This window comes from Pinus tabuliformis, chromosome J (assembly GCF_031772625.1).
Source record: "Pinus tabuliformis cultivar Carrire ecotype Pingquan chromosome J, CPIR1, whole genome shotgun sequence".
Lineage (NCBI taxonomy): Eukaryota > Viridiplantae > Streptophyta > Pinopsida > Pinales > Pinaceae > Pinus > Pinus tabuliformis.
In genome coordinates, this window is record NC_142295.1 from 871,245,924 (window position 1) to 871,390,102 (window position 144,179).

The window sequence follows — 144,179 nt, forward strand, 5'->3', positions numbered from 1 at the left end:
AAGTAAACTATCTAATTCTAACCTTATATCTTCCAATGGCTCAGATTAAGCTTATGAGCACATTTTTATTTCTCTACCTAACTATTGATCTACCAAGGTTAAATAGTTTGGCCAGATCTTTATTCTCTATCTATAAACATGAAATTTAAAGCATGATTTAGTCAAGATTAAGCTATTTGACTATCATGGGTTGTGGCATTTATGACAAGCTGCATACAACCATTATTTTGCATAGTGAAGTAAAAAGTAGTGGCACATGAATTTTCACACTTTCATGATCTGTTTTTGTTTGGGGTTCATATTTTTCACTTTTTTGATCATTTCTTATTCTTTTTGTCCTTTGATATTTATTTTAGGACATACCCTCTTTACATTTTTTTAATCTTTAATATGGAAAACATTTGCAAAAAAACAAAGGTATGTACAATATTACAAGACTAAGCATAGCCAATTAAAAAGTATGAATCCTATTATTATAGGAACGTAACAAATCACAAGCACGGTAGCAAGTAGATGCCAACGTCGTAAAGCTATAGGTTGCTATAGAGAGAGAGAGAGAGAGAGAGAGAGAGAGAGAGAGAGAGAGAGAGAGAGGTTTGAATAGTAGATCACAAGCACGGTAGCAAGTAGATGCCAACATCATAAATCCATAGGTTGCTATATGATTTTCAATTTTATGCTTACTTTCTTAAGGAACAAAACTCTTGTGTACATGTTATATGTACATCCGAAATTGAATAGGAAATAAGTCTTTCCTATATTATAAGCAATAGCTCCTATAAATAAAATCCATTTAGTGTTATTGGTTGAGTTCTTAATTTTGTAAATGAGTGTGGTGATTTATCTTGGACTGTGATAAGGCTATGATACTAGTCAATCTAACTAGTATATATATTCTGAGGAATACTTCATTGGGAACCCAAGGGATTTGATGCCATTTGGTGTTTTTGGTTAAGTTCTTAATTTTGTAAATGAGTGTGGTGATTTATCTTGGACTATGATAAGGCTATGATACTAGTAAATCCTATCTAGTAGACATATTCCAAGGAATACTTCATTGGGAACCCATGGGATTTGACGCGGAAACCCAAGGTATTCGATGCCATTTGGTGTTTTTGGTTAATTTCTTAATTTTGTAAATGAGTGTGGTGATTTATCTTGGACTGTGATAAGGCTATGATACTATTCAAACCTAACTAGTATATATATATTCCAAGGAATACTTCATTCGAAATCCAAAGGATTTGGAGAGAGAGAGAGAGAGAGAAGCCCGAGCAATTGAAATGAGTTTTATCCTCTCCACCCAAGTCCAATTCTTGCTAGTGACATGTTGAAATCTTAATGATTATATTGTTGTATTTACCTTGACACGCAAAGAATTTGGTTTGCTCTAAGTACCATTCTCAAACTGAGGGAAAATTTCAGTGGGTTTCCTCGAGACTTGTATTTTAGGAGGATGGTTGGTGTGTGTGTATTGCATTTGGGTGTAAATTCCAACTTGGACTGTGATAAGGCTATGATACTAGTAAATCCTATCTAGTATATATATTCCAACGAATACTTCATTGGGAACCCAAGGGATTTGACGTAGAAACCCAAGGTATTTGATGCCATTTGGTGTTTTTGGTTAATTTATTAATTTTGTAAATGAGTGTGGTGATTTATCTTGGACTGTGATAAGGCTATGATACTATTCAAACCTAACTAGTATATCTATATGCCAAGGAATACTTCATTCGAAACCCAAAGGATTTGGAGGGAGAGAGAGAGAGAAGCCCGAACAATTGAAATGAGTTTTTATCCTCTCCACCCAAGTCCAATCTTGCCAGTGACATGTTGAACTCTTAATGATTATATTGTTGTATTTATCTTGACACGCAAAGAATTTGGTTTGCTCTAGGTACCATTCTCAAACTGAGGGAAAATGTCAGTGGGTTTCCTCGATACTTGTATTTTAGGACGATGGTTGGTGTGTGTGTGTATTGCATTTGCATGTAAATTCCAACTTGGATTGTGATAAGGCTATGATACTAGTAAATCCTATCTAGTATATATATTCCAAGGAATACTTCATTGGGAACCTAAGGGATTTGACACGGAAACCCAAGATATTCGATGCCATTTGGTGTTTTTGCTTAATTTCTTAATTTTGTAAATGAGTGTGGTGATTTATCTTGGACTGTAATAAGGCTATGATACTATTCAAACCTAACTAGTATATATATATATATATATATATATATATATATAGATATATATATATATATATATATCTATATATATATTCCGGGGAATACTTCATTCGGAACCCAAAGGATTTGGGGAGAGAGAGAGAGAGAGAAGCTTGAGCAATTGAAATGAGTTTTATCCTCTCCACCCAAGTCCAATTCTTGCCAGTGACATGTTGAACTCTTAATGATTATATTGTTGTATTTACCTTGACACAAAGAATTTGGTTTGCTCTAGGTACCATTCTCACACTGAGGGAAAATGTCAGTGGGTTTCCTCGAGACTTGTATTTTAGGAGGATGGTTGGTGTGTGTATATTGCATTTGGGTGTAAATTCCAACTTGGACCATGATAAGGCTATGATACTAGTAAATCCTATCTAGTATATATATTCCAAGGAATATTTCATTGGGAACCCAAGGGATTTGACGCGGAAACCCAAGGTATTCGATGCCATTTGGTGTTTTTGGTTAATTTCTTAATTTTGTAAATGAGTGTGGTGATTTATCTTGGACTGTAATAAGGCTATGATACTATTCAAACCTAACTAGTATATATATATATATATTCCAAGGAATACTTCATTCGGAACCCAAAGGATTTGGGGAGAGAGAGAGAGAGAAGCCCGAGCAATTGAAATGAGTTTTATCCTCTCCACCCAAGTCCAATCTTGCCAGTGACATGTTGAACTCTTAATGATTATATTGTTGTATTTACCTTGACACGAAAATAATTTGGTTTGCTCTAGGTACCATTCTCAAACTGAGGGAAAATGTCAGTGGGTTTCCTCGAGACTTGTATTTTAGGAGGATGGTTGGTGTGTGTGTGTGTATTGCATTTGGGTGTAAATTCCAACTTGGACTGTGATAAGGCTATGATACTAGTAAATCCTATCTAGTATATATATTCCAAGGAATACTTCATTGGGAACCCAAGGGATTTGATGCGGAAACCTAAGGTATTCGATGCCATTTGGTGTTTTTGGTTAATTTCTTAATTTTGTAAATGAGTGTCATGATTTATCTTGGATTGTGATAAGGCTATGATACTATTCAAACCTAACTAGTATATATATATTCCAAGGAATACTTCTTTCGAAACCCAAAGGATTTGGGGAGAGAGAGAGAGAAGCCCAGGCAATAATTCTAGCCCTCCAAAATAAAATAAAATGATAAATATGAAATTGACTGTCAAGTTGACTTCAAGAGAGGGAAAATGAATTTTGAAATTTAAATTATTTTTGCCTCCAATAGTAAAGTTGATCCTCCAAGAAGTACAGGTCGGCCTACCCTATAATCACACTAGTTCGGTTCATTAAACCACTATATAAAGGTCATTTTGTCCTCTCTTGGGACACCTATTCAAATCAAGTGAGATCTTCTGTTTATGCATATGAAGGAGAAAAAGGAAGGTCAAGTTTCTTTGAAGAAAAATAAGTTTTTGTGACAGCAAACCAAAGTCTCTTGAGGCAGATCGAGCATGAGAGGGAGGCGGTAGACCGAGTTCATGAATAGTCCGATGAAGAACTAACCTTTGAATTAGATTAAATCTCTAATGTTCATAGGCATATCTAATCTCTGCAGAAGGCTAAATCTCTAAGATGGGAAGAACATTGAATTCCTGACTAAGGCCAGTTGTGGGTAGTTTGACTAGGGGTGACATGGACTTTGTTTATGATTAAGTTGAACTTGTTTTGAATGAAATATTAGTTTGTATATCTTGTTGAATTGAATGATTTCTCTAAGAAAAAGGTTGTTGGGTTTTTTCTTCGAGTGGGTTTTCCTAGGGTAAATATCTATATCTCTCGTGCTTGGTTATCTCTTTATGATCCTACTATCATTTATGTTTTTATTTGTTGAGATATTTTGTGTAATTGTTTAATGATGGATGTGAATCTAAGAAGGATTAAATTATGAAATCATCAAAAGTAATTATCAATTTAGAAGACCTTGAAAATAACCATGGTTTCAGAGTAAGGGTAAAAAAGAGCAGCCTTGAAGAATTCAGTTTGTCCCAACTTATCCTCTAGGTTTGTTCTAGCCCTCAAAATCTTAGCCTATTTTTTGAGAAGGAATAAGTATATCCCAAAAGAGACCAAGATTTGTCTCTTTGTTTGTGCCCTAGAAGAAGGCCCAAAAAACCTCTCTCTGTGAACAAATTTGAGATCACAAGCCTAAATTTTGTTGAAAGGCCAAAGCCTGTGACAAAGGACCGAAAGGCCTCAGTCCATCCTTTACAGGCTAAAAGGTATTAGGACTGATTGTAGGAAACTGAGAGGCCTTAGGGTTGACCTCGAGAGGAACTTAAGGTTGAAAATCAAGTCCGAATGATTCTAGGAACTAGGCAAACTAGGCCACAAACCTTAGAAGGGCCAAGAAGTCTCAGATCTTAAATCATAGTCCTTGAGGAGGTTATTCTACTATTTTTGAGCATGCATTTGTGAAATGAAATATTGACCTCAAAGAATTCTGATCAAAATCTAGAAAGGTGGCAGAGTCAGATCAAGGTTTGAAGTGTTATTGATTATGGTGAAAGTGCCTGTCAAATCAGAGTTTCAAGAATCACTACTATCATCATACTTGGACGAAATTCCATCTGGAAATAAAATCTCTGGCATGAACATAATAATTTTTTATGAATATTATATTAAAGCCCAAATTACATATTAATGAAGTCTGATCGAATTCTACATACATAAATATTTTCTTAGACTTCTACTTTGATGATGATATAATATGAATCTTCTTCAAATATCATATTATGTGCCTGTTAGATGGGCCATCTTGAAGGAAAGAAAACCACCTTAATTTAATGAGGATTCAATTCTTCATTCTTGACTATGTGGTCAAAATATGTGTGAATCAATTCAAACAAAGATCAAGCCTCCATGTATCAAAATAAAAAAGGAGGTTACTCTAATTACAATATTGAATCCAAGTCTGTATTAATATTGTTAGTGAATGAGTCTATGCAATATTTATTTTCCTAAGCATGAAGTCAAGCAAGTCTTGAAAGAAGAAGAACTCCCTCCAAAGTTTGTCTATGTGATATGTATAAAAAGAACAATTTGCTAAATTTAATATGGAGATTCTATGATACATTATTTTCACTTATGGTGAAGATATATCCACTGATTAGTAGCATGGGCTAAGTTGATCAAAATTCTAAAAGGTTCCAAGGTTTCTTGAGACATCAAGATTGACATACTCAATTTGATATAATCAAGTCAAGGGAATTTGAAAGTTTACAAGGAAAAAAGGACCTAAGACTCAATGAAGCCATATTAAATCCTAGGCAAGGACTTTAATTTAGGATTTCTTGAACAATCTCAAAAGGATTATGTTTAAGAAGCCATTTAGAGGCAAAATCAAGAATAGTATTACTAATAAAAGTTCAAGACACTTGCTAAGAGAAGGCTGATATGAAAATATTGTTGTAAGTCTTGTGGAAATATGGTCAAATAAAATATGTGATGTCTTTATATGCTGAGCCAAAAGTAATTGTGATAAAAGGCTCTCTCATTCTTGAAAGAACTAATAAACTTAGTGTTTTGTAAAACCCTAAGAATACCCGAAAAAGATCATTTGGATCAAAGTAAAAACCTGAGTTACATCATACTATAAGATATGTGTCTATCAACAAAAGTATTGTTTTGAAGTTGCAAACTCTAATACCTTGTACTACTATGGAAATATCATGTATGACTAAGGGTTCTTATAAAAAATGAAAAGGATGAATTGGATTGTACTATTGTAACCCAGATAGATGAAATATGTTTTTGAAACTATTGCTTGATTCTAGCTAGTATATGGCAAAGTTTTCCTTCAAGTATATGAGAAACGATAAATTTGATTTGATTCAAGAAAGTTTCTTTAGAAACAGAGGGAGTTGAGAAGAAGAGTTATAACACTTGTGCTATGAGACCTTCTTGAAATGGTATCCAAATATGCTCTTAGATTCCGGATCCGAAAACTTCACCCCTCATTATTCGAAAGATTTGATAGTCCCTGGGTTTGTAAACCCTAAGTAAATCTTGAAAGATATGATTAAGACAACCCTAGTGTTTGTGGACAAAACCCTAAACTCAGAGTATTTAAAGACAATTATTCCAATGAATAAGGAAACCCTATGAATGAAAGGCAACCAACATGGCTAATGATGAGGAAAAAGATGATGTGTTTGCAGATGGATTTCTATGTTTTTTTTAAAGAAGGAAAGGATCAAGAGGGAGCTGAAAAATTCCCTTCAATCCTCAAATATAAGTACTTTATATCTCTCTTCCTTGATTATTATTAATTTTCTATTAATTATCCTCTTATCCTTTTTTCTTTTGTTGGGTTATAATTTTCCTTACATGACTTCCTAATGACGTTTGCAAGTACATTGTGAAGACAACCAAGACTCTAGTAGCAGGTGGAAGCATCAAGAAGAATGAAGCAAAGCTTATGGCAAGAGGATTCTCTCAGCAAGAGAAATAGTACCATGAGAAATGGCCAAAAGAGCTTACAATTCAGAGGGAGCATTTGTCAGTCCAACAGATCTGGAAGAAAGATATGGAAATTGTGTCGAGACTTGAAGGGAAGCGAGTGGTTACTTTAGAGGGGATCTCAAGAAATAACATGCAACAAATGGAATCATAAAAAAATACAAAGCAATATTCATGAAAATTCTCCTAGTAAGAGGGAGAAGACTTGTTAAGAAATTTTCTCCCAATTGTTAGGTACACTTCCGTTAAAATTTACATTGTATGAATGTAAAGATTTTTTTTCTCAATGAAATAATTAAAGAAGAAGTGTACATAGAGTCACCTCAATTTTTGAGGTACACAAAGGAGTCTCTAGCTTGCAATCAAAATAAGGCTTTGTACAGGCACTGTAGATGTGGTATTATTCAATTAATGGATCAAGGATGATTTTATTATATAACTTGAGTAGAAGGTCTTACATGATAGAGGTAGTAGTTAAGCCCTGTTTCAACTTCAGAGGGATTTGACCTATGAGTTCGAGATGAAGGACCTAGATGGATTAGCTCCTTGATAAAAGAGAACAATGAGTTAGGGTGACTAGGAAACAATCATAATGGTGACTACAACAAAGGAAGTCGATTGGTTTAAGGTTGAGGCAAGACATGTAGTTAAACATGTGTTGAAGTACCTATATTGTACAATTGGACATAGATTGAAGTAATGAAGTGCAACTACTGAAATATAAAGATTTAGTTTGGGCAGAGAGTGTGAAGAAAAACAAGTATATTCGAATGTTGCTTTAGTTTAGGCTCTACTGTGATAAGCAAGAATCATACATATGTTACACTGTACTACAAAGGCTAAGTATATTGTAGCTTAGATGGAAAGTTGTGAAATAGTATGGCTTCAAAAGAAAATTGTAGGATTATATGATTAAGTGCAAGAGAGGACCATGATGACAGGTTGATGCACATCAAGATCTAATATCAAGACATAGTACCGAAGGGAGCAGTGTGGCTCCAGTTATATTCTACACACAAGCATGTTGCTGATAAATCCTCTGTCCTGAGATTAAGTTTATATACCTCAAGGAAAAGCTTGGATTGGTTAAAGAATGTCTCTCTCAGTAAGAGGGAGCGTTGCAGTTGTAGCATCATGGACAATCATTCTCCCTAGGTCAGGTATATTGACTAGGATTGGGGAGAATGGTCCAGAGTGTACAAAGGCCTAGAATTACTCAACCACAGGGTTGAGTGGGTTCCTTCAACATCACGCCAAAACTACTCTGCAGGTAGGTAAAGTGAGTACATTTAGCATCATGCCTAGAATTACTCAAGTGGATTGAGTGAGGCCTTTGGGATTGGGACAAGAATTACTCAAATGAATTGAGTGTGTCCCTAGGGTTTGGCCATGGGACAAATATGTTGACCAAAACTATGGTGAACCAAAACTAGTTTATATACCATGGTTCAAAGATGCTGACCAAAATTATGGTGACTAGTTGATACTAATGATATACCATGGGTTAGAAACGCAAACCAGAATTATGATGTCTAGTTGATGTTAATGATATACCATGGATCAAAGGTGTTGACTAGGATTATGGTGATTAGATGATGTTGATGTTGATAATGAATGTTCAGTTGTTTCAACCTTTTATTAGAGAAATGTTTCGAAAAGAAAACATCTTAAGGAATTATTATGAATACCTCCCTCGCTAAGAGGGAGTGTTGAATTTACGTAGCTATGGTCGGTCTTCATAATTTATTCTAGCCCTCCAAATTAAAATAAAATGATAAATATGAAACTGACCATTAAGTCGGCTTCAAGAGAGGGAAAACTAAGTTTGAAATTTAAATTATTTTTTCCTCCAATAGTAAAGTCAGTCCTCCAATAAGTACAAGTTAGCCTACCCCTATATTCACACCAATTCAGTAAATTAAATCACTGCATAAAGGTCATTTCATCCTCATCTTGGGACACCAACTCAGATCAAGTGAGATATTTTGTTTATGTATGTGAAGGAGAAAAATGAAGGTTGAGTTCCTTTGAAGAAGAAGAAGTTTTTGTGACGACAAACCAAAGTCTTCTGAGGCAAAAAAAGTTTGAGAGAGAGGCAATAGACCGAGTTTATGTATAGTCTGAGGAAAAATTAATCTTTGAAGCAGACACAATCTCTAAGGCTCAGAGGAAAACCTAATCTCTGTGGAACGTCGAATCTATGAGACAAGCAGAAGGCTGAATCTCTTGACTGAGGCCAGTGTTAGGCTGTTTGAACAGGTGTGACTTGGACCTTTCCTATGATTAAGTTGTACTTGTTTTGGATGAAAGATTAGTTTGCATCTCTTGTTGAATTGAATGATTTATTTAAGAAAAATATTGTTGGGTTCCCTCGTAGGTGGGGTTTCCTGTGTTAAATATCTTTGTCTCTTGTGCTTGGTTGTCTCTTTATGATCCCACTGTCATTTATATTTTTACTATTTATATTTCTTGTGTGATTGCTTAATGATGGATGTGAATCTAAGAAGGATTAAATTATGAAAGCATAAAAAGTAATTATCAGTTTAGAAGACCTTGAAAAATCAACAACTCCATGGTTTATATAGGTTGATCCTTTTGACATATTTGTAACAAAAATGTCAATTTGGGTTAGGCTTCCACGTCTCCCTCTTTGTTTGTGGCATCAGAAGGTCATTGAGGAAATTTGGAATATGGGAAAGTTCATAAAGATGGATAGTGAATGTTTACAAAAAAGATTATTTACCTTTTCTCATTTACGTGTGAAAATAGATATGAGTAAAGGTCTACCAAATCATATTTCCACACATATATGAGCAAAGGTAAAAAATCCTTGCTATGTTGAAATAGATTTGAGTAAATTTCTACCGGATTGTATTGTTGAGTTATGGATATTTATGATGGATCCAGACTTTAGATTATGAGAACATGGCCTTCAAATATCATTCATGTTTTCAAATAGGGCATCTGCAAGATTCATGTCCACAACTAAAAAAAATTCCCAAAAAGAAAAAGGGGCAGGTTCATAAATCCAAAAGCTGAAAGTCATATGAACCCATTTTCTCAGAGGATGGGTGTTAAACACACATGGACAACAAGAGAGATATGAAAGATAAAACATGTGAGTACAATTTTTTATTAACAAGAGATATACATTTATAGTACAATATGTGACCGTTGGGTTTCACATCCCAAGGTATCTTGGACTACTTAGTCTATTCAGCTTCCACACTAACCCATTTAGGATTAGGTGTCCAACATTCCCCCCCTAATTTGAAGGGTTATGTATGAGTCCAAGAAGAGAGCTGTAATACAAAATGTGCAAAAAATGCATGGCAGCACTAGGCTGAATGTGCTCTATGAAATGTTGGTATAAAGGGCGGTGGTTTAAGGATGACCACCAACACTGGAATGCTTAGTGCAGTTCCCAGAACTCTTCCAAAACTGGCAAGAAACTGAAGTTTTCTGCTAGAGGAAGTGCTCCTATTGTTTTGAAGAGGGAAACCTTCAACCATGAAAGGGAGGTCTCACCCCGCATAAAAGGGAGAACTTCAACTTGAAAAGGGAAGTCTCAACTTGTGATGGTTTAAGGGTAACCAACAACTCTGGAATGCTTAATGCAATTCCTGGAACTCTTCCAAAACTGGCAAGAAGCTAGAGTCTTCTGCTAGAGGAAGTGTTCTCAATTTTGTTCCTCGAATTCTTCCAACACTTGAAAGAAGCTGAAGTCTTCTGCTAGAGGAAGTGTCCAAGATTTCCAACTGAAGGCATGTTCATGGGCATATTTGTTTCTAGCTACAACTCTGAATTTGGTGTGGCAGGTTGTGGCTCAGGCTCGCTTGATGTGACTTTGAAGCTTGTAGATGACCATGATTTCCCCCCCCTGTCAGATACAAGGTGAAATGATGGAGAAAACTCAACTGCAAGACTGTTCAATACTCTGGAACAAGTTATGACATGTGTTTGGAATATCTTCTTGGCTGTTGATGCCCATTGCCAAGAAGTGATCCATCCAAGATGAATTTTTGTTCTTGCAGGACGTTTGTTTTTGAAGCATCTGTTTGAAGAATGACTGGTTTTATGACAGTGCTTACATGGATGAAGATCAAAACAGTGATCTTTCAAATGGCCAACACGGTCACAGTGTTGGCATTTCACAATTTGTTGTTGTTGTTGTTGTTGCTGTGGAAGAGGGGTAGAATCTGGAATAGCTTGAGGTGAACTGTCATGAATAAATCCAACACTCTGAAAATGAATGGGCTTGGAGTAGTCTGGAATATGAAAGGACAAGTCCTTGTCATATCCAAGACCGGTTATGTGCTTGTTGTGGACAAGCTGTTCCCAAGGTCTGATGATGGGCTTGGGAAGTGCAAGCTGAACCTCTGCATATGTATGTAACCTCACTGCTTTATCTGAATGAACTGTAACATTATTGACTTGCTGCTGATGGGTTGCAGTCTCAATGTTCTGAACAAAAACATGTCCAGAATGATGATTCCTCTGTTTTAATTCTTCTTGTTGTAGCTGAGATTCAAGCTGCAAAAAATCAATCTTTTCCTGTGCATTTTGTAGACATGTCTAAATTTCTGAGAGATATCCTATGCTGATTTGTAATTTGTCATCAATAGTAGATTGTATAAGAGTTTTCATGAACTCTAATACTTCACTGATTCTGGCCATTTTCTCCAATGTTAAACTTACACTTTAAACCAACTATGAACCAATGTTACTACAAGGTATTCTCAAAATTTGTTCTTTTAGAAAACTACAACAATCAAGTGAGATTATTTCTTGAGGAATGAACCAAAAGCAAGATTATTCTCCACACAACGATGGTTGGTTGCATTCATATACAAGGAAAGTATATTGTGCATTACCAAACAATGAGACTCAAACGCTACAACAAATAAAATACTTGTTTCTCCATGATGAATACTTAGAAATATATATCAGCAAGGATGCAGGCTTTACACAGTTATCTATTCAAGGAATACAGTGCGCAAATTGAAAAGGAACCTGTCCACTGTTAAGTCTGCACCAGAACTTGATAAATTTCGTCTCACTGATAATAGCAATCAACAGAGGTTAGTTTGGAAAGCGTTCATGATATAGCTCTCAAAGGGCTTGATGAACTCTCCACAATTGAGAGATTCTTTGCTACATTTAAGAAGACTTTGTTCAATTCAGAAAGCCTACAGATAGACCCGGAGCTTCAGAATAGAGAATACGATGCAAAGCTAGATAAATCTTTTGCCACAGTCTTGCATTTACTGTCTGTATATCTGCCTCTTTATGACCTTGCTCACAAGGCGCTAGAGTACGTGATTCGGCGATCCAGTCTAATCACTTGCTCTCAGATTCAATCAACTTCCCTTCCAAATCCACTGTCTCCTTTCCCGTAAATGAAACAGAAAAAAAATCAAATCCCAAAACTGACTTGCCAAACTGTACGAAATTAAAATTAAATGTCAGGCGTGCGTTTACAAATTCAAATTGAAACTTGTGTATGGAAACATTTGTAGCCCGAGAAATAAAATCACATTCAGAAAAATCTCAAACACACATCCCCAGGCCAAAAATTGTTTCGGCGTAGCAGTCAGTGTAAATCCGCGATTCTGAGATCATCATCATCGCCGGAAGAAGTCCAGAAGTATGCGATTTGCAAACAATAGATCTTGGTTCTGAAAACAACAATGTAGAAGCAGGTGCAAGGGTGGAGCTACCCTTCTGGTTGGCCCACGCTCTGTGTACTAGAGAAGCCATCTCGATCAATAATCCAACATTCTATAACCACAGGATTAGGAAAGAAAAGCAAGCTGATCCTGCTTGTGTCAACCTCAGAAGTCGATGTAGAGTCGTTTTCTTGTAAGAATCAACACGTTGATATAAGCTCTAGAAGATTGTCCTGTTCATACATCATTCTCTTCCCTTTTTTTGTGAGTTATTATAGATATTCTAAAGGTCCATTGCGTTCCATGGCGTTGGCGGCAGTTGATGAGATACCTGCTATCATATTGTGATATGCAGCAAATAGCGGCATTTGTTGAACCTACGACATACTAGTAAGGAGTACAGACACGATTTTAATACGGTGCTTACCTGCGAAGCTTTTGTTTTGTTTTATTTTCATTGCTGTACATGGCGCTATACTGAACCTGAGAATGGAGGTTATGTAAGGAGTTCGTAGTTTGATCCTACGTGGAGGCACCAATTTTGAAAGACCGCACGCTATTTCCACACTAGTTTTGAAAGACCGTGTCGTTTCTTGCAAGAAGCTAGAGTCGTGTGTTCGGTCCACGCTCACCACACCAATGTTTTTACGTGAAACAACAGCATTTGAAAATGTATTTGAAACCATTCACCATACAACAATTTCACACCTCTGTCATTCAATATATTGACCAGACTTTAAAAGAAAGAAGTATGGCAACATATTATTCAATCCAAAGAGACTTAGTCCTCCAGTGCACCGAAAATACCAATTCTGCTACGCACCGAAAATACTAATAGAGACAGACATGAAAATACACCAGGCACCGTTAATTGAACATCCACCGACTGTCGTAGTGCCAAGTCGTTATGTTGCAATCGACGTTTTAGCAGTTTGAAATGAATAATCGTATTTTGAGTAACGAGTTTTAATAGCAGCTTCAAAACTTATTCCGCTGCGACCAGGGCGCACACACCATTTCGCTGAGACCACTGAGCGCAACATGAATACGCCTTTTAAATATCCCTCGAATTACGAGGAGCGGCTAGAAACGCCATGACCATCTAATCCATGTTACATCTGTCTCCAAAATATCTAACAAGGCGACACCCATTTACATTGTTAGTATATGCTAGGCAGTGATAATATTTATATATCTGTTACAGAGAGTGTGTCTCTCAAACAACTCTACAATGGACGATTCATGACGGTTAACTCCCACACGACCAGCAACTGTAAGAAACCCGCAAAGAACCAATGCAGAAACAACTGGGAAAGGAGAAAATTCTCAACACGAATACACAGTCAATCCAACAGTGTTTTCATTTCAATTCAGCGCATACAATAATGCAGTAAACGCAATACAGTTAAACGCATCAATACCAATACCATAACACAGCGTTTCAACCAGCATTGATGTCAGAGCAGCATTGATGGAGATTCGAACCTCGACTATTCAGTTTCCGATGCGGTCAGAGACAAGCTGCGACTTATGAGAGACAGATGCGTTATAGAGAGCATTATGGATAGAGCGCAGTGGTGCAACTGAAAGGAATATGGACAGATGCGTTAAGGCAATGAAACACAACACATAGGACAGAGGTGTTGATGACAGAGGCGTCAGAACAGTTAGTGCAGAGCGACCAGCGGAACCGATGGGGAGAGCGATAGGCTGAGCGTTAGACTGAGAAGGCAGGCAAGTTTTGCAGAGTTGACAGACTCTTAAAATACCCAGGCCTCTATTTTCAGATTGCTGGAATGTACGTTACATCCATAATAGCAGCATTGACAATTATATGAATGTACATGACTTGCAGGTAAGAAAGGCCACAGAAAACAAGTGGCTCATATTAATTATGCAGGGCAGGAATACGCCTGCTCTGATACCATGTTAAACACACATGGATAGCAAGAGAGATATGAAAGATAAAACATGTGAGTACAATTTTTTATTAACAAGAGATATACATTTATAGTACAATATGTGACCGGGGTTTCACATCCCAAGGTCTCTTGGACTACTTAGTCTATTCAGCTTCCACACTAATCCATTTAGGATTAGGTGTCCAACAATGGGGAAGAGGAAATAAAGGAAGACCTACCCCCCCCCACTCCAAAGATGACATGAACACCTAAAATCCAATTTCAAATTTACAACATATGCAGAAATCACAAGATATAGAGACACCCCATGATCCTGGTGTAGAAGGAAAGTTGACACTTATAGATGATGGGATAATGGGAATTTTTTTTTATAATTTCGATAAAGAACAAGCCCCTGTGGTGAATGTGACAGGGCTTGCATTATTATCTGTAGATACATCATTAAGGGGTTGGTAGAAATTGCAAATAAAGAAGGGAAAGAAAGAGAAATTAAGAAATTTTTATAACACTTAATTTCTCAGTTGTTGTATTTTATTTTTTGGGGTGAAAGAAAGTTTATTTTTCTTACAAGACTATGGTATTTCTCTTCTTGAATGCTTTAAGCATCTACAAAATGTAATTTTGTTCCTCATGTAATAAAATTATGATTTTCTTCAAAGGAAAAAAAAGCTATTAGTCAGTGGTTGGTTCATAAATGACTATGATATCTCATAAATAAAACCACGAATATTGGTTACTATTAATAGGAATTTGATGCAATAGGTCATTAAATTGTAATGCATTAATAAGTATTCTAATATTAGTTGGGTTAATGACACTTCCAAACCTTTTACAAATTTTGATTTAGTTATAGAATAAGAATGCTCTCATCTTTCCATTCCAATTTTAACAACAACACTCCTCAACCTTCTTTATCTCTCTCTCTCTCTCTCTCTCTCTCTCTCTATATATATATATATATATATATATATATATCTATAGATCATTCTTAGAAATAAATATTTTCCACCTTGTTAATTTACTACACTTGTCTAGTATGAGAAAACTATTAAAAAAAACACTTTCAATATTTATATTCCAATTGAGTAATGAATGGTGTTGCCACATCTCTAATCGTTGTAGAGAGGTTTAGAGTTGGACTACCTTGATCTATTGTTTCTCGTGTTTTTATGGGCACTAAGATCTAGAAGGGGAAGAAAGGTCACAATACTAAGTATCTGTGGTAAGAGAAAGTCAGTGGAAATTTTAAAGATGGATATCTGAGCCACTTGTGAAGTTTTAAGCCCATGTATGCCAAGCCTAAGCTCTTCATCCTCCCTTTCAAGAGGTAAATTTTTGATATCAAGAAAAAAATAGTTGAGTATAGGTATCTTTGGGTCGTAAGCCTCAATCTACACATACAAAATCTGGGTAGTCTTCAAATGATGTAGACCTACAAGAAAAAACCCCTTTGCCCTAATCAATCTGGGTTGGGAGAAGGGTTTGAAAATTTGAAAAAGGGGGGCGAATTTTAGATCTTCATTGATACCCTTAACGAGAAGTCCCCCCTTTTTTGGTCTCGAGTTTGGATTATGTGGCAAATCTCAAGCAGTAGATAGAGAGTTGGTTGGGATTTTCTGTAGATATACAACGTCTCCTTCGTGAAGGGAAGTAACTACATGATCATCTTCAACTACAATATTAGAACATCTCAAGAAATTCCACCATCACCCTGAATCTAAGGCTATGAGGGGTTACTTCGATAGCTAAGAACACATAAGGATGAACCTCCTACAAGGACATGGCATGGGGTAAAGGCTCTAATCCATTGATCTTCCACAATACAATACTATACCTTACATTGTTGAAAAATAGCAATAATCACCTGCCATGGAGGTAAAACTAATAGAGGTAAATCAACTTTTAAATGTTCTTCAATCCAGGGCAATGATCTATGAATTCAATGGTTTTTAGCCTAGGATTGATGCTTTGCATTAGTGGGTTTTTAAAACCTAGACTAGCAATTACGATGTAAAGGTTTCTTAATTATTCAGTTCAATACCCGGAAAGATGTGGAAAGAGTAGTGAAAGAAGGGCCCTGATTTTGGTGAAATGCAGTGCTCTTCATTACCCCTTGGTTCCCATATTTTTATGCCATAATAATGGCAGTCTCAATAATTCCAGTATGGGTGAGGCTACCAAATCTTCCCCTTCCTTTTTGGCGTCACAATGTCGTAGAGGAAATTGGGAACACCTTGGGGTCATTCCAAATGATGGACTTTAGGAGAACATAGAAACGTTTATTTACCTTCACAGGAATATGTGAAGAAATAAACCTAAGTAAAGGCCTATATAATCGCATTCAGCTGAAATATAAAAACTTCCAATGGACCCACCTTCTGGATTATGAAAATATGACATTCAGATGTTGATCATGTTACGAAATATGACACTTGCAAGACACATGCTCTCATGCAAAAAAGCATTTAAAAAATAAAAAGGGCCAGGTCCGCAAAACAAAAGAATGACAACCTTATAATCCTTAGGTCGTGGAGGACGAAGAAGGTGAAATGATAGAGAACCCTCCAAACCAAGAAGAAGGGGTCCTCAAGGCCATAATGGAAATGAAACCACAAACAAAGTGCTACATAATTAGAAGCGTCCCATGAACCAAAACAACAAAAAAATGTGGCACACAAAGAGGGTGGGATGATGGGAAGAAAGAGAATTCATGTCTTAGAAAGTTTAGATTTAGACAAAGAACAACCATTGAAGATAACCATAAGTGATTTGGCAATGTTTCCAGTTGGCCCCAAATCAAGAGGATGGTAGAAGGTACAAAGAAATAAAGGAAATCGAAAGAAATTAAGTAATTACTATCACACTTAACTTCTCAAGTTTCTTTTATATTTTGTAATTTTCTTATGCATATAAGCTAAGAAGTTGCTCTTATTGGATGCACATAGCATCTAATTTTGTTTTTTTAAAGGTGTAATCAAATTATGGGTATTTTCCCTTGGAAAAAAATTCCAATTTAGTCATGAACTTCCAAGATATGATGAACAAATTTGAAATCTTTTTATACTTCCACGCCACACGAAATTCTAAATTGATATTATGATATCGACTTTTCATGTATAACCATTCTCTTTATAAGTATGTACATAATTCTCTGTCCTATAATGATGTTGCTCTCCATACCAACAATGAGAGATTATTAGATATCACTTTTGGGATTCAACTGTGTTAAGAAAGTCATTCATCTATGACCATTTCCACGAGAGGTAGTCGTAACTGACTAATTTCTCATGATTTTTGAATAGTCCACTTAGCACTCATTGCATCGGGTGATGCTCACAAGGGTGAAGAAATGGGATTGAAACTAGTGAAATGAATCACATAGCATCAATCATCACTTTCGAGGCTTGCACCCGGAAACCAGGACTTCCCAGGATGGGTGACCTCTCGGGAAGTCCTGGTTACCGGGTGCAAGCCCCGAAAGTGATGATTGATGCTATGTGATTCATTTCACTAGTTTCAATTCCATTTCTTCACTCTTGTGAGCATCACCAGATGCAATGAGTGCTAAGTGGACTATTAAAAAATAATGAGAAATTAGTCAGTTACGACTACCTCTCATGGAAATGGTCATAGATGAATGAATTTCTTAACGCAGTTGAATCCCAAAAATGATATCTAATATAATGCACTGCGAAAGACCCTCAATACTTAAATGAGAGATTAGCCTATATCTTATATTTTCCTTTGGGGTTTCTAATGGGGATGTAAACTTCGCTTAAGTTTTTATTGTTGTAAAGCAATCCAAATCCACCATCCTTTCCTAAAGAGTTTTTATAACCTTTGACTTTCCTAATTTTTGATAGGATAATACATTGACTTTTACAACTTGCAATTTTTTCAAGGATCTTCTGCATTTAAAGTAAAGAAAGAATTAATTAAAATATCATTCATATCTAACAGAATAAAATAATTGTAAAGATTAAAAGTAAAATCCATGTAAAATTTAGAATAAATTGCAACATTACAAGATATAGATGACATACTTAATCATTGAAATTGTGTGTGCAAGTTTATAAACATTCTTAGTATCAAATTTATTATTATTCACATTGTCTTCAGAAAACATTGCAAGTTGTAATGTCAATAGTTATTGGTTTTATTATAATCGCTCTTATAATCAAGTTTATTATAATCTTGAGATCATAATAAGTGTATAAGCAGGTCTGTGTGGAGATGGCTATGCCTTAGCTTGGATTTGAGTCCCGGGTTTGGTATGGTTTGGAGTGCCTAGTCATTTAGTGGGTGCATGCACATCTTTTCTTGGATGTGTTGGTATGGTAAGTTGTGAAACTTTGTGGGAGTGTTGCCACTCTCTCATGTTGTTAATGATCTTGTATCCTTCAAATTTAGAACCGAGGCTATTATTGGGGGTAAGTGCTCTGTGAAATTGTTTACTGAATAGGATAGATGGAAGGTTGCTTGTGTATTTGATGCCAGAAGAGCTTGTGAAAAGGGTCTTATGGGTTGTTATAAGGAAATGGGTCCACTCAAAGGATATGAATGTAATCCTTAAACATACCATAACTCCTATAAGTGGTCTCTTTATGAAATTTCAAAATTGTCCTGATTGATGCTACTGTTGGCTTAAATTTGGGAAAACACATAGAAATATTAGGCATATTAAGCAAGATTTCAATCATTGTGGTTGTTTTATATATTGGATCTATCTCTCAGAAGCTACAGACCTTATTGTGTCTTGTTTGAGGATGGATGTATGCACTCACATTTGGATGACTACTAAACTATCCAACAAGTTTGACATGACACTCAACATGATGCATGCGAATGGTGCTCAAATTGTTGAGCTCAGGTATGACGTCAATAGGCTTGAAGACCAATTTTCTACTTTCTTGAATGTACACCAAGATCAAATTAAATCAATTCAAATATCTTCAACAAACTCAATATCCCCAACCATCCCATATTTGAATCATGCGACATATGACCCAAAGATAATTCTTAACAATGATTAATCTCAATAAAAGGATTGCAGGTTAAGAAACAAATTTTGGGTGGATTCATCATCAAAGTTTATACAAGTAGAATTAGATGTATTGTTGTAAGGAGAATCAAAAGGCAACAAATAAGCTTGTCGATGTGTGACAGGTGCTCTGGGGACCTTGAAAATGTAACCTTTTTTTGTTCAGTCTATGGTTAGCACTCTTTTTTACTTAATATAATCTCTTAGTTACCGTTAAAAAGAATGTGTATAAACAAAGTAATTTTATGAAGTATGGTATAATTAAATTCAATAATGATTGGATATAAATTTTGGGTTCCAATTTGTGTGGTTAGGAGTATGGTTTATTCTTCTCTCTACTTGGGTCTAATTATGTTAGAGGGACATGTTGGTCCATTGTGATAAGGTTAGAAGGGCATATAATCCTTGGATAGAGATTCACACCCTCAATGTGCCTCCATAAGCCTCAATCATTGTTAATTCATAAATTACATGCTATGTGTTGACTTGTGGGTTATTGAGAATATCCTAGTGGTTATATCGGTAGCTAGTCGAATTTTGAATTTGAACCTTGCCCATGTAATCCCTACAAGTGATTGATTTCTCTAGATATGAAAAAACAATAATTACATTTTTGATATATAATTGATAATCATTGTTTTATTTTTATATCTTATTTTAATATGTGTATAACAAGAAAATTAAACATAAAAAAATAAACGTTAATGGTTTAATAAACTAAGTTTCAACAATTCATTTAAAAAATATCCACATCCTTTCTATCTTAAACAATAATTGATTGTGCCTTCCCATATGCATGAGCCCTTGGAAGTGTGTTGATTTCATATAACTATTTAACAAACTTCCAAAAGGCTTAAGGATCAGGATTAAAACATTTTTTTTAAATTATGGTTCTAATATGTAAATTTGATGTCTATCCTTAGCCATGTGTTCTTTGATTTATTTTCTTTCCTCAAAATCACATTAAGGGTTAACTATTCATATTGGTCTAAAATAAGTCAATTGTTTTCTCAACAAGTTTTTATCTAAGTTGTTATGTATACTCCTAAACATTTTTATTAGTAGGTCGAAAATCTAGCTCCTTAATTTTCATTTCCACATAGAACTTAGGCACGCATCATATTGTAGGGACCTTTACATACCCACTTAAATGGGTAAAAATAATCATACTATTAGCATTTCAAAAATCATAATAAGGAAACTATACATTAAATTGTTGACAAAGAATATCCAACTCTAAAATAGTACAAGAAACTAGGAAAAAAATAGATGTGCATGATATAAGTTTGACTAGTAGGTCATAACTAGAGTGACAAGTAGATCCTTGCATTGTTGAACCATAAGTGGCTATATGCTTTCCAGTTTAAGCTTACTTTCTTAGGAAACAACACTCTTGTGTATCATATTATATGCACTTCCCAAATTAAATAGGAAATAAGTCTTTCCTATATAAGCAATATCCCCTGTAAATAAACTCCATTATATGTCTTTGGTCGAATTCTTGATTTTCTGAATTAGTGTGATGAATCATCTTGAACCGTGATAAGGCTCTAAACCAATTAATACATACATACATACATACATACATACATACATACATACATACATACATACATACATACATACATACATACATACATACATACATACATACATACATACATACATACATACATACATATATATATATATATATATATATATATATATATATATATATATATCGTGGATGCCATCTTGCAAACCCATCGATGTAGACTAGTGCACCTTACTAGGAGAGATTCAAGACAGAAACATACTAACTTAGAATTAGATAAATTTGTAACAATATTGGTAACAACTAGTTCAACAAACTCTTGAGGGTTCTTAGGGCGCGCACACACACAAACACACATATATATAGAGAGATGGATTTTATTTTATATATAACATATCATAAAGAAAATCTCTCGTGTACTTCCCCTCATTCCAAGGATGGTACCTAGGGTAAATACCAAATTCTTCAGTGCATAGGTGTAACACCCTCCTTCCACATCTACCCAAGCAACTGACCAGCTGGGGTAAACAGACGACGAGAGTCTACTATGATATGATTCAATCTCCTAAGTAACCTTAAGGAAATGGAATTGACAGAAAAAAAAACACATACCTCCCTCAGGTGCTTCAGGACCCCTAGGAGTTAATCCACCACTCCAGGTGCCCAACCCCCGAGTTAACCTAGAATTTAGAGGAATTAAACCCAAAGTCACTCTCATGACAAGGAATGAATGCAATTGTAACCCTATAGTCGATCTCACAAGCTTGTGTGCCAATGACCAGAGACCAAAACTGTCAATGCTATGCCAACGACTCCGGGGTTTGAGCCACTTTTTCAAGCCCAAAGCCCAGGTCACTTCCTAGAATTGAACCATCTCTTTAAATCAGTAAAATAACATGGAAATGATAGTACTAGAGCAAAAAATTGTTGAAGACCTTGACTGGACCCCTAATAACCGTAGCATACATTTTGTCAAACACTTAGTAAATATGCAACCTATAGGTGTAAATAACAGATCTGAGCATAGGGGTCTCATACTTATTTGAGATTTTCCATGAAGCATTGTCTCCTTATCACATTAGTTTCCATTTTCATCCATTAGGTCATATATACATTGATCATTCGATAACAAGTAAGAACATGATGAGAGCCACTCATGGCTGATATCATAAAACATGTAAATAACCAACATAATAGGGACAAAAATACCAATGAAATCACAGACATATAAACCACATATAATCTATCATAATTCTCATAGACATACAAGGAGAAATAACCTTTCGTTAATGATGCAAAATCCAAACCTGAGATGGTACTTCCACGTTCCACTCAAACGTAGAATGGTTGATCCAAATCTCTCTTCAACCATTCATCCTTGTGCCATATTCTAAGCATGAATGTTGGATCTCATAGAACACATCAATCAAAACTCATCCAGGGCTTCCAGAGGCCATCCACCTCAACCCATCAAACAATGGTTCCACCTTAAGGTCGGACATCACAAAACCAACATCAGATCGGTCTCTATCCCATCCTTCCAGGGCTCCAGAGTGTTTGTTCCAACTAGGCTCCCAGGACTAGTAACTCACCCCACAGGTCCTGCTGAACTCCAGAGCGTTTGTCCAACCAAGGCTCCAAGAATAATAACTTAACGCACAACTATTTCGGAGCTTCCAGAGAATTTTTCCAACCAAGGCTTCCAGGATTATTAACTCAACCCACCAAGGGCTTCTAGAGTGTTTTTCCAACAAAGGCTTTTAGGAATAATAACTCAACCCAAGTTATTACAGGGCTTCCAGATCATTTGTCCAACCAAGGCTATGCGACTAGTAACTCAACCCAAGCCATTACAGGGCTTCCAAAGCGTTTGTCCAACCAAGGCTTCTAGGAAATAATAACTCAAACCAAGCTAAGGAAACATGAGATCCAAACAAAACAAAACAATGAAAATTAACCCAAAATCATCATGGCTATCCAGGAAATGGAAAGGCTAGGCAATCCACTGTCAATCCCGATGGATCACAACCAAAAAACCACATGCATGCCAAAATTAGTGAAGGAAACATACATGCAAGTTGGTACATGTAAGAAAACCTGATGTAGTTGCTGATCCCAATGCCTTCTTGTTCTTTCCTGCTTTTCCTTTACCTTCTTTCTCCAAGAATCCAAGTATGCCACACCCACCAAGAGTGCTCTAAGAAAACTCTAAGTCTCCAAGAGTATGAGAGAGAGAGAGAGAGAATAATGAGAGAGATTCAAAACTGAACTGACCAAGTCCTGTCGACTGATCCTCAGAATCCTTTTTATGAATGAGGCCTCTATTTTCCTCATTTTCCATTATTTTTCTTCATTTTCCTCCTCACATGAAACCTGTGACCTTTCACCTTCCTTTTCTCCTAATTTTCATTTTTTTCATAAATAAAATGCCAATTAATGCCTCTTTTCCTTTCCAAACCTTAGCCATTGCCTTTTCTAATTTCCTTAGCCATAATAAACCGAATCAACACCCATTACGATGTTCCACCCAACATTCATCTTGGAATACATGTCCCATCATCGTGGCCTTATATATTTTTACATGGATTTTTAACCAAGGATGTTAAAAAACCCTCCTCCTTGAGGGAACACCGTCATCGGTGTTCAATGACACCTATAGTCAAAAGAATGCTGAAAACAAAACATACTACCCATGGAGCTTTATAACATAACTAGTTGCAGTATTTACAATGACCACTGCTGAAACATGACAATCATACTATTTACGAGAGCTTTATAACATATCTCATTATGACATTTACAATAACGACATATACACATACACATTTGCTTCAACTAGAAAATAACCATACTGTCTATGGAGCTTTATAAATCCAGCTCGATACAATATTTACAATAATAACGCATATACACATTTTATCAACTAGAAAATAAAAAGATACGATGCCTGTATCCGCAACAAGGGAATCTAGAGGCTCACACCACCAGCCTCAAGTAATACTAGGATTCACCTCCTTCCCAGGAAGTTCAGAATCCATCACCATAGTCAAACTACATCTAGTGTCCAACACTATAATCCTGTGCCACTTGTCCTCTCAGTAAACAATTACCGACTCATTGTTCCAGGGTGCACTCCCAATGTGCATATGATTCCATCTGGAAATGTTAATGACCAAAATGAATCCATCCCCGACCTTCCCTTCTCTGCTACACAGTCCCTCAGGCAATCCGGTCACCCCTTTCGTGTAGTCACTCACCTTCCAAGTTCTATTGGCACCCCCATCTTGGGCATCACATCCCTTGGCAAGGCTTCCTTGCATCAAAAGATACAAAAACCAAGGCATATTCTTGCCTCAAAACCATCATACCGGTCATAACATGCTCATGGAAATCAATGGACACTATTGGGTACCAGTGTCCCACAATGGCCCTTTTCCTGAATGCTTTATTGTTGCATGTTCCTATTTCTCTCACTGCTGCTGCTAATTCTTGTAGTCGAATTCAACCACTCAACTGGGCATGTTCATGCATTCCTGTACCAAGCACACAATTTCCATTAGATTCAAAATAAATTGAAATAACTTCAAATCATACCTCATTGGTAGCTCGTCAATAAGGTACAATCATAATCCTATTTACTTCCTGTCACAACAAGTCAAACTAAAATATTTGACCAAATAAACATGTATAAAACATCTCATCAGGTTAGCTCAAAACATAGCCACCATATATCAAAATCATAAACCACATGTAACCATCATAAACTAGAATCATAATTCACATGTAATCATCATATACCAGAATCATAAATCACATGCATAATAAAACTGAAATAATATATCAATACTTATCCTTTAATCGATCCTTACTTCTGCCTTTGTTCTTATTTTTCACACACACCAGATCTGTTGCCACACCCAAAAAACACCCAATGCCTTCTCCTCAACCAGGTGCACATATATATAGTGTGCATCACACACATATGATCACCCACGACATACAACTCCATGCAATACATGCACCTACACCTGACATATGACACATACACCTACACCCAGTGCATAAAATAATACATACACCCACACCCAACGTACAACACAACACAATACATCTATACCCGATGTACAACACCACACAATACATGCACCTACACAATGCACATGCCTAGTACCACATGCCCTCAACACAACATGTATGTCATGCACACAATACCACATGTGCACTAGTACCATATGTACAACATGTACACAGTACCACCTATGCACCGCACCACCTACACAACATGTGCACAACATCACATGTACACGGCACCACCTGCACAACGTGTACACAATGCCACATGTACACTACACCACCTACACAACGTGTACACAATGCCACATGTACACTACACCACTTGTACAACGTGTACACAATACCACATGTACATAGTACCACATGCACGACATGTATGCGACGCCACATATACACAAAGCCACATGCACGACATGTACAGAGCACCACCTACACACAACACCACTTGTACAACATCTTGTGTACCATTCCCAACTTAGTCAATCCATCCGACATCTTAGGTCCATTTAATTTACCTTTTGTGGTTACCTTTCTCATGTTTGTACTGCCACCACCTGTTTACCACAATGGACCCAACCAGTCCATCTGACTGTCATAGTCTTACCTTCCGCTGTGCTTACTCATGCACAAGCTTCATCTAATTTCTTACATTACCTGTTGGGTTCCAAACAGCTCTCCCCAAGCTCCATCAACTTTCCTCTTCCCCAAAAAATTCCCAAGGCACTCAAAACATTCAAGGCAAGAAAAGAAACAACCAAGAAGGAAACTATGAAAACAATAACGACACCACAACGCAAGTGGCATGGCCATGCACAAGACGCAAACAAAACCACAATCAAGCATAACAAAGCACCAAAAGACCAAAAGCACAAGACTAACAACAAACACCATGAATGAATCCCCATGGTCCCCAAGGAAAGCTCAACCCGAGCCTTCTTCAAGATTTCGTGGCAATCTCTTTGCCATGCAATCCCCTGCATCATACTACCATCAACACATAACTGTTGGAACATAAATAAACATAATAATACACTGGTTACCTTACCTTGTTGTGCCAAGCACATTGCTTGCAACTGAACAAATCCACGCCATCTCTTAAGGGATTCTAATTACCTTGACAGATCCTCCTGCAACTAAAGGCTGGCTAATATACCTGTCAAATACATGCTCATGACTATAGAACATATCCACATAATGTCAGACAAAATCAAGGTTAAGAAGACTCCCTGTTTGTAAGGCACTTCGTTTGGAATTAGGGTTTCCAAACATAGCCAAAGGAATTATTATCCAATTCCTTTCTTTTACCTTTTTTACCTTATTGTAATTGAGGCTTACTATGTACTGTCACATCACCCAACTGTTAGTTATATAAACACATCAAGTGTTACCTTGTCACGCTAATACCTAACATGTTATCCTACAACTGCTCACACATGTTAACCACATGTTCCAAATATCAAGACAATCATATCTATCAATTTGAAATCAACCTTTACCAAGACTAACAATCATGTCATAATTCATAGTCAACTCATAGTCCTTAGACACAATGCTACAACTGTCACCTACTATACTCAAGTACATATCAACTGTCTCAACACATATGTGTTAGTACAATCCTCTTAAAACAAGATCATTTCGACAAGAAGCCCTATAAACACATACTCGTATTATGCCATTCATCAAACATTCAACCAACTTGCAAACATACCATGTTAAATAAATCAACTAGACGACATAATAGACACCAAACACTTAAACACCAAATAGACGACATAATCAAACATTCAAACACTAAATAGATGACATAAGAAATCTCGTACCTTAATGTATCTCAGGGGAGGCTATCTTGTTTGCACAATCAATCTAGTTAGCAAGATATAACTTTACAACATGTCAACTCAAACATAAATAAGATCATGATATCCATAACACTAACTAACTAACATGTTCACATCATAAACTCATAAGCATTTATCATTTATGCATAGCAATCACATATGTATGATCGGTCTAGATTAGTAACACACAATGCAACACAATAAGTCGACTCATACCTGAATGTCGTAACCCTAACCATCTGCATAGGCCAATCCAATTTAGCATGATACATATGACATCAAGATCAATTAAATAGCCCTAATCGTCAAGCTAATGGTCATATAACAACAACACGTTAACCTATAACATGCTCATCAACAACATATAACATAATCATCAGGTTATCTAATATAAAACAATAATAGCAATGCATACAACTACAGGTTACTATCATTCTTGACTATCCGACGCATGTGCATATAACTATACTAATCAACTAACATCTATCATGAATGTAACCATAACATCAAAAGACATCTACATAAACCTAATGTATATAAACCTACTACATATGACAATCCTCAACTTACATACCTGCATGCCAAACATACAATATCTGTAAGACGATCTACTCTTACCCCAAATTCTAATGCTGCAGCCTCATTATGATGATTTGTATCTCCTGCTCTATCTTAGCCAACACATTAGCATCATAACGACCAATATCATCATGATGACCTAATTGCATATAATGACTTCACAAGGCATGCTTGACCTAATATTCGTGCATAACTATAATCAATACGATACATGCATGACAATTGCATAATCAACCATACACACATGAAGAATTACTCCACGATAACACCTTCAATCTTCTCATGGTGACATCACTACAATCATGATCCACACCATGCAAATGAAACAAGCACATGGACTATATGCATAAGGACCACATATGCAACCAACATGAAAGCATGATCAACACACAGCCCAAGGAGAGCACAACCACGCTCTGATACCACTTTGTAACACCCTCCTCCCACATCTACCCAAGCAACCAGCCAATCGGGGTAAACATGCGATGAGAGGCTACTATGATATGATTCAACCTCCTAGGTAACCTTAAGGAAATGGAATCGATGGAAACACAACACACAGACCTCCCTCAGGTGCTTCAGGACCCCCAGGAGCTAATCCACCACTCTAGGTGCCCAACCCCTGAGTTAACCTAGCATTTAGATGAATTAAACCCAAAGTCGCTCCCATGACAAGGCATGCATGCAACTGTAACCCTATAGTCGCTCTCACAGGCTTGCCTGCCAGTGACCAGAGACCCAAATTGTCAATGCTATGCCAACAACTCCGAGATTTGAGCCACTTTTTTAGGCCCAGAGCCCAGGTCACTGCCCAAAATTGAACCATCTCTTCAAATCAGTAAAATAACATGGAAATGACAGTACTAGAGCAAAAACTTGTTCAATACCTTGACTGGACCCCTACTAGCCATAACAAACATTTTTTCAAACACTTAGTAAATATGCAACCTACAGGTGTAAATAACAGATATGAGCATAAGGGTCTCATACTTATTTGAGATTCACCATGAAGCATTGTCTCCCTATCACATTGGTTTCCATTTCCAACCATTAGGTCATATATACATTGATCATTCGATAACAAGTAAGAACATGAAGAAAGCCACCCATGGCCGCTGTCATAAAACATGTAAATAACCAGCATAATAGGGACAAAAATACAAATGAAGTCACAACCATATAAACCAAATATAATCCATCATAATGCTCATAGAGATACAAGGAGAAATAATCTTTCATTAATGATGAAAAATCCAAACCCAGGATTGGACTTCTACATTCCACCGGACCGTCGAATGGATGATCCAAATCTCTCTTCAGCCATTCACCCCCGTGCCATATTCTAAGCATGAATGTGTGATCTCATAGGACACATCAAAAACTCATTTAAGGCTTCCAGAGGCCATCCACCTCAATCAATCAAACAATGATTCCACCTCATGGTCAGACATCACGAAACCAATATTAGATCGGTCTCTATCCCAGCCTTCCAGGGCTCCAGAGTGTTTGTTCCAACCTAGATACTAGGACTAGTAACTCAACCCATGGGTGCTGCAGGGCTCGAGAGCATTTTTCTAACTAAGGCTCCAAGACTAGTAACTCAACCCACAACTATTGTCGGGCTTCCAGAGCATTTGTCCAACCAAGGCTTCCAGGACGAGTAACTCAACCCACCAAGGGCTTTTAGAGCATTTGTCCAACCAAGGCTTCCAGGACTAATAACTCAAGCCAAGTTGTTATAGGGCTTCTAGAATGTTTGTCCAACCAAGGCTACGGGACTAGTAACTCATCCGAAGCTGTTACTGGGCTTCCAGAGCATTTGTTCAACCAAGGCTTCCAGGAACTAATAACTCAACCCAAGCTAAGGAAACATGAGATCCAACCAAAACACAACAAGGAAAATGAACCCAAAATCACCATGGCAATCCAGGAAATGACAAGGTTAGGCAATCCATTGTCAATCCCGACATATCACAACCAAAAAACCACATGCATGTGCCATGCATGCCAAAATTAGTGAAAGAAACATACATGCAACTCGGTACCTGCAAGAAAATTTGATGTAGCTATTAATCCCGATGCCTTCTTGCACTTTCCTGCTCTTCCTTTGCCTTCTTTCTCCAAGAATCCAAGTATGCCACACCCACCAAGAGTGCTCCAAGAAAAATCTAAGGCTCCAAGAGTATGAGAGAGAGATAGAATAATGAGAGAGCTCCAAAACTGAACTGACCAAGTCCCGCCCACTGATCCTCAGAAGCCTTTTTATGAATGAGGCCTCTATTTTCCTCATTTTCCATTAATTTTCTTCATTTCCATCCTCACATGCAACCTGTGACCTTTCACCTTCCTTTTCTCCTAATTTCCATTATTTTCATAAATAGAATGCCAATTAATGCCTCTTTGCCTTTCTAAACCTTAGCCATTCCCTTAGCCATAATAAACCGAATCAACACCCATTAGGATGTTTCCCCCACCATTCAACTTGGAATACATGTCCCATCATCGTGGCCTTATATATTTTTACATGGATTTTTAACCAGGGCTGTTACAATAGGGCCAAATCGGTGACTCATAAATAGATCATATGTGCCTCAAAAATTGAGTGATGAGGTCAAAGAATTAACTCTTTTGGTCACTTTCTTGACCCAGTTTTTACCATTTTATCTCTTAGAAAACCATCATAACTATCATTTTCATACTTTAATGCCATCATCTATGCATACAAATGCTACTTGAGCTACAAAGGTTACAAGCAAGGATTTTTAAAAGTAATATGTCCATTTTTCTATTGTTTTGTATGTTTTCTTCGTAAATGCAAGTTAAAAATGTAATAGCTGCAGAAATTGACATATTTTGTAGTTTCTCTCTAGTTTTGTAGCAAAATTGCAGGTTGGCATACTCCGAGAGGTAATCTAATGAAAGTAAAGGATGGAAGATGTATCAAAAAGTCTTGGGAAGGTTATCCACTTATTAGGCATAGTTAAAATGAAATTGTGTCACCACCACAACTTAGCAAATTCCTTAGTCAACAAGGCAAGCAGTGACAAATTACGTAACAAGTTCACATGGCATTGTGACAAAGCACTATGGAATCATGAAAGTGCATCATGGAAAAGCATTATGGTATCATAACAAAGGATCAAGGGTAGATAATGATGGATGAGAAAGGATCAAGGGCAGATGATGATGGATGAGATTAGATATGATGAGAAATTCATGCCTATGATGGTCAATAGTTTGATCTCCATGATCCACAAAAATATGTGTCATTAGTACTATGTTCTAAATTATAGCAATAGGATTATGAGTTTGTTGTTGTTTTAAAACCTATTTAGATATTGTAGTTCCTCCAAGGAGGAACAATAGTTAAGTTTTATTTGTATGAACTTTATGCCATTAATATAGTATTTCTTTTACTCATACCTATGCGTATGAATTCTCCATGGGTAAATGCGTGTATGAGTTAAGTGAACAACCAGGTTCTAAAGTCTCTCTAGTGAGTGCGACCTATCCAGGAGGGCCCCTTGTGCCAAGACGTGTGCAACCACTTATTTAAATGAATTTATTTATTTTTAATAGTATAATTGTGCTCATTTTGTTGTAATTTTACTATAGTTTATGTTTACAAAGACACTACTTTGTTTTACTATTTTTTGCTCATAGTTTGAAAGCTTTAATGGTAGTTTTAACAGATATTAGTTTAAATATAAAGTGGTCACTCAACTTAGAGATTTATATTAGTTTACTTTCAATTTAATGCAATTACTTTCTCACATGTATGCCAATATAATGAAGTCTAATCACACATATCTTTCAAGTGAATAGGAATTATTCTTTGAAGCCACCAACAATTATAACCTAAATTCTTTAGAAGTTTGTTGTTAAATTATAAAAAATTATCTACATGATTATGAAGATCTATAAGTGTTTTAGAACCATGATTATATTGAGTTAGCTAGTTGTCAAGTTCTTTAGTAGACTAGCATCTATTTTCAATGTCATTTTTTATTAGATCATATTAGAAGCCAAATCCTAACATATATTTTTCTTTACACTTCACAAGCTTACAAACCTAGATTGATAATTTAATGTAGCGAAATTCTAGTACAATTGAATTGACCAACATTTTTGGCGTCGTTGCTAGGGAAATGTACATAGGATTTAGCTTTTAATTTAAGTTTCTTTTTATACAACCTTGGGTAAGGATAAATGGTAAGATGAGAGGTAAGAATTTGCACATCACTATAGTGAGGTTTCTGATAAACCTTGGTTGTTTCATTTTAATTGTTTGCATAAGAAATCATGATAAATAGAATTCATGTATAAAGAAAGAGATTCAAGAGGTAGAACCACTTTAACATGATCACCTACCACCCCCACTAGTTCAGGTGGTGCATTAAGAAGCACATCACATATTCTCACTGTTGCAGGTAGAAGAAAGTACCCTTAGGTATGAAGATTTGAAATTAGAGCTAGGGAAGAACCAACATCTTCAACATAAGCAATTATCTTTCTCTCTCGTTCAACAAAAGAAGAAATTGTTGCATATGGGCTTGAGATACCTATTGAATAAGAATAAGGAAACTTCTTTGGAAAACCAGTAATTGAAGAACCAATTGAGGAAAATATGATAGAAGAACCATACTCTTTTAGTTATGAAGAATCAATGGCTAAAGGAGGAGAGGTAATATCTCCTAATGGAATTGGAAATGGAACAAGACTATTAGGTGGAGGGAGAGGTGATAGAAGACCTCCATGTAGAGGAGAAAGAATACCACCACCTAGAGGAGGACGAGGAGGAAATGGAGATAATGATAATGAATAAGATGCATATGGTTTTCCTATTTAGGATACAAATACTAACGTCAACATGAAAAATATTTCTCCATCAATACTTCCAATTTTTCATGGTATGCGAATCGAGGACCCACATTTTTTTCCTTTTGAGTTTTAAGTGCTTTGTAGAAGTTATGATTATTTGCAAGATGCTCAAAAATTAAAGTTATTTCTAGCTACATTAAAATATGGGTCTTTAAAATGGTTCACGAGATTAGGAAAAAATTCTATAATATCATGGGATGCAATGGGACATCTTTTCTAGAAAAATATAAATATTATTTCATTCAAGATGATCTTAAGGAATAAATTTTTAAAATGAGTCAAAAAGAGGATGAAAATCTTGAAGATTTTGTGGAAAGGTTTGTCTATAATTTTTAAAAGGGAAAAGTAACATAAATTAGGATTTAACACTTTAAAAACCCTTTTACTTCAAGGAATTAGAGATGAATGGATTGATCTCTTGAATTTGATGGGTAAAGGAGATGTATCCCAACTTACTTTTGAAGAAATTTGTGAATTATGCAAGCATATATCACAAGGAAGAGCAAAATATTATAATGGTCCTTGAGATCCAACCATGGTTAGAGTAAGTAAATCTACATTTGGTATGGTAAGTAAAGCTAAACTTGGTCATTTGTTTGAAAATTTTAAAATTTATATTCTTGGAAATTTAAGTGAAAAATTCATATGCTAAGAGTTCAAAATAAATAAAAGGCCGAAAATGTTGCATTATCTATATTTTGTCCTAGATGTAGAAAAAACATCCTTTGAGAAAATTTCCCCTGGGCAACATTGAAACATGTGTTATTTGGGCAGAAAGACATGCAACAAAGGATTGCCCATCTCTACCAGGATTGAAAGCAGTTTATCAAGAGGATAATGGAGAAAATGAAGCCTTATAACAACTTTTATTTTTAACACCAAGAAGACCTTGGTAGGCTCGACAAAATTTTCAAACAAATATGATTTCCCCTGTTGATCTAAAGGACATTCATCTTGGATCAGGAAGAGTAATGCAAAAAGGTTCCTTGTAATCATCAAAGAAAAAGAGAGGAAAACATTCCAAATAAAATAGATGATACATTAATAAGACAACCTTCCCCTATTCCTCCAATAGATCAACCTTCCACATCTTCTCAAAATCCTCCTTTTCCAAAAAGATTAAAAATATATGAGAATGTAGAAAAGAAATTAATACCATCAGACTATGATATGTTGGATGAGTTAAGGAATGTTTGAATTCAAATTCTTTTATTGCAAGCAATAAAATATATATCCATATATGTAAAAACGATAAAAGAATTATGTATAAAAAATCAAGAAGAAAAATAAAAGAGACTCATAAAGTTCATCTAATTGGAAAGCTAATAGATATAATGATGGGAAGAGCTTACATAAATTTTTTTTTAGTTCAAAGAAGTCTTATTGTCAAAGTTCATATTAATAATATTGAAATTCCAAATATGTTGATTGATCTTGGAGACACTATAAATTTAATGACCAATAGCCTTATGGACGAATTACAACTAAGCAATCTTTGATATACACCAACTGTGTTACAATTAGCAGATAGGTCCACTATAAAATCAAAAGGTGTACTAGAATATATTCTCGTGTCTTTGGACTCTTGGGAATACCCAATTTATTTTATGGTTCTTACACCTAAAACCAATATGGGAGGACATCCATTAATATTAGGAAGGCCTTGGTTAGCCATGACTGATACATTTATTAGTTGTAGATATGGTGATGTAACAATTTCTAATGGAAATGCAACAAAGAAGTTTACACTTTATCCTCCTACCAAAGCAATCAATGTATGGAATATAATGAATGTACTGATGATGAAAATGATCTTGAAGTAATACAACATGTCTTAACAATTTCACAAATAATGTCTTTCAAACAAGACGATGAAGAAAATCAAATAGCACATCTTATAACAATTATGATTTTTAGCATGTAGATTTTCATAGTCCATAATATGATGATGAGAACTTCTCGAACATTGTGTTATTTCATTGTAGCGTCTGACGTTTTGGGTGAACACTTCACCCATCTTTAGGGATAAAAAACTTAGATAAATGTTATAAAGAGTGCCATACCAAGCATAAACAGAGATTGATTATGACTATTAAGGAGGAAAAGATGAAATGAACGTTGATGATTTTATATATATTTTTAAATGAAACATGTAGAGATTTGTATTATTAAGAAAATATCGATTATAAGGCCATAACATTTACAACTTCCAATCTTCCTTGTGGGTTTTGGATTGAGCATGAAAGCTCAATCCAAACCATCAAGCAAGTTCCCTATGACACAAAAATTTCAGTCCCTTTCCAACTAATTTTTTTTCCCAAAACCCCCAATATCCAAACACATTTATATTCCATTACTCACAATTTTTGTTTTGATTTAGTATGGCTTCTTATTTTTCTTGGATAAATACTTTTCCTTTCTTCCCAATTTGAGTCCAACTCATGTTGTTTTGCATATTTTGACAGGTCATTCTTCGACAAGTGCACATTGCTCTTCTTGAAGTTTTCCTCATCTGCCTAATATTCCCAAGAAGTTTCCTTTCCAACATTATTTGTTGTGGTTTCTAGAGGGGATCTGTTTTTCACAAGGGTTTGCAACTTTTTTGTTTTCGCTGAGTCTAGAGAATCTTTAGTGGGATGCGATTTTTCTAGAATGACTTTTTTTTTGCCTCTGATGCATTTTTGTTGGTAGTATTAGTTTCTATTTTATCATCTAGCGCTTTCTTATCATGAGATTATTCCTCTTTGTATACCTTATAATGATCGCCTTGAGATCCTTCCCACAATTTAGATCTTCAATATTTTTTTCAAATCTTTGTTGCTCTGATGCTTAAGGTAGTTTTTTATTACATGCCTCGTTTCATAGCACGCTCTACACCAGAATGAAACATTTTCGTAGATAAGTTTTTGGACCCAGACATAATTTGGGGCCATCAAATTAATCACAATGGGAAAGTCCTTATTGAAGTCCACCTCCACACAAATTCGAGCATAAGTAGTTTTATAATAATTTCTTGTATCTTGGCTGCAACAATAAAACTTTCCAAGAGAATTCCAATAGAGGATAATGATTGGAGATTCCAAATATGCAAGGGTAGGTTCATAAACCTTACCCAAACTAGAGTTGTGGAGATTAATTTTGTTATTGGATCAAACGTGGGAGACTAGGGCTGCATGAAGAGACCGACATTACCCTAGAACTACAACACATATTCACAAATGGCCTTCTTGTCCTCAAAATTGTCGAAAAAAACAACAAAAAAACCTCGAACCATGGGATAAATATTTAGATCATCTATTAAACGAGGTTTCCATGTCTCAGAGACCCATTCATGCAGATCCATGAAACACAACCAAAATCCATTAAACCTACAAATGAAACCTTGCTCTGAAAAAAAATTCTCACCACTGAAAGCTTCCTCATCCAAAGGAACATTGAGGGAAGGAACTCCTTGAACTACCAAGAGGCCAAACCCAAATTTTAGAATGGAACTATATGAAACTGAAGAAGAGCTTGCTTGACTGACAACCATTCTTGCAAAAGAAACCATCTTCATTGTTAAATCACTAAGATTCATCATTAATCAGAGTGCTGTAGAGATTTGCAAAGAATTCCACATGATCTAAGCATAGATTGGCCAGCTAAGGAAAATCCCTACCCGCCACAAGGGTTTCTAGAGCTCCGCCCATCTCCTCCTCAACAAAAATGTTTATGATTTTATATTATTAATAATTAATTTTACTGTTATTAATAATTAATAATTATATTTTTTGAGCAGGGAATGGTAAAGGTAAAAATAAGGTTAAATAAAATAAAATAATAAACAAAATTATGAAATTAGGGATAAAGATAATGAATGATGGTCAAAATGATTTTAATATTTGAAGGATAATATTTGTATTAAATTATTAATTCTTTGCATAGAATTTAATTTATATTATTGTGTTAGAGTAAGTTATAATTAACAATATTAGTAAATTAAAATAAATTAGTTTTACAAGATTAAAGCATTAAAGATTGATTAAAAGAGGAATAAATATAAAATTAAAGAATAATTAAAATTAAAGAGAATGAGAATGTAATTAAATTAAATATTTTAGAGAGAGAGAATGATAGTTAACAATAGAAAAAGGTAAAAAGTAAAGCCAAGAGAGGATTATATTAGGGTATGATGTGAGTCCCCCTCCCTCTTCACTTGTCACTAGATTTCCTCTTTCCTTCTCCTTTATTCCCCTTTTTTACCTCTCGCTTTATTCTTTCTCAATAAACCTTTAATTTTAATTTCTTTTTCTAATTCTAATAAGTTTTATTTTTCAATCTATTATTGCATTCTAAAGTATTCTAATAATAATGTCATCTCTTTATTATATTATATTTTTAATACTAATTTAATCACATCCTAATCTAATCCCCTCTTTACTCCCCCTTTACCTTTTTCTTTTATTTCTTATCATTTTCTCTCTTAAAAAAACTTAAATTTAAATACATTCTCATTCCCTTTTAATTTAAAGTATTCTTTTATTATCTATTTCTTATTTCTTCTCTTTACTCAATATTTAATGATTTAATCTAATACCAATTTATTTTAATTTAATAATATTATACTATCTTAAATTCAATATTTTAATTATAATTTATTCTAACTCAATAATATAAATTAAATTCTATTGTAGACCTTCTATCTAAAGAAGGCTTTCAGAAGGATTTGGGCATTTGACAAGTCACAAAGTATCTAGAGGGCGTTGCACATGAGTACTTGCATTAATCTTTCTTGGTAGTTTGATTACTTTACACCTTACTTTATGTTTTGTTTTGGACAAACACAATATTTTTTTATTCTATATTTCATTCAACACACGTTACAATGATCTTCCTAGACTTTTCAATTAAGCATTATTTTTTGTTTGTTGTTGATAGCAACTACAAAATGTATATGGACATTGACATATCAGATTGACACTATATGACATATGGGCTTTGTTAAATGCCCAAATTTTGATATTTTTGGTTCTAAGACAGTGAGGACTATTTTGGAATGCATAAGGTACATCTACTAGATGTAATTTTTTTCTCTTTTAATATATATATATATATATTTATTGCGAAAAAAAAGAAAGAAATTAAATTCTATTCAAAGAATTAATAATTATTATCCCTCAAACATTAAGATCATTTTGACCATCATTCATTATCTTTATCCCTATTTTAAAAATTCCTTCAATTATTATATTTTATTTATTCAAATTTTTTTATTTAACCTTATTTTGAACTTTACCTCTCCCTTCCCCAAAAATATAATTAATAATTATTAATAATAGTTAAATTAATTATTAATAATATAAAATTATCAAATTTCATATCATCTTTTCCTCCCTAATAGTTATAATCAATATCTATTATGCTCAATGTGGCACTTTTTATATCATTTATCTAAGCTTTCTATCCTTGAAGATGGGTGAAGTCTTAACCCAAAACGTTGGACACCACAACAGAATAACACAATTTTCTAGAAGCTCCCATCAAAAAATTATGATTTTCCTCGCCATCTTGATGAATAAACACAAAATTATCATGTGAATATGTTAGATAAGGATTTTCAAGAAAATTGTAATATAAAAGACTTTATATCATAAAATTCCATGCTACCATTAAATTCTATGGACAAATTTGGTAGTATTCTTGTAGAAATTAATCCAGGTAAAACTTTAAATTTTAATTTTAACCAAGAAGAATCTCAAAAAGATCAATTAATAAAGATTTTAGAGAAACATGCCTTTGCTTTTGCACAAGAATATACAAATATGAGAGGTATCAATCCTAATACTTGTATGCATCACATATATATACAATAAAATGCTAGACCTATTAGACAACCTTAGAGAAGGATGAATCCTAATTTGAGGGAAATTGTAAAAGAAGAATTGCAAAAACTGTTAAATGTGAACTTCATTTATCCAATTTTTGATAGCTAGTGGGTTTCACCATTGGTAATTGTGCCAAAGAAAAATGGTAAGTGGCAAGTCTGCATAGACTATAAAGAGTTAAATAAGGCTACTCTAAAATATTATTTTCCACTTCCTTTCATTGATCAAGTATTAAATACACTAGCATTCAAGAAATATTTTTATTTTATTGATGGTTTTAATAGCTATAATAAAATACAAATTCCATTGGAAGATCAAGATAAGACTAGATTTACATGTCCATGGGGAACATATGCTTATAGAGTATTACCTTTTGGACTATGCAATGCTCTTGCTACATTTCAAAGAGCAGTTTAAGTTATCCTTTCTGACTTGGTCCATGATTACGTTGAAGTTTATATGGATGATTTCACTGTATATAGAAATGATTTTGACGAATCCTTAGAAAAGATTGAAAAAGTTATTATAAAATGCCAAGAAACTAACCTTTCCTTAAGTCATGAAAAATATTTTATGATGTTTAATGAAGACATCGTTCAGGTGATGGAATTAAGGTTGACCTTACAAATATTGAGGTCATTGTCAAGCTTTCGGTACCCAAGTCTCAAAGGGATGTAATAATTTTTCTTAGATATGCTAGCTACTATAGAAGATTCATAGAAAACTTTACAAAAGTAGCTTCACCACTTTTCAAATTTCTCACTAAAGATAGTGAATTTTATTGGAATTCCTCATGTCAATTAGCTTTTGATACTTTGAAACAAAAACTTTCTAAAGCACCTATTTTAAGAGGACCAAATTGGTCTCTCCCATTTTATATCTCTACAGATGCTTCATATACAACTTTAGGAGTTGTACTCAGACAAAAAGATCAACAAACTCCTTATGCCATTTATTATGTAAGTAAAATTTGACTCCTACTGAGTTAAATTATATAGTTATAGAAAATGAGTTTCTTGCAGTAGTTCATGCTATAAATAAATTCAGACACTATACACTGGGCATGAAACTTTTGTTCATACCGATCATTCTGCAATTAAATATTTAATGAATAAACCTACAAGTAATGGCAAAATTACTAGATGGTTCTTATTGTTACAGGAATTTAATATCACTATACTGGATAAACTTGGAAAGGAGAACACAATTCCTTATTTCCTTTCTAGAATTGAGAATAAGGCTACATTAATTCATGTAGTGATAATTTTCCTGATGAACATCTCTTTGCAATTTTTACTAAAAATCCTTGGTATGTTGATATTGCTAATTATTTGGCCACAGGAAAATTATCGCAAAAATTATCATCAAGAGAGAAACAAAAGGTTGTCAAACTTAGTGCACCTTACTCTTGGATAGATGGAGAACTTTTCTGAACATGACCTGACTTAATCATTAAAAGGTGTATAAGAGAAGATGAAATGTTAGACATATTGCAAGCATTATGTGATGAGCCATGTGGAGGAAATTTTGTTGACAAGTGAACCATGCACAAAATTCTTATTTTTGGATATTAATTCCCTACCCTTTTTAAAGATGCCAAACAAATAGTTAGAAGATGTGATAATTGTTAGAGAATGGGAAGACTAGTTCAAGCAGCTGATATGCCTCTGTAACTTTGGGTACTTGTAGAGCCATTTGAAAAATGGGCTCTATGTTTTGTAGTATATTCTTGTTTGTATTTGTTATGTAACAAAATGGGTAAAAGCTAAACCTTTAATTTATGCCATCAGAAATTGTTGTTGTAAAATTTATTTTTGAGGATATATTCACTCGTTTTGGTGTACCAAGAGAAATTATTATAGACCATGGTGCACAATTTACATCTAAGCTTGTCCAGAAGATTGTGGAGCAATATAAAATCAAGCATCGAAAGTCTTCTCTACATCATCCACAAGCAAATGGGCAACTAGAATTGACAAACACAATTCTTGAATCCATTATGACTAATACAATTCAACTACATCACAAAGATTGGATAGATAAGTTTCTAGAAGCACTCTAGGCATACCAAATTACATGGAAGAATGCCATTGGGCATACACCATATGAACTTATTTATGGAAATCAATTTTTGCTTCATATTGAAATTCAGGTGGACACCTTCATAACAACAACAAGATTGGGACTAGATCTCTCATAGACACAAAAACAAATATTAGCACAGCTAAATGACCTAGATGAAATTCGATAAGAGTCCATCCAAAGAACTAATATCATCCGGGAGAAATTGACAAGATGGCATGACAAGTTCATCGGGATGAATAAATTTAAACTAGGTGATTGGGTTCTGTTATTTTATTCCAAATTTAAAGATTTCTAGGGAAAATTTCAAACTCATTGGTTAGGGTCATATGAAATAAAAACGATCTATGAAAATAGATTAGTCAAATTCAAGGCTATTGATGAAGAGGGTGTTACTTTTCTTGTTAATTGGAATATACTAAAATTATATCATATGCCCCTGATAAGAGAAGAATTTGTTCAAAATTTGCTTTAACATTCAGAGATGGAGTTGGTGAAAAGGGGAATTTTTCTCCTTCCTCCCCAAACTCAATTTAATTTTTCTTCCAAATAAACAAATAAAAATAAAGTATAGTTATGAAATCTAAGGTATTGACATAAGTATACAAGAATCCTAATTGAAAACTAGTCTTTGGTAATTAGAATTATTCTGTAGTTGCATTGAAAAATTTGAAAATTTTAAATTTAATGTAGTCTACATTTCCAACCTAGAGAATCTTATTTTTCTCCCTAAAACAAAAATAATCAACGAAAGAAACATCAAAAGATTGTTCTTTCAAAGTTTCAAATCATCTTTCAGTTTTGAATTAAGGAATTATGGTCCACAACAAAATTCTTATAAGTGTGCCAATCAATAGCCACTTAATTCTTCAAAGGTGATTAACCATTTTAAAATTTTTATTAGCCTCATCAATAATAAAAGGCATCAATGATAGTTTTAGCATTTATTAGAATTAGGTAGAAAATTCCGAAAGCTTGTCTCCAACAATACAATAACCAACGACAATAACAACTCGAATTGAAGACACGTTTCAAAGAACAATATTTATATTGGTCAAAGTTAATAAAAAGGTATCATTTTCCTTGTATTTATGGAAGGAACTATAAGGCATAGGATAAATGGACATTTTACTGACCCAAGCTAAAAGAGGCATAATTCAAAAAGCCTTTCTCATAAATAAATAATATCATTCATTCATAACTACTTGATTTACCATATCCATCATATCTATCCACGATATTCAATTAGCACCTATCATATCATAGATCAATCTCGAGTATCATTATGAAACCAATATATTAGTATCATCAATGGTTATAAATGATGGATGGGTTTTCCATCATTATTCCTTCTCAATGAAATATGAACTTAACCATCACTCTTCCACCTTTTCCATTTCATGCACTCTATCCAACGCTCGTTTTCTCCATCATTGTTCCCTGCTACCACACCATCACCCTAACACAACAATGACTAAAGAGCAACATTTTGAGACTCGGGTTTCCTGAACATGAAGAATGGGTATAGTTGTAAGGTTTGAATCAGTTGGTAAGGAATTCTTAGAGGAATATCCTAAGTACAAGAAGCGATTACAAAAAATGGGATGGATCGAATTATTTGAGAAATTCCAACGGGATGATGTTCAAGGGTTTTGAGAATTTTTCAAGGAATTTGATGGAGTAGAAGTTGACATTAGTGATATAAGGATGAAAATTACAAAGTCTTTCCTTGTAGAAGCAATTGAACTGCCCATGACCAAACAATTTTGGTTTAAAGGACATAGATTCAAATATGATCATGGTAAAAACTTCTAATCAATCCTAAGATGGCAACATGCTAGACAAAGGGAATTATTGTATCAACGTTCAAGAAGAAATGGTGAGACCTTATCTTCATCCTTCAAAAGTTTATTACTTATGAAGCAAGGTATGGAATGGTTTTATTTTACTATATTTTTCTTTTTGATGCATTTTCAAAAAGGTTGAGAAGTTAATTTGGCCTACTATCTTGTCTGTAGTCATAAGAAATTGGCATTTAATATATAGAGGAACATAAAGAATATTGAGAGGAGTTTATATCATTTCGGCCTTATCAAAATCTTGGTAGAAGAAGAATTGCGTCAAAGGGGTACAATTGGGAGGATTTCCTCCTGAGAAATCACTTCAAGGAGTTGCAAACATGATAAGGCTTCTTTTGTGGAAACATTAAACCCTATGCCTATGGAAATTCTTGAAGTTGTAGAAACTGAGCATGTGGAGGCTATATAAATTTGAAACCCTAATCTAGTGGAGATTCCAAAGCTTATGGAGCCTATGGAAAGTCCAAACCCTGAACTTGTGGAGCCTATGGAAATTTAAAACCCTGAGTTGGAAGATCTTCCAAACCCTGAGTCAGTTGAGACGAATATTTCGAGTTTTAATTGATAAAATTCTTGAACCAAAATCCAAAAAGGGAAGTCAGTGAAGTCACTAAAAATAAGGGTAAAGAAATTGGAAAAAAAGAAGAATAATAAATTCCATGTGGCAAAGACAAAACAAGATCTAGTTGCATAATAAACCTAAAAAAAAAGGGCATGAAGAGAAAGGCTATGACAAAGAAATTAATCCACAATTCAAAGGGATGTATCACAAAAGCACTCATAGCATGATAAAAGAAGAAAAACCAAATTATAAGCAACCAATAATTGACATTGAAGAAGAATTTGGTTCTCCTATAGCAACAAAAGTCAGTAAAGAGGGGTCAAAGGTTTCCATTTCTTTATTATTGACACCATTACTAGAACGAAAGAAAGAAAGTAAAAAAATTAAGAAAGTTCAATAAGAGGTCTACGATTATATCGATTCCTTGGAGAAAGAAGCATACCAAGTAAAGGTACAACAATTCTTTACTTGTTCCTCTGATTATAGTTTACCCGCATCTCTAGTTCATGATCCAGTACCATCTCTCATATATAATCCACCATTTGATTTCTTTGAGGAAAAAGACAAAGTAGAAGCATTGAAACAAGAGATTACAAAACTAGAAGTTTTAGAAAGACACATCAAGAATGAGAAACAAGTTCTCAAAGCACCAAATCAAAAGATGTTGAAAATAATCTATTATTGGTATAACAATAATTCAAAACTTAAGAAAGTCAACAAGAAGATACCTTCTAAGATCAAGGATTTGAAGGCCAAAATCTTCATGAAGAAGCCAAGGTGGTCAATTTCCATGAAGAAGAGGAGAACTTAGAGTAACCTATATATCATTATCTAGGCCTCCGAAACAATGTTGTGACAAGGAAAAGTACAACTTTTTGCAATTTTGTTAGTGCATGAGGACATGCAAGATCTTCAATGTGGGGGAATGATGAGGTCAAATAATTAGCTCTTTTTGTCACATTGTTGACCTAGTTTTGACCATTTTATATGTTAGGAAGCGATCATAACTATCCTTTTCATATTTTAATGCCATCATCTATACATACATATGCTATTTGATCTATAAAGGTTACAAGCAAGGATTTTTAAAGGTACTATGCCCATTTTTCTATTATTTTGTATGTTTTGTTCATGAAAGCAAGTTAAACTGAAATAGATGTAGAAATTGACATATTTTGTAAATTCTCTCTAGTTATGTAGCAAAATCACAGGTTGGCATACTCCAAGAAGCAATACAGCGAAACCGAAATATGGAAGATGTGGCAAAAATTCTTGGGAAGGTGATCCACCTATTAGGTGCAACCAAAAGGAAATTTTGTCACCACCACAGTGCGATCAACGTCTCAATCATCAAGGCAAGCAGTCACAGATTACACAACAGGTTCACTTGGGATAATGGCAGAGCACTGTGGAATTGTGATAGGCCATCATGGTAGATCATCATGCAATCATAACAAAGGATCAAGGGTAGAGTATTATGGATGCGATAAGATATGATGAGAAATCCATGCCTATGATGTTCAATAGTTTGTTGAAAATTGGCAGCTAAGGGAGCAATTTTCCCATTTGGGAAGCCCAAAAAATACTAAGGATACCCCACTTGCTCTTGAAAAAATTAAATTTGCACATGGGAAAATATTAGTTTTAATGATGGTCTATGACACCTCAAAAAGTACAAGTCAAAGTAAAGGAGAAATTCGTCCACCTAGACCACATATAAATACACCTCATTTGGCATCGCTTGGAGGCATAATCTGTTATGAAACCAGCTCAAGAAAAGATAGAGAAGATAGATCAACGCCTTAGAATTCAACCTCTTCGAGGGGGCAACCTCCTTTACATTACATAAATGAACAATTCTTGGATCATACAAATGAAAAGACCTCCTTTCTATATATAGGAGTTCAAGGGGTCATAACATAATCAGAGCCGACATAACAATAATAATGTAAGGGCACAATAATAACAATAGTGGGCTTCTATGGGGCACAATAGTAACAATATGGGCACTACATGGGTACATCAATATAATAAGTGGGTTGTACTAATAACAATAAGGGGTTACACTAGTAGTATAGGGGCCTAACATGCCCCTCTCCTTCAAAAAGCATTGTCCTCAACGCTTGAGTAATTCTTGATGCTTCTGTATAAAATTATTGTCCTCCCATGTGGAATCTTTAGCTGGTAAGTTATTCCACTTGATGAGATACTCTGAAATTGATCGATTTCGTAGCTGTCAGGTTCTTGTTTCTGTGGCTGCTCCAGGTTCCAATATGATTTTTTCTTCTTCTTCAATTTCTGGCAATATTGTTTGAATTGGGATCTTTTGCAAATTTTGAATAAGTGGCCATACTTCTTCGTCCTTCTTCCATTCATCCCTTGCTTCATTTATCCAATCTGGCTGGATAATAGAAATAGCACAAAACAATGCTTCCACATCCTCATCCTTGAAGAGTCTTCCCATTCGGTAAGGTCGCCATTTTTTAAGTGCATGTAGTATTGCCAACATTTCCTTCTCATAAATAGCTTGCTTGAGATGTAGCAGTAAAAATACCCAATCACCTACATCAAAACATTTTTCACTACGATGTTGATCTACTTGTTGTTTCGTTTGATTTTGCACCGAAGTGGCGTTATCCTTTAAAATTTGGAGAACTTGTTGTTGATGCTCAATGTGATCTTTCACTGCTTGAACCTTTTTCTTTTTGATATGTCCTTCTATCTCTGGAGTTTGAGGAGTGGTAATTTCTTCCAATCCTTTACAATATATGGTCAGATTCATTTCTTGATGCTCGATGTGATCTTTCACTTCTTGAACATTTTTCTTCTTGATATGTCCTTCTATCTTGATAGTTTGAGGAGTGGTAATTTCGACCAATGAATTACAAGATATGGTTGGATTCATTTCTTCTTTATCGATGTGATCTTTCACTTCTTTCACCTTTTTCTTCTTGATATGTCCTTCTATCTTGAGAGTTTGAGGAGTGGTAATTCTTGCCAATGCTTTAAGATATGGTCTAATTCATTTCTTCTTTCTCTGGGGTGGGGTCCTGGTGTATATCTTCTTCTTTTGATGTTTCTTGATCCTTTTCTTCCTTCTCTTCATATTCTATGTAAAATAATTTCTTCTCAGCACACTTATGACCTTTAGTGCATTTGCTATCACAATTGTAACAAAGCCCTTTTTCTCTTTTTTCTTCCAATTGTTGTGGTGTAACCCTTGTAGGTTGTGGAAGTCTAGGAGAAACAACACTTCCATCTTTATAGTTGCGAGGGGTATGCTTCCTGGTTTCCATAATTTTTCTTTCCAATATGTCACAAAGCCCTTTTACTCTTTCCAATTGTTGTGGTGTTGCTCTAAAGAAGGTGTTGCTCTTTGTATCCTCATAATGTGCTATCATTTCCTCCGTGAAAATTGACCACGTAACAAGTTGTTTACAAGAACAAAGCCCTTCATACCATAAAAATTGATCTTTTTCTAAATATGAAGATGCAATACATACCTTTTGTAACAGTGATACACCATGTAGATCAAAATATTGCTCCATCTGAAGTATCCAATTTACCGGATCCTCGCCATCAAACTTCCTCATCTTGTTTTTCTTGATTTTAGGAGCTCGATCTTGAAATGACTCTAACTCTGTACTTTCGGGTCTTTAAGTGCTGAAATTGTGATGTATAGTATCCCTATGTGTCCTCTTTCCAATGCCACAAGTCTGACCCAAATTGGATTCTCCAAGGAAGAGTTATGCGAAATCTCCCACAGTGACTTGATTATAGACTAGTTCAGTAGAGTGAACTTGTACGATGTGCCACGAGTCATTGTTTTGACCTTTGGATCTGAAAAATGGATATACGAAACTACAGTCCGTCCTATTTCTGTACCTTCTTAGGAAATTTCAATCCGATCCCTAGGGAGAAAGTTACGATGATTTTCCCTAGGTCACCTGTTTGGAATGTAATTTAGGAGTTTGCAAAAAGACCAACTTACTCAGATCATATCTCCCTAAATGTTGTGCAAATAGCTCTGAAATTCGGACCCAAGGTTCAGCGCGATTTCTTCTCAAATGGGTTTTTTTTGAAAATTTTGAAACGTCGCAGAAAAAAAGTTATAGCGAAAATTCCACGATGACCTGTTTGGAGCAGCGAAACCCTAGAATCCAAAGCTTTGATACCAAATGTTATGAAACCAACTCAAGAAAAGATAGAGAAGATAGATCAACGCCTTAGAATTCAGCCTCTTCTAGGGGGCAACCTCCTTTACATTACATAAATGAACAATTCTTGGATCATACAAATGAAAAGACCTCCTTTCTATATATAGGAGTCCAAGGGGTCATAACATAATCAGAGCCGACATAACAATAATAATGTAAGGGCACAATAATAAAATAGTGGGTTTCTATGGGGCACAATAGTAACAATATGGGCACTACATGGGTACATCAATATAATAAGTGGGTTGTACTAATAACAATAAGGGGTTACACTAGTAGTATAGGGGCCTACATGCCCCTCTCCTTCAAAAAGCGTTGTCCTCCACGCTTGAGTAGCTCTTGATGCTTTTGTATAAAATTATTGTCCTCCCATGTGGAATCTTCAGTGGGTAAGTTATTCCACTTGATGAGATACTCTGAAATTGATCGATTTCGTAGCTATCGGGTTCTTGTTTCTGTGACTGCTCCAAGTTCCAATATGATTTTTCCTTCCTCTTCAATTTCTGGCAATATTGTTTGAATTGGGATCTTTTGCAACTTTTGAATAAGTGGCCCCATACTTCTTCGTCCTTCTTCCATTCATCCCTCACTTGGTTTATCCAATCTTGTTGGATAATAGAAATAGCACAAAACAATGCTTCCACATCCTCATCCTTGAAGAGTCTTCCCATTCGGTAAGGTCGCCATTTTTTAAGTGCATGTAGTATTGCCAACATTTCCTTCTCATAAATAGCTTGCTTGAGATGTAGCAGTAAATATACCCAATCACCTACATCAAAACATTTTTCACTACGATGTTGATCTACCTGTTGTTTCGTTTGATTTTGTACCGAAGTGGCATTATCCTTTAAAATTTGGAGAACATGTTGTTGATGCTCGATGTGATATTTCACTGCTTGAACCTTTTTCTTCTTGATATGTCCTTCTATCTCTAGAGTTTGAGGAGTGGTAATTTCTCCCAATCCTTTACAAGATATGGTCGGATTCATTTCTTGATGCTCGATGTGATCTTTCACTTCTTGAACATTTTTCTTCTTGATATGTCCTTCTATCTTGATAGTTTGAGGAGTGGTAATTTCGACCAATGAATTACAAGATATGGTTGGATTCATTTCTTCTTTATCGATGTGATCTTTCACTTCTTGCACCTTTTTCTTCTTGATATGTCCTTCTATCTTGAGAGTTTGAGGAGTGGTAATTCTTGCCAATGATTTACAAGATATGGTCTGATTCATTTCTTCTTTCTCTGGGGTGGGGTCCTGGCGTATATCTTCTTCTTTTGATGTTTCTTGATCCTTTTCTTCCTCCTTTTCATATTCTATGTAAAATAATTTCTTCTCAGCACACTTATGACCTTTAGTGCATTTTCTATCACAATTGTAACAAAGTCCCTTTTCTCTTTTTTCTTCCAATTGTTGTGGTGTAACCCTGGTAGGTTGTGGAAGGCTAGGAGAAACAACACTTCCATCTTTATAGTTGTGAGGGGTATGCTTCCTGGTTTCCATAATTTTGCTTTCCACTATGTCACAAAGACCTTTTACTCTTTCCAATTGTTGTGCTGTTGCTCTAAAGAAGGTGTCGCTCTTTGTATCCTCATAATGTGCTATCATTTCCTCTGTGAAAATTGACCACGTAACAAGTTGTTTACGAGAACAAAGCCTTTCATACCATAAAAATTGATCCGGTTCTAAATATGAAGATGCAATACATACCTTTTGTAATAGTGGTACACCATGTAGATCAAAATATTGCTCCCTCTGAAGTATCCATTTTACCGGATCCTTGCCATCAAACTTCCTCATCTTGCTTTTTCTTGATTTTAGGAGCTCTATCTTGAAACGACTGTAATTCTGTACTTTCGGATCTTTAAGTTCTAAAATTGTGACCTGTAGTAGCCCTCTGTGTCCTCTTTCCTATGCCACCAGTCTGATCCAAATTGGATTCTCCAAGAAAGAGTTATGCACAATCTCCCAAGATGACCTAATTATAGACCTTTCTAGAAGAGCGAACTTGTATGAAGTGCCACGTGTCACTGTTTCGACCTTTGGCTCTAAAAAATATCTACAAGAAAGTATAGTCTGTCCTCTTTGTGCACCTTCTTACAAAATTTCAATCCGATGCTCAGAGAGAAAGTTATGATGATTTCCCCAGGTCACCTATTTGGAATGTAATTCAGGAGTCTGCAAAAAGACCAACTTCCTCAGATCATATCTCCGCAAATATAGCGCGAAAAGCTCAGAAATTCGGACCCGAGATTCAGCGTGATTTCTTCTGAAATGAGTTTTTTTAAAGCTTCTGAAACGTCGTAGAAAAAAAGTTATAGCGAAAATGCCACGATGACCTGTTTAGAGCAGCGAAACCCTAGAATCCAAAGCTCTGATACCAAATGTTATGAAACCAGCTCAAGAAAAAGATAGAAAAGATAGATCAACGCCTGAGAATTCAGCCCCTTCGAGGGGGAAACCTCCTTTACATTACATAAATGAACAATTCTTGGATGATACAAATGAAAAGACCTCCTTTCTATATATAGGAGTCTAAGGGGTCATAATATAATCAGAGCCGACATAACACTAATAATGTAAGGGCACAATAATAACAATAGTGGGTTTCTATGGGGCACAATAGTAACAATATGGGCACTACATGGGTACATCAATATAATAAGTGGGTTGTACTAATAACAATAAGGGGTTACACTAGTAGTATAGGGGCCTAACATCATCACACACATTCATCCTTCTTCATTTAGTTCAATCTGGTATAAAATTGTAGGGTTCGATTTCACACATGCAAAGGAGAGAGAAGACATTTATGTTGACTATGTTGACTTTAGGTTTTGGGAACTTTGACTAATGTTGAATTTGGGCGATTTAACTTGGTTTGACTTGGTTTTTGGGTTTGTTTTGGAAGGCAGAATTCATGGAGAAGAAGATAAAATTTTTTATGGCACTTTGATCATCTTTGATTGCAAATATGAAGCTATGGTTTCCATAGGTTGACTTTGACTTTGACCAGAATTTGTGGGCAAATTTCTTGGATTGTTTTGAGTGGGTTTGACTAAGCAAGTAAGGTTGAATTCTTTGTTGCTTTGACTGATTTATTTGGAGTTGATTTGACCATTGACTTTGGATTGGTTAGAGTTGCGTTGACTATTGTTGAAATTGACTTTGAACATGGCCGTAAATTGTAGACTGGTGCTTTGAGTAGATTTGACTTTCTCTCTCATATTTGATTGGATATTGGATTAGTTGACTTGAAAATCAAGGCCTTGACCTTTGACTTGTTGTTGGATGTACTTGGACTATTTATCTTTGTTGAAAATTTAATGAACATCTAATAGAAGAAGAATCTGGTTGGGTTTTCCCCCTTGTGGGGGTTTTCCCTGGTCTTTGACCTAAATCTCTATCTCATTTGATATTGGTTGTCTTCTATTGTGCATATTGTTTACTGTTCTATCTACAATTTCTTATGGTTATTGGGCGATTGAAATTAATTGGAAAAAGTGATTGCTATTGAAAGAATAATTTGTTAACGTAATTGTTACAGCATAAAATATTGAAAATTTAACATGGAATCAAAGTTGAGGTGAAGACAAGCCTAAGAAGGCAAGAGAAATCACCCCTTTGAAGAGATATTATTTGCTGTTGAAGTTCATTTGACTTAGTCAAGATGTCTACCTCATACTTCGAGATTAAGGAGAAGTTGAATGACTCATCAAACTTTGCTCCATGGAGGGCTTGTCTGGATCTGGCACTAGAAGAAAATAATGTTATGGAATATGTTGAAGGCAAGGTACCTGAGCCTCCGAAGAGTGCTTATGTTGCTATCAATTCCAAGTACAAGAAAGGTGAGGTCAAAGCTAAGAAAATTATTATTTATTACTTGAGAGATCATGTAAAAACCTTGGTCGATTTTCCATGTAAATAAAAAATAAGACCAAGGTCATCGGACACATATTCCAAGTTGAATGTTGGGCAAAAACATAGTGATGGGTATTCCCAATAATTAATTAATGGATATGGAAATTGACAAAGGAATTGGCAAAGGAAAAATGGAATTAATTGGCATTTTATTTATGAAATAAAGGAAAATAGGATAAAAGGAAGGTGAAGAGTCACTTATTTACATGAGGGGGAAATTAAAGGAAAAATGAAGGAAAATGAAGAAAACAGAGGCCTTAATGCTAAAAAGGCTTCTAAGGACCAGTTGCTAGACTTTTGACAGTTTTTGGGTGAATCTCTCTTCTATTCTCTCATTCTCTCACACTCTTGTAGACTTAGAGTATTCTTGGAGCACTTTGACATACATTGGATTTGGAGAAAGAAGGTAATGAAACGCAGGAAAGCACAAGGGAACAATTAGATCAATAACAACAATTGGATTTCCTTGTAGGTAATAGGTTGCATGTGTGATTTCCTTGTTTTGCAGTAGTTCCAGGATGTGTTTCCTGTAGAGATTTTAGAGTTTCCTTCTCATAGGGCACTAAAATTTTCTATTGGGTTGATGCCGACAACAAAACCAACACCAACATCAAAGGGAATATACATGATGAGAACTCCATAGTTTGTGGACTTGAAGTTACAACTTATAAAATGCTTGATAAAGGATACATAAGACCAAGTGTGTAGCCTTGGGGTGCACTAGTGTTGTTTGTAAAGAAGAAGAACAGTACTCTCATGTTACAAGCAGTTGAACAGGGTGACGATCAAGAACATGTATCCTTTATCGCAGATTGATTTTTTGTTTGATCAACTGAAGTGCGAAGCATTGCTCAAGAAGATTGACAAGAGATCAAGATATCATTAGGTACACATAAAAGAAGAGGACATCTACAAAACCACATTCCATACCAGGTATGGGAATTATGAGTTTGTAGTAGTTCCTTTTGGTCTTACTAATGCTCCAACTACTTTCATGTGTTTGATGAATAGTGTGTTGTGTCCTTATCTCGACAAGTTTTTGATAATATTCATTAGTGACATATTGATATATTCTAAGAATGAGGAAGAGCATGCAAATACCTAGCAACAATTTTAAGATTGTTGAGAGAGCATCAATTGTATGCCAAGCTTAGTAAGTGCAGTTTATTTCAGATAAAAGTTCATTAATTGGGACATGTTGTTTCCAAGGAAGGTATAATAGTGGACCGAGAAAAGGTCAGAGCTATCATGGAGTGGGAAACTCCTATAAATGTGGATGAGGTCTAATCATTCATGGGATTAGTAGGTTACTACATATAGTTCATCAGGAACTTCTCATGGATTGCATATCCTATTACATCGTTGTAAAAAAAGGGAAGAATATTGAATGGAATGAGGAGTGTGCAACTAGTTTTGAGCAGTTGAAGCAGTTGCTTACAAATGCTCTGGTTTTGAAGATTGCAAATCCTGACAAAGAGTTTGTGGTATGTACAAATGCTTGCAAGAGAGGACTTGGTGGAGTCCTGATGCAGGAAGGACAAGTGGTATGCTATGAGTCAAGGAAGTTGAATGAGCATGAGCAGAACTATGTGACTCACAATCTCGAGTTGGTAGCTATAATTCACGCGTTGAAGATGTGGAGACATTATCTTCTTGGCAGGAGGTTCATCTTAATGAGTGATCATAGTGGGATGAGGTATTTGTTTGAACGACCTAATCTGAATTCCATGCAAGCTAGATAGTTGGCTACTCTTAGTGAGTTTGACTTTGAGATCAAGTACATTAAGGGCAAGGAGAAAAAGATTGCAAATGCTCTTAGTAGAAGAGTGCAGGTGAATCATATTGTAGTAGTGAGTTATTATGGGGAAAATTTGCAGGAGCAGATCTTACAAGTAGGGCAATAGGATGACAAATATTAGCAGCTGAAGCACAAGTTACAACAACATGGTGAAGGTGATAGGGGTGAGGAGTATTTCCTCACAGTAGATTGCTTGGTCAGATTTAGGAACAAGATTTATGTACTAGATGACAATGAGCTCAAAAAGCTTATCTTGAAGGAATTTCATGTCAAATCGTATTCAGGTCACCTGAGATGTCAGAAAAATTTGACATCTATGAAGAAGTTTTATCATTGGTCGAACTTGAAGAAAGAGGTGGCCAAGTTTGTTGCGAGATGTTTGGGCTGTCAATAAGTAAAAATAAAGTGTAAGCATCCAGGTGGTTTATTGTAGCTGATTCTAATTCTAGAGTGGAAATGGGAGGTCATTTCCATGGACTTCCTTACAAGTTTTCCGAGGACATCGAAGCAGCATGATTCCATCATGGTTGTGGTTGAAAAGTTAAGTAAGGTAGCTCAATTCATTGCAGTTAAGTCTACGAATTCAACTAGTGAAGTAGCTCAAATTTTCATTAGGGAGATAGTGAGATTGCATGGTGTTCCTAAGAAGATTGTATTTGACAGAGATGCCAAGTTCACTTCCAGATTTTGGAAGGATTTATTTGCAGTTTTGGGGATAGAGTTGGCCTTCAGTACAACTTATCATTTGTAGACAAATAGACATATAGAGAGTCTTAACAAGATTCTTGAAGACATGTTGATGATGTATATAATGCATTAGCAACGACAGTGGGAAGAGTATCTTCCACTGGTAGAGTTTTCATATAACAACAACTATAGGGATTCCTTGAAGATGGATATGTTTGAGGAACTTTATGGGTGGATTTGTAATACTCCTATCAGCTGGAGTGATCCAATGAAAAAGGTATTGATTGGACCATATATGTTAGCAGAGATGGAGGAGGAAATGCAAGTTATTAATAAGAATTTGAAGGCAATAGAGGACATGCAAAAGAGTTATGCAAATAAACACTGGGTATTTAGGAAGTTTCATGCTGGGGATCATGTTTACTTGCGCATCAAGCCTAAGAGGAGCAACTTGAGGATTGGATCATGTGCCAAGATGGAACCTCAGTATTGTTGGCCTTTAAAGATCCTTGAGAGGATTGGACCAGTGACCTACCGACTTGCACTATCTTCGACATTGAAAGTCCATGATGTTTTCCATGTTTCATTGCTTAAAAAGTATGTCCATGATGTTGATCATGTGATTGACTAGTCTGTATTGCAGGTGGAACCAAAGGGAGAATTCCTTCCAGAACCACAATGTATATTGCAGCGGAAACAACTCATGCTTTAGAACAGAGCAATCGAGCAGATTAAAGTGCAGTGGAAGCACTTTGGGCTTGATGAAGCTACATGGGAGATGGATGATCATATGTGGGATTTATATCCTTCATTATTTGTTGGTTCGAGAAAATAAGTTTTTGGTATATGTATATGTATATATATGGATGTTGTTGTAGATGTCGCAATGAGCTGTGTTATAAAGATCCAATAAGTGGTATGATGGTCATGTATGTTATGTTGGTCATGGTTTACAATTGTTGTTCATTGTAAATAATACATCAAGCTATGTTATAAATCTCCATGGGTAGTATGTTTTGTTTTCAACAGTTTCTTGGTCAAAGATGTCATAAAACACAGAGGATGATGTTCCCCCAAGGGGGAGGGGTTTGTAACAACCCTGGTTGATTTTCCATGTAAATAAAAAATAAGACCAAGGTCATGGGAAATGTATTCCAAGCCGAATCTTGGGTAAAAACACAGTGATGGGTATCACTAGTGAGTAATTAATGGCTAATTGGCGAAGGTAAGGTGGCATTAATTGGCATTTTATTTATGAAATAAAGGAAAATAGGAGAAAAGGAGGGTGAAGAGGCACAAATCTCCATGAGAGGGAAATTGAAGGAAAAATGAAGTAAAATGAAGGAAAATGAAGGAAATGAAGAAAATAGAGGTCTCAATGATAAAAAGGCTTATGAGGATCATTTGTTAGCCTTTTGAAAGTTTTTGGGTGAAGCTCTCTTCTATTCTCTCATTCTATGACGCTCTTGCACACTTAGAGTATTCTTGGAGCACTTTAGCATACATTGGATTTGGAGAAAGAAGAAAAAGGAAAGCAAGAAAGTGCAAGGGAACAATTAGACCAACAACTATAACTTGATTGCTTTGTAGGTAATAGGTTGCATGTGTGATTTCCTTGCTAATTTCTGGATGCATGCTATATGCATGTGATTTTTTGGTTATGTGTTGTCATTGGCATGAAGAATTGGCTGGATTGATAGTGGTTTTAGCCTTGCCTTGCCATTTCCTGGATAACCATGGTGTTGTGGGTTTTTCCACTTGATTGTTTTCTGATTGGTGCTCATGTGTCTTATTGTAACATCCCCAGGTTAAAACTTCATGTAATAAAGTTAACAAAGGAAAAATAAGACCAAGGTCATGGGACACATATTCCAAGCTAAATGATGGGCAAAACATCCTAGTGGGTGACACTTTTAGTTTATTATGGCTAAGAAAATTGGAAAAGGCATTGGCAAAGGTAAAGAGGTAATAATTGGCATTTATTTACAAAAATAAAGGAAAATAGGAGAAAAGGGATATGGAAGGTTACAAATTTGCATGAGAGGAAAATTGAAGGAAAATAGAGGAAATTGAAGAAAATAAAGGCCTCAATGATAAAAAGGTTTTTGAGGATCAGTTCACAACCTTTTGTCACTTTAGTTTTTGAGCTCTCTTTATTCTCTCATACTATTGCAGACTTAGATAATTCTTGAAGCATTCTAGGATTGGGGAAAGAAAGCAAAGGAAGTCAAAAGGAAGGACAAGGAAAACAAAGGACAAGCAAGGAAGGTTGGATCAAGTAGCTTCAGCAGGAAGACTTGCAGGTAATACGTTGAATGTGCAATTTCCTTGCTTGTTTGTGAATGCATGTTACATGCATTTGTGTATTTGGTTCTCTTGTTGTCATTAGCATGAGTTATTATAGGTGTGACAATGGTTTTACCTTTGCATTTCAACCTTTCCTTTCCATTTCTGGATAACCTGTAGGAATTTACAGGGTAAGTTCCACAGAAAGAATACCAAAAGGACACCGCTCACAACCAGATCTCAAATCAATACACCAGTATTTTTGACGTGGTTAAAACCCTCAGAGTGCAAGGAGGGAAACAGTCCACGGCCTGTCCCAACGTGGGTACTACAGGCAATTTATTAATCAAAGAATGAAAATTTACATAAGCTTCTCTCATGCACGGATTACCCGAACAATGACCCTCCATGCGCTTTAAATAGAACTCATGGACCAATCGGGTGTCAAGCCACGGATCAAGTGTCGGTAATACCGAGGTGAGAGTGAACCGTCGGATCACTACATATCGTGACCGTCGGATTGTAAGTTACAAAATGTACAACGGTAAAGAAACACACTTTACCTAACTCTAACCTAACTCTATACTAGACCAAGTTGAACTTAACTATATCCTATGTGTCGGAATATCCTAACATCCCCCCTTAAGAACAACTTGGGATAGGATTGAAGGATTTACAAATATGACACAATAGGAGAAGGAAGGAGGCACTAGAGCCTATCCCCCCTTAGTGACAACTTCCTGAACTCCAAGCATATATCGAAGTTTAGTGAACTTCGCCTCTGTGAGAGCCTTTGTGAAGATGTCTGCAACCTGATCATCTGTTGGACAATATTGCACTTCAAGAACATGGTCATGAATGAGCTTTCTGATGAAGTGCATGTGTAGTTCAATGTGTTTGCTGCGCTGATGCTGGACTGGATCTTTGCATAGCTGAATGGCACTTTGATTATCACACCAAAGTGTGGTTGGATGCTGCTGCTCAAAGCCAAACTCTGATAGGATCTGACGAAGCCACAAGGCTTCCTTACTAGCTTCCACGGCACCACGATACTCTGCTTCTGCTGACGAAAGAGAAATGGCAGCCTGTTTCTTACAAGCCCATGTAATAGGTCCTGAACCAAGAGTGAAGACATAACCGGCAGTAGACTTCCGATCATCAGGGTCACCAGCCCAATCAGAATCAGTGAAACCAACTAACAGAGGAGCTGCTTTGGCACTGTAATGAATCCCAAACTGTACTGTACCTCGAACATAACGAAGTATTCTTTTAGCTGCTTTCCAATGACTTTCACGGGGGTTTTGCATAAAACGAGCAACAAGGCCAACAGCAAAGGAAAGATCAGGACGAGTATGGGTTAAATACAAGAGTTTTCCGACAAGTTGACGGTATAAGGTAGCATCAACTTCAGGAGAAGTACAAGAGACTGAAAGTTTGACTCCAGACTGAAAGGGAGAAGGGGCTGGCTTACAGTCTTCCATGTGAAAATGACGAAGAATATCACAAGCATACTTGGACTGGGAAAGGAAAATACCCTCTTGGGATTGCAAGACTTGAAGACCGAGAAAATAGTGTAAGTGTCCTAAGTCTGTCATTTCAAATTTCTTTTTAAGGCTGGACTTCACATGGTTTATAAGGTTGGGATCACTACCAGTAAGAATAAGATCATCAACATAAAGAACAAGGATGATAAGAGAGTTGCCCACTTTCTTGGTGTAGACAGTATTGTCAGAATGACACCTAGAAAAGCCAGATTCTAAAAGAAAGCTATCCATTTTGGCATACCAAGCCCGAGGAGCTTGCTTGAGGCCATAAAGGGATTTCTTAAGTCGACAAACAAGGCTGGAGTCTGTTTGTATGAAGCCAATGGGTTGTTCCATATAGATTTCTTCCTGCAAGTCCCCATGCAAGAAGGCAGATTTAACATCCATCTGATGGACTTCCCATTTTAAAGAGGCAGCAAGGGAAAGAACAAGGCGGATAGAGTTCATTTTGGCAACAGGGGAGAAGGTTTCAGTGTAGTCAATGCCTTCAACCTGTGAAAAGCCCTTAGCAACGAGACGAGCTTTATGTTTATCAACTTTCCCATCTGGTCCATACTTGGTTCTGTAAACCCATTTACATCTAACAAGTTTGCGTCCCTTTGGTAGAGGAACAAGATCCCATGTATCATTTGTCATCAATGAATGATATTCTTCATTCATAGCTGCTTCCCAATGTGGATGGCCTGAAGCTTCTGCAAAAGTGTCAGGATCATGATTTACTGGAGCTTGAGCCAGTAAAGAAGAGGCTCTTTCAAACTGAGAACGTGTACGTCGCTGATCTGTAGGATCACCGGCAAGATCACCTGCTGCATCCCGAGTAGCACGGACCCATCTTGGAAGTTGAGGATCCTGAGAAGGTGGGGGAGGATTATCATCCTCGCTTTCATCATCTGAAGAAGAAATGTTTTCAAAAGTAGAAGAGATAGGAAGAGGTGGCACATCCGCCGGACTAGGCTCGCAGGCCGATTTATTTTCATCAAATTTTACATCTCTTCTAATGATAACATTTTTGGACTTAAATGGAATAAGTCTATAACCTTTTACATCTTCAGAATATCCAACAAAAGTACATTTCTCACTCTTAGGTTCTAAAGCTTTATGCTTTTCATCTGGAATATGGGCCCATGCTTCACTTCCAAACACACGAAAGTGACTTACATCTGGTTTAATGGAACTCCAAGCTTCTTCTGGAGTGATATTCTCTAGAACCTTAGTAGGAGTGCGATTGATTATATAATTTGCACAATTAATTGCTTCGGCCCAAAAACTAAGACTGAGTCCTTTAGATTGCAGCATACAATTAGCCATTTCCTTTAAGGTGCGATTTTTCCTTTCAGCTACACCATTTTGTTGTGGAGTGTATGGAACAGTATGTTGCATTTGAATTCCATTTTCGGTGCAAAAGTTGATGAATGTGTTTTTAACATATTCTCCACCATTATCAGTTCTTAGCTTAAGAATTTGATGTCCAGATTGTTTTTCAACAAAGGCTTTGAAGGCCAAAAAAGTGTTAAATACTTCGCTCTTGAGTTTTAAGAAGTATACCCAAGTGCGTCTGGAGAAATCATCAATGAAAGTTAAGAAGTACTTGCAGCCAGAGAATGAAGCAACAGGAAGAGGACCACATAAATCACTGTGCACAAGCTGTAAAGGGGCTGAGGCGTGCCAAGAGGCACGTTTGTCAAAACTGTCCCGATGATGTTTTCCGAGTACACATCCGGAACAAACACCATCTCTGCAAGATACCATAGGAAGACCTGTCACCATATTTTCTTTACATAGATGCTGAAGGGAGCGATAGTTTAAGTGACCAAATCGCTCATGCCAAAGTTTGCTCACTTCATCATTATGAGCAACAAATACTGAGGGAAGATTGGATGACCCAAAGTTGTGAAACTTATACAACCTTTTGGAATCATCAGCAAGACCAGTAGCTAGAATCTGTTTAGGATCTTTTAGATCCTTGATTACAACATCATGAGGTGAAAATTCAACAATTTTACCTTCACCTGAATGAGTTATCTGATAGACAGATAGAAGGTTGCAGGATAAGGTTGGAACACATAATACATCATTAAACTGACCATTGTCTAGATGAACAGTTCCAGTCCCTACAACATTAAGAGATCTATCATCACCAATATATATATTTTTGGTGTTACAATCATTTAAAGAAGAAAACATGGCTTGGTTTTTGGCCATGTGACAAGAGGCTCCAGAATCAATGAGCCACTCATGAGAATGAGAAGAAGAAGAAGATACATTTAATGCATAACCAGACTGAGATGATTGACAATGACATGCAGAAAGTGCCATTCCGGAAGTTGAAGTTGAAGTAGGCTCCACATGGATGTTATGTTTCTTCATTGCGGCTTCCAAGGCTTCCATCTTCTTAAAGCATTTAGATTCTAAGTGGCCATCTCGATTACAAAAGTTACAATGTCTATCAGTCTTCTTCCATTTGTTTTTATTGGTCTTATCATTTTGCTGAAATGATCTTTCATTTTGAGGCTGAGATGGTTTAGGACCATTCTTTTGAGGATATGACTTCTTAGGATTCTTTGAATTTGGTTGCTGCTGGGCGGCTAACGCTTTCGTGGAAGAGTTTCCAAGATTAAGAAGACCAAGGTGTAAGAGTTTTTCTTGTTCTCTTATTAAGGAATCACAAAAGGAGTCAAAGGAAGGGGCCTTGTAGTCTTGTCCTTGACAAATGAAAGCTTCCCTTGTAGAATGGAAAGTGGAAACAAATACAGAGTAGGCTGGTCCCAACTTAGTAAGGATGGAATAAATAAGGTTACCATCTTCTTTCTTAACTTTAACACCTTCCAAGAGATATCTAAGGGTCTTGAATTTGGACAAGAAATCTTCAATGCAAGAAAAATTATTAGGATCCAAAGTAAGCAGCTCATTTTCAAGTTGATGGGCTCTAATTTCATTTTTAATCCCAAAAACTTTAGCAAGTTTTTCTAATGCTTCATGAGGAGTCTCAAGTTCTGCAATGTGGAATCTAAGATCAGGAGAAATAGACATCCCTATCAAACCACGTGCTTGATCTTGTCTATTTTCCCATTTTGCCGCCTTGTCTTCATCTTTTGGTTTCTTCTCTTGGTCTGTGGCTATTCTGAAGAGACCTTTACTTCTAAGTAAATCTTCCATGTAGGCTACCCATTGGAAGTAGTTAGTGCTGTCAAGAATGACTTGGCATGGACTTTCCATTTTTAAAAAAAACTGAAGCTGAAGATGCTGAAAGTAAGTGTTCCATGGATAGATCTCGAAAAAATAGGCGGTTTTAAAAAAAACGGCTCTGAAAAAGGCTTCCGGATGAAGAAGTTATGGCTTTTTGAAAAAAAATTGTTGACGTTGCCGGCAAAGTGCGCGAATGTGCGGGAATGAAAAAAATCCGCCCCCACAAAATGGAGACTTGAACCCAAGACCTCTACTCTCTTAAAATAGCTTTGAACCAATTGATCTATACAAAAAATTTGAGAGAGAGAGAGAGAGAGGGGGGGGGCTTCGTTTGCGTGCTTGCCTTGAGAAAGCTCTTTTTCCCTACAAAACACAAAACACAAAACCCAACACGAATATGCAAAGAAAAACGAACCTTGCGGCTCGAAGTTAGCTTTAGCCAAAAAACTAGAAATTTTAAAAAAAAATCTCAAAGTTAGCTTTAGCCGAAAAACTAAATATTTTTCTCAATGTTTCTGATTTTCCGAGATCACACTAAGGTGCAGGGAAAAGAGCATACGCATGAGAAAAATCCTTCCTTTCTGTTTCTGATTTGCCCAGATCGCACAGAGTCGCAGGGCAAAGAGCATACGCAGAAATGAAAGGTATAGATCCGGTTAAAAAAAAGGCTAAATAAACTGAGACCGAAATAAGCAGAGAGAAAATAACAGTAAACTGCAAAAAAAACACTGTATACCTCCCGATCTGAAAAATGACGCAGCTAGGGCTACCGGAAACTTTTTCGCGTGAAACGAAAGGGGTTCCTCACTGGAACAGATGCTCCGAACGCAACAGAGCAATCCTCTCGGCCCGAAAGCAGTCAGAAACAGCAGATCTAGGAAACGACAGCCGCATGCAGTTCTACCGGCTTCAGATTTGGATCACCAACGGACGCGGCCCTCAAATAGCTCTGATACCATGTAGGAATTTACAGGGTAAGTTCCACAGAAAGAATACCAAAAGGACACCGCTCACAACCAGATCTCAAATCAATACACCAGTATTTTTGACGTGGTTAAAACCCTCAGAGTGCAAGGAGGGAAACAGTCCACGGCCTGTCCCAACGTGGGTACTACAGGCAATTTATTAATCAAAGAATGAAAATTTACATAAGCTTCTCTCATGCACGGATTACCCAAACAATGACCCTCCATGCGCTTTAAATAGAACTCATGGACCAATCGGGTGTCAAGCCACGGATCAAGTGTCGGTAATACCGAGGTGAGAGTGAACCGTCGGATCACTACATATCGTGACCGTCGGATTGTAAGTTACAAAATGTACAACGGTAAAGAAACACACTTTACCTAACTCTAACCTAACTCTATACTAGACCAAGTTGAACTTAACTATATCCTATGTGTCGGAATATCCTAACATAACCATGGTGTGATGGGGTTCTTTTGTTTGCTTGACCTTTGGATTTCTGGAAGATTTTGGAACTAGGTAAGGTGGTCTTAGGAAAATTCCCAAGGGTTGGGGGTAGAGGTGGTTTAATCTCCAAGATGCCTTCAACAAGTGGGTGGAGATAGGAAAATTCCTCAAGGTAATGGTGAATAAATTATGAGTCATTCAAGCTTGTTTTGAGTATTGTGATCTTTTGAACGGTTTTGGCGAGATCACAGTAGCCTGAGGGTGGAGGTGGTTTAATCTTCGGGAAGCCCTAATTGTTTATGTCTTAGTTTTCTTATGTGATCTCTTGACTGGTTTTGGTGAGATCACAGGAGCATGAGAGTGGAGGTGGTTTAATTTCCCAGAATTATTGGTTGTTTATGTCTTTAGATCGCACATTCTTTGTCTGGAATATGGCATGGGGGTGACTGGCTGAAAGAAAGATTTGGTTCAACCCAATCTATGGTCGTGTGGTACGTGGAAGTCTCTGACTTGGTTGGATTTTTCATCAATCAATAAGAGCTATATTTATTATTGTATTCTATGAGAATTTTTACATATTATTATGGTGATTTGATGCCTGTTATGTCATGGTTAGTCATCAAGTTATAAGAATGGATTTTCAATGTACTCTAGCTATGTCTTATTCAAGATTTGATAAGTATTTGATGGTTAATGAATGCATGGGATAACAAGTGTTATTGCAACTATTATGAGAGGGAATTAGACCTCCTTTATGATTCATAGATAAGTTTCAAACTCCTATGTTCAGATATGCATTCATGACCTGTGGGTTACATGTTCATCATATGTTTAACGAAATTACTGTCATGGTTAGGCCTGGTTAGGTCAAGTCTTTAATAGAGTTTGGTATGATTCGAATTGTATTCAAGTCTTGTATAATTATGGAAAGTTTTAGGAAGTTATGGGTAGTGGTCTGGAGGTTGGCCTCGAATTTTGGCTCAAACCTTGGAACCGCGGGCACTGAATTGAGCAGTTGAGGTCACAACTGCACCCAAGCAGGCTTGTGCATGCAGTTGGAAGGTCTCAACTGTGCTCATGTAGGCATGTGCTTACGGTTTGGGTGTTGGGTCACTAAAAAATAAATTTAGCTTAGGGTTTTGTCACTTGGGGTGGTCCTTTGGCCCTTGAGTGTCCTATAAACCTCATCGAATGTCATTTTGTGGTCAGTGAGTTTCAATTGTCGGCCCCACTTTCATACCTGAAGCTTGGAGTTCAGGTCATGTCATAGTAACTCTTTGTCTCATGTTTACCCTGAAAGACCAGTGTAGTTGGGTAAATGTGAGAGGGGTGGTTACAGATTGGTATAAGAGCATGGTTTAACACTTGGACTGGATGGGCGAAATGTGTTTGTCATGCATGCATGTCAGTGTCTATGTGGTAGTTATGCATGTATTGCCATGTTTATGGTTGTCGTGCATGAGATCATTGTATGTAGTTGGTGTTATCATGCATGATATGGATATATTGGTATGATTTTGTATATACATGTTTGTGCCAATCTGGATTGATTTTGCAGATGAGATAGCCTCCCCTGAACTCCAATGAGGTATGATGATTATGTTTATATGTGGTTTATCTGAAATGGTATGTTTGTAGGAAGAATAAGACAAAATATGACTAACATAATGGTGGATTACAGTTCACGAGACTCACCTTATAGATCATATGAGCAACACAAAGATGAGTACTCTCATGACATAATAGAAACCTTGAGAAGTCTAAAGTCATAAATCAAAAGTTGCAAGGCGGATAATCACATAATAATTCATTCACAGGAAAGGCTTAATAGGGCACAAGAGAAACAAGAAGAGGTCAATGCAGTTATCCTTCAGAGTTTGTCAAATTTGCCGAAACAGGGATAGCCACAGATCAGTTATGGATGGGAGGCCAAGACTAATGGGGTATATAGTAGCAGGTTTCATGGAGGGCACAAGTTGAACAGGTATGACACAGTCAGAGATGGTAGGTTCTTGGATACACTTGATAGGAGAGGCAGTGGCTATAGATTCTATTATAGTTCTGGTTCAGACAGGTATCATGGTCATCACTATCATCCTTACAAGAGGAGTGATGGGATATTTGTTAGATTAGTTCAATAAATCCAATCCGCCTACATTCGATGGAGAGTTGAAGAATCTAGAAGATGCAAAGGCATGGTTGTTTGGAATGAAGAGGTTCTTTGAGCTGCATCACTATACAGAAAATATGAAGGAAAGAATAGCTAGTTCCAATCTCAAAGGGTGTAACAACCTCCTCCCACATCCACCCAAGTAAGCATGCCAACTCGGTAAACATGAGATGAGAGGCTACTATGATTAGATTCGACCTCCTATGTGACTTTAAGGAAGTGGAATCGACAGAAACATCACACATAGTCATTCAACATCATCAACAGAACCCTCAGGAGACAAATTAGCCACTCAAACAACTTGTCCCTAGTTCCCACTACTATTTTGGATCTCTTAGGCCATATTTGCTCTCATCCTATGGGAAAGGCAGCAACCAAAAACCTAAAGTCACTCTTGCAGGATTTCTTGTCAATGACCAGAGATCAAAATTTCTAGTTCTGTGCCAGCAACCCTTGGATTTAAGCCACTTTTTCAGGCCCAAAGCCCAGGCCACTGCCTAGAACGGAGTGATAGCTTGAAATAACTAAAAGTATAGGGAAACAATGATGCAATAGCAATAATATGAACAAGTCCATAACCCGACCCCTACTAGCCATGACAGGCATTTCATCAAACAAGTCATCAACATGTAACCTACAGGTGTAAACAACAAAATTAAGTGTAGGAATCTCATACTTATCTGAGAATCACTATGAACCATTGTTCCATCATGTCATTTTCTGCGTTATCATCGATTAGGCCATAGATACACTATCCATTCATTTACAAGTAAAAACATGCTGAGAGCCATACATAATTGTTGTTACAAAATATACATATAACCAACATGATAGGAACAAATTTACCATAAACATATCACCCATCAAAATCCACGTATACATCAATAGATTTACACATGAAAATCAAGGGAATGAATTTCTAATTAATGAATACAATAAACCAACCGAATATGGGACTACCACGTTCCACTCGACCATAGATTGGCTGAGCCAAGTCCCTCTTCAGCCAATCACCACCGAGCCATATTCCAAGTATGAATGTGGGACTCAAACCAAAAGAACCAATCAGGGCCTACCGAGGCTAAACCACCTCACCCCCATCAACATAAACTAGGCTTTATTGTAATCCATCCTGGATCACTAGGCTAACACAATGAACACATCATAATAGGCTTTACCGTGATCTCCACCCGATCACTAGGCCAAACAAGCATGGATGCCACCAGATTTCTCCACCTACACCGTGAGGAATTTTCCTGTCTCCTAGTCTCTTAGGATTTACCGCAATCCAAACCCATATCACTAGGCCCTAAACCAAGACCCACTCTCTAGGCTTTACTGCATATCCCAAACCCAGGATTACTAGGCCCAACAAAGAGAAAACCACCTCTTGGCTTTACCGTATATCCTGCCATTCATCGATAAGGATTCCTAGGCCATCCGAGGCAACACAAAATCCGTGTTTATCGCAACCCATAGTTTGGCTCAAGGGTTACTAGGCCATGTGTTCTATCATTTCAAAGATCCACCTCACTCAACTTGGAATCCATCCGAAAATCCAACTCAACCAAAACATGATAACCCCATCACACCATGGCTATCTAGAAATGGCAAGGCTAGGCTAAAAACATTGTTACACTTGGAAAAACCCATGCCATGATAGAAAAGAACCACATGTAATTCCATGCATACAAAATCTAGCAAGGAAAATACACATGCAAGTCGATACCTACAATGAAGCTTGTTGTATCTGCTTGATCCTGCCTTTCCTTGCTTGATCTTTGCTTCCTCTTTCCTTCTTTTCCTTTCTTGCTCCAATGCCAAAATGCTCCAAGAAAACTCTAAGTGTCCAAGAGTATGAGAGAGAGAGAGAGAGAAATGAGAGAGCTCCAAAAATCAATTGACAAAAGGTTACCAATTGATCCTCAGAAGCCTTTTTATGAATGAGGCCTCTATTTTCTTCATTTTCCTCCTCACATGCAGCCTGTGACCTTTCACCTCCCTTTTCTCCTAATTTCCATTATTTTCATAAATAATTGTGCCAAAAATGCCATTTTGCCTTTCCAAAGCCTTATCCATTTCCTTTTCTAATTTCCTTAGCCATAAACAACCAAATGAACACCCCCTAGGATGTCCTGCCCAACATTCAGCTTGGAATAAGTGTCCCATAAACTGTGGTTATTGTTTTTAACTTTTATTACATGGAATTTTCTCTAGGGCTGTTACAGACCCCTCCCCCTTGGGGGACACCGTCCTCGGTGTTCAATCACACATATACCTCAGAAACCCGCTAGAAAAAGACATACTGCTCATGGAGCTTTATAACATAGCTTGATGCAGTATTTACAATGAAAGAACTTCTCAAAAGGAAAACATCATGGCAACATGACAAGATACCGCATAATGGAGCTTTATAGCACAACTCATTATGGTATTTACAATGATCATCTTGCTGAGTGTTAACCCACATGACATCATAATGTCATGATAACATAATCACATGATATCATAGTAAGATGATAACATAATCATAATGACATAACACCCATACCGCATAATGGAGCTTTATAACATAGCTCATGGCGGTATTTACATCCATATACATATGTACATATATCAACATCACCAAAAATATATACCAAAAACATATACCACATCATATATATCAAAACATATACAAAACACCATATCTAAGCATATACCAAAACACCATATCAAAACATATACCAAAACACCATATCAAAGCATATACCAACCACCATATCAAAGCATATACCAAACCACCATATTAAAGTTGCTTTGCCTCAACCGGAAAAAAAGGAAGGATACATATCCCACATCTGATCCGCCATCTCCCATGTAGCTTCATCGGGCCCAAAGTGCTTCCATTGCACTTTAACTTGTTCGATTTCTCGGTTCCAGAGCATGAGCACCTTTTCTGCAATATACACTGAGGCTCCAGCTAGAATTATCCATCTGGTTCCACCTACAATATATACCAATCAATCACATGATCAACATCCTTAACATACTTCTTAAGAAAATATACATGGAAAACATCATGGACTTTCACTGTCAGAGGCAGTGCAACTTGATAGGCTACTGGCCCAATCCTCTCAATGATACTGAAGGGTCCACAAAACTGTGGTGCCAGCTTAGCACATGATCCAATCTGTAAGGAGCTCTTTTTTGGTTTGATTTGCAAGTACATTTGTTCCCCAACCTGGAACTCCTTAAACAACATGTTCCTATTTGCATAACTCTTCTTCCTATCCTATGCTGCCTTTAGATTCTTCTTGATCACCTGCATTTCTTGTTCCATGTCCGCCAACATATTTGGTCCAATCAATACCTTGCTAACTAGATTACTCCAACTAATGGAAGTATTGCAACTTCGCCCATACAATGCCTCAAAAGGACTCATCCTCAATGAATCCTGATAACCATTGTTGTATGCAAACTCTACCAGAGGGAGATACTCTTCCCACTTCCTTTGCTGGTAAATCACATACATTCTCAACCTGTTCTCCAATGTCCTATTGGCCCTCTTTGTCTGTCCATTTGTCTGCGAATGATAAGTTGTGCTGAAGGCCAACTCTGTGCCCAAGCCTACAAATAACTCCTTCCAAAACTTGGAAGTGAACTTCGCATCCCTGTCTGACACAATTTTCAACGAAACACTATGCAGTATAATCACATCTCAGATGAATACATGTGCCACATCGCTAGCTAAGAATGTAGATTGTTGGGTTGTGTTATATTCTTTCCACGACTAGCCCACGTAGTTAACCAGGGGGTTAGAGGGGGGGTGGAGCCCCCCCTTCGTTGCACTGATTGCATAGCGGGGGGGTCACAGGGGGTTTGAGGGGTGCAACTGCCCCGGAAAATTTTGTTTTTTGGACCCTATATTAGGTTGGGCAGACCTACCTATGGTTTTGTGCATGATTTTCACACATGGTTTTGGACACGATGGTTTTCGGTCAATGGTATTGGATGCTTCGGCATGTATAAATATGTATTGTAACATTGAAAGGAACATAATGAAAAATTAAGCTGGTAGTCCCGGTTTTGGGATCTAGGGGAAAATCTCTGTGTATATGTGTTTTATGTGTTATGCTATTGCATTGTTTATTTTTTGTGTTTTAGAATTCGTATGGAGGTAATTTCTATACAGGGTTAAAACCTACATAGATTTCACTAGAATGAAGTGCGAAACCTTTGTTTATTGGTCCACAATGACCATGATGGAATCATGCTACTTCATTGTCTTCGGCAACCCTGTGATGAAATCCATGGAAATAACCTCCCATTTCCATTCTGGAATCGTAATCGGCTATAAAAATCCACCTGGATGTTTACATTCTGCTTTCACTCGCTGATAGTCGAAACACCTTGCCACAAAATCTGCTACATCCCTCTTCAAATTCGGCCAATAATAGAATTTCTTCATTGTTGTCAGTGTCTTCTGATATCCTGGGTGAACTGATTAAGGTTTCACATGAAACTCTCTCAATATCACCTTCTTGAGCTCACTATTATCTGGTACATATATCCTGTCTCGAAACCTAACTAATCCATCCAATGTAAGACAATTATCCATACCCTATGCACCTACGCCTATACCTATACCTGTGCCTATAGCACCACCTGTACATATACTAGTACCCTGCTGCAACCTATGCACAATCTCCATATACCTGACATCCTGCTGACTTGCCTGCAAAATCCTATCTTGTAAGTCTGTCTGAAAGGAGCTCATAAATGCTAAGTGATTTACCTATACCCACCTACTAAGAGCATCTGCCACCCTGCTCTCTCTACCTTTGATGTACCTGATCTCAAAATGAAACTTGCTGATCATGGTCAACCATCTAGCCTACTTGGCATTCAGATTCAACTAGTCAAACAAATACCTCAACCCAATATGATCACTCATCAGTACAAACCTTCTTTCAAGAAGATAATGTATCCACATCTCCAATGCATGTATTATTGCTTCTAACTCAAGATCATGCATCGAGTAGTTCTACTCATGCTTGTTTAGCTTATGGGACTCATAGCATACCACCTTTCCATCCTGCATAAGGACTCCACCAATCCCTCTCTTGCAAGCGTCTGTACATACCAAAAACTCTTTATCTAGATATTAAATCTGTAGCACTGGTGCATGTGTCAACAACTGCTTAAGATGCTCAAAGCTAGCCTCACACTCCTGTGTCCATTCAAACTTCTTACCTTTCCTTTGCAACGATGTGATAGGATAAGCAATCTGTGAGAAGTTCCTGATGAACCTCCTGTAATATCCTGCCAAATCCATGAAAGATCTCACATCATCCACGATCTTAGGAGCTACCCATTCCATGATGGCTCTTATCTTCTCTAGATCCACTGCAATTCCCTCCTTAGAGACAACATGCCCCAAGTAATGTACCTCACTCTGAAAGAAACTATACTTGCTAATCTTAGTGTACAATTGCTGCTCCCTCAACAACCTCAACACTGCTGCTAAATGCTCGACATGTTCTTCCTCATTTTTAGAATATCCTAGTATATCATCAATGAACACAATAACGAACTTATCCAAATATGGACGCAACACACTATTCATCAAGCACATGAATGTAGCTGGAGCATTAGTTAAGCCAAATGGAACAACAACAAACTCATAATGCCCATACTTGGTCTAGAATGTAGTCTTGTAAATGTCCTCAAGTTTGATGTGTACATGATGGTATCCAAATCTCAAGTCAATCTTCGAGAACACTGTTGCTCCCTTCAGCTGATCGAACAAGTCATCAATCCTTAGCAAAGGGTACTTGTTCTTGAGAGTCACTTTGTTTAGCTGCCTGTAGTCAATGCATAATCTGAGAGTACCATTTTTCTTTCTCACAAACAAGACCGATGCGCCCCAAGGTGACACACTTGGCCTATTGTATCCCTTGTCCAACATTTCCTTCAAATGCAACTTTAACTCAACCAACTCGGGTGTGCTCATCCTATAAGGTTCTTTTGATGCTGGAGTTGCATTACAGAGGTGGCAACTCTGTAATGTCCTCAGAAAATACATCCTAAAACTGCTGCAAAACTGGGTATTTTCTCAACACATATGCATCCTCAATTTCCTTACCTTTATCAATGGAAATGTGTACTGCAAATAAATTGCACCCCTTCTCGTGACTACATTTTTCTTGCATAGGTGTTACCATCCTAACCGATGTGGCTTTCTTATTTCCTTATAAGACTCTTGGTTCCCCATTGTCATCAAAACACTCAATGGATTTGTCACAACAGTCTACCTTGGTTCTATGAAGATACAACCAGTCCATGCCCAACAACATACTGTATGAACCTGACCGTAATACATTCAAATTTGTTGCGGTAGGAATACCATTCAAGTCAAATTCACAAGCTCTTACCCATTGATGAACTCGTTTCTTCGTACCTATATCCAACTGCACTAACCAAGAATCTGCATGCAATTCCTTACTCAAACCACACTTATCCACCAAGTCAAGACTAACATAGCTACAATTAGATCCAGGGTAAATCAAAATAGAAATAACTTGATCACAAAGCTTACCATCCATCTCAATGATAGATGCCTAGTGATCTTCTTTCCTGTTTTCCATTGCCGCATAGATACGTGGAATACTCTGACCAACATCCCCAATAGTCTGTGCCTCCCATGTAGTGTATATCTGAGGCCTACCACCCTGATTCAATGGACAATCTCTCTTAAGGTGTTCCTTACCGCATGTCCAACACGCCAATCAACCAATTCCCTCACCTCTATTCTTCTGCTGTTGATGTGACCCATGTCCCTATCTAACTGCATTAAACTTCTTTTGTGGTGCCACATTCTCTTTCTCATTTGCATGCAGAGGCCTTGTCCTCTTAGGCTGCCATTTACCTTTACCTTTGTCCTTTCCTTTCCATCCACGCTCAGATTCATTCTTGTGCTTTTATTTTCATAGCAATGCTTCAATTTCCCAATAACTTCCTCAAGTCACCGAGGCTCATCATACTCAATCCGATCTCTAAATGATAATGGAAAACCACTGACAAATCTCTAAACTTTAGCCTTCTCATTAGTGAGATACGGTGCATACCTCAATAACTCCAAAAACTTGGTCGTGTACACTTCATCTATCATTGATCCCATCTTTAGCTTACTTTCGTAGTACCTTTCTGACAAGTACTTCTTCCTAAAAAACCTCTTGAACTCCCGCCAACTCAAGTCATTTGTCCTTATGTCTCAAACCCGCTTAAGATCTTCCCACCAAATGTCTGCTTTAACTTTCAAGCAGAAGATCAATACTATGGCCTTCATGTTATTTGTGTAATTATGAAACTCAAATGATTTGTTCATCCCAAGTATCCAAGCCTCTACATCTTCTGACTTCTCCATATCTCCCTCAAAAGTAGGTGGTTTTTCTTTCTTGAATTCATCTGGCAAGTATCCCCTATCATTCCTCATATAATGATGATCGAGATGACGATCATGATGTATATCAGAACCATAACTAGAATAGTACTTGTACTCATCGCCCCTCCTATATGGAGTGTCCAACAACCTGCCATATCACACTGTGTTAGATCTATCTGACCTGTATCTACCGGGAGACCTACTGCCATATGCCCCATTATTTTTTTCCTCATGTCCATGGTTGATCCGAAGTGGCCCTTGTCGCTGCAAGTCTGACCAACTCTAAAGAATTATTTCATTAACCTATGCTTACTAATCTCTTGTGCTTGTATGATTCAGTCATTATCTGCCTTACACCTGCTTATCTCTTCCATCAAAATTCTCAGTGTAACTACCAAATCAGAAGAGTTCCCAACACCATACTACTCTTTTGATTCATAGGGAGAGTCTTTGTAGTCAACCATCTTGCTAGCCATTTGATATCTTTCCTGCAATGCATAATATGTCAGATAGACAAAATCACAATAAATCAATGTACTTTAGCATAATTTGGGGAGAATACCTTGTTTACAAGATCACCAAATCAACGTGATACATGTATAACATAAACATGACATCATATATACATTCACAAATAAATGTATCAACATATAAACATCACTCTGGTTAGGGTCCAGTCATCAACGTAAGGCCATATCAACAATGCATGCTATGCCCTCACGTATGACAACAACCATTACTCCATTGTACACATTGCCACATGCAACCAACAAAGTCATGCATAAGCAATGCATGATCAACTACACCTACACATAAATGCATGTAGTCGAACATAAGCGATCAATTCTTGTAATCAAACTACAAGACTAATACATGTAATCAAATCTACAAGAATGTAGCCTAACATACAAGGATGTAAGCATGCGACATAAAATCAACATGTAAGTGCCAGGTAACCATATGTAACTAGTCACATACTCATGACAAATACATTTCATGAAATCAATATCAAATTCTCCATACAACCATACTAAAACCATAATCAATCAGTGAGAAAATGCTACAAGCACATGGAATGTAAGTGTAAAAGACACACATGCAACTGACATGCATGCATGGCCAGCACACACCACCCATGCAGTCCGAGGGGTGAAGCATGCTCTGATACCACTCTATAACAACCTCCTTGCACATCCACCCAAGTAACCATGCCAACCGGGTACACATGAGACGAGAGGCTACTATGATCAAATTCAACCTCCTGTGTGACTTTAAGGAAGTGGAATCGATGGAAACATCAAACACAGTCATCCAACATTATCAACAGAACCCTCAGGAGACAAATCAGCCACTTAGACATCTTGTCCCTGGGTCCTACTATTATTATGGATCTCTTAGTCCATAGTCGCTCTCATGCTATGGGCAAGGGAGTGACCAACAACCTAAATTCGCTCTCACAAGCTTGTCTTCTAGTGACCAGAGACCAAAATTGCCAGTTCTATGCTATCGACCCCGAGATTTAAGCGACTTTTTTAGGCCTAGAGCCCAGGCCATTGCTTAGAATGGAGCGATAGCTTGAAATCAATAAAAGTACAGGGAAACAATGATGCAAAAGCAATAAGATGAACAATTCCATAACCAGACCCTACTAGCCATGACAGGCATTTCGTCAAATAAGTCATCAACATGTAACCTACAGGTGTAAAAAACATAATTAAGTGTAGGGATCTCATACTTATCTGAGAATCAATACCATTGTTCCCTCATGTCATTTGTTGCATTATGATCTATTAGGCCATATATACACTATCCATTCACTTACAAGTAAAAACATGTTGAGAGCCATACATAGTTGTTGTCATAAAATATACATATAACCAACATAATAGGAACAAAGTTACCATAAGCATCTCAGCCATCAAAATCCACATATACATCAATAAATTTACACATGAAAATCAAGGGAATGAATTTCTCATTAGTGAATGTCATAAACCAACCGGAGATGGGACTACCACGTTCCACCCAACCATAGATTGGTATACCCAAGTCTCTCTTCAGCCAATCACTCTCGTGCCATATTCTAAGCATGAATGTGGGACTCAAACCAAAGGAACCAACCAGGGCGTACCGAGGCTAAAGCAACTCACCCTCATCAACAGAAACTAGGCTTTACCGTAATCCATCCCGGATCACTAGGCCAACACAATGAACACATAATAACAGGCTTTAACGTGATATCCACCCCATTACTAGGCCAAACAAGCATGGATGCCACCAAATTTCTCCAATTACACCATGAGGAATTTTCCTGTCTCCTAGTCTCTCAAGCTTTACCACAATCCAAACCCAGATCACTAGGCCCTAAACCAATACCCGCTCTCCAGGCTTGACCGCATATCCCAAATCCGAGATTACTAGGCCCAACAGAGAGTAAACCACCTCTTGGCTTTATTGTATATCCTTCCATTCACCGACAAGGATTCTTAGGCCATCCATGGGAGCACAAAATTCGGTTTTACCACAACCCACATTTCGACTCAGGGGTTACTAGGCCATGTGTTCTATCATCTCAGAGATCCACCTCACTCAACTTTGAATCCATTCAAAAATCCAGCTTAACCAAAACATGAGAACCCCATCACACCATGGCTATCCAAAAATGGCAAGGCTAGGCTGAAAACATTGTTACACTTGGCAAAATCCATGACGTGATAGAAAAGAACCACATGAAATTCCATGCATGCTAAATCTAGCAAGGAAAATACATATGCGAGTCATTACCTATAATGAAACCCGCTGTAGCTGCTTGATCCTGCCTTTCTCTGCTTTATCTTTGCTTCCTCTTGCCTTCTTTTCCTTTCTTACTCCAATGCCAAAATGCTCCAAGAAAACTCTAAGTGTCCAAGAGTATGAGAGAGAGAGAGAAATGAGAGAGCTCCAAAACTCAACTGACAAAAGGTTACTCACTGATCCTCATAAGCCTTTTTATGAATGGGGCCTCTATTTTCTTCATTTTCCTCCTCACATGAAATCTGTGACCTTTCACCTCCCTTTTCTCCTAATTTCCATTATTTTCATAAATAATTGTTCCAAATCCATTTTGCCTTTCCAAAGCCTTAACCATTGCCTTTTCTAATTTCCTTAGCCATAAACAACCAAATGAACACCCCCTAGGATGTGTTTCCCAACATTCAGCTTGGAATAAGTGTCCCATCAACTATGGTTATTGTTTTTAACTTTTGTTACATGGAATTTTCACCAGGGCTATTAAAAAGGGAAATCAAACCTCTGGTGGGAAGATGTGAAGCATGTCAGAGACATCAAGACAAATGAGTTGAATTGGCATGAATTAATGAGACTCCTTAGGAATAAGTACTTGTTAGAGAGGTACCATGATGGTAAGGGTAAGGAGTTCTATGAGCTGAAGATTGGATATGTGATAGATGAGGAGTATACAACTAATTTCTTGGAGTTGTTGAGGTATGTGACTTAACTCAAGGATGCGAAGACAAAAGTTCAGAGATTCATCAATGGAGTACCATTAGCATTCAAGGGTCATATTGAGTATGATGAGCCTCGATCGCTAGAAGAAGTCATTGTGAAGCTGAAGCATTGTTATGAATAATCGAAGTGTAAGACCGAGTCTAAGTAGGGTTGGAAAGGGAATTATAAGACTAAAGGAAAGTGGCCACTGAAGCGAGGAATACCTTAGGATGCACGTGAGAAAGAGAATGTGGCTCCTTAAAAGAAGTTCAATATAGATGAGTAGGGACATGGATCTCAACAACATAAGGGAAGGGGAAGAGAACTATTGCAATGTTGGATATGTGGAAAGGATCACCATAAGAAGGATTATTCGTTGTATCAAGCAGATAAGCCTTAGATCTACAATGATCAGGAGGAACAAAAATTTGGGGATGTGGGCTAGAGCATTCCTCAGATCTATGCAACATTTGATAACAAGCAGGCAGATCACTAGGCATCCATTATTGAGATGGAAGGTAAGATCTGTGATCATGTTGTTTCCATTTTGATTGACCCTGGATATAATTATAGTTATGTTAATATTGACCTGGTGGATAAGTGTGGTTTGAGAAAAGAAGTTCATGAAAATTCTTCGTTGGTGCAGTTGGATACATGTACTAAGAAAATAGTTCATCATTGGGTAATATCTTGTGTAATTGTGTTGAATGGTATCCCTACATCAACGCATATGAATGTGCTTCCATTGGGTTCATATAATATGCTTCTGGGTATGGATTAGTTGTACCTCCATAGGACTAAGGTGGATTGTTATGAGAAGGACATTGAGTGCTTGGTTGATGATGGAAAGAAGAGAATCTTGCAGGGTAAGAAGAAGCCTACATCAGTGAGAATGGTTACAACTATGCAGGAAAAGCACAGTTGTAGTAAATGGTGTGTATTATTTGCAGTGCATGTTTCCAGTAAAAAAGGTAAGGATGTTGAGGATTTGGAAGTCTTGAAGAGGTAGCCGGTTTTGTAGTAGTTTTAGGATGTATGTACAATAGATATTTTAGAGTTGTCTCCTCACAGGGAAGTGGAATTCTCTATTGAGTTGGTACCAAGAGAAACACCAACATCAAAGGCACCTTATAGGGTGAGAACTCCAGAGTTAGTGGAACTAAAGCTACAGTTGAAGGAAACACTTGATAAGGGATACATTAGGCCAAGTCAGTCGCCTTATGGTGCACATGTGCTGTTTGTGAAGAAGGCGTATGGTACTCTCAAGTTGTGCATTGATTACAGGAAGATGAACAAGATGATGATCAAGAACATGTATCCATTGTCGCAGATTGACAAGTTGTTTGATTAGTTAAAGGGAGCAGTAGTGTTCTCAAAGATCGACATTAGATCAGGGTATTATTAGGTACGCATCAAAGTCCAGGTATGGGATTTCTGAACCAGGTATGGGCATTATGAGTTTGTTGTGGTTCCTTTTGGTTTGACTAATGCTCCAACTACTTTAATGTGTTTGATGAATAGTGTGTTGCGTCATTATCTGGACAAGTTTGTGAGAATATTCATTTATGATATATTGATATATTGATATATTAGGATGACAGGTAATAGAAAATTAAGCACAACTTAAAATAATAGGGTATAGGTGAACAAGGTGTAGATTATCATCTCACGACATATGGTTTAGTGAGATTTAGGGACATGATCTATATGCCGTACAACAATGAGATCAAGAAGCTTATCTTGAGGGAATTTCATGTTAATCTGTATTTAGGTCATCTTGGATATCATAAGACTTTGATAGATGTGAAGAAGTTCTACTATTGGCTGAATCTGAAGAAAGAGGTAGTTGAGTTCATCGTAAGGTGTTTAGAATTTCAACTGGTAAAGTCAGAGTGCAAGTATCCAGGTGGGTTATCACAATCGATTTTGATTCCAGAGTGGAAATGGGAGGTCATTTCCATGGAACTCATCATAGGTTTGCCGAAGACATCTAGACAACATGATTCCATCACGGTTGTGGTTGACAGGTTGACTAAGGTAGCTCACTTCATTCCAGTGAAGTCTAATAATTCAACTAGTGAGGTATCTAAGGTCTTCATCAATGATATAGTGAAATTGCATGGTGTTCCTAAGAACATTATATTCAACAAAGATGACAAGTTCATTTCCAGGTTTTTGAAGGAGTTGTTTGCAGGTTTGGGGGCATAGTTGGATTTTAGTACAACTTATCATCCACAGAAAGATGGACATAGATAGAGGGTCAACATGATTTTGGAGGATATGCTAAGGATGTATGTTATGCATCAACAAAGGAGGTGGGAGTATTATCTTCCATTGGTATAATTTGCGTACAATAATGGGTATTAGGAGTCCTTGAAGATGAGTCTGTTTGAGGCACTTTATGGGTGAAGTTGTAATACTCCCATCAACTGGAGTGATCCAATGAACAGGGTAGTGATTGGACCAGATATGTTGGGAAAGATGGAATAAGAAATGCAGGTTATTAAGAAGAATCTAAAGGCAACACACGAGAGGAAGAAGAGTTATGTAGATCAACACACGGAGTTTAAGGAGTTTCAGGTTGGGGAGCATGTGTATTTGTGCATCAAGCCCAAGAATAGATCCTTAAGGATTGGATCATGTGCCAAGTTGGCACCTCAGTATTGTGAGCCTTTCGAGATCCTTGTGAGGATTGGACCAATGACTTACAGACTTTCATTGCCTTTAACAGTGAAATTCCATTAAGTTTTCCATGTTTCATTTCTTAAAAGTTACGTGAAGAATGTTGATCATGTGATTGAATGGTCTATATTATAGGTGGAGCTAGAAGGAGAATTCCATCCAGAACCTCAATGCATATTGCAGTGGAAATAACTCATGCTTTGAAACCGAGCAATTGAGCAAGTTAAAGTGCAGCGGAAGAACATTGGGCTCGCTAGAGCTACATGAGAGATGGATGATCAGATGCTGACTTTGCATCCTTCATTATTTGCTGGTTGAGGCAAAGGGGTTTTGGTATATGTATATATATACGTATGGTTATTATTGTAAATACTGCAATGAGTTGTGTTATAAAGCTCCAATAAGCTGTATGATTGTCATGTTGTCATGTTGGTATTGCTTTTCAACAAGTTGTTCATTGTAAATACTACATCGAGTTAAGTTATAAAGATCCATGGGAAATATGTTTTTGTTTTCATTGGTCTTGCTGGTCATAGGTGTCATAGAACACCGAGGACGGTGTTCCCCCAAGAGGGAGAGGTTTGTAACAACTCCAAGTTAAAAGTTAATGTAATAAAGTTCATAAAGGAAAAATAAGACAAAGATCATGGGACATGTATTCCAAGCTAAAGGTTGGGAAAAACATCCTAGTGGGTGTCTCTTTCAATTTATTATGGCTAAGGAAATCAATAAAGGCAAAAAGACAATAATTGAAATTTATTTATGAAAATAAAGAAAAATAGGAGAAAAAGGAGATGAAAGTTCAAAAATTGGCATGAGAGAAAAATTGAAGGAAAAATAGAGGAAGCTGAAGAAAATAGAGGTCTCAATGATAAAAGGGCTTATGAGGATCAGTTCACAACCTTTTTTTAGTTCAGTTTTGGAGCCCTCTTTATTCTCTCATACTATTTCACACTTAGAGAATTCTTGGAGAATTCTAGTATTGGGGAAGGCAAGCAAAGGAAGGAAAAGTGAAGGACAATGAAAGAAAAGGACAAGAAAGGAAGGTTGGATCAAACAACTTCAGTAGGAAGACTTGTAGGTAACAGGTTGCATGTGCAATTTCCTAGTTGGTTTGTGAATGCATTGTACATGCATTTGTGTATTTGGTTCTCTTGCTATCATTGACATGCATTTTTCCAGGTGTGACAGTGGTTTCAACCTTGCCTTGCCATTTTCGAATAACCATGGTGTGATGGGGTTGTCTCATTTGGTTGAGATTTGGATTTCCAGAAGATTTTGGAACCAGGTGAGGTGGTTTCAGGAAAATTCCTTAGGGTTAGGGGTGGAGGTGGTTTAATCTCTAGGTAGCCCTCAAGAGGTGGGTGGAGAAAATAAAATTCCTCAAGGTAATGGTGAAGAAATTCTGAGGCATCCAAGCTTGTTTTGGGCATTGTGATCTCTTGACCGATTTTGGCGAAGATCATGGTAGTCTGAGGGTGGAGGTGGTTTAATATTCAGGAAGCTCTAGTTGTTTATGTCTTGATTTTATTATGTGATCTCTTGATCAATTTTGGCGACATCGTTAGAGAATGAGGGTGGAAGTGGTTTAATCTTTGGGAAGCCCTAGTTGTTTATGTCATTATATCCCATATTCATGCTTGGAATATGGCATGGGGGTGATTGGTTGAAAGAAATATTTGGTTCGACCCAATCCATGGTCGGGTGGTACGTGGAAGTCCCTGACTTGGTTGGATTTTGCATCAATTAATAAGAGATATATTTCCTATTTATTCTATGAACATTTGTACATGTTATTATGGTGATTTGATGGTTGTTATGTCACGGTTAGTCATCTGGTTATATGTTGGTTATAAGCATGTATTTGCAATGTACTCTAGCTATGTCTTATTTAGGATTTTATAAGTATTTGATGGTTAATGAATGCATGGGCTAACAAGTGTTATTGCAGCTATTATGGGAGGGTATTCGAACTTCTTGGTGTTTCTCAGATAATTTTCAGACTCCTATGTTCAAATATGCATATATGACCTATAGGTTACATGTTCATCATATGTTTGACGAAACGAATATCATGGTTAGGTCAAGTATTTGATCAATTTTGGTATGATTGACATTGTCTTCAAGTCTTATATCATTTTGGAAAGTTTTAGGAATTTCTGGGTAGTGGTCTGGAGGCTAGCCTGAAATTGTGGCTCAGATCTCCGGACCGTAGGCACTGAACTGAGCAGTTTAGGTCACAACCACACACATACATGCTTGTGCATGTGGTTGGAGGGTTACAACCACACTCATGCTGGCTTGTGCATGCGATTGGGGTGTTGGGTCACTAAAAAAGTAGTTTAGCTCAGGCTTTGGTCACATGGGGTGGTCCTTTGGCCCCTGAGTGTCTTGCAAGCCCTATAGGATGTAAGTCTGTGGTCAGTAAGTTCCAGCTGTTGGCCCCGATTTCATAACTAAATCTTGAAGGACAGTTCATGTCATAGTAACTCTTCGTCTCATGTTTACCCTAGCAGACAATGAGATTAGGTAAATGTGGGAGGGGTGGTTACACTTATGGCTATGGGTTGGAACAAACACTCTAGAAGCCCTGGAAAAATTTCGGTTGAGTTACTAGTCATGGAGCCTAGGTTGGGAAAAACGATTTCAAGCCCTTGGTGGGTTGAGTTACTAGTCCTTGGAGCCAATGTGGAAAAACGCTTTGGAGCCATGAAAGGATGTCGGTTGAGTTACTAGTTCTTGGAGCCCTCGACAACTTGGGTAGAGATCGATATGGTTGATGTTAGTGATGTCTGACCATGGAGGTGGAATCACTATGGTTGAGGGTTGAGGTGGTTTGGCCTATGGAAGCCCTGGTTTGGTTTTGTTTTGGTTTATTCCATGATATCCCACATTCATGCTTGTAATATGGTGTGGGGGTGATTGGCTGAAAGAGAGATTTGGTTCAGCCCAATTTCTGGTTAGGCGGTACATGGAAGTCCCTGACTTGGTTGGTATTTTCATATGCTAATATGAGACATTTTATTATTGTGAACTATGAATACCTGTAGTGGTTATATTGGTGATATTATGGCCGAGTTGCCATGGTATCTTTCATGGTTATTTTCTGGTTATATGTTGGTTATATGATGTATATTGCCTATGGCGCTTGACACGTTTTGATGAATGTGTGAATGGTTGATGAACACATGGACTAACAAATGTTGTTGCAGCTATGTGGAGAAGGGCATAGAGCCTTATTTATGATTCAATGGTGAGCTTATTGAATTAGTGAACATATGGGTATTTATAACCTACAGGTACTACGTACACAAAGTGTTTGTATAAATGAGTAATTTGGACCTCCAACTTCCTGGGCTCGTAACTTGGGCATACAATCTCCGTTTGACTATCATAATACCTTGTTCTAAAGATATCCACGAGGTGGCTAAGCTAAACATTTTTTGAAATACACCTTCATGCTTTTTTGGTCTCTCTTTTTTTTCCTAAAAATGTCATTTAGGCCCTCAAAACAACCTCAAAAGTTTAGAACATGAAAAACTGCCAAGAAAAAGTTTCGTTAAATTTAAGGAAACGAAACTAAAAAAAATAATGTTGGGTCAAGTTAGGTTAATAACAATGTGATCATGTATCATTGGGTGTTTGTTATTAGTTCTGGGCATGTGGACCCCATTTTCCCTATGTGCATCTTGGAAATCAGGTCTTGCATAGTAACTCTTATCTCATGTTTACCTTGGTGAGTTTCTGAAATTAGGTAATTGTGGGAGGGGTTATTACATATCATTTGATCACTTATGTTTCAAAATTGAAGAGGTATAAGGAAATGTATGATAAGCTGGTCGGGATGAATTAAGTCAAAAACCTGAGCCAAATTCTTTCTTTGAGGGATCAACTGAAGGACATTAATATGAAGGGTGAGACCATTCAAGCATATTTTATGAAGATATACCAACTCAAGGATCAAATTTTGACTACTGGTGAGATTGTATCTGAAAGAGAGCTAGTGTTGATTTCCGTTGGAGGTATTCCTTTGACATGGGAGACATTTATTACCACCATTAGCAACAATGATAAACTTCCCTCATTTGATGATTTGTTAGGCAAATGCACTCAAGAGGAGTCTAGGATGAGATTCTCTAGAGGGTGAATTCAAAAGCATGAAGAGGGAGAGCCCATTTCCTTCTCTACCCAAGCCAAGAAGAGAAAAGAAAGAGGAGGACCATCTAACTCATGAAGGCCCCCAACATTAAAGAACTCCAATAGAAGATCTAAAAGGGATGTGTCAAAAATTCAATGTTTCAAATGCCACAAGCATGGTCATTATGCTCGAGACTGTTAGGAAAATGAAAGTTCTCCAAGGTCTAACAACAACAATCATGGTTACAACAACCACAGGTCAAACACTATAAGAAGAAGAGAATCTCTTGCTGGTCGTGAAGAAGGTCATTTTCCTCAAAAGAGATAAAAAAATCCAAGGTATGATAATAATGTAGCTGAAACTCAATCTAAGTAATTTCTCATTTCTGCACTTTCTAGTTGATCCAGGTGGATGTTGGTGGCCACCCACCTATCCCATTTGGAGCCCACAATTGTCTCTTTTAGCTTTTTCAATTTCCTAAATTGTAGCAGTTTACTATTTTTAGCAGTTTTTCGGGTCCTGAACTTCCAGAGCCGTTTTGAGGCCCTAAACGACGTTTTTTGGGAAATCTGGGGCAACATGGGTGCATATGTTGCCTCCCAAAGTGGTAGTACTCGAATAGATCTTTGTAGGAACCAACTTACTAGATACACCAATCCTCACTGGTACAAACCCTCGTAGGCATGAACCTACTCTTATCGATCTTTGTAGATGCCAATCCCAATTGCTGCAAAATACGTAGGCACCAACCTATTAGAGACACCAATCCCCGCCACTCCAAATATTTGCAGGCACCAACCTATTGGAGACTCTAATCCCCAATTCTAAGCACCAAATTAGCAAGAGACACAAATGCCTTTGTTTGAGCATATGCCTTTAGTGCATATAACTTCTTCAAAAGACGATAACGTAAAAATTTCCTCCATCAAGTCTACATACTACTTCTACCTTCACCAAGTCTAGTTACTTCTTTTTCCTTCACCATGTTTGGCCAAAATTTGAATCTCCAAATGAAATTTATGGTAACTCTCCCAAAGCTTGTTGTTTTTGGCCACTTTCTAAGAAATAACTTGTACAACATGCTACATATCCAATTTTGCACTTTGTTTTTGAAATTTTTACTTGAGGCACTTCTATATGTCTCCTTAAATCTCTAAGAAATTTTCATTTTGAAAAGTACTAAAAAAATAACTTATAACAAAATGACAAGCTAACCTGTTTCAAACTAATTTTAGGATCATTTGGAAAATCTCACTTACGCAAGGCATATTTCCAAAAGTATAGAGAAACAAAGTCTAAATTTTTTACACGAGGTACTTCTATATGTATCTTTAGATCTTTAAAAGTTCACAATTTGAAAAGTCATAGAAGGAAAATTAGAGTCGGAATTCCATGCTAACCTGTTTAAAATTGATATTAGGACCATTCAGAAAACCCTAACTTCCGCAAAGCATATCTTTAAATGTATAGTGAAAAAATGTATGAAATTTTGATGAAAGGTATCTAAGATATTGTTTTTGTTTCCTTGAAATTTCATAGTCTAAAACATCCCATAAAATAAGTAATAGTGTAAATGCAAAACCAATATGTTTAAAACTAATTTCAGGAGCATTCATGAATCCTAACTTCAGAGGGCATACCTCAGAAATTATAATTTATCAATGTCTACAATTTTTATCACATAGATTCATATATCTTCTCTTTGTCTTCTCAAAATTTCATGTTCTCAAACATTCTATTAAAAAAATTATAGCTAAAATCCCAAGATGACTTGTTTGAAGCACATTTCAAGGCCAATCAGAAACCCTAATTTTTATAGTGCATATCTCTGAAAGTATAGTGAACCGAGATATGAAATTTTGATTGGATGTTGTCCTCCATCTCTACTCAATATGCTCAATTTTTTACTGTTTGAAGGCACCCAAAAAAAAGTTATAGTAAAAATGCCAAAATTGCTTGTTCACTCAACAAATTACATTTTTGTTCACACACACTTTCCATCCAATTCTTTCTCCTTTTATGCATTCTAATGAGCCTTCATGAAAATATATGTTAATTCAAAAGTCACCTCAGTTCATTAATGAAATAATTATTTTCCCTTTTTCTTTCACTTGTCCAAATACCATGGGCTTCCTAAACCATGATTTGAAACCACCATTTCACTTATTGAATTCTTTTTCATGAGAACCCCATTTTTAATATACTTGCATACTTTAATATCAATCATATAATCCCTTACATTAATGAAAACAAATTTTCAACATTATCAACAATCATCTCACTAGAAGAAATGCACACACATGATGTGTGTGTAGATTCATATTATTGACATTACCAACATTATAATAATGAAATTATGCATTATTATTGGCATTTCCAACATTATAATAAGGAAATTATGCATTATTATTGACATTGCCAACATTATAATAAGGAAATTATGCATTCAACTATTGACCAAAAATAGCTAACTCTGAGATAACAAAAAAAAAATTAGAAAAATAATAATGATATGTGTATGATATAAGTTTGAATAGTAGATCACAAGCATGATAGCAAGTAGATGCCAACATCGTAAAGCCATAGGTTGCTATAGGGTTTTCCAATTTATGCTTACTTTCTTAAGGAACAAAACTCTTGTGTACATATTGATGATGATGATGATGGTTAACGTCCACTGAGACCAAATTGGTCTATCGGACCTATAATTTTCTTAGTTTTAATTATCTGGCTCCTCATCTTTTTTGGCGAGATTAGTGTTGTAGCTTTCTTTTTTTTCTCTACGGTCTTCCAACTTCCTTTATCTTGCATCTCCTTCATCCAAAATTGAATAGGAAATAAGTCTTTCCTAGATTATAAGCAATAGCTCCTATAAATAAACTCCATTTGGTGTTTTTGGTTAAGTTCTTAATTTTGTAAGTGAGTGTGGTGATTTATCTTGGATTGTGATAAGGTTATGATACTAGTCAATCCTAACTAGTATATATATTCCAAGGAATACTTCATTGGGAACCCAAGGGATGCTTCCGTGCTGTTGAAAAATGAAACAAGAAAATCCTAATTTAATTTTGTCCTTGAATTAAATTGTAATTGTAATTCTCATAGTAACTTGTAGTAGTTAACTAAGTTAATTTGACTTAGTTGACTTCGTTAATTTGAGTTGGGAGTCTATCTAGAGTCATGTAGAGTGGTTCCTAAAATGTAGGGTCTTAGGTTGAGTTCTTTTGAGTTGTAATTATTTAATTTAGTTAAACTAGTTCCAACTTATGGAGGAATTAGTGGGAGATCCAATAGTGGGGTGTAACCTGCAGTAGTGGGGTATAACCAACACTGCTCAACCAGTAAACTGAAGATTCACTCATAATTAACTCATGTATATTAGATTAGAGAAAGACCCAGTTGAGATTAGAGGTCAGGGACAATGTACTATCAGCTGTAAAATCATCTAAATTACAACGATTGTGCATGCAACTAGAGGAAGGCCTATGATGGATTGCGCAATTATGGATGAGAAATTTCCCAATTAAATACATGCTAATTCCCTAGGAAAATGCGCAAGGAAATAAGATCTTGGCAGGCAACATATTTGGATAAGTATTGGCTCGAGCTTGTTTGTGAAGCAATGAGATAGATTGTGATAGTGTAGAGTTTGCTCGGGATTGAACAACGCGTTGTAATATTCTCAAATTTTCCAATTAATGCAATATATATATATATATATATATATATATATATATATATATATATAGTAGGGTTTTTAGCAATGGATTTCCCCAGAAAATTATTGTGTTATGTGTGATTGAATGCCTCCTTTTTCTGCTTCATGATTTCATCGATCAATTATTGTTTTCGTTGATGAGTAGAGTAGAATCAAGTCAATTATTTTAGCACATTACAACCATAGTTTGAATCTACAAGGAATTTATACACGTGCATTCATGGATGACATCCCTAGTAAAACCATTGACATAGACTATTGTGCATAAACTAGAGAGATTTGATATAGGCATCTACTGACATGGAATTAACCAAATTCCTAAGATTGTTGGTGACAACTAGTTGAGCAAGCTCTTGGGGAGAGAGAGAGAGAGGTTGGATCCATAGGTGGGGAGCAAGGATTTTTTACATTAGTGGGAAGGGTTTAGTTTCCATAAAGCTTTTTCTTGCAACCATGGGGTCATATAGAGATATTTATCATGAATACACACACACACATGTATAGAGAGAGATGCATTTTATTTTCCAACTAAAATATCCGAAGGAAAATCTCTCATGCACTTCCTCTCATTTGAAAAATGGTACCCAAAGTAAATCCTAGATTCTTAAGGGAATAAGACCAAGTCAATAACTCATTAATAAATCATATATTATGTGTTCGTAGAGAGAGAGAGAGAGAGGTTGGATCCATTAGTGGGGAGTGTTGGGGAAAGTTTTGGGTTGATGAGATTGAAGACATTCTAAGGTGGTTTTGGTAGTGTGCGAAGAAAGGTGGAGAATAAATAATGCACTGGAGCATGGCACAATTTTATTTGAACATGTAGAATTGGTGCAGAAGGGAGCCTCATAGAATGAATAATTGTACAAAAGGGGCAACACAGAAGTGGAAATGCGGGAATGGATAAGTTTGACTATGTTGTCGAGCATGTGTTTTGATTTGGTCTAGATTAGCAAGTGGTGTATCTACCCATAGTAATGCCCATGGTAGTTGCATACATGGAAATATCCCATGATATTTCCCTTTATGTAATCATGTATAAATAGACAGAGGTCGAAGGGATTAAGGTTGTTTCAATGTTGGTTAGTCAGTTAAATGTTAGTTGATTAGTCTTTTGATGTATCTTTGTAATGTTGAATTTAAGCTTGAGTGAAGGAGAAATACTATGGTAAGGATTTATGTGTTGTACCTAGCACTCTTTTGGGAATTAATAAAATATGGTTGGAGTTTTCTCTATTTGCATTTTCCTGTGTTGTAACATGATTGCATAATGGTAAATTATATTTCTTTCTGAATATGAAAGGATTTGAGCTGTCTGTGTAAATGAGACACCCCTTTTTAAATTTTGTTTCTATTTAGCGATGTCACTACAAATGTTATGGATGTATGTTATCAGGGTTAGTGTATAAATCAAAGGTTGAGTAGTATAGAATGCTTGTTCGTTGTGGATTCCCTTTCCCCTCACTGCCGCAAAAACATGGTTCTCACAACTCCCATTGGTGCCTCTGGTGAGACTTCACTTATTTTCGTAGGTGATGCCGAAAGGGCTGATACCAGTTGGGGTTTTGTTGGTCACACCTTACTATTACCTGGTTCAGATAGAAAACAATGCCAATAATGGTTTTGTTTAAGGGACCAGGGTTTATGCTTGAGTTGGATGTGGAACCCTAGTAAAGAGGAAATCGGTTAGTGGTTTGAAGCCAAGCATCAAGAGTTTGCTGTTGGTGAGATTGGGGATCAACAAATTAGTATTGATAAATGGCTACAATGTTATGTGTTCACTGATCTCTATGAAATATCCTTTGTGGAGTTCTTAGAGCTATTAGTAGAGTGGATTCAGAAATATAATGATCTGAATAGGAATTGGCACCCTATTGAGTTTAAAAGGTGGACTCCTAAGTGATTTTGTAGATTACAGTGTGTGGAAAATAAGATTTCATGTGCGGTTGATTTTTTCTTTGAAAGTATCATTGATGGATAATCACTAAATTTTCCATTGAATCCATAATTTCCTTTACTATTGTTGAGTAGAATTTTTTGGGGGGTCCACGTGGAAGTTTCATTTGAGCATTGCCAACTTTTGTGAAGATGTTGTTGTGTGATAAAGGTGTTTTGAGGATGGAGTTTGACACTAGGAGAAGCTAAACCCCTCATGCGCTAAGGGTGAGTTGGGGGATGGTCAGAGAGAAACCTGAGGGAACAGGGCCGAGATGTAGGAGTAGAAGGAAAAAGAGGACAAAGGAGCTATGGATGATCCTTGAACGAGATCATGAAGATGTATGCTATAAAGTTAAGGAAAATAATGCATGAAAGGGAAGATATAACAAAGTTTGAGAGTGGTGTTTTGCACAGTGGAAGAAGGTTCTGAGGTAGCAGTAATAGAGGAAAGAGGTTTGCATTGGTGCCTACAGTCAATAGAAGTCCATTGGAGGAGATAACAAGAGGTCATTGGAAAAGGAGAAGTAGTGGAGACTAGAGAAGTCCGGAAAGAGTGCATATTGGCATACCGTAGATTGGAGGAAGGATGGAGAACCTTTGTATTGTAGCCCAAGAATAGTAGAAGATGTGCATCCCAAGGACCCTACTCAGAATACACCCTGTGTCAAACCTGCGACCACGGACACACCTATTCATACATAGGTAATTTCCTCAAGTAGTGTTTTACATACTTTGGTTAACAAAGAAAGTGAAGATAGTCAGGATAATAGTAGAAGTCAGTCTAGTAATTTGGAAAGAGGTGGACCACATAGTCCTCCATTGAAGCATAGTGCATAGGGTGTGCCACAACAACTGGTGATTAGACCTAGCAGACCACTGTCAACAACTAATAGTTAGAAAATGATGGTAGACACTTTAAAGATGTAAGTCTTCCATGGATATGGAAATTAAGATCCGAAACAAAATTTATTTTTTTATGAGGCAATATGGGCTGCCAATAATTTTCAAGATGATGCCACCAAGATTGCAAAGTTGGAGATTTCTTTTAGAGACCGGGCCTTGACTTGGCATACAAAGTATAAGAACACTATTCTAACTGGTCATTCAAGAACCTTAGGATATATTAAGTAGGCGATGATGAAAGAATTATGCGGGCCTAAGTATGCATCTTAGTGCATAATGGAGTTGAAGGAGATCAAGCAAAGACAAGATGGATCGTTTTAGATTACGACTAATGCTTTAAGCTATTGCTGGGTAAGTTGGCATTTGAATATCTTGATGAGTAACATAAGGAGTAGTTTATTGAGAGAATGTTGTGCATATCTATGTGCCCTTGACTGAACAAAGCATCCAAACCCAAGATCAAGATTTCGAGATTACATTAAAGCTAGAAGCATATTTAGTAATGGCTAGTGCATGAGTAGAAAGTTTTGGTATTGCTCAACTTCAATCATAGATGGACACACTCACAACTTAGTTGTAGGAGTTAGCAGAAGGGAAGGCACACCACTCAAATATCTGGTGCACAATCTATAGAAAGGAGGGGCACCATAGAAATGAATGCCCCATGGTGACAAATTACATGGGGATTGGTGCAGCTAATCCGTTGGTGCAAAGATGAGGATTATGGTCTGATATCTATATAGTGTGGGGAAATATGCCTCAAAATTCTCCTATGATATAGAAATATGAGAGTTCTATAAGGACTCTATTTTATAACTTTTGTAAATATGTTGGTCATGACATTGATACTTGTCGAGCATTGGATATAATGTGGGATTGCACCATGGATTCATCTAGAGTATAGGAAGGGAAATATGGTATGGCATAGAAATACTAGTTGGGTAGAGGTTAAGGCCTCATGGGTAGAGGAATTAGAGGGCCAGGACAAGGACGTAGAGCATTTGGATGAGGAAGGGGACCAATCATTTTCTATGATTGTGGGAAACCTGTATATCTTGCCCAAAACTTTCCTAATCTATGTTCAACATGCACACATTGTAGGGCTTTAAATCATGCGATGAAGGATTTCCCTCATATGCTTGTAAAAATTCAGGAGAAGAAGGTGTAGAACCTTCAAAAGGTTACTGCAGAAATGCACCAACATCAGTCGTTCATAAATATGGTTACATGAGGAGGCACTAAGTTCAGGATGGATGCTTCTAAACAAACAAATACTAATCAACAGTGGGTGAGGAAGGATGCTAAACCTCTGCTGAAGTTTGACCCTCATAAGGAGAAAGCTACCTATAAGGAGGCATATATGGAGATAGTTGCATTAGAGTGGGATGTTCCAGAAGATACTCTAGTGTATGATATGCCCAAAATTTATGACAGGACCATTGTTGAAAGTGCTACAACTGGAGACAATTTTCTTGAAGCCTTTTTGAAGAGTTTTTTGGAACTGATATAGGATGATGGAGCTCTAAAGAAGCTTCACAAGATGATCTACTAATGCACCAAGGAAGCATAGGTTGCAGTAGCGCATAGCCTAGGATGCGCAATTAATCAAGTTGCGCATAAGAAGAGAACAAGCCAGTTGTTGAGGTTTGGTGCGTAGATCTGAGAGTTTGATATGGACAATAATATTTTGGATTTTGGGATTCAATGTGAATATCCTACAAAATAAGACATTGGAGATGATGGGGAGACCTAAGTTGACGCGGTCCCCTATTGAATTAAGGTTCGAAAACCAATACCAAATTTTCCCAATTGGTCATTTGACAAGCATGGAAGTGGACATCGATGGGGTCAAGGGTGTTGTAGACTTTGAAGTGATCGAGATTGTGGACGGTACTTATCTCTGTCCATCATTTTTGGGTATTAATTAGGGTTTTAAGAATCAAGTGATTATTAACTTGAAGAAAATAGATACAAACTTTGAATCAATAAATGTTTGGGTGATTACATCGTTGGATCCCCGAAAAGGTGATAATTATGTTGATTTAGTCCAAGAAGAGTAAGATGCAAAAGCATTAGAAAATACTTATAAGATCACTACGTGGAGAGAAGATTATGTAAATCCAACTACAAATGGTGTACTTAGTTGGTGCAACATTGGTTCTTGTGCCTTGGATTCCAAAGAAGGGTTGGAAAATTGGCAGAAATGACTGCATGAAGTTTCCACTAGGATGTGCATGCACATTTCCTGTGTAGTATGTTGAATCGATGTACAAGTACCATATCACCTAAGGAATAAGGTATCTCAATAGGAAATGATTCGAAATTTCAAGGTCACTTCAAGTTATGTATCTAAAGACGGTATGCCGAAGGAAATTTTAAAAATCGGCAGAAATGTCTGCATGAAGTTTCCACTAGGAGGTGCATGCACATTTCCTATGTAGTATGTTGAATCAATGTACAAGTACCATATCACCTAAGGAATAAGGTATCTCAATAGGAAATGATTCGAAATTTCAAGGTCACTTCAAGTTATGTATCTAAAGACGGTATGCCGAAGGAAATTTTAAAGGCTATGGAGAAAAAGACCTTTGCGTCTAAGGATCAAGCTATACATTGAATGATAGTCTTGTTTTTTACATGCAAACCCTTGCACAATATAAAAAAATTATGAATGGCAACAATACGGTTAAAATGATAGATGGTAGTTGCACTAGTTTGAGATTCGTATTGTGGGAAAATGAAACTTGTAAATCAATTAAGGAAAAAGGATGTTGGACCTACATCTCGCATAAATTTTTTGTTGAGAAACATCACAACAAGACTGATCTACATGGATTGGAACAGGAAATTAGTGATACAACAAAAAGGGTAGTTCTGCACACAAAGGAGCACTCCGCCTAGATTTGTCTCGTGGGCACACAAAACATAGTGTTGGGGGCCATTGAACTATAGTTGAATGGAGAATAATTGCTATTAAATAATAATAATAATAATAATAATAATAATAATATAAAATAAAATAAATAAAAATAAAAATATATTAATCAATAAATATAATAATGTGACCATTGGTCACGTCAAGAGGGTGATTAATTCAATTCAGTGCGAGGGGACATTTTTGTAACTGTTGAGAGATATTTTAATGCTAGAAAATAGATCGGGCTACTAGAATGTGTTCATAATTATTTCCGATTAGATGTATGCAAGGACGGTCCGTGCATCAATGCAAGTAATACATGTGCAAGAGTTATGATAGAATATTGGAACATAAATACGTTGGGCTACTGTACCTGGGCTTGAATATTATAAATATGTAGTGGAAGTTCTAATGTTACTCATTACATATTTGGAAAATTTTGTGGTAGGTTAGGAGCCAGAGACCCATTTGGAGGAGTTGAAGTGTTTGGTGGTGAGTGGTTCTAGTAGGGAATTGTAATGGCAATGTTGTCGTTCTGTATTTTTGAGGTTGAGGGAGTAAACACATAGGACAACATCAAATCCACTTTGGAAGCTGGGATCTAGCCCTGCCAGCTTCAAAGAGGGATCTCTCTGTAAAATTTAGCTTTGTTTTAGTGTAAATTTTAGGCTAGTTATGGCTGGACTGATTTTTTTGTTTGGAAGGTTTGGTTGATTTAAGTGTTATAATTCCATTGGGCTATGGAGTTTGAAGATTTAACTGGATTTGGCATCAAATTTTAGAGGAGTTTCACAGGGCAAGCTAGGTTGCACTATTTGGATCTTTTAGGATATTAAATGGATTGTGAAATAGCAGAAATGTAAGGTTCAGTAGAAATTAAGGAGCAATTAAGAATTCCTTAATTTGAATTCAGTGGAAAACATGAAAATTACTAACAGCCATAGTAGGGTTCTCTAAATAACTAATCCTATTCATGGCAGTTTATGTTAAGTAACTAAGATTTCAGAATAAAATAGAAAGAAAAACAATTTTTAAACAAATAAACTGAAGAAACACATCACAATTTGGTACACCACATGAATCCTGTGAAAAATATCCCTGTATTATTGATGCTCCAACACTTTGAAAAATTGCAATATGCAGATGAAATTACATTCAGAAATGAACCCTTAATACTTCAAACAATGATGTATTTATACAAAATAATTGCAAAATGTTGTCTCAACAGACAATGTATTATTAGCCTAATGACAAACAATAAGATTTATCTTTGGCAGAAAAATAGGCGACGTAGACAATTGGAAGGAAAGGTGGCTCTGTTTTGGTGGATTCGGTTGTTGAGTCAACCTGAAATTGTGATGCCTTGATGTGTTGACTGTTGTGCTGGCTAATTTGTTGGCTGTTGTCTAACTGCACCCGAATTACCCTTTTTTAATCTAGTAAATCACAAAGTTCTTCCCATCTCTTTTCATCTGGTATGGTCAATTTAATTACCCTCCGGTAAATTTCATTGACCTCTGTGTATTTGGAAAAAGTTGGCTTCACTGTAAAAACATGTTTTACCTCATTCTGTATATAGAAATCATTTGACATGGTTTCTAAAAATGCTTTTGCTGTCATACTACCCTTTATCCCACTGAACTTGATACTGCTTCTAGCCATTTCCTTCATCTTCAGGACTTAGTCTTCCTGAGTCATCAATATATCATCTATCACATCAATGCTGGGAATCCCTTTTTGGATTAATGCTTCAATTCTGTTGCAGAACCTGTTTACTCCCAGCTCCAATGTTTCACACCTTTCCTCCAATTGATTAATGAGGTTTCTTTTGGTCAAAACTTTCCTGACTTGTAAAATAGTGGAAGTTATGTCACTGATTCCTAATTCTTCATGTTCATATTTGGACTTAGAATTCAGGAATATGATAATGTTGGAGGCTTTTGTGGGAATTTCTCCAAGATTCTTCCTTCCCTGAACAATGGTTTTTGTATATTTTTCTATCAATTCCTTCTGCTCAAAGATGATTTGGATAGATGGCCAAATCTCATTCATAGAGTCTAGAATACTCATCCAAATGGTTTCCTTGGCTTGGGCCAAGGTCTGACCAATTGAGGTATCCCTTTCTACCTTCTGCAACTTCTCCAACAGTCTTTGTGATTTCTACATTTCAGTAATACAAGAAGCTTCAGCTCTGCCCTTTTGTACTTCTAGAGATTTGAGCTTCCAATGCAAGGTTTTGATCTCTTATGACTGGATGGACATGTTATCCAGTGTCTTTGTTACCTGTTCAACACTTGCAGTATGAGTGGAAGAAGTAGCTGCAGTGGTTGTTCCTATTATTGAAGCTGAGAAATGGGTATGGAATCCAGGGGGACAATGGCCATCTTCTGACTTTGTTCTTTCTCCTTTATCATCTTCTCCATTTCTACCTCCATTTGTCTAATATGTATGTTCTGCTCTATAATCAACTTCATCATGTCAACCTTTTGTGCTACAATTTATTCAATGTCCTTGGCTAATGGATCCTCTGTAATTGGTAGCTTAAGCTGCTTTCTCAATGCTGCAATGTCCAAATTCTTCTTCTTGATAATCTCCTCTGCAACATTGACATATTTAGGGTCATATCCTATCTTTACCACCAAATCTTCCAAAGACTTGATCCTGTTATCCTTTGCTAAGGAGGATACCTTCTCCGTTTTCAATTGGGATTGAACATTTGCAAATGAAACCTGCAACTTGGACAATGACATAGCAGTGTTATTTAATGTGGAAGATATCATCTCACCAGTCTGCTTATGCATCTCCATTTGATCAATGGGATGTATGTCTTTGGTGCTGAACTCAAATGTAGTGCTCTTGTAGTCTGCTAATGTTTTTGGATGTGGAGTCTGGGACTCAAGAAAAGCCATTTCAATCTTCCCATGCTCTACGTCAAAAACTAATAACAATCTGCTCTGTGAGCTAGAGGTCTACTTCAAAAAATGATTATAGGTACTATTTTTAAGAATCTCATTCTTAAGATTAATATCTCTGTACCTATCAAAAACTGTATTTTCCTTCTATCCTTGGACATTCCGTGAATCTAGCTCTGTTTCCTTTTGACCTTGGGATGATGAACATCTAGTAGAAGATGTTACAAATTTGTTGCTTGCAGGTGGTGAGTCTGTAATTATGATGACAGCTTGTTCTTTTGTCTCTTTGTCCACATCTGTCCTAGGAGTCAATTTTGTCCTTTTCTTGTAACTGATCCTGAACTCTTTGACCTCACTTCCAGTGGTTGATGATGATCCCTCCTCCCTTTTTCTTTTGCTTGATTTCTCCTGAGGAGTGGGAGTCTGCAAACTGGAAGTAGAAAATAGTTGTTCTTCAGCTTCCTGCAAGGTGTTTTCTGTCCATTCCAACTGATTTGCATACTTTTCTATTTCAGGCCTTGAAGTATGGATGTAGGGAGTACTTTTATTTTCTACTCTGAGCTTTGAAATAATACCACAAGGGTCATAAGACCATGTAAAACTCAGGCTAAACTTCATCTCTTTAAGCATTTTGTCTGCTTCTTCACCTGCTGTCCTGGTATTACATACAAATGGGCCCACCTGTGTCTTTATTTAAAACTGTGATTTCTTCTTAGCCACTACAAAATGAATATCATAAGAATTTAACATTTTTCTGATGTATTCCAGGGCAAAAATCCTCATTGGAAGGTATTTGGGGAGTTTGTATGGTGCCAATTCGCAACCATAAACCCTGATTTCTGTGTAGTTTTGGTATAAATACCAATCTCTAGTCTTAGCTTGATCTGTTAGATGAAAAATTCTTTTGATACCTTCACTAATTTTGGGCTGTATGGAACTATTAAGGATGTTCATGGCTTGGTCAACAAATTCCTCAATAAACTGCTTGTAAGAAAATTCCTACTGTTCTTTCATGACCAATGAAGTCCAAAAGATCACTGGCTGCTGGTTTCCTGCATCATCAAGCTTTTGCATTGCAAAATTGAACTTATCTGCTTGATAATAAAGGAACATGTAGATTAAAATGGAGGTGTAATTAAACACCTGTTCTGTGGGAAATTTTAGAAATTGCTCATGAATGCTATCAGCCAAGAATTGACTAAAATTGAATACAATGGATGGCTTACTGTCTGTGGAAAATATGGAGAGGAAACCTAAAATGGGCTCATCTACCCACTGATCATAATAATAACCCAAAATATAAGAAATTATGGATATGATTTTCTTGGTTTGATCAGGGAAGATGGAGGAAGAATATGTTGGGTTCTTCTTAGGTAATTGGGCATTCTTAGGCAAGAAGATCTTGAAAATTTTGGCTCTAGTAGCGAAATCCAGCTTCTGAAAAAGCTGGGTGAGGGCTTCTAAGGAGAAAGGAGAACTATTTTTTATAGAGGGAGCTAGCCTTATTTGGTCTATGGAATGGGTAGTAATGGTAAAGAGGATGTCATCAGATGGGGCCATGATAGCTCTCTGGGCAGGGACATAACAGGCCTGACAATTTCTGGTAAATTCAGGGGCTTGGAAGGTTAGGGGGAAGATATAATGGGGAAGATTGGACTCCCAAAGCCCAATTTCATCAGTTTTATCTGCATGCTTGTCTTCCAACCAACAATATAACTCTAAAAAGTCACAGTCATACTGGGTTTCATTAATCTAATAATCCCTATCGGCTAAAGGGATGTGATCTAAATCTATGGAGGGAGGGATCAAGGGATTAACAAGTTTATCTTGATTTTTCTCTTAGGAGGCATGATTGTATTAATGAAAGATAAGAGAAATTGACAAAGAAGCTTACCGAGAAATAGTTGGGGTAACGAATTGTCAGGGGAAGGAGATAGAGGACTATCAGTTTCGATTTGGTTCTGGTCGAGGAAATACTATGAGAACAGTCACTGTGGAAAGGTTGTCAATTACAAAGAATGAGCAGTAAAAAGGAGAGTGACAACTTTAGAAGCTTTTAAACAATGCTGCGAAAGTCCTGTTGGAAATGGCACGGGACCATTAAGTTTGAACGGTTACCCGGGAATTGAATTGAATGCCGAAAGGTTGTTTTTTCCAGGAGTGCATTTAAGTGGACAACAGCTAGGCGACGTGGCGGGAGGTGAGTGGCAGAGGCGTCGTGGTGGGGACACGGTAAAGCAGTCGAAGGGAAAGAGATTTCAGGGGACTAGCGAGTGGTAAACAGTTTCACAAGGCGGGGGTGTGAAATGAGGAGAAACTGCCACGTTAGGATGGGGTCCGGCGTGAGAAACAACCTTTTTGGACCCACCCCTCCAGTGGTAAAGGCAGGATGGAGAGGGGGGTCGAAGAAAGATATGGGTTGTGGATCATGAGCAAGAGAGAATCCCAATACTCCGACAACGACATTGATTAACCATATAAGACAAAACACATTTGTCCATATGCGCCTTTATGTTTTGCCTTTTTGACTTAGGATAAAGGTTTAGGAATAAAATCATGAAAAAACACTTTATCCCATTGCGCCCGTTTGCCTTTTTACCATATCATTAAACTTAGGATATAAATGGCATAGGCATATATTTATAAAAACCATCTAATTTACCTACCCTTAACTAAACTAACATTTTATTCTTTCTAAAGGGTGCACTTAGACTAGAAAACCCACATTATTTTCTTTTATAAAAAATGAAAAACTATCTAAATTCTATCCCTTATTTCTCCTATTGATTCAGATTAAACAGTTGAATCAATGTTATTTTCTGCCTAACTACTAATTTACCAAGATTAAACTGTTTTGCAAATCTTTATTCTCTAACCTGATTTACAGAAATTTAAAGAAGTTTAACCATGATTACACTATATGATTAAACCATTAACTAGTCATTGTGGCATTTTGAACAAGCTGCACACAACCTTTATTTAACAATAATGAAGAAAACTATCTATCAGTAGTGGCATTTAGACTTGCAACACTTTCAGAATTATTTCTTTTTGTTTTTATTTTGATGGGGTTCTATTTTTCATTCTTTTTTTCAATATTTTTGTTTTTTCTCTTTTTTTTTATTTATACCCTCTTTTCATTTTTTTTATTCTTTTATTTGGAAATCATTGGTAGATTGACAATTATTTACAGTATAAGATTCCTGAGATACAATACTCAAATACCTTGAGATCTTATAAATTATAGGACCCTAATAGTGGCTCTAGCTAGGGATGGCACTTTCCCTGTGAGGTGCCAAGAACATTTGATTAGTAGCCTTGAGTGTTCTATTTCAGCAATATCCACACTTGATTTCCTTTGTTGTAGTACTTATGGTAACATATCAATGGAAGCTTAGGGCCTTCTCTGCGGGCTTCAACTTCTGTTAATAGGTCACCCAATCAAAATAATAAAGACAATGATATTTACAATGATTAATGCTAGAAAAATTTCTATTGCTCAGAGAAATAATGCTTCAGCATTCTGCCATTCATAGGTCCACCAGGAATTTCTGTCCCATCTAGATGTTTGAGAAAAAATGCATTATGTCCTCTGAAAGCATAAATGGCATAAGCCCTGTCCATAGATTGTTGAATTTTCCATGCTTTCCTTTGTCCTCTCTTCTAGAATCCCACTTTAAAACTCTATCACCCAAAGTGAAATCATATACTTTAGTTCTTCTATCAAAGACCTTTTTTATATTCTCCTGGATGACCTGAGCCTTATTATAGACTTCTTCCCTAGATTGTTGCAATTGGATTGTCTGATCAATTCTCCTTTGGATGTCATTTGGCTCAACCTGCAATTCCTAAATTATCTTCATGACTGGAACTCCCAAAGAGGATGGAAAAAAAACATCCATTCCATAAACCAATTGGTATGGTGACATGCCAATTGATTTCTTTGTTGTGAGCCTATCAACCCAAAGTGCATTTATCAACTTGTTGTGCCATGACTTTTTGTTCTCTTCTAACAACTTCTTAATAATGTTTACCAGACTCTTATTTGAAGATTCAGCCAACCCATTACCCTGTGGGTAATAAGCAGTTGAATGTCCCAAAGTAATATGGTATTTGTTGCAGAAATCTATCATTTTCTTAGATCTAAAAGCTGCAGCATTATCTGTAATGAGCTTGTTTGGACAACCAAATCTAGACAAGATATTGGTTTCTAAGAATTTGATGATAATAACATCCATGGTTAGTTTGGAAGGTGTGGCCTCAATCCATTTGGTGAAGTAGTCAGTAGCGGTGAGGATCCATTTATGTTGGGAAGAGGATGGTGGATGGATTTCTCCAATTAAATTCAATCCCCATTGTTGGAAAGGACTTTCAACAGATATGGGATTTAAAGGCAAAGGTAATAACTTTATTTTCCCCTCAAATATTTGGCATTTATGGCAAGAGGTTACGTTCTTATGAACATCTAGGAAAAGGGTAGGCTAGTAAAAACTAGCTCTAAGGATCTTATTAGCAGTGGTTTTCTAGTATAGATGTCCACCGCAATTGCCTTCATGGAATTCCTGCATTGTTCTTTCTACATCATCTTTCAATAGACACTTTAGTAGAATACCACCAACATCTTTCCAATATAAAACATTATCTATGATGCAAAATTTCACTGCTTTTAACTTTAGAAATCTAGCCTTTGTCTTGGTTAGAACAAGAGGAGCATTTAAATTGAATAAAACAAAAATGAGGTCTGCATACCAGGGTGAGGCCATGAAAGCCTCATCTAATTGTGGAGTCACATGTTCCTCTTGATCATCTAATGCAACTACAAAGTTGATATCCAATGCATTAAAGTTAGATTCAACCATCAATTTGGCTAATCCTTGTCCTTTGATAAGCTTAGTTGGCTTGATTTCCATGTCATACTCAAGAATGATGGAAATCCATTTGCCTCTTTTTCCATCTGGTCCATTTTGTGTTAAAATATCCTTAACTACAACATTTGGTACATAAGCAATTATGTGAGAATGGAGGATATACACTCTGAAATCTTTAATTGCTTTTATCAATGCAAAGGCCTGTTTTTCCATTATATTATATTTGAGTGCAACATCCCTTAAAGCCTTGCTAAAGAAAGCAATGGGCTGTTCAAATCCCTCATCATTTTTCTGTAAAAGGACAGTTGCAACAATGTGTTTAGAAGCAAATGAAAAGATTATAAAATCCTTAGTGAAATCTGGACTGATTAGGACTGGTGCTTTTGTCAATGCTTGCTTAACTTGATCAAATGATTTCCTAGCTTCAATGTTCCATCTGATTTCTGAATCTCTTTTTAGCATATTTGTTATGTTTCTGAGAAGTTCTGCAAGGTTAGGGATAAATCTTCTTAGGAAGTTTATTCTACCAATAAATGATTGAAGTTCCTTAATGTTTCTAGGATGATTGATTTTCATAATAGCTTCAATCCTTTTGGGATCAATTTTAATACCTTCCTTAGAGATGATATGACCAAGAAGTTTTCCCTCTTCAAGGCCAAACAATGTTTTCTTAGGATTTAGTGAAATCCCAAACCTTCTGCATTTCTCAAATACTCTTCTCAGATGTAACAAATGTTCTTGATTAGTTTTAGAATAAACAATGATGTCATCTAGATAGATCACTATAAACCTGCCAATTTCATCAGCAAAAGCAATATCCATTGCTCTTTGAAATGTGGCTATAACATTCATCAACCCAAAGGGAATCTTCACATACATGAAGGTAACCCATGGAGTAGTAAAGGATGTTTTATCTTGATCATCAGGGTGTACTAAAACCTGATTATAACCTGAGAAACCATCTAGTAAAGAAATCCTAGAAGACCCAACTACCTTCTGTAGAATATGATCCATTTTTAGTAAAGGGTAGTTGTCCTTTAGGGAGACTTTATTAAGGTTCTTAAAATCTATGCACAATTTGATTTCCCCTATTTTCTTGCTAGTTGGCACAATATTGGAAACCCATTTAGAGTACCTAAGAGGAACTATGATTTTAGAGTCATACATTCTTTTAATCTCCTTCTCAATTAAAGGCATTAGTATTAGATTTATTCTTCGAAGCTTTTGTTTAAATGGTTTCTGATCCTCTTTAATTGGAATCTTGTGTTGTATAATCTCTGTATCATATCTTTTTAGATCTTCATACCTCTAGACAAAAACATCACTGAACTCCTTGAATAAAGCATTGCATTTTTGTTTTTCAGTTGTTGGGAGTGATTTAGACAGTTTATGATTTTGGGGTCTTTTTCACTGCCTATGTTACAGTCTTCTACTACTGCTCCTATGGGCTCAATCTTAGGCTTCTTAGCCACATCATTGAAATCAAATAATTCTTCCAGTGGAACTAGACCTCTAGGTAAAACATTATCCTTTAGCTGAAGTGTTTCAAACTCTTCTTTTTCTGGGTCTATTTCAAGCAATTCTAATTTATTTACAACTTTATCTATGGGTGTATTTACATCTGAGTTTTCTAACTGCCTTTCTAGATTAGAATGTACAACTTTCTGATTTTCTAATTCAGATTCCAAATCTATACTATCATCTTGAAATTCATCCTTAGATTGTAGAAAACTTTCAATTTGTTTATCACTGCCAAACACCTGCCAATACTTCATATTATCTGGTACAGCTGGTCGATGTTTCACTTCCACTGTATATTCTTGGTTAGGGTGAGGCATTTTACAGGAGCTGGCTGAAAAAGCCAGACTATTTGGAATGATATTTTGTTTTCTAGGAATTGTAGAAAGGTCATATTCAAGAAAACTCTCTAGAAAGCACAAAATTTCTATATGCTCTCATCCTAGGGTTTTTAGCTGAATACTCTCCTTTAATTTGTTTTATAGTTAACTCAACATCCCCTTGAATGGAGATTCTCTTGGCACCTATTTTTTTCATTAAATGCAATCCTAATATAAGGACTTCATACTCCGCTATGTTATTTTTACATTGGAAATTGAACTTGTATGAGTGACCCTCTATATGATTGTTTCCTGTGTTTACCACCCATACTCCTGCTCCAGAACCATCTTTGCTACAAGAGCCATCAAATCTCATGTTCCAAAGAGGTTTAGGAAGAGTGTTTGGTTCTATTGTTTGTGTTTGGTTTGGATCTATTTTAGAAATTTCAGTTTCAACATTGATCACCTGAGTGTTAATGTCTCCATCATTATAAAGAATGAAAGATTCTAAATCTGTGTGGACAGAGTAAAGTGGATAGTTGTGAGGCTTCTCTTGACTACTCACCATGAATTTCATCAAAGTTTCCCTATATAATCTTCTTTGATGACCAAAAATTGGTATGGTGGAAAAGGTCATATCCATCTGTAGGGTACCTTGTAATTTTTCTCCCCATAAGCGTGACAACAACATGCCATACTTAGAGGGAATATCTACAACCACTATGTCCATTACTAGACTTTTGGCAGGGATTTGAGCTAAAGTAACACATAGGTCTTTGATGAGACCTAGACATATTACTTTGTTGGAATCAAAGGAATACAAGTCTTTATAAGGCCTGGTAATGTCAAGCCCTAATTTCTCCATAACAACTTTAGGCATTAAATTGTGGGAAGCACCTGAATCTAACATAGCATTATGGAGAACCTTATCATGGCTATTTAGGCTAACATAGAATGGAGGAACTCCTGCTTCCTATGGTTTTCCCTCAACTTTCAATCCAAATAAGAGTTCAAGCTGGTCATCATTTAGATTTATAGAGTCTGTGTTTTCCCCTATATTTATAGCTTTCATCACTTGGGGTCTGTACATGTTCTTGTTCATTAACTAGGTTAGAGGAATGGGAAATTTTAGCTTTGCTAATTCATTCTCAATGTTGAACGATGTTTGAATCTTAACCAGGTTGGGAAGTTCATATTGATCTATAATTTATTTTGTTATAGGATCTTTTCATTGGCTTGTGGTTGGAGTAACAATTTGAGTAGTTTTAGAAACACTATCAACTATCTTTTTGACAAGAGTTTCTAATTTCTTTTTACCAGAATTATCAACAGTTTTCTTAGTGGTTTTCCTAAGATCAGTTTCAGACGATTTTTTAGCAGGATTATCTGAGTTTTTGCTGTTGAGAGTGTCTGAATTCTTTTTTCTCCTAAGGTTATACTGCCTATGGAATTCCATGATGGAATTTTCAAAACCTTGTTTATATTCATCTGATTCTTCAGAATCTAGTTCAGTTTGAGCTAGGAGAAAAAGTTCTTGCTCCTCTTGAGTGAGAAAAACTGTTTCATCATCATTTATTCCCATCAGATTTATTTGATTATCATCCAAATCTTCAATAATATTACCCTCATCATCAGTGTAGTTTTCCTGAAAAGGAGGTCGAACCTGCTGGTCTGGACCCTTTTGTTCTCATTGTTTGATTTGGGGAACATTCCTTCTAAAGTTTTGGTTTCTATTTTGAGGAGCATTTTGGTTCTCTCTCACTTGAGTTTGGTCATTTATGTTTACTCTTTGCATCATCTTTTCCACTACCCTCACTAAGTTATCAATTTTATGATCAGAGGCAGAAGTGGAAGGCTCTTCTTTAATGGTAACCTTGTGTTCAGATTTTAGTTTGGCCTTCTTGGCTAAGATGTTAGCTTCAACTTTTATAGCATTAACTTGAATTTCTTCCAAAGTTGTCAGGTCTCTTTCTCTAAGTTGATATTCCATGTCTACATCAAAACCATCAGGAAAATCAATTAAAGCTAGGCTAGGGGAGGGCTTGATGTCTATAGGAATGGCATTGTAAACAATATTAAACCATTCACAATATTCTTCCACAATTTCATTTGGCTTTATTTTCATTATTTTATATTCATTTAGGATTTGAAGTGGATTTTTCTTGATTTCCGATCTAGCTAAGAAAGTTTTATGGAATGCATCAAGGTTATACTCTTGCAGGTAAACTCCTAAACCATTTTTTGACATCACCTCCTAAACTTTGAGCAAACAATCTCATTTTTACATCAGCTTCATCTACTTCTTGAAGGTCAAACACATCATTCATTCTATCCACATGCTGCTGAGCAGTATGAGAACCAGTGTTATCAAAGGTAAGAATTTTGGACTGGTAATCTCTAGGCATAGAATTTAGCCGGCTTGGTAACACCAAAGGTGCATATCTACCTGCCATAGCTGGTATAAAAGATTGACTGGAGGATGGATTTATGGTAGGTTTAGTTGTGATAACTATAGGAATAGTAGGAATAAGAGTTTGAGATATTACAGGTGAAGAAGTAGAGACTATGGAATGAGTAGGGATAGGGGGTTCTAGATTAACAGACTAGGAAGATTGGTTGGACAAAGAAGCTGTTGCAATGGTTAAAGCTGAAAATTCAATAGATTTTTGAATATAAGCTTCATCAATGGCTTGGTTTAAAACCGAAACCAGATCCTGTAATTTATCAAATTGTTGTAGGGATTCAAGATCAGGATCTGTTTCAAAAGGCTGGGTTTGGGGTATATATGGTTGCAATATGGTTTTTTCAATGACAGTCTGATCTACAAAACTCTCAGATTTTGATTTAAACAAACTATGCTGGAAAGGCAAATCAAACTCTATATCTTGAATAGTTTCAAATTTCTCTGGAAGAGAGTTAGACCTTGACAAAGGACTATTCTCAGGAAGAGAATTGAACCTAGACAAAGGACTATTACTACCTTGACTCTCTATAAAACTTTTCTTTCTCACCAATTTCTCTAGATTATCTACAAATTCAGTAGGGTTGGGATCAGGGTGAGCTCTAGTGAAATTATTTTGGGAGTCAGGTCTATTAAAATTCATCACATAAGTAATAAAATCAAAATCAATGAGACACTAAAATATATACAAGATAACAACCTCAGATCATGTATTTCATAATGATATAAAGCTTTAATTTATAGAAATACTAATTGAATACTAGGGAATAATGATTTTTCAATCTAAAGAGTTTTCTTCCCTAGTATGGTCGCCACTATGTTGTTGTTTTGTATTTTTGAGGTTGAGGGAGTAAACACATAGGACAACATAAAAACCACTTTGGAAGCTAGGATCTAGCCCTGCCAGCTTCAGAGAGGGATTTCTTTGTAAAATTTAGCTTTGTTTTAGTGTAAATTTTAGGCTAGTTATGACTGCACTGATTGTTTTTTTTTAATTTATTTAAGTGTCATAATTCCACTGGGCTATGGAGTCTGAAGGTTTAACTGGATCTGGAATCAAATTTTAGAGGAGCTTCAAAGGGAAAGCTAGGTTGCACTACTTGGATATTTCAGGATATTAAATGGATTGTGAAATAGTAGAAATGTAAGGTTCAATTGAAATTAAGGAGCAATTAAGAATTCCTTAGTTTGAATTCACTGGAAAACATGAAAATTACTAACAGCTAGAATAGGTTGCTCTAAATAACAAATCCTATTCATCACAATTTTTGTTAAGTAATTAAGATTTCAGAATAACAGAGAAAGAAAAACAATGTTTAAACAAATAAACTGAAGAAACACATCACCATTTGGTACACCACATGAATCCTGTGAAAAGGTCCATGTATTATTGATGCTCCAACACTTTGAAAAATTACAATATGCAAAGGAAATTACATTAAAAAATCAACCCTTAATACTTCAAACAATGAAGTATTTATACAAAATAATTGCAAAAATGTTGTCTCAATAGGAAGTGTATTATTAGCCTAATTAAAAACAATAAGATTTATCTCTGGCAGAAAAATAGGCCATGTAGATAGCTGGAAGGAAAGGTGGCTCTGTTTTGGTGGATTCGGTTGCTGAGTCAACCTAAAACTGTGTTGCGTTGATGTGCTGACTGTTGTGCTAGATGATGTGCTGGCTGCTGTATTACTGCACCCGAATTACCCTTTTAATATAGTAAATCGCAAAGTTCTTCCCATCTCTTTTGATCTGGTATGGCCAATTTAATTACCCTCCAATAAATTTCATCGACCTCTGTGTATTTGGAAAAAGTTGGCTTCACTATAAAAACACGTTTTACCTCACTCTGTATATAGAAATCATTTGACATGGTTTCTAAAACTTCTTTTTCTGTCATACTACCCTTTATCCCACTGAACTTGATACTGCTTCTGGCCATTTCCTTCATCTTCAGGACATAGTCTTTCTGAGTGATCAATTTATCATTTATCACATAAATGCTGGGCGTCCCTTTCTGGATTAATGCTTCAATTCTGTTGTAGAATCTGTTTACTCCCAACTCCAGTGTTTCACACCTTTCCTCCAATTGATCAATGAGGTTTCTTTTGGTAAAAAATTTCTTGACTTCTAAAATAGTGGCAGTTCTATCACTGATTCCTAATTCTTCAAGTTCATATTTGGACTTAGAATTCAGGAATCTGATAATGTTGGAGGCTTCTGTGGGCATTTCTCCAAGCTTCTCCCTTCCTTGAACAATGGTTTATGTAGCTTTTTCTATCAATTCCTTTTGCTCAAAGATGATTTGGATAGATGGCAAAATCTCATTTATAGAGTCTAGAATACTCATCCAAATGGTTTCCTTGGCTTGGGTGAAGGTTTGACTAATTGAGGTATCCCTTTCTACCTTCTGCAACTTCTCCAACAATCTCTGTGATTTCTACATTTTAGTAATACAAGAAGCTTCAGCTCTGGACTTTTGTACTTCTAGAGCTTTGAGCTTCCAATGCAAAGTCTTGATCTCTTATGACTGGATGGACATGTTCTCCAGTGTCTTTGTTACATGTTCAACACTTGCAGTATGAGTGGAAGAAGTATCTGCAATGGTTGTTCCTATTACTGAAGCTGAGAAATGGGTATGGAATCTAGGGGAACACTGGCCATCTTTTGACTCTATTCTTTCTCCTTTATCATCTTCTCCATTTCTGCCTCCATTTGTCTAATATGTATGTTCTGCTCTATAATCAGCTTCATCATGCCAGCCTTCTGTGCTTCATTTTATTCAATGTCCTTGGCTAATGCATCCTCTGTAATTGGCAGCTTAAGTTGTTTTCCCAATGCTGCAATGTCCAAATTCTTCTTCTTGATAATCTCCTCTGCAACATTGACATCTTTAGGATCATATCCTATCTTTACCACCAAATCTTCCAAAGACTTGATCCTATTATCCTTTGCTAAGGAGGATACCTTCTCCATTTTCAACTGAGATTGAACATTTGCAAATGAAACCTGCAACTTGGACAATGACATAACAGTGTTAGTTAATGTGGAAGATATCATCTCACCAGTCTGCTTATGCATCTCCATTTGATCAATGGGATGTATGTCTTTGGTGTTGAACTCAAATGTAGTGCTCTTGTAGTTTGCTGATGTTTTTGGATGTGGAGTTTGGGCCTCAAGAAAATCCATTTGCATCTTCCCATGCTCTGTGTCAAAAACTGATAACAATCTACTCTGTGAGTTGGAGGTCTGCTTCCAAAACTGATTATAGGTACTGTTTTTAAGAATCTCATTCTTAAGCTTAATCTCTCTGTACCTATCAAAAACTGTCTTTTCCTTCTCTCCTTGGACATTCTGTGAATCTAGCTCTGTTTCCTTCTAACCTTGTGATGATGAAGGTCCAGTAGAAGATGTTACAAATTTGCTGCTTGCAGGTGGTGAGTTTGTAATTATGATGGCAACTTACTCTTCTGTCTCTTTGTCCACATCTGTCCTAGGAGTCAATTTTGTCCTTTTCCTGTAACTAATCCTGAACTCTTTGGCCTCACTTCCAGTGGTTGATGATGATCCCTCCTCCCTTTGTCTTTTTCTTGATTTCTCCTAAGGAGTGGGAGTCTGCAAACTGAAGTAGAAAAGAGTTGTTCTTCAACTTCCTACAAGGTGTTTTCTTTCCATTCTAACTGATTTGCATACTTTTCTATTTCAGACCTTGAAGTATGGATGTAGGGAGTACATTTATTTTCTACTCCGAGCTTTGAAATAATACCACAAGGGTCATAAGACCATGTAAAACTCAGGTTGAACTTCATCTCTTTAAGAATTTTGTCTGCTTCTTCACCTATTTTCCTAGTATTACATACAAATGGGCCCACCTGTGTCTTTATTTGAAACTGTGATTTCTTCTTAGCCACTACAAAATGAATATCATCAGAATTTAACATATGTCTGATGTATTCTAGGGCAAAAATCCTCATTGGGAGGTATTTGGGGAGTTTGTATGGTGCCAATTCGCAACCATAAACCCTAATTTCTGTGTAGTTTTGGTATAAATACCAATCTCCAGTCTTAGCTTGATCTGTTAGATGAAAAATTCTTTTGATATCTTCACTAATTCTGGGTTGTATGGAACTGTTAAGGATGTTCATGGTTGGGTGAACAAATTCCTCAATAAACTGCTTATAAGAAAATTCTTGCTGTTCTTTCATGACCAATGAAGTCCAAAAGATCATTGGCTGCTGGTTTCCTGCATCATCAAGCTTCTGCATTGCAAAATTGAACTTATCTACTTGATAATAAAGGAACATGTAGATTAAAATGGAGGTGTAATTAAACACCTGTTCTGTGGGAAATTTTAGAAATTTCTCATGAATGCTTTATCAGCCAAGAATTGACTAAAATTGAATACAATGGATGGCTTATTGTCTGTGGAAAATATGGAGAGGAAACCTAAAATGGGCTCATCTATCCACTAATCAGAATAATAACCCAAAATATAGGAAATTATGGATATGATTTGCTTGGCTTGATCAGGGAAGATGGAGGAAGGATATGGAGGATTCTTCTTAGGTAATTGGGCATTCTCAAGCAAGAAGATATCAAAAATTTTGGCTCTGGTAGCGAATTCCAGCTTCTGAAAAAGCTGGGTGAGGGCTTCTAAGGAGAAAGGAGCACTATTTTCCAGAGGGAGCTAGCATTATTTGGTCTATGGACTGGGCAGTAATGGTAAAGAGGATGTCACTGAATGGGGCCATGATAGCTCTCTAGGCAGGGACATAACATGCCTGACACTTTTTGGTAAATTCAAGGGCTCGGAAGGTTAGGGGGAAGATATAATGGGGAAGATTGGACTCCTAGAGCCCAATTTCATCAATTTTATATGAATTCTTGTGTTCCAACCAATAATAGAACTCTAAAAAGTCATAGTCACACTGGGTTTCATTTATCCAATAATCCCTATCAGCTAAAGGGATGTGATCTAAATCTATGGAGGGAGGGATCAAGGGATTAACATATTTATCTTGAGTTTTTCTCTTAAGAGTTATGACTGTATTAGTGAAAGATAAGAGAAATTGACAAAAAATCTTACCGGAAACAATTGGGGTAACAAATTGTTAGGGGAAGGAGAGGACTGTCAGTTTTGATCTAGTTCTGGTTTAGGAAATACTCTGAGAAAAGTCGTTGTGCAAAGTCTGTCAATTACAGAGAATGAGCAGTAAAAAGAAGGAGAGTGACAACTTCAGAAGCTTTTAAGCAATGTTGCGAAAGTCCCGTTGGAAATGGCGCGGTACCATTAAGTTTGAATAGTTAACCGGGAATTGAATTGATTGTCGGATGGTTGTTTTTGCTGGGAGTGCATTTAAGTGAACAACGACTAGGCGACGTCACGGGAGGTGAGTGGTGGAGGTGTCGTGGTGGAGACATGGTAAAGCGGGGGAAGGGAAAGTAGTTTCAGAGGGGGTAGCGGGTGGTAAGCAGTTTTGCAAGGGGGGGTGCGAAATCAGGGGAAACTTTCGCGTTAGGATGGGGCCCGGCGGGAGAACAACCTTTTCTGACCCCCTCCCGGTGGTGAAGGCAAGATGGAGAGGGGGGTTCGAAGAAAGATATGGGTTGTGGATCATGAGCGGGAGAGAATCTCGATACTCTGACAATGACGTTGATTAACCGTATAAGACAAAACACATTTTTCCATATGCGCCTTTATGTTTTTCCTTTTTGACTTAGGATATAGGTTTAGGAATAAAATCATGAAAAAACACTTTATCACATTGCGCCCATTTGCCTTTTTACCATAACATTAAACTTGATATAAATGGAGTAGGCATATATTTATAAAAACCATCTAATTTACCTGCCCTTAACTAAACTAGCATTTTATTCTTTCGAAAGGGTGCACTTAGACTAGCAAACCCACATTATTTTATTTTATAAAAAATGCCTTATTTCTCTTATTGATTTAGATTAAACAGTTGAATCAATGTCATTTTCTGCCTAACTACTGATTTACCAAGATTAAACTATTTGGAAAATCTTTATTCTGTAACCTAATTTAAAGAAATTTAAAGAAGTTTAACCATGATTACATTGTATGATTAAACCATTAACTAGTCATTGTGGCATTTTGAAAGCCGCACACAACCTTATTTAACAATAATGAAGAAAACTATCTATCAGTAGTGGCATTTAGACTTGCAACACTTTCAGAATTATTTCTTTTTGTTTTTCTTTTGATGGGGTTCTATTTTTAATTCTTTTTTTCAATATTTTTGTTTTTTTCTCTTTTTTATTTATACCCTCTTTTCATTTTTATTTTTAATTTTTTTATTCTTTTATTTGGAAATCATTGGCAGATTGAAAATTATTTAGAGTATAAGATTCCCGAGATACGATATTTAAATACCTTGAGATCCTATAGATTATAGGACCCTAACAGGCACTAGACAAAATTTGTTGATTGGACATATGGGAAGAGTTGTAGGAACTTCATTAGAGCAAAGGCCTCGTACTAAGAACCCCTTTGTTCCTGTACAATCCAAGATGGTGTGAGAGGAGGTTGAAGTTCCAAAAGAAGATGAAGCGACCAAGTTTCCTGGAATTTCATCATAGCCTAGAGGATTTGGACTGATCAAACAATACATTCCAATACAAAAGGACACCACTAAACTAGTTAATTTGCTAAAGGACCCAAAGTATCCCAAGCCTACGCTAGAGATTCCAAAAGGTGTTTGGATTCATGGGAACATGATGGGTCAAGTGGGAAGGCTTAGACACTCTGATCATGATATTACAGACAAGAAGAAATTTCCATACCTACAAGGGTATCTGAAGTAGGTTGAAAATGTAGATCCTATTGTGTTTGCACTTGAGCCACAACAATGAGCTTTGGGGTTAGAACAAGCTGACATTCTGAACTTATTGGAGATCCCTGATTTTGGAAATAGTAACGAGATTACTTCTATTACCAAGCTATTGTTAAGTTTTGTGAATGGTAGTTATATGTGGTTAGATCATTCTATCGAGATTACCTGTTATGAAACCAGCTCACAATAAGATAGAAAATATAGATAAACGCCTTAGAATTCAGCCTCTTCGATGGGGCAACCTCCTTTACATTACACAAATGAACAATTCTTGGATGATACAAATGACAAGACCTCATTTCTATATATAGGAGTCTAAGGGGTCATAATATAATAAGAGCCGACATAACAATAATAATATAAGGGCACAACAATGAAAATAGTGTGCTTCTATAGGGCACAATAATAACAATATGGAGACTACATGGGCATAACAATATAATAAAGGGGTTGCACTAATAACAATAGGGGTTACACTAGTAGTATAGGGATATAACATGCCCCTCTCCTTCAAAAAGTGTTGTCCTCAATGCTTGAGTAGTTCTGGATTCTTCTATATGAAGTTATCATCCATCCATGTGGAATCTTCAGCGGGTAAGTTCTTCCACTTGATGAGATACTCTGAAATTGATCGATTTCGTAGCTTTTGATTTCTCGGTTCTATGAATGCTTCAGGTTCCAAAGCAATTTATGGTTCCTCCACTTGCAACCATCACTTGACACTCTGGTGTTGGATATAAGAAGCAATTCAATTCCTTGGCTATCTTACAATGAATAAAATTATAGGTACTGCCCAAATCAATCAACACTATTACCTTTTTCTTCTTGATATGTCCTTCTATCTTGATATTTTGAGGAGTGATAATTTCGACCAATGCATTACAAGATATGGTCGGATTCATTTCTTCTTTCTTAGGGTTTGTTTTTTTTTTACTTTAACGGTTAGATTTTTATTTAAGAGGCGGCAAAATAGCTACCGCTTGCTTTTACATTGGATTGAGTTCCTCAAATTCATTTCTCTCTGAGTTCATGAGATCCACGGATCCATGATCAATCTTTGATTCAGGGTCGCCTTTTGGAGAAGAAACGCTGTGTCTCTGCCGAAGGGTTCTTTACCTTGATGTTACCTGCTATCTCTGAAAACCTGAGTTTGCCTTTCTGGAGCCGTCCTCTAACTCTGTTGCCAGAGGAGCGAATCGGATCTGAGCTATTTCCACTTGGGGGTATGAATATCGTTTTCCATCTCTAGTCTTCATTCTAACCTTCCAGCGCCTTGATTTTTCGATTATGGTTTCAACTGTGATCCACAGGTTGATCCCTTGGATTGTTGAAATAATAATTTCCCCTGCTGCGTACTGTTTCCAGAAAACCAGTACGCTTCCCAACACAAATTAAAACAGCAGACACCTGGACAGCAGTTTTGCCAAAGCAATTTTCCCTGGAGCAGATAGAGCCGTGCGATATGGGTGGGCAGCTGTCCGATTGAATGTACAGGGCCTGACGTCAAAATTTTCGTTGCTGAAACACCACGAGCAGCGTTGCTGAAACACCAGTTTCAGCAATTGAAAAAAAAACTGTGTTGCTGAAACACCATTTCCAGCAAGCGATTTTCTGGGTTTTCTGTGTTAAAACAGAGTATAAAAACAGCGCATTTTTTTTTTTTTTGTCTGTCTATTATGGAATTTTCACAAATTTCCAACATGGATAACCACTTGCTGTTGTTTACAGAATCGATGCACTAACAGTTTCAATGTAATGATCAGCTTGCGCTAATGCTGAATTCATAGATCCCTTTGTAGGAGGCGAGTCGAGGGCACCGGTGGATATGGAGTAGCCTGACACTGGAACAACTTTCTGTAGAAACGAAGAGCCTAAAATTTATGCTGCTGCCATTCTCCACAAGCTTGAGGGTTAAAGGGCAGAAGAGATCCAGTCTTTTGCTGTCATTCTTGGTTTACTTCAGAAATGAGGTTGTGGAACCTGTGATAACACTTTATTTCTTCCTTAAACACACCTGCAAAAAGCAATCTGCCTGACTCACAACGCTCAAGCCGGAACCTGCTTGGAACAGAGAATAAAGGGCCAGCCAGAGACAGAAAATCCAATGCATCTGACATTTCTTAGTTGCCTGTCCTTGGTGCTTGGTGTAACTGATTCCTGTAGCTGGAACAGTGAAAGCCTGAAGGAGTTTGAAGGGTTTCCGAAACATCTGGATCAGTAGCTGAGCCCCACAACCTCATGAAGAACAGAATTCCTGGTTAATCCGATTATGGGATGATGCAGAGAGAATCTTCCAAGTTGACTGATGGGGTTCTTTGGCTTCTGGCAGCTCCAAGGTTGGCTTCAGAATCAGCTTGAGTATTAAGCTGCCTCATAATGTGGAAGAAGGAGATTTTCCGAAACTTAGCCAGCATGGGTCTTATTTTCTTGAGAATTCGGCCTAAATGGATCTGCAACTGATTCGAAGGAGAATTTATTGCTTGAATGATGAGCCGAGAGTCTCCGAAGACCGTCAATGTTTGAATGTTCCGTTTTAGAGCCAGAGTCAGCCCCTGCCACAAAGCTAGAGCCTCAGCTCTATTATTTGATTCGATTCCCAGACCCCAATGGTACTTGAGTAAAGTAGACCCATCGGGTTTCAGCAGCACTCCACCTCCACCTGCAGCTCCTGGATTGCCTTTAGAGGCCCCGTCGAAGAAAAGAAAATGGTCATCTAGTGCCGATCTCCACTTTAGAAATTCCTGTTCTTCCAGACGGATTTCCCACTTAGCATGGCAAGTGGTTGGAATAGTAGGGATTGGTTGATTATTCGGAGCGATTTCTTTTAGCCACAGCTCCTCCTCATTGTCCAGCTTTACTTCATTCCTTAGGGCTAGCTTAGCTTCCAAAGTCTCTCCCAATAAAGCTTTAATTTTGGATATAACGTTGTTTACAGTGCAGATTTCTCCTCTGAAGATTCTGTTGTTCCTTTCCAGCCATAATTTCCAACAGATGTATTTAGGGGTCCACATCCAAGCAGTCTTAAGGAAGTTTTTATTGTTGGTGCAGATTGGAGGTAGCTTGGCCCACTCGTAGAACAAGGATGGCACATTTCTTGGTAGCTCAATCTTGTCTGCCCTTGAACTCAGGACCCCTTTCCAGACTGCCTTGGCAAAGGGGCACAGCAGCAACAGGTGATCAGCTGTTTCTTCCTCTGATATACATAATGGGCATCTGGAAGGCCCTTCCATTCCCCGTTTTCTCAGGTTGTCTCCTGTGAGAATACTATTATGAGCAAGTGTCCAGCAGAAAAAGTCTATTTTAGGGAGAGAAGGAAAGCTCCATATGAATTTCCATTGCGTTGGGTCTGGAGGGACATTCGGGACAGCAATTAAACTTTTGTATCCTTTAGCTACCGAGAAGGAGCCAGTATGGGAGCCCCACCCTCTTTTATCCTTGGCTGTTGCTGATAATGGTGATTTCCCTTGCAGATTGTCTAACAGTAAAGAAGCTTCAGATTGCAAATGGTGTGGTACCTCCCCGAGATTCCAGCTGTCCCATCTTCTTTCAGCATCCTCCGTCCAGTTGGTTATGTCCCACAGAGTTTCCTTGTTGTTGGAATGCAGCCATAGCTTAATATTTGCCAGGCCTTTTATATGATGAAGAGGCTGGTCTCCAAGAATCTGATCATTCCAAATTCTTATTTTTTTCCCATTACCTGGTATCCAATAGAGGTTGGGGCTGAAGTTGTCCAGAGCAGCGATACAAAGTTTGGATATTGGGGAGCCTTTGGAATTTTTTGGAGGAAGATCAAAACATCTCAATCGTTGACCTTGAAAGTATTTCTTCCACAGCACTTTCTTGCTCCAGCTTATTTTCCCTGCCACAATATTCCACAATATTTTTGAGCCAAGAGCGAGATTTTGGGCAGCCAAGTCTCTCATTTGCAGACCTCCTTCTATGAAAGGTTTCTTAATGGTATCCCAATTTACTAAATGAAGCCTTCTTTCATTGTTTTTCCCCCCTTCCCACAGAAATCTTCTCAGCATACCATCCATTTTACTGAGAAAGGTTTTGGGAGCGAGGAGAATGGAATGCTGAAACAGAGGCATGCTTGTTAAGACAGATTTTATAAGGATAATTTTCCCAGCAGTGTTCAGCCAGGAGGCTCCCCAGGCATTAATTCTGAGTTTGAGCTTGTCCAAAAGAGGCATCCAATGGGAAACTTTGGGGATGGATCTGAAAATTGGGATCCCAAGATATTTGAAAGAATCCCAGTCTTGACAGATTTTCATTTCAAGAAGCCTAGCTATGTCAGCAAGGTTTTTAGCTGAGCAATTCCAGCCATAGATTGTACTTTTTGAATAGTTAATCTTGCTGCCGGATGCTTCCTTATAGATGTCCAGTTCCTTTTTGAAAGAATTGGCCGAAATAATGCTCGCTCCACCTAGTAGCAGAGTATCGTCGGCAAATTGAGCATGGTTTATTTCTTTGACATTTTGCACCATTCTGAGACCTGGCAGAATTTGGATTTGCTGACAGTAGTCGAGCTGGAAACTCAGCACTGAGGCTTGTATAGCATAGAGAAGCGGAGACAACGGACAGCCTTGCCTTAATCCCCTTGAAGCTGTAAAAAATTCAGTTGATCTTCCATTTACCAGCGGAGCAATCCAAGGAGAGGCGATGCAGGCTTTCACCCAATTTGTGAATTTTGTTGAAAAGCCCATTTTTGTCATAACTGCAAACAAGAAGTCATGCCTCACCCTGTCAAAGGCATTAGCTAGATCTAGTTTTATTACCATTCCTTTCTCTTTTCTCTGGACACTTGAATGTACTGCCTCTTGAACCAGTACAATATTATCCAGTATCTTTCTCCCTTTGATGAAGCCTCCTTGGTTCTCCGGTATGATGTCCGGCAATTTATTCTTGAGGCGCATGGATATAATTTTGGTAATAAGTTTATAGCTAGTATTACACAACGAAATGGGGCGAAATCTACTGAACTCAGTAGCTCCTTTTTCTTTCGGAAGCAAATCCAGGAAGGCTGAATTGGTGCTGCCTCCTATCTTAGTACACAATTGGGATTTCCTTACCATTCTCAGAAGGTCTTTGTTGATAATTGACCAGCAAGACTGAAAGAACCTGGCAGTGAACCCATCAGGCCCTGGCGCTTTATCCGGATCCATGCAATCCAAAGCTTTCTTGAGCTCATCCATGCTGATCGGGGCAGTCAGCATATTATTGACGGGGTCTTGCACACAGAAGGGGATCAGATTGTACGGATATGCTTGGGGATCTATAGGCTGGTCATCAGGAGCTGAATAGAGATCTTTAAAAAAGGAGTATGCTGCTCTCTTTATGCCCTCAAAATCATTAACCACTGTGTCTTGGAATCGGATTTCTGAAACATTTTTGTATTGCTTTCTGGCTTCGGCATGCTTGTGGAAGAAACTAGTATTTTTGTCGCCGGCTTGTAACCATAAATTTCTAGATTTTTGTCTCCAATACTCCTCTTCGTCCCTACTGGCTTTATGAAAGGCTTTTTGTAACTCAACTTCTTTTTGGAGCAGACTTTGGGTAATAACTGAATTCTCCATTGAGGATTGGAGGGCAGTAAGATTTTCTATAGACTCTTTTCGCTTGGCAGCAGGTGTTTTCAAAGATTTAGCCCACTCCTTGAGCTTTCTCTTAAGAGCCCGCAACTTTTCTTCCCACACGAAGAAAGGGGATCCCTGAATTTTCCGGTTCCAGACTTCGGTAACCACCTCATTGAACCCCTCTTGCTGAATCCATAAAGGGCTAAATCTAAATGGAATGGGTCCAAGGAAACTATCCATGGAAAGCTCCAGACTTATGGGTTTATGGTCAGAGGTGCAGTTGGGCAGAATTTTGGATGAGGTCATTAGTCCACTAGTGAGGAAGGAGGTTTGGACAAGGAATCTGTCCAAGCGAGCTGCTATATGGCTGGGACCTAGTCTTTTATTAGACCAAGTGTATTTCCCAGCTGAAGGTTTTATGTCCTCCAAATCCCAATCGATCATGATGTCTTCTACCCATTCTCTGGCAGGGTCCCTTACAGGTGAACCACCTTTTTTCTCTTCAGCAGCTAGAGTAACGTTCAGATCCCCTGCAATAATGATATTTCCTGGATTGTGCAAAACAAGAAAGGACTGGAGCGAGTCCCAGCAAATTTTTTTCTCCGATGGCAAGACTGGAGCGTAAAGGTTAAATAAACTTACTTGTTGACCAGAGTCTTTGTGAAGGAGCTGAGTGAAAATCCAGTGCTGGCCACTTTCTTCTTGAATCAAGTCGTATTTGGAGCTGTCCCAGAAGGAGGCGATCCCACCAGAAGCACCTCTAGCACTGACAGCTCTACCAGGGCCTTTGCGCCAGAATGTTTTGCAGGATTGGAGGAGAAGAGTGTCCTCCATCTTTGTCTCCTGGATGAGAAGGATTTCAGGCATGTGCAACCTTACAATGTCTTTCAGGGCCTCTTCTTTCAGCCTGCTACCTAATCCTCTGCAATTCCAGGAGACGTATTTCATTATTTACTGGAGGGGGGGGGAGTGGCTCCTTTTGGAGCCTTGTTGTTCTTGCGCCCAGATCTGGTATTCATCATTCCCTTGAGGGTTTTCTGGGAACCTTGGAGAACATCCATGTAGGTTTTCTCCTCTCTTTGTTTCTTCTTGGATTTTCGGCCCCTGGTTGATTTGATAGGGGAGATTTGAGAGCTGTCTGATTCAGATTCTCTTTCTTCTGATTCTTCTCCTGATTCGGTGGCAAGACTAATATGCTCGTCATCGCCTGCTTTTCCCCCTTGATCTGCCTTGGTTAGTTGGGGGTTTGATTCTTCTTCGGATTCTTTCCTTTCCTTCGGCTGACCTTCAGTTTCTTCATGTTTCTCTGAGGCCTCCCCCTTTTCAGCTGTGGATGGGCCTCCATTTGGGACTGTTTTGGTTTTGTCATTGGGCTGGGGGTTTCCCTTTGGTTCTGTCTGCTTCTTCTCGTTTGACTTTGAAACTACCTTTCCTTTTTTTATTTCCTTCCATCCTTCTTCTTCCTCTTTGTCCCCTGATGGTGCTTTAGGGCAGTTTCGTTGAAAATGGCCGTGTTCATGGCAGATCCTGCATTTAAATGGAAGTTGTTCGTAGTCCAGCTTCTGGTAGTGGTGCCAATCTCCCACTGTCAGCTTGATAGCTTCCGGTAGCCCAGCTTCGAGATCCACTTCCACGCATATTCTGGCACAGGTGTATTGGCCCTTGTTATCAGCTTTGTCGATGAATCTTCCCAGTCCATTTCCTATCTTTTGCAGTGCTTGATAGCTCCAACAGTGTATTGGAAGATTGGGGAGCCGAACCCAAACAGGGACCTCCTTTGGGACATTGACTAAGGGGTCAAAGTCGGGTGTCCATTTATTCAGAAAGAGACCTTGGTTTCCCATGAAATATGGGCCATTTCTGAACACCAGATCTCGGTCTTCTTTGGTAGTGAATTCAAAGATGAAGAAGCCCCTTCCAACCGCGTAGCTGATCACATTGTTTGGAAGCAGGGGTCTCCAGTTTCTTTGCACCCATTCATCAGTCGATTTTGTTGTTGGCCATCGACCCATAAATTGCCCTACTAAACCTCTGTCAGCCAGGGCAAGGGCGATTTTGATTGTCTGGTCTTCTGGCAGAGCAATTTCTTCTAATTTTTTGATAAACTTCGGGGCTTCAGGCTGCATTCGTTTTTTCCCTCTCTGCGTAAGAATCCTCCTGAAGGCTTCTGCTAGCGAGATCGGAGGGGTGGGAGAGGTCTCCGCACCCCCTGGAGCAGCCATGGCGGCGGCAGTTGGTCGCAGACCTAGCAGGGAGCATTACCTATCGCGCGCGCTCAAAAAAGTCCGGGATCTTCTTAGGGTTTGTTCCTGGTGTATATCCTCTTCTTTTGACGTTTCTTGTTCCTTTTCTTCCTCCTCTTCACAATCTATGTAAATTAATTTCTTTTCAGAACACTTAATAATGGCCTTTAGTGTATTTTCTATGACAACTGTAACAAATCCATTTTTCTCTTTATTCTTACAATTGTTGTGGTGTCAACCTTGTAGGTTGTGGAAGGCTAGGGGAAACAACACTTCCATAGTTATGAGTGGTAGGCTTCCTTGTTGCCATATTTTTTATTTCCATTTTTCTTGCCAACCTGAATGTCTTCTCCAATCAATCAGGTTCCCAAAGGTGAACCTAATGTTGGATGTTATCCTTTAAAGTCCCTATGAACACATCAATCCTATGCTCCTCTAGAATATCTTTTACCCTTATGTTCAATTTTTGGAAGCCCTCAATGTGCTCCATCATTGAACCCTTTTGTTTGAGATTTATCAATTGGCTAAAAAAGGTGTTGCTTTTTGTATCCTCATAATGTGCTATCATTTATTCCGTTAAAATTTCCCAGGTGACAATTTGTTTACAAGAGCAAAGCCATCGATACCATACAAATTGATTTGGTTCCAAATATAAAGTTGCAATACGTACCTTTTGTGTGTTTTGCACATTATGGAGATCGAAAAATTACTCCATTTGAAGTATCCATGTTCCGGGATCCTTGCCATCAAACTTCCTCATATCGGTCTTTGGAACATGGTGGGTCTTCAATCCAACATTAGAGTCTATGAAATCATGATTAACATTTATTTTGTTCTCATCATGAGTTTCCTTTACTACCTTTTCTCCGTTTGTAAACATTTCTTGTAGCAACTTTGTCAATTCTGTCTTCAAATCATCCATTTTGCCTTCCATCTTAGCTTCCAAACCATCCATCTTAGCTTCCACGACATTCATTTTAGCTTCCATGTATTTCTTTAAATCCTCCATTTTATCTTCCACGCCTTTCTTTAAATCATCCATCTTAGCTTTTGTTACTTTTTGTGAGAGTGAATTTTGTTGCACTTGGTCTCATAATTTTGATATATCATGTTGCATTTCTTCCTCTTTTTCATTTTGTGAGAGCTCAATTTTGAATCTGTTGTATCTCTGTAATTGCGGCTCTCCAAGATATGAAATTTCTTCCTATGGTAGTTCTCTTTCCAATGCCACCAGTCTGGTCAAAATTGGATTCTCTAAGAAAGAGTTATTCCCAGTCTCCTAAGATGACCTGATTATATAATGTTTCAATAGAGCAAACTTGTACGACATGCCATGTGTCACTGTTTCGACTTTCAGATCTAAAAACTATACACATAAAACTACAATCCGTCCTCTTTCTGTAACTACTTACGCAATTTCATTTGATGCTCAGAGAGAAAGTTATGACGTTTTCCCAAGGTCACCTGTTTAGAATGTAATTCGGGATTCTGCAAAACCCCTAACTTCCTCAGATTATATCTCCGAAAATATAGCGACAAAAGATCTGACATTCATACCTGAGCTTCACCAAGATTTCGACTCAAATGGGTTTTAGTTTTAGAGTCTTACCCTTCGTAGAAAAAAAATTATAGCGAAAATTCCACGATGAAATTTTTGTGATGAAATTCTGGAGCTTGCAAAAACCCTACTTCCTCAGATCATATCTCCGAAAATATAGCGAGAAATATCAAAAATTTGGACCCGAGGTTCAAACCGATTTCTTCTCAAATGGTTTTTTTTTTAGCTTTTGAAACTTCGTAGTGAAAACATTATAGCGAAAATTCAACGATGACCTATTTGGAGCAGCAAAACCCTAGAATCCAAAGCTATGATACCCAATGTTATGAAACCAACTCACAATAAGATAGAAAAAAGAGATAAACGCCTTAGAATTCAGTCTCTTCGAGGGGGAAACCTCCTTTACATTACACAAATGAACAATTCTTGGATGATACAAATGAAAAGACCTCCTTTCTATATATAGGAGTCTAAGGGGTCATAATATAATTAGAGCCATAATAACAATAATAATATAAGGGCACAACAATAACAATAGTGGGCTTCTATGGGGCACAATAATAACAATATGGAGACTACATGGGCACACCAATATAACAAGGGGGTTGCACTAATAACAATAGGGGTTACACTAGTAGTATAGGGACATAACATTACCCCATAGGTAATTGAGAAGATCATTGGTTTACCCCTGGCAAGCATGGACCCTGGGCCACTATTCGAGGACAAATATACAACTTTGGGAGAGGACATGCAAAAAAAATTGTTGGCATTATGATGCATGTGTTGTCCTTGATGGAAAATCACTTGTAATAGAACAAGTATATGGTAACTAGATGAATCCATAGGTCAATTCAGAGGTGACAGAGTGATGTAACAAAATAACAGAATGATGGGACAAAGGTTTACAGGTGAGAATAAGAAGTTTGATAAAGGTTTGTCAAGGCCAAGTCACGTATACAAGAAGGTACAAATAAGAAAAGTCACGTACATGCTGGTGCACTAATTTAAGAATACCAAGGGTCCTTACCATGATATTAGCCCACAATATTGAGCGCATTAATGATTACTTGATCCCGTCCAAGACTACCACTGACACTAGTGTAGTTTTGACTCATGGTATTGGATAAGGTTCTAACTATATAAGGAGGTGAAGACAAAAGTGCTAAGTGTGCATGTGATGTAGAAATTTTGAATAATTTAACACATATTCACAGAGATTATCCTGATCATAAAATTATAAGCGGAACATGTATAATACATAATCTCCTCTACGTTGATCATCAATTTACAGAAGCAGAAACATTCACAGGCACACATAGAAGCATCAATCAAACTCATTAACACAGTATGTATCCCGGGGAAAGCATCTCGCTAAAAACCCCACACTATCTGTATATTATATTGATTGAATCATGTAACATTACAAAGTAAAATGCTTATCACAAGCAATCCAGTACCAGCTCCACCTGTTACACACAATACAGCTCAGATCTGATCTCCAAATCTATTCCACTGCTTGCCTGCCTCTCCAGCTCAATACTTGCTCAAGAACTGATGAGAATGGTTTACCAAACTCGTATTTCACCTGCAAAGAATCACTCACACTGTGTTGGACGCGAGCACAGGCTACAATTCTTGGTATTGGCCAATTCATTGGCATACTCAATCCCTCTGATTGTGCAAATCATCATGCACAACTATAGTCACAACTGATAGCAATCTGATCCTCTAACACCTGTCCCTGCTGAACTGAACATGCACTGACATGCAACTGAGTTAACTGATGTATTCTATAGTTGCATTATGAGTTAATAACTTGTGAATTAATTAATAACTAATTCACCCAACTCATCTCTAGTCTATTGATCAGTTAGACTAAATACAACTAGTTTAACAAGGCTAAACTGAACACAACTCCATCAACTGCACCTCCAGTCCACTAAACTCAACTCACTTGAGTTCTAACTGAAGTCCTGCATGCAAATATTAGTCATCCCATAGGTAACCACGTATTTCCTTCTGGGATATGCATGTACCACATCCGTAGCTCATCCTGAAGTGCTCCAAAAGAATAAGACAAAGTTTATAGTCCAAATATTATTATGAGACAATAATATTTGACTTTTCTAAAGATATGAAAGGTGTGTACTTGATCCCCTGTTCTTGTGGGACCCCCTACATTGGGGAAACTGGTCGCTCCATTAACCAGAGGATTAGTGAGCATGCTGCTGATCTTAAGCATAGGTGTACTAAGTCTTCTGCTTTGGCTGAGCACACCGAGAAAACCAATCATCATGTTTGTATTGAGGAAGCTAGTGTTATTGCTAAAGTTTCGCACTTCCATCATCGGAAATTTAGGGAGGCGCTTGAGATTGAAAAGAGGCCGTGTAATCTCAATAGAGATGATGGTTGGAAAATCAGTCGATGTTGGGTCCCAGCACTCTCGTCCTAATCCTCGTTTTTTTTTTTTTTAATTAATTATTTATTTGTTTAAAATTTTTTACTCATTTTAATAATAATAATAATAATAAAAATAAATTAAATAACAGTATAAATAAATAAATAATTAAAATAAAAATAAAAATAACAATAATATCTCTCTTTATTTATTTATTTATCTATCTATTTATTGTTTATTTTTATTGTTATTTATTTTATTTTTAATTCTTATTATTATTATTATTATTATTAGTATTATTATTATTATTTATTTATTATTTTATTTATTTATTTTATTATTATTATAATTATTATTATTTTTATTAGTATTATTATTATTATTATTTTTTATTTATTTATTTATATATATATATTTTTTAACTTGTATTCACAATTAATTTATTCATAAGCGAGGTCCTTTACAACTAATTTCCTTTTAAATAATAATTAACCTATAATTTTTAACTATTTATTAATAACTTTTAACTAACTATTATCACTAATTTAAATTATTTTATTTTTTTATTAAGGGATTGGTCCCCTGTATAACTTATCTCTTTTTTTATTGTTAAAAAAGTTTTGATCCCGATCCAATAGTCAATATTAGCGGTTGGTCAAATTAGCCGTTGGAGGCTCTGCTCGGTCTATTTAACATGCTAAGCTAGATCTGTTTCTTCAACTTGTCCTGACGATGAACCACACTGGTTGGTTCGAAACGCGTCGACAAATGATGTCTCATGTGATCTTCGCCGAAAAATATTTTTTGTAAACTTTTCTATTTTTGACAGCCAGTCTAAAAATAGACTTTGATCACTCACACTGTGATCACTCACACTGTGATCATCCACACTGTGATCAGCCACACTGTGATCATCCACACTGTGATCACCCACACTGTGATCATCCATGCTGGGATCAAAAATAGAACTTGCGCCATAATTTGCCTGCGGGCCCACTTAGTGAAGGCGACTCTTTTTACTAAGCTCCATCATCTTGTTGCATTCTCAACAAGCATTTCTTGTTGCAAACTTTTCAACACTCCCTCTCAACAAGAAAGGCTTCCTCTCAAACCCGATCCTGAAACTTTGGAATGTTCTCCATGCAACACATCTGGCTGGTCCACTTGCTCTGTCATCAAAGTCTTTGACTGTTATTTCCTCTGTCGACTGAAGACTCTGCATCTCTGTGCTCTTCAGTATCTGACTACTCTAGCCTCTGTCACTTTGATCTCTGACTGCATCCGTGCTACTGCTGGTTCTATCTCCCAGCATTGCATCCGCACTGCACCTCCCAACTGACCTCCCTGTTGGGCTAGAAACATCCTCTGATGCTGAAGCTCTACCTGTTGCTGACAAGTGCTCCCTCTTTGACATCTGCGCTACTGCAACATCTCCATGCATCTTGCACCATTGCACACCTCTCTGTGCCACCTAGCACTGTGCAAAACACTTGTGCCTCTCGCATTGCTGCAGCCTGCTAGCTATGCGCTGTCCTGGGATTCCCTGCACTGTCGCTCTCTCTGCCACTCCATCCACATCTGTCTCTACCCAATCAATCAGTTCCTGCTACTACACATTGGGGCTCCCGTAGCAAGGTCTCATCCAAGAGGTTGGGTACCTCAAGGATCTTGCCCCTCCTCCTTGGGACGATCAATCCACATCACCCCACCTCCTACCTGGAGGTATGGCTGCATGCGATCCCTCAGCCCACCTGGCTCGAAGTTTCCCCCTATTGGAGGTCTCTGGATGAGTAGATGTCTCTACTCCATCTCCACATAGCTTCCCCTGTTGTGGCTGCTCCACAACCTCCTGAAGTTGCTGCACCAATCGTGGCTCCTCCACAATCGTCTGAGACTTCTTCTGGCTCTACATGTTGAGAGGTAATATACGCTCCCTCTCAACCACCAAGTCTCCATCAGTTGCCTCGCTGCTCAAGGCTTTGCATGCATCTTGAACCTCAAGAGCATATAGGTTCCTGACCCATGAACCAATCTCATGACAATGAAAGCATCTCACCTTCGACTTGTCAACCTTCTTCCCATCACTGGAAGAACTAGATTCGGAAAGAGAAACCTTCTTCTTTCCTTCTTCACCTTACTCGCTAAGGCACAGTTCTCCTCATCCTGCATGGATGAAGAACCGTCTCTGGTGCTCTGTCTAATCTCCTCCTGCATCAAATCCGACCATAGTCGTTCCCAATTTGGCAGTTTCTCCCTTCCATTCACCGAGTCCTGGTAGCTATGCCAACTCTTAGGAAGGTCAAGGAGTGATAGACTCACCATCCTCATCCGACAGTCACCCCCACACTTCCCAGCTCATCCCGGCATTGGGTGAACTTCGTGAGATACTGGGGCATACTGTCTCCATTCTCACACTTAATGTTTCTGAGTTTTATCTCTTGCTTTGGAATTAAATTCGAATTCCACCAGCTCAAAAACTCAACCACTTCCGATCTAAAATTTGTGAGAACAAAGTATTTCTTGTACAGAGATCGACTGTATGGGCATTCACCGGATATCTCACCTTCCAAAAGAAGGATGAATCCAGAGGCTACCTGGCCCGATTACAGACTCTGCCTGAAGAAATAAAATGTAAACACTTTTTGAATAATAGATCCGATGATCAATCCTCGCTTGATATCCTGTAAAAATCTCTTCTACATATCAAGCAGCTTTGATACCATGTAGAAATTTTGAATAATTTAACACATATTCATAGAGATTATCCTAATCATACAATTATAAGCGAAACATGTATAATACATAATCTCCTCTACGTTGATCATCAATTTATAGAAGCAGAAACATTCACAGGCACACATAGAAGCATCAATCAAACTCATTAACACAGTATGTATCCCGGGGAAAGCATCTCGCTAAAAACCCCACACTATCTGTATATTATATTGATTGAATCATGTAACATTACAAAGTACAATGCTTATCACAAGCAATCCAGTACCAGCTCCACCTGTTACACACAATACAACGCAGATCTGATCTCCAAATCTATTCCACTGCTTGCCTGCCTCTCCAGCTCAATACCTGCTCAAGAACTGATGAGAATGGTTTACCAAACTCGTATTTCACCTGCAAAGAATCACTCACACTGTGTTGGACGTGAGCACAGGCTACAATTCTTGGTATTGGCCAATTCATTGGCATACTCAATCCCTCTGATTGTGCAAATCATCATGCACAACCATAGTCACAACTGATAGCAATCTGATCCTCTAACACCTGTCCTTGCTGAACTGAACATGCACTGACATGCAACTGAGTTAACTGATGTATTCTATAGTTGCATTATGAGTTAATAACTTGTGAATTAATTAATAACTAATTCACCCAACTCATCTCTAGTCTATTGATCAGTTAGACTAAATACAACTAGTTTAACAAGGCTAAACTGAACACAACTCCATCAACTGCACCTCCAATCCACTAAACTCAACTCACTTGAGTTCTAACTGAAGTCCTGCATGAAAATATTAGTCATCCCATAGGTAACCACGTATTTCCTTCTGGGATCTCCATGTACCACATACGTAGCTCATCCTGAAGTGCTCCAAGAGAATAAGACAAAGTTTATAGTCCAAATATTATTATGAGACAATAATATTTGACTTTTCTATTTTTGACAGCCAGTCTAAAAATAGACTTTGATCACTCACACTGTGATCACTCACACTGTGATCATCCACACTGTGATCAGCCACACTGTGATCATCCACACTGTGATCACCCACACTATGATCATCCATGCTGGGATCAAAAATAGAACTTGCGCCATAATTTGTCTGCAGGCCCACTTAGTGAAGGCGACTCTTTTCACTAAGCTCCATCATCTTGTTGCATTCTCAACAAGCATTTCTTGTTGCACACTTTTCAACATGTGAAAGGGTTTTTGATGAATACTTCAATCTAAAGTATATTTGCATTGTAAGGGCCATAGTTGACACATAGATCTGAAATAATTATGCACCAATGAATACAATGATGGATCAGGATCATGAGACCTGAAATGACTTTCCATTGTATGATTTTCTCATGGATTGACTAGATCTAAGTATTGATGCATGTTTTTATCTCTGAATATTATGATCTGGGTCTTTCTGAAGTTCTAAAGAGTTGCGCAATTTTAGGTCAAAATTTGCAGATCTGTATGCAAGTTGGTCTCGGTGAAGTTGCGTATACACGTGGGTTTGTTTCTTCAAAGTCACATACATAAAGGAAGGGTTTCTATTCATAAATGACTGATCAACCTGATCAGTGCTGCTGTATCTCTGCTATCTGTCAATGATGTCCTCATGTTGATCTGGGTTGAGTGATAATGTCTGAAGTAGAACTGATTGAATGATGAAGTTGAATTTGGTTACATATTGATTGGTTGAAAAGATTATTGATGTAGCTATCTATATGAGGGTTATGCAAGCTAACAGAATATTTCATAATAACTCTGGTCAACTCTGTGTCTGATTCAGAATTACAAGTTTTAGTATATTGAGATATGTGCGCAAGTTTCTCTACAGAAAAGTGCGTATACAAGTGGGTTGCCTTAAGTGAAGTAGTGTATACATGTTGGCATATGAATGATTAGGGTTGTAGTTGATTATGTGTGTTGATGCAGTATTCTGAGTTCAGTTCTAAGTTTTGGTTATAGTGATCTCACTATTCTGTTTAAATTAAGTTGGTGTTTGCTTCAGTTGATCTACAAGTTGTGATGTATTAAAGCAGGTGGATCTAGTGTGAAAATTTATTAAACATGGTCCATGGATGTTGTTGAGGGTTGGAGCCTTCAGTTAGGAAGTCGAAGCTTCCTTCCAGAAGTAGGTGGTAATCAGATTAAGGGGTTGGAACTCCCTTCCAGTAGGATATGGAGAATGAGTGTAGCCTTCAACAGGTGGGTTCCTGTGTACTGGCATGAGTCTGCACTAGTACAAGAATGTAAGAAGTTTTTGATATTAATAATTTTGAAGACTGAGATGACAACAGTGGTGGTTTTCTCCCACATTGGGTTTCCACCTTAAATCATGGTGTTTATGATTGTTTCTCATGTGTGATACTTTATTCTGTTCTTACTACACCTTCTTACTGCTTATCAAATGCCTGATAAATCTCTTACATTTTGGTTTAAGTTTAACAGATAAATAATTAGATGTTTTACAAGTTTACTAAGCATACACTAGTTTCCTTTACAACAGTCGCGTACATGTGCAAGTTGGGTTTAGTAAAGTTGCGTATATATTTCATAAAATAAAAATGTTATTTTGAGTTTGTAAAATATTGATTCACCCCCCCTCTCAGTATTTTCCCAAAAATTGGTCTGAGAGTAGGTCCTTCAGAAGAAGCTTGATCGCTTGAAGGAAGATCTCCCAAGATGAGCAATCAAGATGGAACGAAATCTATCAGACCACCACTCTTCAATGGAAATAATTTAATATATTGGAAGACAAGAACCAAATCCTATCTTCAGTCCCTTGGAGCAGATGTTTGGGCAATTGTGGAAGGAGGTTACCAATATCCAACCGTATTTCCCACATATGCTGTAGAAAATAATACGTATGAAACCAATGACAAAGTTGTCAATGAATTATTGGGAAGCCTGACATAATCAAAATTTGTCAAAGTTATGCAGTTAAACACAACAAAAGAAATATGGGACATAATCATTCAAAGTTATGAAGGTGATACCAAGGTAAAAAGTGCTAAACTCCAAACTCTCAGAATTCAATATGAAACTCTCAGAATGCATAATGATGAAATTATTGCTAGTTTATTTCTACGTATAGATGAGATTGTAAATCACATGAAAAATCTAGGTGAAGAAATAAAGGACACCACTTTAGTAGAGAAAATATTAAGATCTCTAACTCCTAAATTCGAGTCAAAAGTGTCTGCCATTGAAGAGAAGTAGGATCTGCAGACTCTTACTATTGTTCAACTTCACAGGATCTTGAATGCTTTTGAAATGAGGAAAGGAGGTCCCTCAGAAGTCATAGAAGAAAAATTTAAAGCATCTGCAAAAGGAAAATAAAATGAGGAACACAAGGAATCAAGATATATATCAGAAGAAGATGAGGTGAACTTTGTAAAGAAACTTCAACTGGGCACCGAAGATTCAGAGGTAAGATTCCATTCAAATGTTTTTCTTGTGGTAGAGTTGGTCATTATGCTACTAAATGTCCTCATAAAGACAACCATGACAAAGGGAAGGATACTGCAAAAGGTAATAGGAGACGATTTGACAATAGAAGAAGTTATTATACTCATGAAGATAATGATGGCTTGTCAAATAGTGAAGAAGGAGAATATGATCAAGATCTTAAATTATTCATGGCTTTTGAGAAAAATATTAATGAGTCTAATGATAAATTTGTGGATGCTTTAGAGGAAAAAGATTTCTTTGAAGAAATTACTCAACTCAAAATTTGCTTGGAAGAAAACAAAGTAGCCATAGATACATTGAAGCATCAACTCATAGAAAAGGAAAAGCATAATGAGAAGTTAGAATGTGAAGTAGTAAGTCTAAGAAAGGAACTTGAGAAAATAAAAACTTTGAATCTTAGATTTGCTAAAGGATCTGAAACCTTAGATGAAATTATCAAGGTACAATGCTCTCCTCTTATGAAGACAGGTCTTGGATACACTGGAGAAACATCTCAAACATAAAAGTCTTCAACCACCACCGGAAGCTATCTAAATGCAGCAAAAAAATAGTCAGCAAAGCTTCAACCCTTAACAAAAGAATAAAGGAATTCCACAGGTAAATCATGTTCACTCTAATCCAAGGATGAAAAACAACAGAAGCACCAGTCAAAAGGTAAAAAAAACCAGAAGGTTCTATGATCAAAAAAATTTAATTTAATGGAAAATGTTTCTCATGTCATAATTTTGGTAATAAGGCTTCTCAATGTGTTGCATACAAAACCATGATGACTAGAGAAGAAAGAAAATAAAGGAATTGGACAGGAATCAAGAAATAAACTTATAATAAATTCTCACCTCTTAAAGATGAAATTGAATGCTCATTTCACAATAATTTTGGACATGAAGAATATGAATGTAAGAGCAAATTACAAGCAATATCTGAAAAAGAGAAAATATCAACACATTCTAAGGTTTTGACTTAGTTACCGGAGAATCCACAGTACGAACCATTTTTCTGTCAACGTTTCAAATCCCAACCGGGATCCATCATCAGGACTTTATGAATGATAAAATAAGAAGAGCTTTTTTGAAGGATATAAATAGTTATGAGGATCTTCTTGATATCTTCACTCTAAAATTTTCGAGTAAAATGATTTCACTCCAAGTATCCCCTCCGTATAGGGACAAGATTCTGGATTTAAGACATCTGTGGTTTATATCTTTTGACTTAGTTATTGGAGAATCCACAGTACGAACCATTTTTCCATCAACGTTTCAAATCCCAACCGGGATCCATCATCAGGACTTTATGAATGATGAAATAAGAAGAGCTTATTTGAAGGATATAAATAGTTACAAGGATCTTCTTGCTATCTTCACTCTAATTTTTTTGAGTAAAATGATTTCACTCCAAGTATCCCCTCCGTATAGGGACAAGATTCTGGATTTAAGACATCTGTGGTTTATATCTTTTGACTTAGTTACCGGAGAATCCATAGTACGAACCATTTTTCCGTCAACGTTTCAAATCCCAACCGGGATCCATCATCAGGACTTTATGAATGATGAAATAAGAAGAGCTTATTTGAAGGATATTCTGCAGCTCTTCTTGCTATCTTCACTCTAAATTTTTCGAGTAAAATGATTTCACTCCAAGTATCCCCTCCGTATAGGGACAAGATTCTGGATTTAAGACATTCTAAGGTATGGAAAAAAAAGGAGTTACAATATGAAAGTTGTGGCATAACATTGTTTGCAGAAGGACAAGAAAATCAATGGTACATTGATAGCGGATGCTCAAAACACATGACAGGTGATAAAGATAAAATTATTTCATACAATGCTTTAGAGAAAGAAAAGAATGTCACTTTTGGAAATGACTCACCTGCTGTCATTAAGGGTAAAGGTTCTGTTTTTCTAAAAGAAAAGGTTAAAGCTGGTAATGTTATGTATGTTGATGGATTAAAGCATAACTTGTTGAGTGTTATCCAAATGTGTGACCAAGGAAATGAGGTGGTATTCCGATCAAAAGAATGTGTGGTTCGTGAACTTGACACATGAAAGACCATAATAAAAGGAACAAGAACCCCGAGCAATCTGTATATATTGAAAGGTGTCCAAGAAAAATGTTACCTAGGAAAGGCAGAGGAAAATTGGTTATGGCACAGAAGGTTGGTACATCTAAGCTTTTCTCAAATCAGCAAATCAAGCAGACTCAAAGCTGTTCGTGATCTACCCAAAATCACCCTACCAGAAAGTACCATATGTAAGTCATGTCAATTCGGTAAGAAAACCGGAGTTCAATTCAATGCCAAAGAAGGATCAACAAGTAAGCCTATTGAACATATACATACTAATTGTTGTGGACCAGTAAAGAAAAAGTCACCTCATGGAGAACAATACTATATCTTATTCATTGATGACTTTTCTAGAATGTGCTGGATCGGTTTGTTGAAACACAAAGATGAAACATTTGATAAATTTAAAGTCTTCAGAGCATTAGTTGAAAATGAATTAGATCTAAAAATAAAATTTATCAGATATGACCGAGGAGAATACATATCCAATGAATTCTTTAATTTTTGTGAACAACATGGCATAAAAAGACAATTTTCTGTAGCTAAAACTCCTCAAAAAAATGGCGTGGCAGAAAAATGAATAGAACTGTTCAACAAATGGCTCATGCTATGCTTGATGAGTCTGGAATCCCTGACACCTTATGGGGTGAAGCTATACATATCGTAGTAAATATTCTCAATAAGGCTCATGTTTGTGTGAATAGTGATAAAACTCAGTATGAACTTTGGTATGGTAAGCCTCCCACTGTAAAGCATTTTAGAGTTTTTGGAAGCAAATGTTTCATAAAAAGTAATGATGAAAAAATTGGTAAGTTTGAAGTTAGAGAAGATCAAAGAATACTTTTTGGTTACTCATCTAGAAGCAAAGGATACAAATATTGCAATAAGAGACATCGGAAAATTGTTGAATGCACAAATCCCAAAAAGGCAACATCAACAAAAGAGGGTGATGACGATGAATGCTTTACCACATCAAATTACAATGAAATAGAAGAATAAACTAATGAAGCAATAGAAGAAGATACATCATACAAAGAAAAGGCTCCATCTAGGTATGTTCAAAAGAATCATCCATAAACTCAAATTCTAGGAGACAAGGAATCTGGGGTAGAAAAAAGAAGAAACCTTGTAGGATCTCCTAGTTATCTAGCTTATTATCCACCATTGAACCAAAAAATTTAAATCAAGCTATTAAATATGAATGTTGGGTTAAGACCATGAATGAAGAACTTGATCAAATTGAAAAGAATGATACTTTGGAATTGGTTCCAAGGCCTCATGATAAAAATGTTATTGGGACAAAATGGATATTCAAAAATAAGTTGAATGAAAATGGAGAGGTAATTAGGAACAAAGCTAGACTTGTTTGTAAAGGTTATGATCAACAAGAAGGTATAGACTTTGAAGAAACATTTGCACCAGTAGCCAGACTTGAAGCCATAAGAATGTTTCTTGCATTGTCAAGTTTTCGACATTTCAAAGTTTATCAAATGGATGTAAAATATGCTTTCCTTAATGGAGATATAGAAGAAGAAGTATTTATTAAACAACTAGAAGGATTCATTTTTGGGAATCATGAAAACCTTGTATGCAAACTCAAAAAGGATTTATATGGGCTAAAACAAGCTCCGCGGGCATGGTATTATCATCTTGACAAATATATTCAACAATAAGGTTTCACAAAAGGATCCACAAACAACAACTTGTACACAAAAATTGAGGATGATAAACTGCTAATTATTGTTGTTTATGTTGATGATATCATCTTTGGTAGTAATGAAGAATCTATGAGTCAAAACTTTGCTTCTGTTATGCAGCAAGAATTTGAAATGTCTTTACTTGGGGAACTAACCTATTTCTACAAATGCAACAAGCAAAAGATGGCATCTTTATCTCATGAAAAAAATATCTCAAGTAGATTATGAAGAAGTATGGGATGGAATATGGAAAACATGTATGTACTCCCACGATGACATGATGTAGCCTTAGTTCTAATGATGATCCTCCCACATTAAACCAACTAGATTATAGGCCTATGATTGGAAGTCTGCTTTATCTAACAGGTACCAAACCAGATACCATGCATGCAGTTGGGATTGTTGGACGTTTCCAAGCCAATCCAAAGGAATCACATCTTCAGGTAGTAAAGAGATTATTAAAATATCTCCAAGGAACCCAAGACTTTGATCTATGGTATCCTAAAGGTGCAGATCTTACCCTTCATGCATACACATATGCGGATTGGGCTGGAAATGTTGATGACTAGAAAAGCACTAGTGGAGGTGCATTTTACATGGGGCCATGATTGGTATCTTGGTTCATCAAGAAACAAAGTTCCATGGCCTTATCTACAACGGAAGCAAAATATGTGGCTGCTGCATCTTGTTGCACACAACTTCTCTGGATGATGCAAACATTACAAGATATATAAATCAAATGTTCTCCACCCATATCCATCCTATGTGATAATACAAGTGATATTAGTATTTCGAAAAATCCTGTTATGCACTCCAAGGTGAAGCATATTCCTATTAAGTATCACTTTCTACGAGAACAAGTGCTTGAGAAAAATGTTAAATTGGAGGATGTTCCCTCCAAAGAACAAGTTGCTGATATATTTACTAAACCTATTCCCAGAGAAGCATTTGAATATCTCAAATAGAAACTAGGAGTTGTCTCTGCCTCATTTTGCTGTTAATCTAGTATGCTCAGTCTACAGGTGAAAATTCATAAAGGTTCCTTCTATACGTGAGTTTCATGAAGTATAGTCACGTATATACGCGAGTTTCTTTGCAGACAGTCGTGTATGTTTTTATCTGATAGAAAAATAGTGGGACAAACTCAAGATCATCCTCTGACATGCTACTGACATCTATGATTGGATTTTTCTTGGTTTGGAGTTGATGGGAACAGTCTGTTGATATGGTATTGAGTTATGTTTGTCTCATTGATCTCTATCTGATTGATGAAGAAGCTATGATGAATGAGTTGTTGACAATGAACAGGTAGGACAGGTTCAGGGGGAGCATTAGCCTTGAAGAATATAATGCATTGTTGGCATTATGGTTGCTGAATTATGCTACTATTAAGATATTTTGGTCTCATTTATTAATGTCATATCTGTCATTTGATGTAAAGTTCATGTGAAGACCTATGATGTAATAATTGTCATATTCAGTCATGTATGGACTTTTGAGGTCATTTCAAATATGTAATCCCACTTGGTTGGATGGTAGTGTCAAAAATGTAATCCCACTTGGTTGGGTGGTTGAGTCAAATATGTATCCCCACTTGGTTGGGTGATTGATGTAAGTATGAGTCCTTGGTGATAGGAAGGTCATACTCAGTTGAGTTATAGAGTCATGTTCTTCATTTGAAAATCTTTCTGAAGATTCAGCATGTGCTCAGGGGGAGCATGGACAATATAGTGAAAATCAAATCCAAAGAGGGAGCTTTGGTTCACCCTTTTCCCTTGATGTCAAAGGGGGAGAGTATCTTGGTGTTTGAATAATGGTTATTTGATGTATATAACAGGTTTCTACAGGTTGAGGTGATCAACACCAACATGGTTGCCATCAAGTCCAAAGGGGGAGATTGTTGGCATTATGATGCATGTGTTTTCCTTAATGGCAACTCACTTGTAACAGAACAAGTATATGGTAACTAGATGAATCCACAGGTCAGTTCAGAGGTGACAGAGTGATGGAACAAAATAACAGAATGATGGGATAAAGGTTTACAAATCAGAATAAGAAATTTTATAATGGTGAATATTTGAAGATCTATACGCGGGTTCGTCAAGGCCAAGTCGCATATACACGTAGGTACAAAGAAGAAAATTTGTGTACATCATGGCACACTAATTTAAGAATACTAAGGGTCCTTACCATGGTATTAGCCCACAATATTGAGCGTAGTAACGATTACTTGATCTCGTCGAAGATTACCACCGAAAATAGTGTAGTTTTGACTCATGGTATTAGCTAAGGATATAAATATATAATGAGGTGAAGATCAAAGTGCTAAGTGTGCATGTGAAAGGGTTTTTGATGAATACTTCAATCTGAAGTAGATTTGCATTGTAAGGGCTAGAGTTGAAACATAGATCTGAAATAATTATGCACTGATGAATACAATGATGGATTAGGATCATGAGACCTGAAATGACTTTCCATTGTATGATATGCTCATGGATTGACTAGATATAAGTATTGACGCATGTTTTTATCTCTGAATATTATGATTTGGGTCTTTCTGAAGTTCTGAAGAGTTGCGCAATTTTAGGTCAAAATTTGCAGATTTGTACACATGTTGGTCTCTGTGAAGTCGCATATACACACGGGTTTGTTTCTTCAAAGTCACATACATAAAGGAAGGGTTTATGTTCATAAATGACTGATCAACCTGAGCAATTCTTCTATATCTCTGTTTTCTGTCAATGGCGTTCTCATGTTGATCTGAGTTGAGTGATAATGTCTGAAGTAGAACTGATTGAATGATGAAGTTGAATTTGGTTACATATTGATTGGTTGAAAATATTATTGATGCTGATATCTGTATGAAGGCTCTGTAAGCTAAAAAAATATTTCATAATAACTTTGGTCAACTCTGTTTTTGATTCAGAATTACAAGTTTTAGTATATTGAGATCTGTGCACAGGTTTCTCTATAGAAAAGCAGGTATACACACGGGTTGCCTTAAGTGAAGTAGTGCATACATGTTGGCATATGAATGATCAGGGTTTAAGTTAATTCTGTGTGTTGATACGGTATTCTGAGTTCAGTTTTGTGTTTAGGTTACAGTGATCTCATTGTTATGTTTAAATTAAGTTGGTGTTTGCTTCAGTTGATCTACAAATTGTGATGTATTAAAGCAGGTGGATCCAGTGTGAAAATTTATGAAACATGGTCCATGGATATTGTTGAGGGTTGGAGCCTTCAGTCAGGAAGTCAAAGCTTCCCGCTAGTAGTAGCTGGTAATCAGATCAAGGGGTTGCAGCTCCTTTCCAGTAGGAGCTGGAGAACAAGTGAAGGTTGTAGCCTTCAGTAGGTGGGTGCCTACGTATTGGCATGAGTATTCACTAGTACAAGAATGTAAGAAGTTTTTGATATTAATAAGTTTGAAGACTAAGATGACAACAACGATGGTTTTCTCTCACATTGGGTTTCCACCTTAAATACGGGTGTTCATGTGTGTTTCTTATGTGTGATACTTTATTTTGTTCTTACTGCACTACTTACTGCTTATCAAATGCCTGATAAATCTCTTACATTTTGGTTTAAGTTTAACATATAAAAAATTAGCTGTGTTACAAGTTTACTAAGCATGCACTAGTTTCCTTTACAACAATCACATACATACACAAGTTGGGTTTAGTAAAGTTGCATATTTATTTCAGAAAAGAATTTTTTTATTTTGAGTTTTTAAAATATTGATTCACCCTCCCTCTCAGTATTTTTCCCAACAAAAATATGGTACAACAAGAGTTAAACAAGGGTTTGTTGTTTAAATATAAACAATACAGGTGTTCACTTTTCCACACAACTGCTAGCCTGTAAACTACTTCGAAAGTGAAGAAAAGACGAAGTGCTGGTATGTGTGATTCTTGCACAACCAAGTGCGTGCTAGGAGTGCAGATGAATTGGGCGACATTCTTGCTCAATTAGTTTTTGGTAGATTGTCAAGATGCACAAAACACATGTGCAGAGTTCCATTATGTTCAATTACTCATCTTAATTGCTCTTAGTGAGTGGGACACACCTAGATATTTTGAGAATACCCGTGTCCCTATTGCGACCACGTGATTTCAAAATCTATGGGTGACTTCAATACATTGGTAGGAGATCAAAAGTAATGCTACATTCCTTCTTTATCAGGAGATGATCATTTGGGAAATAAAAAGGCCTTTGAGAATTTATGTAGAAATAATCCAAGAGTATCAATGAATCACGCGATCCAAAGTTGATCCTCATCATCTATACATTCAGGCCAAGTGAGATCCTTATAAACAATGTCCGTAATGCAATTTTTAGTTAATTGATGAAGAAGTTCAGACACACATTTCTACATGGAAAGATGATTGGAAACTACAATTGGAAAAGGAGTTGAATATACAAAATTTGGAGCGCAATACCAAGAAGGAGGGAAAACAAGGGTAACATAAAGGAGTGTTGGCACAACCTATAGGTCATCCAAAAAAAGACTAGGGTTAGGAGCCTTAACAATTAGATACTTATTCTGTAGAAACTGAGTCTGAAAAAGTTAAGGCTTAGTAAGCGTAGGAGTGAAGAGGACTACTACAATGAGCACTGGGGAAGGTACATCTTATGCTAGGAAGAAGCATAAAGCAACTCACATCACCCAGGTAACATTTATATATGAATGTAATAGCCCTGGGTTAAAAGTTCATGTAATAAAAGTTAATAAAAGTAAAATAGGACCATGGGAAAGAGACACTTATTCCAACAGAGAGAGAGAGAGAGAGAGAGAAATGATCTCATAACTAATGCACATATAAATGATTTAAAAATCAATTATTGACATGTAGAGAGAGAGAGAGAGAGAGAGAGAGAGAGAGAGAGAGAGAGAGAGAGATGATCTCATAACTAATGCACATATAAATGATTGAAAAATCAATTACTGACATGGAATGAGAGAGAGAGAGAGAGAGAGAAATGATCTCATAACTAATGCACATATAAATGATTGAAAAATCAATTATTGACATGGAATGAGAGAGAGAGAGAGAGAGAGAGAGAGAGAGAGAGATAGAAGAGATGGAGAGAGAGGGAGAGAGGGAGAGAGAGAGGGAGAGAGAGGGGGGGAGAGAGAGAGAGAGGGAGAGAGAGAGAGAGAGAGAGAGAGAGAGAGAGAGTGCACATATAAATTATTGAAAAATGAATTACTTACATGGAATGTGAGAGAGAGAGGGAGAAAGGGAGAGGGAGAGAGACAGGGAGAGAGAGAGACAGGGAGAGAGAGAGGGAGGGAGAGAGGGAGGGAGAGGGAGAGAGAGAGGGAGAGGGAAAGAGGGAGAGGGAAAGAGAGAGAGAGAGAGAGAGAGGGAGAGAGAGAGGGAGAGAGAGAGGGAGAGAGAGGGAGAGGGAAAGAGGGATAGGGATAGAGAGAGGGAGAGGGATAGAGAGAGATAGAGAGAGAGAGCGAGAGAGCGAGAGAGAGTGAGAGTGCACATATAAATGATTGAAAAATGAATTACTGACATGAAATATGAGAGAGAGAGAGAGAGAGAGAGAGAGAGAGAGAGAGAGAGGTAGATAGAGAGAGGGAGAGAGCGGGAGAGAGAGAGAGAGAGCAGGAGAGGGAGAGAGAGAGAGAGAGAGCAGGAGAGAGAGAGAGAGAGAGAGAGAGAGAGAGAGAGAGGGGGAGAGAGAGAGAGAGAGCGAGAGCGAGAGATAGGGAGAGAGGGAGAGAGAGAGAGCGAGAGAGAGGGAGAGGGAGAGCGGGAGAGAGAGAGAGAGAGAGGGGGGGGAGAGAGAGAGAGAGAGAGAGGGAGAGATGTGTTGAAATTATGATACAAGTATTGTCCTTGATGGCAACTCACACAGATGACAGATCATAGTGCAGCAGGGCAGTAGCAAAAAGTTGATGATCAGACTACAAAGAATGTAGAAAATGAAAGGCTCGCAGGTTCCTGTTCACAAAGATGCGGCCTTAGGCTGGGTTCGCAGGTGCGCCATTCAAAAGGTGCGGACATGTTCGCAGGTGTTTCGAACAAAAGGTGCGGACCTAAAGTTCACAGACTTTCATGCAGAGAAAAGCACACACACGTGGGAAATCTTACGGGTGATCCATGGTATTTAGTCCGACGTTTTTGATCCTATGGTTTTGGTCCATGGTTTTGCTTCTAAAGTATTGAACCCAGGTTTTGGGTCCCTTGTATTGGAATTCTATGGTTTTGGACCATGGTTTGAGTAAGGGCTAGTCTATAAAAAGGAAAGGAGATCATTTGGCTGGGCACTCTTGCATGTGAAATATCTAAAGAAAATCAAGATCTGAAATTCTGGTGATCAGTTGGAGAGTGATAGCTAAATCAAGGAGAGACCTGAGAATTAGAAGGAAGATCTACTTTGACACATGATCAAATTTGTGGATCTGACAGTCTGGGGCATATTGGAGGACTAATAAATTGGCTCTACTCGGAGGTCCACAGGCGAACCACAGCGTAGGTGCGGAGGTACGCAGTTCAGACACGGGTTCAGTGCGGAGGTGCGTAGTTCAGACACGGGTTCAGGTGCGGAGGTGTGCAGTTCAGACACGGGTTCAGGTGCGGAGGTGCATAGTTCAGCGACAGGTGCAGGTGCGGAGGTCCGCAGGCTCGACACAGACGAAGTGCGGATATCCGCAAGTTTCTATTGGTGAAGTTGTGAACTTTTCTTGAAACTTATTTTAGCTGCTTTTGTCTATTACTGCAGTGTTCTGGGTTCAGAATAGGTGTCTGGTTACTGGTATTGTTTTCTGGTTATTGCATTATGAGAAGATAGTGGTTGATTTAGTAGTTTATTGTGGAAAGGATATTGGTTGATGCACATGTACTTGTTGTTTGTTTGATGTTCATGGATCCAGTCTGAAAATTTATGAAACGTGGTCCCTGGAAGAAAAGAGAAGGTTGAAGCCTTCAGTAGGTGAACACCTACGTACTAGTAGCTCAGATAGTACAAGAGCTAAGGGGGTTGTAGCTCCCTTCCAGGAGAGTCTGGAAAGCGAGAGAGGGTTGTAGTTCTCTGCAGGTTACAGCCTGCGTACTAGTAAAGGAATGCACCAGTACAAAATCATTGTAAAAAGAAGTTTCTAATTGAAAGAAGATAGAGACATATTGCAGCAGTTGGTTTTGACCCACATTGGGTTTCCACCTTATATCTTGTGTTCTTTGGTGTGATTGGTTGCTCTATTTTTCTTGTTTACTGTTATATGGTTTTGACACTCAGATTAATGATCCACATCTAAAGAATATATTAAATTATAACTCTGGAAGGTATACACAAGTTTCATTAGTTAGAACTGCAAATATTTGTATAAATTGAAAAGAGTTTGATAATACTGATTCACCCCCCCCCTCCGTATTATTTCCAACAATTGGTATCAGAGCAGGTCCTTCAGAAGAAGCTTGATTGCTTGAAGGAAGATCTATCATCATGAGAAACTACGAGAGAGAAGCATCAATCAGGACACCAATTTTTAATGGGACTAACTTCATCTATTGGAAGGTAAGAGTCACAGCCTATCTTCAATCTCTTGGTATAGAAGTCTGGGATATCATAGATACAGGGTACACTTTTCCTTCAACAACTCCTACAGATCCAGCTGGTAAGAAGCAATATGAAACAAATGCAAAGGTTGTCAATACTCTATTAGGATGTCTATCTCAATAAGAATTCGTCAAGGTTATGCAGTACAAATCCGCAAAAGAAATATGGGATAAGATCGTTCTGAGCTATGAAGGAGATGAATAGGTAAAACGAGCAAAACTTCAAACCCTTAGAATTTAGTATGAAAATCTCAGAATGTACAATGATGAAAGTGTGGCTAACTATTTCCTACGTATAGATGAGATTGTTAATTGTATGAAAAACTTGGGTGAAGAAATAAAAGAGGTTGTTGTGGTTGAAAAGGTTCTAAGATCTTTGTCCTATAAGTTTGAATCAAAAGTTTCTGCAATAGAAGAAAAATAGAATCTACAAAACCTTACCATGTCATAGCTGCACGGAATTCTAACTGCTTACAAAATGAGGAAAGGAGGACCATCAGACAGGAGAGAAGCTGCATTCAAGGCTTCAGGCAAAGGAGATTACTATGAGTCAGGACATATGTCAGAAGAAGAGGAAGAATCAAATTTTGTTAAGAACCTTCAACGGGGTGTTGGAAGATTCAGAGGTAAGTTGCCTTTCAAATGCTTTGCTTGTGGAAGAGTTGGTCACAATTCTGCCAAGTGTCCTCATAACGATAAGCTTGACAAAGGTGAGGAACCTATTAGATGGAACAAGAAACAAAATGTAAATAAGAAAAGCTATTACACTCATGAAGATAGTGATGGACTTTCAAATAGTGATGAAGATGAACAAGGTAATAATTATAGACTTTTAATGGCTTTTGAAGATGATGATTTCATGGATGCTATAGATGAAGAAGGTCTTTATGAAGAAATTTCTAAACTCAAAATTTGTTTAGAAGAGAAAAATATGATTATTGATACTCTGCAATGTCAACTGGCTGAAAGGAAAAAACATCATGAAAAGTTAGAATGTGAAATTGTGGGACTTAGAAAAGAGATTGAGAAAACTAAAGCTCTTAATCTTAGATTTGTTAAAGGATCTGAAACGTTGGATGAGATTATCAAAGTGCAGCGTTCTCCACTAATCAAGACAAGTCTAGGATATAATGAAGAAACAACCCAAGCGCAGAAACCATCTACCTCCAAAAGTTATCTTGATGCAGCAAGGAGAAGTGAACAAAGACCCAATGGAAATCACCAGGTAAATCAGGGACAATTTACCTCAAGAATGAACAAAGACTACCAGGTAATTCGGGGGCACTCTACATTAAGGACAAACAGAAGCTACAACCAGCCTTAGGTAAAATCTTCTCAATTTTCCTCAAGAATGGATGTCAATAGAAACTACAATCATTTGGCTGGTAGATTTGATAATCATAGGAGTTTCTTCAATGGCCAATGTTTCTCTTGTCATAACTTTGGTCACAAAGCAGCTCAATGTGTTGCCTATAAGACAATCATGACTAGAGAAGCTCAAAAATAGAGGAGTATGACTGGGATCATGAAAAGAACCTACAATAACTTTTCTGCTCTTGAAAATGAAATAGAATTTTCTATTTGTAACAATTTCGGTCATGAAGATTCTGAATGCAGGAGCAGGTTTCGGCAGACAACTCAGAAGGAGCAAGCCTCAAGTGGAAAAACATGGAGAATGAAGGAACCACAACCAGAGAGATGTGGTATAGCTTTATATGCAGAAGGGCAAGAAAATCAATGGTACATCAATAGTGGATGTTCGAAACATATGACAGGTGATAAAGAAAAACTTCAGTCATATTGTGCCTTAGAGAAGGAGAAGAAGGTCTCTTTTGGAAATGACATCCCTGCTCTCATAAAAGGTAAAGGTTTTGTTCAGTTAAAGGAAAAGGTCAAAGCTGGAAATGTCATGTATGTTGATGACTTAAAGCATAATCTATTGAGTGTCAGTCAGATGTGCGATCAAGGAACTGAGGTAATATTTCGATCAAATGGATGTAGTGTTCATGATCTTGATACAGGAAAAATAGTGATCAAAGGCATAAGAACTCCAAATAATTTATACATATTCAAAGAAGGACAACATCAATGCTATCTAAGCAAGAATGATGAACACTGGCTATGGCACAGAAGATTGGGGCATCTAAGCTTCTCACAGATAAGGAAAGCATGCAATTACCAGGCAGTTCATGGTCTTCCAGACATCAAAATTCTAGACAATACAATATGCAAATCATGTCAGTTTGGTAAGCAAACCAGAACTAACTTCCATGAGAAGGAAGGATCAGCTAGCAGGCTGCTTGAACTTGTCCATACTGATGTATGTGGTCCATCTAGGAAAAGGTCACCTTGAGGAGAAGAATACTTTATATTATTCATTGATGACTTTTCCAGGATGTGTTGGATAGGACTTATGAAGCACACAGATGAAGCCTTAGAAAAATTCAAATCTTTCAAAGCCTTGGTTGAAAACGAATCAGATCACAAAATTAAATGCCTCAGGTCTGATAGAGGTGGGAAGTTTACCTCAAATGAATTTTTCTATTTTTGTGAAGAACATGGAATAAGAAGGGAATTCTCTACTGCAAGGACTCCTCAACAAAATGGAGTAGTGGAAAGGATGAACAAAACAGTTCAACAAATGGCTCGTGCTATGATGGATGAGTCTAGAACTCCCACAACTTTCTGGGGAGAATCTGCATTTGCTGCAGTTGTTATTCTCAACAAGACAAATGTCCGGGTGAACAGCACTCAAACTCCTCATGAGCTCTGGTATGGTAAGACTCCTACGGTAAAACATTTCAAAATTTTTGGAAGCAAATGCTATATTAAAAATTATGATGAAAATCTTGGCAAGTTTGACCCTAGAGCAGATGAAGGCATTCTCCTTGGTTATTCTCCCCATAGTAAAGCATATAAGTGTTACAATGAAAGACTTGGAAGAATTGTTGACAACATTGATGTAGTGGTTGATGAAGAAGGAAACATTCCTAGGCAAGTAAATTTCGAAAATTTTGAAGATGATGAGGACTATCCTTCAACATCAAATCAGACTTATAATGAAGAAGAAGCTCAAGAGGCACCAGAGGAACATATAAGGATAGAATAGAAGACTCCATCCAGATACATTCAAAAGAATCATCCAGAAACTCAAATTCTGGGGCAGAAAGAGGCAGGTATGCAAACAAGAAGAAAAATTGCAGAAGCCTCAAGCTATTTGGCATTGCTTTCCTCCACTGAACCACAAACTGTAAAAGAAGCATGCAAAGATGAATGCTGGGTCAAGGCAATGGATGAAGAACTTAAGCAGATTGAAAAGAATAACACTTGGGAGTTGGTTCCTAGACCAAAAGATAAGAATGTCATAGGGACAAAATGGATCTTCAAAAACAAGATGAATGAAAATGGGGAAGTGATTAGAAACAAGGCCAGACTTATTTGTAAAGGGTATGCTCAACAAGAAGGAATAGACTTTGAGGAAACTTTTACTCCCGTTGCTAGAGTTGAGGCCATCAGAATGTTCCTTGCTCTCTCTAGCTTTCAGAAGTTCAAAGTATTTCAAATGGATGTGAAATCAGCCTTTCTGAATGGAGACTTAGAAGAAGAAGTGTACATTGAGCAACCAGATGGTTTCATCCTTGGGAATGATCCAAATCTTGTATGCAGACTAAAAAAGGCTCTCTATGGTCTTAAACAGACTCCAAGGGCTTGGTACTATCGTCTGGACAAATATCTTCATCAACAAGGTTTTTCAAAAGGATCAGCAGATAGCAATCTTTATATAAAAATTGAAAATGACAAATTGATAATACTTGTTGTGTATGTTGATGATATCATATTTGACAGCAATGAAGAAGCTATGAGTCAAAACTTTTCCTTGGTGATGCAGAAAGAATTCGAAATGTCCTTGCTTGGAGAGCTGACATATTTTCTTGGTTTACAAATCCAACAAAATGAAGGCGGTATCTTTTTATCTCAAACTAAGTACCTCAAGCAGATCTTGAAGAAATATGGGATGGAAGATTCGAAACCAGTATGTACCCCTATGGTCACAGGATGCAGCCTCAGTGAAAATGATGAATCAGCAGCAGTACATCAACCAACCTATAGATCCATGATTGGGAGTCTACTCTATATAACAGGTACCCGACCAGACATTATGCATGCATTGGGAATAGTTGGAAGGTTTCAGGCAAATCCAAAGGAAACTCATCTTCAAGCAGTTAAGAGAATTTTCAAATATCTTCAAGGAACTCAAAACTATGGCTTATGGTATCCTAGAGATACAAATCTCACTCTTCATGCTTATACAGATGCAGATTGGGTTGGAAGCGTGGATGACAGAAAAAGCACTAGTGGTGCTGCATTCTTTATGGGTTCCAGATTAGTATCTTGGTTCAGCAAGAAGCAGAGTTTGATTGCTTTATCTATGGCTGAAGCAGAATATGTGGCTGTTGCATCTTGTTGCACACAAATCCTTTGGATGATGCAAACTTTGCAGGATTTTCAAATCACTTGTACTCCACCTATCTCCATCTTATGTGATAATACAAGTGCAATCAGCATTTCAAAGAATCCTATCATGCATTCAAAGACCAAGCACATACCTATCAAATATCATTTTCTTCGGGAACAAGTGCTTGAACAAAAGGTCAAGTTGGAGTATGTTCCCTCTAAAGAACAAGTTGCTGATATTCTCACCAAACCTCTGCCCAGGGAGACCTTTGAATACCTCAGACGAAAGCTCGGGGTAGTTGATGCATCATCTTGCTGTTGAAAACGTGTCTGTTTCAGAAATTGTTGGTTGTACGCATATGAGGTATTCGACCAGCTGGAACAGGTTCAGGGGGAGCATATATTCTTATAATTAATGCA